General features: G+C 33.5%; 3 long non-coding RNA genes across 4 annotated transcripts; all 3 read right to left on the minus strand.

Annotated features, from left to right (window-relative positions):
- Positions 1–3,285: 3,285 nt before the first annotated feature.
- Positions 3,286–42,070, minus strand: LOC118351542 (uncharacterized). 2 transcript variants are annotated; one of them, XR_007403846.1, is made up of 6 exons: positions 41,142–42,070; positions 40,416–40,705; positions 31,697–31,807; positions 29,374–29,476; positions 3,712–3,768; positions 3,286–3,475 (listed from the first exon to the last, which is right to left on the minus strand). It is a non-coding gene; the product is annotated as an uncharacterized LOC118351542 (long non-coding RNA). The 2 variants fall into 2 exon arrangements; XR_007403845.1 differs by having other exon boundaries at positions 3,286–3,768.
- A 9,411-nt stretch (positions 42,071–51,481) lies between these two features.
- On the minus strand, positions 51,482–87,636 carry LOC125753030 (uncharacterized). The gene is made up of 3 exons (XR_007403847.1): positions 87,564–87,636; positions 71,765–71,960; positions 51,482–51,652 (listed from the first exon to the last, which is right to left on the minus strand). It is a non-coding gene; the product is annotated as an uncharacterized LOC125753030 (long non-coding RNA).
- Positions 58,618–65,606, minus strand: LOC118351511 (uncharacterized). The gene is made up of 3 exons (XR_004807033.2): positions 63,834–65,606; positions 61,198–61,389; positions 58,618–58,688 (listed from the first exon to the last, which is right to left on the minus strand). It is a non-coding gene; the product is annotated as an uncharacterized LOC118351511 (long non-coding RNA).
- Positions 87,637–144,179: the final 56,543 nt, after the last annotated feature.

The following is a 144,179-nucleotide window of genomic DNA, read 5'->3' on the forward strand; positions in this document are numbered from 1 at the left end:
TGAATAATTAAATAATTGAGTAAGAGTAAAAAACAGTAATGATGAGGTAATATATATTATAAGAATTTAAGGGAAAAAAGAATTATAAATATTAAAATAAGAAATTGGTAAAGAATACATAATAGATGGTGGACTCAAACATAAAACATATACCCAAATATCTTTGCAGAAGAGAAAAAATAATTTCTGTGACTATAGAGAATCGGCCTACTCTAACCACCACTTGGAAAAGAGCGAATTAATCAAAATACAAAAATATTAACTCAATCCAGTGAAATCATTTAAGCATTAACAATGACAAAAATAATATGATAGCAATGATAAAATAATGATGATGACAAAATTAAAAAATAATGGTCACACCTAAAACACCTTGAAACATGAGTAGAGTAATGTGTCCAGGAGCCGCTGGGAGCAGAAGTGGCCAGAAATAGATTCTCTCTTGGAACCTCGAGAAGGAACACAACCCCAATGACACTTTGCTTTTAGCTCCTTAAGGCTTCCTTTAGATTTCTGCCTCTAGAAGTGTAAAAAAAATAAATCTGTGCCATTTTTGTCACTGCATTTGTGGAAATTTGTGATAGCACCAGAAAATTACATACCCTGGAACTGGATTCTACCCTTTAGCTTTCATTTACATAGAAATCATTGGCAGGCATCCCAAAGCAAGCAAACTGTTCTTCAAGAGAAGCCAAGACCATTGTGTCCTTCATCAGTCATACTTGACCTAGAAGAAATTGTATTATATACCCAGTTATCTACCCTGTGGTCATGGAAAAGAGAAATAGAGAGTGGAGCAGGCAAAGCATCTTCATTAATTCACCCGACAAATACTTACTCAATGAAATAGGCTTAATCTGGGGGCAATGGAGAAAAAAAAATACTCAAGAACCCCTGCTCTCATGGATACTACATTCTAGCTTTCTTTTTTATAGACTGTCTCTTCCATTAAAAAAAAATGTGACTGTTTAAAAGTATAAGCATGGTTCACTTGATGCATGTTTAGTTTTGCTTGCCAAATGGGTGGTCAGGGTAGAGAGAAAAAAAATATGGTAGCAAGTATTTTTTGGACAAGTTTCTCTGTGAACTCTGCATCAAATATAATCTTTTGAATAAGCCCAGGAATGGTCTATGGTCTGAGAAAGAAAAATGAAACCACTAAACTGTTTCTTGCCAGATACTTCCTTCAATGCAGATTTTATGAGACCTGGATAGGGTGTTGGAAATTTAATACCTAGGGAGACTTTGTAGGTGATGTTTATGAGTTGTCCACAGTGTCTCTGTGGTAATTTATTAAAATTAGCTCTTAATTTAACATTTCTCTCCAAACCATAGATACTCTCTGTCTTTATTGATCTAAGTAGAGCCATGTTTAAAGATTTATTTATTTATTTGAGAGAAAGAGAATGAGTGGGAGTTAGGGGTAGAGCTAGAGAATCTCCAGGAGATTCCATGCTGAGCTCAGAGCCCACGTGGATAAGTCCTACAACCCATGAGATCATGACCTGAGCAGAAACCAGGTATTAATCATTCAACCGACTGAGCCACCCAGAGCCCCTAAGTGGAGTCATGTTTAAAAGATCAAAATGCTTCAGATTTAGTGATCTAGGTTGTTGTTCTAATTTACCTATGTACTATGAATGAAAATGTTACTGGCATAAAGCTTAAATCCCTCATCTGCAATTTTGAATCCACTTAGCCTATCCTACAAAATTCAGTCTATTCCACTGTGATAAATTCTTTAAATAAATATAAGTAATAAAAACAAATGGAGAATACATATTTTGGGTTAAACTTATAGGTTAAACTACCAGCTCTTCCTATAAAATGTGAAATTACATAATCATAAATGAGTATTTGGAGAACTGGATGTCTTGGTATTAATCATAATTATAATTTTATATGACTAATTCACATATTCATAAAATGCCTTTGGTTATCATCCTAAATGTAAACATTCAATCACAAAAGAAAATTTACAAAGTTGTCTTGCTTTTAAAAAGTTTTATTTAGAATTTGACATAATGTTAAGAAACAGAAGGAACCAAAGTTTGAACAAGTTTTTCAGGAAGAAGAACTGTCAAAGGAGAAAGTTTTGCTAGAATAATAGTGAATAGAAAAATTGATTAAAAGCCATCAATAGGGATCCCTGGGTGGCTCAGCGGTTTAGCGCCGCCTTCAGCCCAGGGCGCGATCCTGGAGACCCGGGATCGAATCCCACGTCAGGCTCCCGGTGCATGGAGCCTGCTTCTCCCTCTGCCTGTGTCTCTGCCTCTCTCTCTCTCTCTCTCTGTGACTATCATAAATAAATTTTTTTTTAAAAGGTAGAATTTAAAAATATAAATAAAAGCCATCAATAATACTTTCGATTTTTTATTAAAAGTTATACATCATAACCTAATACTATTTTTAATGAGTTTATTCTGTGTTTCTCAACATGAACAAATGCTTAATCAGGACTTTTTTTAACTTCTCCTATGGGAAGTTTGACCAAAGAGGAAGGACAAAAGGGGAAAAAATAGGGTCATCTTCTGCATATACATCTCAATCTTTTCACCTGTAAACTTCTATATTTTTCTTTATTCTGGGAAATATTGTGAGACCATGGATCAAAGCCAATCAAATTAGGCTGAATTTCTACTTACTTGAGAAAAACAATGTTCAAATATTTATAATTCCCCTAATATAATACAATTAAGGAATTTGTAAGATTTGTGACCAAATAAATACAAAATACTTTAAAATAAATTTAAAATTTTCAAATTTGATATAAATATGATTACCACAATATGATAAATTACATTTTGCAAGTGATGGCTAAGTATAAAAGTGTATATTTACTTTATTAAGATATAGCCAATATCAAATAATCATTTCATAGTACATTATTGTCATTACTATTTATTTTATTAACTCTAGTTTACAAGCTAATCTTAATATTCAGAAATCCTTAGCTTTCTCTTGGGTGATGCAAATCAAAGTACCTTCCCTCCATTGTCAACATCCTCTAGATATACTTTATTCATTCCAGATCAATCAATCAATAAAGCAATGAGGTAGAAATAAAACTGGAGATGTCTTATTTAAATGTGAAGAACAAAAGTGCAATGGATGTAAATACCTTGCAAACTTTGGAATCTATCTTCCTGGGAAAGTTATGAGAAAATAAAAATTTCTTCTTTTCTGTTCCATAAACTGCATATTTGTTTAGACAATGGCAGAAGCTAGTGAAATACCTTAAATCATCCTGCTTCCAAAGAAGGAAAAATTCAAAGATTTGCAACACGATTTTTAAAAATATTTTATTTATTTATTCATGAAAGAGAGAGAGAGGAAGAGAGAGAGAGGCAGAGAGATAGGCAGAAGGAGAAGCAGGCTCCACGCAGGAAGCCTGATGTGGGACTTGATCCCAGGATTCCAGGGTCACGCCCTGAGCCAAAGGCAGACCCTCAACCACTGAGCCACCCAGGCATCCCTGCAAGACAAAATTTAAAGTCACAGTCTGTATAATACAGCCAAGTGGAAACAATTACCTGGCAATAATTCCCAACTACAAATACATCTACTCTTTCTGGGATTTAATTAAAACTCCTTTTGATAAATGTTCATAGATACTAAAATATAGTAAAGCAATTTTACGTGATTATTTCTAATAAAACTTGAGATGTATGTCATACGCAGTAAATATCTCCTGATAGGAAGTATATTTACCTATTCTCTGTAAGAATATCAAGAATTTGGCCAAGGCAATTCCCTGAGGAATTTAACCTGCAAGGGGGTCATGCAAAGAAAAAGAAGAGAGTCAAGTTTTTGATGGCTGAGGTAGACTGGCCTAAGATAGCAGAATGGCCCTATCAAGTAGAAATCATTGGGAAGAGCTTGGACATCACTCTACAAAATTTAGCTACTGCATATAGAAATATGTTAACTAAAAATTAGAGTGCATGGTCCCTGGAAGAGTAAAGAAATCGAACTCTTCTTTTAGGAAGTTTGACCTACAACTCCTGATGTATCACAGATAACCATTTGCATTGGGCTGGGGGGTTTATATCTGTTGTTTTTTAGAAGATAAATGTATTATGAAGAAGAATATATTTTACCCAACTTGCAAATAAGAGTAAAAACATAAATTCTTCAATTCAAAATTGTAATTCAAAAAAATTGTAATTCAGCAGTATTCTTAAAAAAAAAAGCTTTTTTTCTGATGGGGGAGTGTTAAAAAGTATATCCATTTTTTTCCCATTATTTCCACAAAATGAAAAATAATCAAAACAGTTCTCTTTACTCATTTAGAACAGAACTAGCACAGCACAGAATTCACTGCTAAACACAAATCGACTACAGATATATTTTTTTAAAAATAACTTTTTTATATAAATGTGGTTTCAGAGGCTGTATTTCAAAGACAACACATTAGTAAAAAAGTTGACTTAAATTTTGACAATGTGTTACTATAATCAGCATTTATACAATAACAGAAATATCATTATATATATATATAACACCTATAATTACATGCTGTGATAACCTGTATAAAATACAGATTTTTAAATCTTAATCTCTTTCTTTACACCTTGAATTAAAATCATAATGCCCCTTTCAGGATTATGGTGGAATATATGAGAATTATAGGCAAAGTGTCCAATAACATATTTCATTCGGAATACATCACAAATAACTGATAGGTAATTTCACTCAAGCCATCACAGTGATGGAAAGGTTCTGAGTTTTGGAAAATATGTGTAAATGATCAAACACAAGTCATGTAGGTGAGTTCTTTAAAATTTGGTACCCTTGATGTCGCAATATAAGTTCCATCTTCTACAGATGGGAGGCAATTTCATACTGTTTGATTTCCCATTGAAATGAGAGTAGCCAACTAGGTCTCTCTTAGTGTACTATAAACTGACTTACTGATTTAAACAGATATAATTTAAATAAATATTTAGATCAGCAAAACACAGGGTATAGTTTCCTCACTTTGATGTACACATACACACATTCTTGATGTATATATTTTTACTATTACCTCAAATAATAATCAACTACTCATATCTCCCTCTCTCTATAACATAGTGACTCTAGGTTTCTTGTTTATTCTGTTCTCATTTCCTACATACTTTACCTGGAATTATTAACAGAATTATTTTTATTATCATATCATAGAATTCTTAAAGCCTAGAAGATAATGTTGGATTCTTGTTTTTTATAATGTTGGATTCTAAGAAATAACATTTCAGAAAATTAAATGCAGTCTATTTTTTGTCTTATATATTTCATTAAAGTCACCTGGAGAACAATTGAATAAGTCAGAAATGCAGCATTATCAAATTATTCACAAGGCTTATCTAACTGATTAGAAGTAATTGAAAATATCTTTAAAAGATTGCAAAAGCATGGCTTATGGCAGTCTGATCAGGAAGCATGTAACTACTTTATCAAAAAAACTGGAGGTTTTAAAGCTGCCGCAGACTTGGTAGTGATTTCTTGGATAAGACACAGAGAGCATAGTCAACAACCATATCGAATAGAAAGCTCCTGCACAGCAAAGGAAACAATCAATACATTGAGAAGGCAAATCTATAGAATTGGGAAGATTATTTAGAAACCATACACACTTATGGATTTAATACCCCAAATTTATAGAGCTCATGCAACTCAATTATCAAAAAAAGTAAATAGTCCAATTTAAAAGTGGGCACAAGACTTGAATAGACATTTATCTTAGTTAATACAAACATACATACATGAGCATTACACAACAGAAGTTGACATTTTCCCATATCCTACTTCTCCCTCTGCCTGTGTCTCTGCCTCTCTCTGTCTCTCAAAAATAAATAAACTATTAAAAAAAAAACAAAAAATAAAAAACAAATTACTACTTGAGACTAACTACAAAACTGACCTTATATGTAATATGTCCTCAGTTTTGTTATGGTTATTTCCTTCGTTCTTTATTTACTCGGAGTCCTTTTATTATTTTATTTATTTTATTTTATTTTACTTTATTCTGTTATTTTATTTTTTTTAAGATTTTATTTACTTATTCATGAAAGACACACACAGAGAGAGAAAGAGGCAGAGACACAGGCAGAGGGAGAAGCAGGCTCCATGCAGGGAGCCCGACGTGGGACTCGATCCCAGGACTCCAGGGTTAGGCTCTGGGCTGAAGGCCGCGCTAAACCGCTGAGCAACCCGGGCTGCCCTATTAGTCCTTTTAGTTTAGAATAAAGACAGTTGCCTAAACTTTTCTTTCTTTATTTTTATTTTTTTTTAATTTTTATTTATTTATGATAGTCACACACACACACACACACACACACACACACACACACACACACAGAGAGAGAGAGAGAGGCGAGACACAGGCCGAGGGAGAAGCAGGCTCCATGCACTGGGAGCCCGACATGGTACTCGATCCTGGGTCTCCAGGATCGCCCCTGGGCCAAAGGCAGGCGCCAAACTGCTGCGCCACCCAAGGATCCCAACTTTTCTTTCTTTAGTAATAGATTTGTATACTGATTGCTTAGTTTAAAGGTAAGGTATTCATTGATAAGATCTAGACCCATAATTTGCCATCTAAAGAATTTACATGGATGTGTTAGTAATATCCTCTAGGTCTACTTTTTAGAAAAGGCTGGGATACACTATTTTGGAATGTGCTTTTGTACAATTATTTCAAATTTTTGTTGAATACATGCCCAAGGAATTTCTTTTAAAGATTTTTCTTTCTTTCTTTTTTTTTTTTTAATTTTTATTTTTTTATGATAGTCACAGAGAGAGAGAGAGGCAGAGAAACAGGCAGAGGGAGAAGCAGGCTCCATGCCCCGGGAGCCTGATGTGGGATTCGATCCCGGGTCTCCAGGATCGCACCCTGGGCCAAAGGCAGGCGCCAAACCGCTGCGCCACCCAGGGATCCCTATTTCTTTCTTTATTCATGAGAGACACACATAGAGAGGCAGAGACACAGGCAGAGGAAGAAGCAGGCTCCATGCAGGAAGCCTGATGTGGGACTAGATCCTGGAACCCCGGATCATTCCCTGGGCCCAACGCAGACGCTCAATCGCCAAGCCACCCCGGCATTCCCCCAAGGAATTTCTTAAATATAAATATCCTCAACATGTGTACATAAATAATATATGCTTAGGAATAAAGGATTATGAAGGATCTTTCAATAAACAAATTTAGATAATTTCACACACACATATTTGGAAATATTGAATTAGAAAATTAAAATGCCAATATTATTATTTCCAGGACTTTTATTCAGAAACATTTAGAATGACCTTTATATTCTGTGCATTCCTACATTGTGTTATTCTTAACTGTTCTTATCTTTTTGTTCTTTCTTTTATAATTGCAAGCATCAGTTTACTCTGTTAAAAGGGTAGACCTGTTAATTATTCTTACCATAATAATAATAATAATAATAATAATAATAAAATATAACCATTCATTATGTGGTAACTTAAAATATTGGCACAAATAAACATATAATTACCTTAAAAATTCTGTAATCTCACAATCTAAAGAAGAACAAGTAGAACTATACATATAATAACATGCTTTTTTGTCTTAAAGAAAAACAAAAGTAGAGTTCATGTTAATGAGAGTCATTGTCTCATCCATCCACTACCAGTCCCTTAACTCTCTCTTTCTTTCATAACCTGCTTCATTCAAAATAAATTTTCAATTGTCAATCAAAATAATTAGCATACAATATAAATGTCATTATGATGCACTCATCCTTGAAGTTATTTCTACTTATAATTCATTTTAAACTTAGTTGGACACACCCTTGCTTAAATAGCTTCAGCTTCTAGCACATCATGCTATGGTGCACTCAGAGGAAACTTTACTGTCTTGTAGAAATTTTCCACCCTTTCTGCCTTGTGGATTTTTTGAACTTATGCTATGTTCTCTATATGAACCAATCTTGTAAGAAACTGCCCTCCACCACAATTTCATTTGGATAAAACATTCTTGAACATATGATTTACATTGTATCCCTATATGGTCTACTATTACAACTAATATTTCTTTAGCATAAATTTAAAACCCTTAATTGAACTGTATATTTAATCATCTTTTTCATCTGCCAGGTTGTAAACTCCTTAATGGTTGGTACTGCCATTTTCTTGTTCAGCATTTTACCACTGGTGCATGTCAGAATGCATTAAATGTATTACTGAACACTAAATTGTGGCAGATATCTTTTAGGCCCTGAGGATTTGGTAGTTTACAAGATCAGATAGGCTGCACTCAGAGAGACTGCTTATATATTAATGAAAAGGAGAGAGAAAAAGCATGGAAATATATAAACATGAAAAAGACTCAGATGTGACAATGATGGTGATGTACTATGATGGTTTTAAAAACTAGGATAATAATAGGATAGAGAATATTTTAGGCTGGGAGGAATGGAATCTCTGAAGGTATGATAGTAGAACTATCATGTGAATACTAAGAAGAAAGCTATATAACAATCAGAAGAAATAAATAATCCAATTAAGAAATGGGCAGAAGACATGAAGATACATTACTCCAGAGAAGACACAAATGGCCAAACAGACACATGAAAAAAATGCTCAACACCACTCATAATCAGGGAAATATAAATCAAAACCATAATGAGACACCACCTCACACCTGTCAGAATGGCTAAAATGAACAATTCAGAAAACAACAGTTGGTGAGAATGTGAGAAAGGGCAACCCTCTTGCACTGTTGGTGGGAATGAAAACTGGTGCAGCTGGTCTGGAAAACAGTAGAGGGGTTATTCTATATTCATAATGACACCTATTCATACTCTTATTCATAATAACAGTATAATAATTATAAATAATTATAAATAAACTATAAATAATTATAATTATTATTATAATTATTGTTACAATTATTATAATTATAAATAATAACTTGCACTATTAGATATTTATCCAAAGGATACAAAAATACTAATTCGAAGGGGCACATGCACATCAGTATTTCTGGCAGCATTATCCACAATAGCCAAGTTATGGGAAAATGCCCAAATGTCCATCGACTGACTTCTCTGTCTCTCAAATAAGTAAGTAAATTTTTTTTTTTTAAAGGAAGGGGAGCACCTGGGTGGCTCAGTTGGTTACATGTCCGACTCTTGGTTTTGTCTCAGGTCATGATCTCATGGATCATGAGATCGAGCCCCATGCACTCAGCAGGGAGTCTGCTTCTCTCCCTCTCTCTCTCTCTCTCTTACCTTTCTCCTCTCTGTGACTTGAACTCTCTCTCTCTCAAATAAATAAATCTTAAAAAAAAATTTCCCATCAACTGATGAATGGCTAAAGAAGAGGTGATACATATAAATAATAGAATATTACTCAGCCATCAAAAAAAACTCTGACGTGGATGGTGCTAGAGAGTATTATTATTATGTGCTAGAGAAATAAGTCAGTCAGAGAAAGACAAGTACCATATGATTTCACTCATGCATGGAATTTAAAAAACAAAACAGATGAACATAGGGGAAAGGGAAGGAAAACAAAATAAGATAAAAATAAAAAGAGGCAAACCATAAGGGACTCTTAACTATAGAGAACAAACAGGCTTGCTGGAGGGGAGATTGGTGGGGTAATGGGCTAAATGGGTCATAAGTATTTAGGAAGGCACTTGTTGGGATGAGAACTGTGTTGTATGTAAGTGGTGAATCACTAAATTCTTCTCTTGAAACAAACAAACAAAATAGTATGGAAAGAAATAATAAGCTCTGAAAAAACATATTCAAATCTTACAGATATTAATAGAACAAAACAAAACAAACAAAAACAAGAAAATAAATAAAAAGTCAGGATACTACATCAGGTCCTTATGAGACAGGGGAAAAGTGACTGGAGAAAAGGCCAGTGACTGGGGAACAAGTGAGTTTGTAAAGCATCTTATAGGCCATGGTAGGAGTTTGGATTTGTTTTTGCTTGAAATGAAAACCATCAAAGGATAATAAGCAAGATATTACTATGATCATGTTTATTATATAAATGAAAGATTCCAGTAACTGCTGTGCCAAAAATAAAATGTACAGTCTGCTTAGTAATATACTAAATACATATATATACATATATACATATATATACATATATTCCATTCAAGAGATGATAGTGGCTGAAAATTAGTTGTAAAATGAAGATAGTAAAATGTAATTAAAGTTAGAAAAATATTTTTGAGGCTGAACCAAAAGAAATTGCTTATAGTAAGCTTAAAATATGGGGAAAAGAGTTAAATGAATCGTATCTTCTGTATTTTCTTGTTGAAAATTTCAATGAACTAAATGGATGGTTTCATCATTTATGGCACTAGAGAAGGAACAGATTATAGCAGGAACTGAGAGGTACATTTTGTCTGAATTATATTTGATATGCCAGTTAGGCTTCCAAATGAAGATGCTAAACAGACAGTTTCATATGTGTTTGGGGCCCAGGGCTAGATCAGATGAAGATGAGGCTTGAGACTTATCAAGATACATATGGCAACAGATTTATGAGACTTTTCTGATTGTCTAAGGTAAGATTGGCTAGAACATCTAACACCGAACTTTTTGTAGTTTTCACTTTCTAGGTATAGCAGAAGAAAGACCCTAAGAAAAGACAGGGAAAAAATAAGTTTTCACAGAAACTTAGGATATGAAGAAAAAAGAAAAAAAAAAAGGTTTCAGTTAGAGAAGAATGATGCACCAAGCTAAATGCTATTGAAAGTTCAGGCAATGTTAAGGAAGGTAAATGAGTATCACATTTGCCAAGATTGAGGTTTTGATGAATCTGAGAATTATTTTTGTGGATCATGAGAATGAGTGACCAAATGGAATAAACTGAAGAGGAAATAAAGGAGATGTCATGTATCAAATTACTCTTTAGGGGAGGGGATTGGTATGAAAGAATAGGGAAACATAAAAGACAGTAAATTAAGTTGTTTAAAGCAAAACAAGGGATATCTACATACGAATGGAAATGATCCAGCAGAAGCAAAAGCAATAACAGTAAAGAACAAAATAATTATAATAGTACATGTTCTTGAGTAGGCTACATACAATACTCACTAAAGGATTTAGTAAGCATTTAGTGAGCATTCCAGACACTGGCAATAACGCAGTGTTGTCAATAAACCTCCATCTCTCCCTCCTTGCAGAACCACCAAATTTGAAAAAAAAAAAAAATATATATATATATATATATAACAGAGATGGTGCAAAGTCAGACATTAGTCTTTGTTGATATTTTTCAATGAATAAGTTTGATAAAGGAGATAAACAGGAGAATTAACAGTTTGTAAAGTTAATGGAAATACCTAAGAAAGTAACCAGTGGCTTTCAGAAAGGAATGAGGAAGAATGGTTTAGAAGTGGAAATGGGGAGTAGGACTAACACCTACCCCATTTTGTCTGTATCCTGCATATATATATATATATATAGTGTGTGTGTGTGTGTAAAGAGAGAGACATAGGGTTTATAATTAAAAAAAAGACCAATAACACATCAATTTGACACAGTTACCAGAGAAATGATAAAAAATGATCATGTCATTTGAGAAAAATCATCTCTGAAGATGGAAAGGAAATAAAGGGAATGTTTACAGAAATCTGAGGACATAGAAGCACCTTCTTATGTCTGTTTTGGGATTCTAGTAGGCATAATGGAGAGGCTGGAGTTGAAAGGAAGAACCTAGAGGTGAAAGGAAAACCTAGATGTGACATTAATTGGGATTTTTCTTGTGGGCCATGGTCTCCCAGTGTGTGAGAGCATAGGGTTAGAGCCAAAACTTTGAAGGTAGAAGCTAAGCAGTGCTCCATCTTATTCTCTTGAGGTATGAGGTTGTGCCTCAGCTAGAGCCAAGTGAAATATAAGGATCTCAGGACTCACTAGCAAGGAGGTGGAATTAAGTCCCTTTGCTTCCTAAAAGAACACTACATAGAAACACAATAATATTGCTTCCACCTGTGAAAGGATAAAATACAAAATCTGAGATATTAATCTTAATTAACTATCTTAGAGAAATAAACTGGCATCAAAATGATAAGAGATTCTGACTAAATGTTAAGACTTCTAGCCCTAGGCAGTAGAGGGACAAGGCTAGATATAGAACAATCAGTGTAGGCCTGAGATTCACTGAGTATAAAGTAGCAGAGAAAGTATAACACAAAAGAGGAGAACTTTAAAAATCAAGGCAATAGACATAAAGTAGTCTGGAAACTTTAATCAAGGGAAAACAGCCAAAACACTTCAGTATGATAAAATAGTATCATTTACTACAGGATTATTACAATGGTTCATGTTTCTAATGATAACTGTTAGTCATCGAGGCAAAGAATAAGTTTTATTAGGATAGTAACTTAAAGCTCTTGACCCTTAGAAGTATTTATTTCATAAAGGCTCATGTTAAAATTTGTTTAAAGATTTCCTGGGTGCCTCATGAGATAAATCTTCAGCTTTCTGGAAATCAAAGCTAGCCCGGTAAACAACATCCCAATATTTCTAGGTAATTTTACTTTCAGAGTTAAGAACATTTTCTTTAGAAAGCAGTAAGAGAGTAAATAAATATTTACCAAATTTTATTTTCATTAGGAATTTTTGCTTTTACTTGATTATTTTTCTTAATTAATTTCTAGATTCTACACTTCCCTTGACTAATTAGAAGGATAGCCTTAGTTGATGTTTTAACTAGCTGTTACACCAAAATACAAATTCAACTGAGTTATTTAAGAGCCAGATAATATGAAAAGCAAAGAGATTATTTGAACTAATGTTGCAAAATGAAAACATAATGAAATGTATTCATTATAAGTCAACAAATGTTTGCCCCATAATATGTGATATCTGAACTAAATGGGTTTCTACTTAGTTCTTTGTTTATTAGGGTAGAATTAGAAGTTTTGAATTTAATATTATATGGGAATCTTTCGTAAAGAGTGTTCCATAGAACATTGGTCCATGCAACTTTTAGAAGTGCTCTGCAGGACAGGTTTATGATTCTCAAAGATATGATCAGTAAAGCAACATTAAACTAGTATTTTTATGCCATAATTTCTCAAATCTTTTATCAAGTAATGCTCTGTTTGATCATGGAATCCATTTTTCAGGACATTTCTCTTAGGTTAATATTCCATGGAATATATACTTTGAGGCATATTGCTATATTTATTTAGTTAGAAAACAATTGTGAAAACTAAACAAGAAATAATTAAACAGAAAAAAAGCCCTCCTTTCTTGTCTCCAACAATAATGACAGAAAAATAAAAAAAAATAGAAAATATATCCCTACCCTACACCTGTGGAAAATCAAAACTACAAATTATATCACATGGTGAAGAAGTTATCTTTTACTCAGTTGTTAAATGTGATCTGCTTAATATCATTTTTTTTTCTTTGTCATTTTGGCTCCCTTATTCATTTTTATTTTTAAAAATATTTATTTTTTTGAGAAAGAGAGTTGGAGGAAGAGTTAGGGGGAAAGGGAGAGAGAGAATCCTAAGCAGTTTCCTGCTGAGCATGGAGCCCAACATGATACTCTATCTCATGAGCCTGAGGGTCATGTCCTAGGTTGAAATCAAGAGTCTGGATGCTTAACCAATTGAGCCATCCAAGTACCCCTGAACCTTTCTTTAAAATAGAATCATCTATAATCAAAGTGATTAATGCTCCTTCAGTACAATAAAATACAGCTGGAAGGGACCTAAGAATTGAATAAATGATACGGAAACTATTCAATATATTAAAACATTCACTGACATTGAAAGATCACAGGTCTGCATTTTTATATTAGATAAAACTTATTTCTTGTGTGTTTTCTCCAGTTTAATTGAGATATAATTGACATACAGGTATGTTTAAACTTAAGGTGTTGATTTGATACACTTACCTACTGCAAAATGATCACCACCTTAGCGCCGGCTAGTGAACTCTATCAAGTTACATACATACTGCAAAGTAGCCAAAACTTGTAGGACACCATGTTAGGCATAGCCTGAAGTGTTTGTTTTCTCCCTAAATCTTCACAACTGTCCTATGGAGTTTCATTTTGATAATGTCCTCATTTTCCAGTTAAGGAAAGAGACTGACTAAAGTAGAGATGTTTGCTAATGATACAGGGTAAATACATAGTGCAACCATATTTGAAAATGTATAGTCTGGCCCCAGAGTCCACCTCCTCAAACATTCCTTATAATTTTCCATAATGATGAGGAACAATTACTTACTATGCTAAGGATACTTTTGCTTGGGCTGCTATGGGTGGACAGATTACGTTTCATTCTTTTCATGTAAAACCATATATTTGGTAAGAAGATAGCCATTGGCATATGTAATTTTATTAATGATCATAAAATAGTTTCCTTGCTGCAAAGAAGATAACATTATCTTTAGATTGAAAAAAGAAGAAAGCTTAACACAAAAATAGACTTGCTCAGCGATGAGTAAATTTGTTGTTGTGATGGTAAAATCCTGGTTAAATTGTTAAATAAATATTAAAGCATTCACTTTATTGCTTCTAATATAATGATAACCGCATTTTTTGTATAATCCATCCTTTTATTTTTATAAGTATATGATATATGTTAAATGTGCGCACCACTTACAAGTGCTTAAAGGAATGTAATTCAATAAAATCATTCTTATTGTGCCTTTTTTTCTATTTAAATGCTTTTTTATATCATCCATAACAGAAGGTTGAACTATTATAAACATGGACAACACCATTATATTAGTTTTTCTTATTCAAGTCTCTTTCATGATTTTCAGTCTTTTCCTAGGCACTGTAAAAAGAAATGAGTCACCCAAACACTAAAAAGATAAAATGAAAAAAAAAAAAAACTATAGACAATGTGATATTTATACAACAGTTGAAACTGCAATCCTCAGAGAAAGAAAATAGTGTTTTGACTTGTAAACTGAGAAAAAAATAACTAAGGATGTCAGCATTGGATAATAATATAAACTATAGATGTCATGTTCTTACATTGTCACTTTTCTGACCATAATCACAATTTAAAATGAAACATGTGAATAAAGAGTATTGGATGATAACATAAGCTATAATGACTATAACACATAACAAGAAAAATGACTACATGTGTTTTTTTCTAAGATTTGATCACCATTAATCAACTCTCCACAAAAGTTACGAATTTAAGGAATTGATGAAACCATAGTTCTAAAAAAAATTGGGGACTAATGTACTTATACAGCATACTGAAAACAAACTGAACAACTTATATGTCCTGAAATTGTTTTTCCAAGATTAATTTTTAAAGGAGCAATGAATTATTTTCCAAAGTATTTTCTTCCATAGGAGAAAAAAGGGCAAATATATATATATTCTACTACCCATTTTTAAAATTGACATTATGTTCTTATAAGTATCATGTGCATAAATAGCTGGCCATTGCCATTTGCATCTATGGAATAGGTAGTGAGAACACCAAATCTCGTCATCATCTATCATTTCAATTATTTTTTTTTTCCAAACACCTACCAATCTATTTTTTATTACATCTCCATGAAAAAAAGTGTCACTATAGCTCTGGAATCTAGGCCATTTAATGACTCTTATCTTCAATATTTATCGTGTGAAATGTATCATTTATCTGATAGATGTTATGAACTTTTATCTTGCTTTACCCTTTGGTGAGGTTAAAGCTAACTAGACACCAACTTTGTCCTACTACTCCTTATTAAAGTTACTCCTTATTAAAGCTACTCATTAGCATTTTATGGTAATAGACAAAAGAATCCCCCAATTGCCAAAAACTGGTAGGAATGCAAAATGTATTTATCAAAAATTTTCCTGAATACAAGAGAATAATACAAGCTTAGGGGAGAAAATGACAGAAAAAAGACAGAATATTTTGACACTTCTAAAATTTCACAGGATGAAATATATAACCTGAAATATTATATTATAAAACTGAGATGGATAATTATAAATGCAAATAGATTTATGCGATCTATGCAAATAGATTTATGCGGATCTAATAAGATTTAAGGAAGAGTGGACATGGAATGATACATGCTTCCAGACAGAAGCAATCTCTATATAATATGCTTCTTACCAGATTGAGGCCCTTTATGTCTAGAAATGCCAAAAGCAGTTGACCAAGATAAAACCACCCCAATCTAAAAGAATGGTCTAAGTCAGTACTTTGTAACAACTACAAAGAAGATAACTTAACAATAATTATATTAACAATTTAAAATAAGAAATACAAATTTTCTAAGTAGCATAATTATACACATCAACATATAATTTTGGATATAAAAAAATTTGGATATAATGAAAATCTTTGTATTAATTATGGCAGGTAATTGTCTCTGCTTTTGTGCCATGGCTATCTCCTCTTTTTTTTCCCCTTTAACTCAAGAGAGTTTTGCTCTTCTGATCATTTTCTACATGTACCACCTTATTCTTCCATTTGCCCCCTGCCTTGGAATGGTTGGTAATATCTTTCCGCTAATATTGTCAGAAAATTCTTATGTGTCTACATAAACATAGGTCAAACTTGGCTTTTAACTACTTAGTTTTTATCAAGGATATGTTCTGGATGATTTCTTTGCTCCCATTTACTTTGAAGACTTTTTTTTTTTTTTTTTGCTTTGAAGAAATTTTAACCATTAGTTACTTATTAATGAGGAGTGACTTTTCATTCTATTTAGGTTTTCTCACCTCTATAAATGTCTTTAGTATGAATGTTTCTTGAACAAGTTGTGTTGTTACCTGATATCTTCCATGATGCACAAAACTATTAATGCCACAGGGTTTGGTTTTGTTTTTAAAGAAATGTTAAATGTCTCTCTCACAGCAAAGTGGCCTTTAAAGTTTATCTTTTCTTTTTGATTTATTTATTTTTTTAAAGTCTATCTTTTCATTGCAGCTGGTGATAGTAATAAAAGTTGGTAAGAAAGAATTCAACCCTTGAACACACAAATGAGTAGGTGTAATCAGAAGTATCTGTAATTTCTTCTCCTCAATACTTACAAATCGTATAAAGGTGGATAAGTGAGAGACGAAACTGCATATCATTTAAGATATCAAAATTACATGCAGTTTTGTCTCTCATCCATCTTTCCTCTCTTCTTACAAAGATACTTACAAAGATACTCTCATCTGCATATAACCATGTGATGATATGGGCACATAACGTACCGCACACAATAAAGACCCAGTGACAGGCCAGTGTTTGGTTAATAGGATAATATACCTAGAAAGGATCGCTATTATTTTGTGATAAAATGATTTCAATTGAAATATCTTTCTTACATGTGATTCTAGATCCGAGACAAAAACAAAACAAAATTTTTAGAAAGAAAAAAAAAACTTGCAATGCAGTGGAGCACGTCTATTTTCACATATGGGCAAACTGGATGTTGATGATTCAAACTCTAGAACAAGCATGGAATCAGTAGCATCACTGAGTACTTACGGTGGCAACAATGTGTGATGTGAATGTAATGAGGAAAGCTCTGTGACAGGGTATGGTTTCACAGAGTTTATACTTAAGTTAATACGCTTTGAGTTAGACACATTCACAATTGAGTTCTCTTTTATTTAATCAGTTTTAATGTGCCTTAAGTGAGGTTAAAGGTCTCCTATTTCCACGTATTGAAATTGTATTAATGAAATTAAGTAGAGTGTAAAAATGTCTAGTTTACTCACCAGTCATGGTTACTTTTCTCTGTTGAAGTCCAGAGACCATTGATACATGAATTCTTAGGTTTTAGAAATGAAAATTTTCCACTCAAATTTTTATATGAATTTTTAAATGAGACAGGGTATAATTATATTGTCCTGTTAGTCACTAAATTGTCCACAAGAGATTGTAATATCTGAATTTATAAGACTTAATATATCTACAAATGACTCAAAGCTGTAGAAACTGTATTATGTGAAAAGCTTATTGATAAATCCATGTTAAAATAAGTAATGGTAAAATCATTCTATTTGAAACAATTTTACATATGATTAAAATAACTATTTCAAAGCCATAAAGTTTAAAGCTAAATTCATTTTACTCATGCCCAGAAGGCATTCGCAGTTCATCACATATCTGATGAAAGCTGTCTTTGCACATTAACTATTTCATTTTTCCCGGCAACAAAACCATGAGGAAAAAAATACACACACACACACTCTAGGTGTGAAAATCTTGGCATTCCAGCTGTTCTCAAAGATAAGCCTATGCATTTTTGACCTTTCAATTTGTTCCAAGAGTTTTCAACTAGCTCTTTTCTGCATTATTTTCTGAAAATTTTATGATTTGGCATTCCTGTCTTCTTCATTATATGGGCCAAGATGAATAAAATATTTCTTTCTTTCTTACATTACATGAAATAATTAACTTCTTCCAAAAATGAAAACGGCAATAGAATGAATGAAGAGACAAAATAATTTATTTGAGCAACCAGACAAAAGTAAGGAAATAGTTGAGTTCCCAGTGTGGCTGGATCTCTTTATATCATAATGGAATTGTTACTTTATGTTTTGATATTCCGTCTTTATTTTTTACGTTTAACTTTTTTTTTAAAGATAATACATACACATGACTGAATCATCCAGTGAAATTCACACTTCTCTCCCTGTGCTCCAGGAATCCTGCAATTCCCACAGATAATTGTATTTGTTTCTTATCTGCCATACCAGAGTATTTTAAAGAAAAAATTTTCACTTGTGAGTGTATGCTTATCCTCCACTTTTTATACACAGAGTACTATATGTGTGTGTGTGTGTGTGTTTGTGTGTGTGTGTGTGTGTGTGTATCTTCATCTCCTTGTTTTCCCACTTAATATATCTTGGAGTCTATTTTCATATAAATAAGCCTAGAGCTTCCTCATTGATTAGAGTAGCACATCATAATATTATTTGTTACATGGTAATTTATTTTAACATTCTCTTGTCAAAAGACAGATTATTTTAATTAATTTTATTTTTGTTGTTACAAACAATGCTGCAATTAATGACTTTAGTGAGAGCAGTATATACATAGGATATTTCTCAATTGAGTCAGAGTGAATCCATTTTAATTTAAATATTAAAATTGTAATTATAATGAAGTGAATACATCCTCCTTACAGATGTAATAGCTGACACTCCCACATGCTTTATAAGAGAATACCTATTTTCCAGAAGCTTAATTAACAAAGCACATTGTCATTTATGTTTCAGGTCTAGATAGGGACTGGATACCCTTCCAGCAGCAAAAGCTCTTTTTCTGGCCTTACTTTGATTAGTGTGAGCAGGACCTGCAGTTTTCAATCATTTTCCCTTTAACCTACAAGAGTCTTCATATTTATATTTATACTCAAAGTGAGTTTCTTGTAGGTGGAATACAGTGGGTTTTGTTTCAGATCTCCATTTTCCACCATCATGAAATGCAGAGGTATTCCAGTAGAGAGGAGTTAGTGGTGATGGATGTTTCAGTGCAATGCTGCTTGTATTATAGTATTTGTTATATTATGTCTTGAAGAATAATCTGTGATATGTATACTGCCATAGAGTAAATAGAACTGTGATTTATGATTCACCATTTACATAACTATTTTAATATGCTACCTTCTATCCTGCTTTAATGCATTCCAAAGAAAATTAATCCTATTCTCCTCTACATTTATTCTTCTTTTTGCATTATGGGCCATGGAGGGATTCTTAAACAGAAATTATGGGGCTCTATGATATATTCCTGATGCTGTGTTCACTTCTTCCTTCCTAATATTTGGTCTCAGAACAACAGTGAACTTAAAGATGAAATGGCAAATTTCTTACTTTCAGGTATCTCCCATATTTATACATGTGATATTTTAGGTAAAGATGGGAAGAGGGCATGGCAAATAATCCTGTGTATTATAAAACACTCTGTTTTTCTGTATCCATTTCTAATTGCTAGGTTCAGGCAGTGCAGATTCACTGAATGAGAAAAGATTTTTTCAGCACATTTCATGAAAAATTTTCAAATTTCTAACCTATATTTTTCATTAAATTAATTAAGGAAAACTTCTTAGAAGATTAATATTCTTGTTACAAAAACACTATTTTAGAAAAAGGCTGAGGAATTCCATTATTTGGACAAAATAATAAAGATAAAGAACTTATTAATAAAGTAGCAGATTTTTTTTTCTCAAAACAATGTTACTAACACTATGCAACATTTAATCTCCAGATATTGAAGACAATTTTCTTTAGAGAAAGATGCTCAATTAACCTCATAGGAAATATTTGACATGCGATGTACAATTCATTCAGGTTGAGTAATTAAACTTCAGTTTACACCAGTATTATAGAATGACAGTGATTTTCCCTACATTTTCAAAATTGGCCATTTATGATTAGTTCACAAGTGTTTAAGGTTTCATTATTTATGTAAACTAGATGTTTCATATTACATAAAATATTTGTTAATATAATATGTCATATACATGTTAACTGTGATTAAAATAAGTTTTTATCTTAAGGACCACTGTGGTGTTCCTTCTTTATGCCAAAAATGTACAGGATGTAAAATATACTGAGAAATATTTAGTACTTTGCTTAGAGCAGTTTAGAAAATGTGTTTATGTGTTGATTGTTTGATTTTACAGGCTTGATTTTGATGTCCACTTTAACTCATTTATTTTATTAATATTTAATATTATTAATATTTAATTGATTAATAAAAATAAAAATATTTGATTCATTAATAATTTCAACCCATACACATAGGATATAATGATACATTTTGCTCATTGGCTTATAATAAAAAAGTAAAACATAATCAATTAAATTAATAATTATAATGTCACAGTATGGCCAGCCTGTGCCTAACCATCACTAGTTTTGAGGAACTATTACTTGAGGAAAACCATTCCATTTCTAAAAATCTGTTGGTAATTACCACCAATGCCTATATACACACAATTTTTAATAGACATCATTCTTAGCATCTGTTTCCCTTCAAGTTTATTTTTAAGGACCAAGGAGGAAAACCAGCATGTAGCACATTTCTTGCATGTGAGCCATTTCTTTTACCTTACTGTTATTTGTTCTACTTAAATATATTAATTTACCCTAAACTTCTTTAATCAGATAAGATTAACTCAATATTTCAGTTATGGCCTGTTTCAAACAGACTAATATTGTTGCATCAATTCTAAATATGTTTATATTACGATAATAGTAAATTAAGCAATAAAGTCCATAGTAATCCCATTTGACTTTTCTCTGAAAAATGAGGAAGTTTTCCTTAAATATTCTCATTTTCACTAATATTTAAGAAAAACAATATCAACAACTTACCTGTGTTATTCGATTATTATTCCTTAGTATTGAAAATATGTATTTTCTTTTACTTTCCATTATTAGATCAAGCTCTCAGTAGAAGTACGGAACAAGTTAAAAGCTCAGAAAATATAAACCTTAAATCAATTATATACATCAATGATTAATAAAATGACTGCAATTTAAATTACCAAATGACATGAATTTATTTATACATTTATTCATAACATGAAATAATCTAATGACATATATAATCCTAAATCCATTTTGGACCAAACTAGTTATATTGGCATTTTAATCATAGTATAGTTTGATCACACTGTATTAAAAACTAATTTAACTTTTTCAGTATTCACAAAACTCGTGTTTTATTCTGACAATGATAAATGGTTAAAATACTCTACATAGAGTGACATACCACATTGCACGAGGATAAATCATCAAGTTGGTCAGTTATAAAGTGTGAAAAATTCTTCCATTATATTTATTATAATTATCAACTTGTTATTAATGTTATAGTTGCTGTTTAGTGAATACTTGCTAAAACTACAGTTAGAACAAAGTAGCAGATATAATACAGAGTGCCCTAAGCCAGAGATAATAACATCGATAGAGAGACTTTTTCAGTTCTTAGAGATGAAGAGAAGGGTCATAATGAATATTCATGAAGATGCCAAGTTGTTAATGCCATAAATGAAAGAGATTAGGTCTGTGAAAAACTGGAAAACACATTTATCCTCTAAAGGAGATAACCAGTGCTTAGCTAGCTAAATTTTAAACATTTTTTAACTTTTTAATTCTCATTTTGCTGTCATGGAGTTATGAAAACAAGTGAAGTATATGGGCCAAATTAATATGTATATTTGAAGTAGTCTACTTTGCCAATTTCCCTGTTGTAAAACTTCCAATATGGCCAATTTAAATTTGTCAGTGAAATTTGTCAAGGTGATGTCACTGATCATGGGATTGAGAAAAGTTGCATACAATCATTCCTCACAAGCATGTAAAATTCATCTTCAGCATACCACTCACATAGGCCACAGGCTTGCTACCTCAGCTTTAACAAGTTTTTTGATCATCCACAAGCACCAAGAAGTCTACCAAAGGGGGCGTCTATGTATATATTGGTACAACCGGTAACATTTTAACTTTCTCTTTACTTCGTTCACCCTCCTTGATCTCATTGCCTATGTTCTAATTCATACTCGCTTCTTGTTTTTCTATACTTGCTGCCCTACTCCTTCCCACCTGTTCCAAAACTTGCATTTATGGTGACTAGTACCTTTTCATTTCTCTAGGTCATTTTATCCAATACAGAGTTTCCTGTGTTTGGTTCTTTCTGCTCCCACAAACACTCGAGACAGTCCTGCCTCTCTTCTAGTCCTGAGCCCAGTTCCAGATTCTCCCAGACTTTGCTCAGGAGAAGACAAAAGAAAAATACATACAGTTTTCCACTGGAAACATAGTATTTGTTATTACCACACTGGAATGAATACCCTAACAAAGCTATGCACTAAGTATTATAAAAATGTGTAAAAGTGGCATCTAAATGATCTGAGGTAGTTAGTAAAGGAGGGAGAAGACACTTCAGGAAGAAATTGGGAGGTCAACATCTTCATGGAAAAGACTACTAACATTAGACCACATGATGAATCATTAAAAGTACCTTCACCATTTATAGACAGTGACTATAAGACATCTCAAATCCCAATTCTATTATGAAAAAAGAACACACACACACATACACACACACACACACACACATACATGCCACAAGAGAGATGTTCAACTTGGCTTTGTTGGGCTTGGCTTTAAAACAAATCTCTAAAAAGGTGGAAGTACATAGAAAATTATAAATAAAGAACTGAGCAAATTTTCCATATTGTTTTATAATTCTCAATGAGAAAGGGACATACACTTCTTGTGCTTGAGTGGGATTGAAAAACCAAGTGAAGGAAATTGCAAAATCATTACACACAGAGGAATGAGGACAGAGAAAAAAACTCTCATTACACAGATACGCGTACACGCATGTAATTCAAAATGAACCCACAAACCAAACACTATTATTCTAAAACACAGAACGAAATCTTAGGCAGCCAAAACAGCAGTCTAAATATGAGATTCTTGGAGCAAAACATAATTTCCCAGTCACGTCTAGCAAAATCTTTAAAAAATACACTTAAATGGTTAATATGAATTTCATTTACAAAAGGAAAAACCCAAACTGGGGCCCTACAAAGAATGAATTTGGAACTATGACTATATAACAGGAGCAGGCTAATCCAGTTTTTCTTAATGTGTTCACTTTTAGTCCACGGATTATCTGTATCGTACCATGAGCCCTAAAGAGAAAGTAAATGTCCAGATTTCTGCATGTCCAACTCTCCCCTCACTGCCCCAGGACTTTGAGAATCTAAATATCCAGGAGTGAAGCCCAGAGTCTTCATTTTCTATATATTATCTAAGGATATTTTTTGCTTCATTTCCCTCACCATAAGAACTAAATCAACTAAAGGTAAATCACACAATTTAAATGCCAGCTCCTTTCTCCATAATTAGCACTTGGTAGGAAGTAGGAAGTATTACCTGAACACTAAAAGTACTTCACTGAGGTTCAATGAGAGACAGAATGTCATGGTGGCTATGAAGCTTTGGAAGGAACCAGATCTAGGTTCAAATGCTGGCTTCCGTAATAACTACATATGTAAGCATGACATATTATTTAATCTCCTTGAACTTGAGTTTTCGCCACATGGAAAATGGAGATAATACCATGTCACATATTTGTGGTCAAGATTAAATGCAGCCACAAAAGGAGAGTCTTCAGAATAGATCTGACACATTCTAGGTACTTGATACATGATCAGGATTATGATGATTGTTCTATGATTCTTCCTCTCCTTCACCTTTGTTACTATTAGGATCTGAAGAGGATATTAGAGAAACAAAGGATGAAAAGAGATTACTGGGAAAAAATAAATAGTGAATGTATCTGATGTTAATGAGAATATATAGAATGAGGAATACAATGATATTGCAAACTTAAACTGTGGCTGATATTACAGACCTAAATTTGGCAATGCCATATATAGGACCAAATCTTAGGAATTTCATGTACAACCACCAACACTATTTCTAAATCTATTTTTAGGGTAATTCACATATTCGCATAGAAATCGGTTCAGCTGTGTTTGTTATAACCTAGATATAAATGATCAAAGTCAGAATTAATCTGAATAACTATCAAGGGAAAATAAGCAAATAAAATCTGGTATTGTCACTTTATTTTGTCAGTGGACTCCACTAAAAGATCACCGGGGTCCTACCTGTAGTTGAATGAACTGCATGTGCAGTTGACCCTTGAATAATGTAAAAGTTAGAGGCATCAATCCTCTGAGCAGTTGAAAACCCACGTGTAATTTTTGACTTTTCAAAAACTTAACTACAAATGGCCTATGTTGACTAGAAGTCTCACCAATAACATAAAACTTGAGTCAACACAAATTTTGTATGTTACATGCATGTTCCATATACTGTATTCTTACAATAAAGTAAGGAAGAGAAAGAAAATGTAATTAAGAAAATCATAAGGAAGAGAAGGGGCTCTTGGGTGGCCCAGTTGCTTTAGCGGTTTGGTTTCAGCTCAGGTCATGAGGTGAGAGTCATAAGATCAAGCCCCGCCTTAGGCTTCATCCACATTCATTGCAAAGTCTGGTTGAGTTTCACTCTCCCTCTGCCTCTTCCCCCCACTCACGTGCTCTCTCTCTTTAAAATAAAGAAATAAATCTTAAAAAAAGAAAATCAAAAGGAAAAGACATCTATAGGTTATGCAGTGTTTATTGAAAAAAGTTCACATGTGTAATTCCACCCACACAGTTCACACCTGTGTTATTCAAGAGGCAACTGTATTGCTAATCGCACGCAGCTAGACAAATTACACTGTGCAAAACTGTGCAGCATCTAATTAGAATACATGGAGGGGAATCTCACTTGATTTGGGTCTTTGAGATTATTTAGGGGAGGGTTCAAGAAAACTGAGCCTTGTTTCAATTTAAAAGTTGTTAGAAAGCAGGAGTAATTCTATCATTTGCTATCTTAATAAATCTTTCAGTAGGACCAGCATAAGAAACTGTAATTGGTAAAGGAGCATTCACTTATACCAACCAGAAGAGTTGTACATTTTGGGTTTTTGTAATTTGCGTCATATATGGATTGCTTCTTTCAGTACTCAGACTCTTTGCCTTCCTTCCTCACAGTCACAGTGTGTCCTTAATTGATGTTGATGTTCTATGAAATTGTTTTTTTTTTTTTTTTTTTAATGAAATTGTCAACATTTAAAAGAAAGACCTCAGGCTTAGCTCTGAGGGCTTAGGTCAGCACTTGGATGTCTGCCTTGCTCTTTCTTACATAAAATAAAATATGGAAGCTAGAAGAAAAGAGAAGTACACATGTGAGCTTCTACTTATTGTAGCTCCTCCTCCTCTTACAATTTTAACTCTTCCTGTTTTAAAAATCTCGTGTCCTAGTGCACTCTCACTCTGCTGTAGTTCTCTGGTCCCGATCTTGCTAATTTCAATTAATTTCTATTAACTTTGGTTTTTGGTTTCTTTTCTCTCATGTTTGATAAAAAAAATTTTTGCTTTAATGTTTAGTGTTTGAGTCTAAGCTAGTTAATATATAGCACTTTCTTTGGGTGGCAGGTTAGTAATAATGTGCTGGCTGTTTTTATTCAAAATTAATTTGAGAGACACCATAGATCTATCTTGGGTACTTTGATTTGGTTGTATAATGAATATCTTAGCAGATGGTAAGAAATTTTTTACTTAATTAGACATAGTAAGAATAATTAAATGACTTTGACTTTGAAAATGATATTGCTCTTGTCTTCAGTGGTTCTCATACGCATATAAACTAATTGATTAATAGGGAAGAAGACAGGCCACCTGCACATACACAGTGTAACAATCCATGAATGCCCGTATCTGTGCCTTGGATTTTGCACACACACACACATACACACACACACACACAGGAACATGTGTGTGCACACCATTTTTCCAAATTTGAGATAATTGTTAAATATATTGAACCATTACCAATATTAGAAAATATCAAAGGAGGCAGAGATCTAGCATAGTATAATCTAAAAACATTTCCGTGGGAAAAAAAAATTTCTCAAGTCTTTTTTTTTTTTTTTTTTTTTTTTTTTATGATAGTCACACAGAGAGAGAGAGAGAGAGGCAGAGACACAGGCAGAGGGAGAAGCAGGCTCCATGCACCAGGAGCCCAACGTGGGATTTGATCCCGGGTCTCCAGGATTGCGCCCTGGGCCAAAGGCAGGCGCCAAACCGCTGCGCCACCCAGGGATCCCAATGTCAAGTCTTAAGTAAGTTAATACTGTGTAGTGCACACAGCTGTGATTTAATTACTAACAGTAATATTATAAAAATTATTAACATGATGTTCTCTTTTTGTACTTTCAAATACGTAACCTTCTTTATCTGTTCAGGAGTACTTGAGTATTTGCTACAGAAGGAACACACATAAGAAGATCAAGGTAACATAACTTCAGGATAAAAAAGATTAGCATTATTTTTCCCATTCCAAATAAGGTAGTTTCTCCTCAAAAAATTAATGACAATTTGTTTCTCACTTCATTCATAAAACCTTGCTCCCAAATTTGTCTGATTGGGCAAGCACTAGTGGCACATGACTTTTACAAACTTGAAATATGCCTAAATTAATATGTGCTATAAGTGTAAAATTTGAAATATCTAATATAAAAAAGTATATTAAATACATCATTAATAGTTTCTTATATTGATTGTATTCTGAAATATTCATTTCGATTAAATAAAATATATTGTTGAAATAAAATGTACCTAATTATTAATCTATCCATTAAATATAAAATCACATATATTGGTCCCATTATATTTTTATTCGACAGCACTTGTCTAGACTGCAAATCACCTTTATAAGGTACAGAAGGGGAAAGGAAAGTAAAAGGAACTTCAGAACCTGAAGGAGCAAGACAGATACCCTCTCTGTTGGTAGGATTGAGATAAGGAGAAAGAAGAGGTAAGAATGAGAAAGAGAATAGCAAGGTGTAGGGAAAACACATGTAGAGGCACATATCTATCCCTACTAACATTTAAATCTTCTATTAGGAAGAGAACGAGGTGTGAAGGTCATGGAGGGAGAAGAGAAGCGACACAATTGTTTAAATTATAAGGTCAGGCTCATTTAGTACTTTGTTATTTTTACTTGTACAGGCCCTAAAGCATGCTGGGGCACCTGGGTGGCTCAGTGGTTGAGCATTTGCCTTTGGCTCAGGTCATGATCCCGGGGTCCTGGGGTAGAGTCCCGCATCAGGCCCCCTGCATGAAGCCTGCTTCTCCCTCTGCCTGTGTCTCTGCCTCTGTCTCTCTGTGTCTCTAATGAATAAATGAATAAAATACTTTTTTTAAAAAAGGAAGAAACTGGACATTTTAGAACATATGGTGTAACAACTGAAGGGACTACTCTCTGCACTCTCCACCAGGGCTTGTGGTTGGGTTTTTTGCTTGTATAATTTTTAGTGACTGGGTAGACTGGGTTAATGAAATCTGTTTGTCCTTTACTGACAATGTTAAGCCTTTGATGTCACTCCACAGGCTTGTGCAGCTTCCAGTCACCTTCGGAATATCAGTGGTATGTATTGATAGGGCTCTCTCTCTCTCTCTCTCTTTCTCTGGTCACATTGGGCTGTTAAGCTCCACTGGTCAGTGGGCAGATTCCTCAATGTTTCAGCAATTCCTGTGGAATCAGTTGCTTTACAAATTAATACAATCAAATTTTGGCTCTTTCTGAGGTCCCTGGTTGATCCTATCCTCACTCCGGGAAAGCTCTCTACAGCCACCTGCTTACCTGGCTCTCTTCCACAAACTAGCCAGTTTATGACATGGATTGTATCTTTAGTAAACCCACAAATCTCCTCCTGTCAATTTTCACCACATTCCACTGTTTTAGAAAGTTTTAAAGATTGACATTTTTCACTTAATAATATGTATTAAAGGCTCCTCCTTGCCTTCTCCTGAATTTATAGCTCATTTGTTTTTAGCACCAAATAATAATAGTCCACAGCCTGGATTTACCAGTTTACTTATCTGTTTACCTAATGAATTGCTTCCATGTTTTGCCAATTTTTAATAAAACTACTAAAACCATCTATGTGCAGTTTTTAGGTGAGCATAAACTTTCAACTCCTTTGAGTAAATAGCAAGGCTTGTGATTGCTGGATTACATATGGTAAGACTATATTTTTTTTTATGAGTTTGCTAAACTATCTTCCAAAATGGTTGTGCTATTTGCATTCTTACAAGCACCAAATGAGAGTTCCTGTTGCTCCACATCATTGCTAGGGTTAGTATTGTCAATGTTCTGGAATTTGGCCATTCTAATAAATGTGTAGTGGTATCTCACTGTTGTTTTATTTCACTATTCTCTAATGACATATGATGTTGAGAATCTTTTCATATGCATATTTGGCATCTGTATATATATATATATATATATATATATATATATATATATATATATCCTTTACTGAAGTGTCTGCCCCGGTCTTTTCTCATTTTTAATCAGGTTGTTTTCTTATTTTTGAATTAGAGTTCTTTGTATATTTTGGATAAGAGTCCCTTATCAGATATGTTTTGCAAATATTTTCTCCCATTCAGAGGCTTGTCTTCTCATTTTCCTAATAGCGTTTTTCGCAGAGCATAATTTTTTTAAATTTTTAATAAAATAACTGCTATTTAAAAATAATGAAAAAAATAATAATTTTTAAATTTTTAATAAAATAACTGCTATTTAAAAATAATGAAAAAAATATTTTCATCTCTGCCTCTGTGTGTGTGTGTGTCTCTCATGAATAAATAAATAAAATCTTTAAAATTTTTTTTCATCACTTTCTCTGGTAAGTGGGTCAGTGTGGCTCCTTATGTTGTCATGCCAGAAGTTGATATCTGAGATAGACTTTCTATATCATGAAATTAATGACTATGAAAATAGTAAACTATAAACTATTCCACAGCAGAAAAAAAATCTGTTAATAGTAAGTACTTACATATTTTATTATATATCCACATATTTCAATGCTGAGGGAATATAAAATTATCTGTAGAGAAGTCCAGATTATATCCTTCTAGGTTCTAAACCCAAATTTGTATCTGGGCAACAAGAAACTTAAAGAATAGAAAGGCTTTTTCAGGAATGCAAAATTAATGAGAAGTAAATGTACTGAAACATTTGGGCAGTCATCTGTATACTGCACTTCACTGTAAACTAAGCATAAAAAGAATACGTTGGGATAAATAATATAAAATGCTCAAATATATTAACACATGTATAAATAGTTACACACACCTCTATCTATATCTATACAATCTACCTCTATCTACATCTATACAATCTATCTGTATAGAGAGATTTTCCACCTCTTTTCCCTAAGTTTTTATTTAAAAACCAGTAAGTAAGTTAGTATTACAGTGTAATATTCATTTCAGGTGTACAATTTAGTGTGATTCAGCACTTCCTTCACAAGTGCACTCCTAATCCCCATCACCTACTTCACCCATCTCCTCTCACCCACCTTCCTTCTGGTAACCATCAGTTTGTTCTCTATAGTTAAGAGTCCATTTTCTTGGTTTGCCTCTTTTTTTCCATGTTCATTTTTTTTTTTGTTTCTTCAATTCCACAAATGAGTGAAATCCTGTGATATTTGCCTTTCTCCGACTGAGTTATTTTGCTTAACATAATACACACTAGCTCTATACACATCATTGCAAACAGCGAGATTTCATTCTTTTTTATGGCTGAATAATATTGCATTATATATATGTATATGGAATGGAATAGATATAGATAGATGATGATGATGATGAAGATAGATGATAGATAGAGAGATAGATAGATAGATGATAGATAGATCTACCACCTTTCTTTATCCATTCATCAGTCAATGGACCCTTGGGTTCTTTCCATAATTTGGCTATTGTGGATAATGCTGCTATAAATATTGTGGTGCATGTTTCCCTTCAGATCAGTATTTTGTATCCTTTTGGTAAATACCTAGTAATGCAATAGCTGGATCTTAAGGTAGTTCCATTTTTAACTTTTTGGGGGGATCTCCACACTGTTTTCCAGATTGGCTATACCAGTGTGTATTCCCATCAACGGTGTAAGAGGGTTTCCCTTTTTCCACTTGCTCCCAAGCACCTGTTGTTTCCTGTTTTGTTGATTTCAGCCATTCCAACTGATGTGAGATGATATCTCATTGTAGTTTTGATTTGTATTTCCTGATGATGAGTAACGTTGATCATCTTTTCATGTGTGGAACGGATTTTCTCTTGATGAGTGACTTAGCATATCTTTTTTTCTTTCTTTCTCTTCAAAACATATTCAGAAATTCCTTTAAGTATGCTATCTTTGATAAACTTTTGAAATATACCATAATAATAAATATCCAAGCATAGGTCCACAGATAGAGTCTCTCATTTCTGTAATTGATTAATTATGCCCATCTGCCAGCAAAAAAAGAGTGTCTAAGAACATTTCTTTAATAGCAGGTATAATATTAAGTAGTTATAAGCCTTGGGCAAAGACAAAAAGCAAACTATTTCCACTTTTTCTCTCCAAAGTAAACTTGCTAATAATTTCTTATATAAAAACATAGAGAATGTCATTAAAACTGTATAATTACCTAAAAAATGTTCTGTTCCTTAATTTAGCTTGCCATAATACATACAACTGATATATTTTAAATAATTTCCTTTTTTAAATTATTGTCGGTAGTATTTAGGATATATCTACACTAAGAATTTCTTCTGTTCTATTTTTTGGTTTGGATAAATATTATATTTAATTATGTCTTGTCACTTTTGCCATCAAGTACTATAGAAATTTATATATATATATACACATTATTTTAGTTGATTATATTATTAATACTATACATTGATATTTTTATAACTCAACTGTTTGATATTATTATATTTTACATGCCTTAAGATGCCTAGATCGTATTACATCTTTTCAAATTATCCCACGTTGTTGGTAAATTAGGAAAATTCCAATTTATTGTTATAATGAACACTGTTGCAATAAATTTCTTGTAGATCTTTTCATTCACATAATTGTTTCCTTAGGTTATATTTCTGAAGTGCTATTTCTTACTCATTTTTAAGGCTTTTGCAACTCATTACCAAATTGCCTTCCAAAAAGGTCATACCAATTTATACTCTCATATTAATACAGTGTGAAGAAGACACTTTTTATGTTTTTAATTATGAGGTTAATTGGCAGATGCTTTCTATAGTTTAAGGAAAAGGAAAGTAACCAGTAATTCTAAATTAAAGGAAAAATGTATGCTATAGCTTATGTGTGATTACCATAGGATTTTCTTCTTATAACCCAGGATGCGGAGATTAGAAATAAGTCCAAAGTTATATAGTCCCATTCCTTCATTTTTTTCTTCTGAGAATGGTAAATTGATAAACTCACTACAGAAAAGAAAAACTTTTGTAATATTCTGTAGTTTAAGCTGTTGTTCAGTGGGTAAAATGTTAAAGTATTCAAGATGAATAAGCTCTAGAGATCTGCTATACAACATACCATCTATGGTTAACGACACTGTATTGTACACTTAAAAATTTGTTAAAAGGGTAATCTCATGTTAAGTGTTAGTACTGCAATAAAATATTAATTTTTTTTTAATTTATTTTTTATTGGTGTTCAATTTACTAACATACACAATAACCCCCAGTGCCCGTCACCCATTCACTCCCACCCCCCGCCCTCCTCCCCTTCCACCACCCCTAGTTCGTTTCCCAGAGTTAGCAGTCTTTACGTTCTGTCTCCCTTTCTGATATTTCCCACACATTTCTTCCCCCTTCCCTTATATTCCCTTTCACTATTATTTATATTCCCCAAATGAATGAGAACATATAATGTTTGTCCTTCTCCGACTGGCTTACTTCACTCAGCATGATACCCTCCAGTTCCATCCACGTTGAAGCAAAAGGTGGGTATTTGTCATTTCTAATAGCTGAGTAATATTCCATTGTATACATAAACCACATCTTCTTTATCCATTCATCTTTCGTTGGACACCGAGGCTCCTTCCACAGTTTGGCTATTGTGGACATTGCTGCTATAAACATCGGGGTGCAGGTGTCCCGGCGTTTCATTGCATTTGTATCTTTGGGGTAAATCCCCAACAGTGCAATTGCTGGGTCGTAGGGCAGGTCTATTTTTAACTGTTTGAGGAACCTCCACACAGTTTTCCAGAGTGGCTGCACCAGTTCACATTCCCACCAACAGTGTATGAGGGTTCCCTTTTCTCCGCATCCTCTCCAACATTTGTTGTTTCCTGCCTTGTTAATTTGCCCCATTCTCACTGGTGTGAGGTGGTACCTCATTGTGGTTTTGATTTGTATTTCCCTGATGGCAAGTGATGCAGAGCATTTTCTCATGTGCATGTTGGCCATGTCTATGTCTTCCTCTGTGAGATTTCTGTTCATGTCTTTTGCCCATTTCATGATTGGATTGTTTGTTTCTTTGGTGTTGAGTTTGATAAGTTCTTTATAGATCTTGGAAACTAGCCCTTTATCTGATACGTCATTTGCAAATATCTTCTCCCATTCTGTAGGTTGTCCTTGAGTTTTGTTGACTGTATCCTTTGCTGTGCAAAAGCTTCTTATCTTGATGAAGTCCCAATAGTTCATTTTTGCTTTTGTTTCTTTTGCCTTCGTGGATGTATCTTGCAAGAAGTTACTATGGCCGAGTTCAAAAAGGGTGTTGCCTGTGTTCTTCTCTAGGATTTTGATGGAATCTTGTCTCACATTTAGATCTTTCATCCATTTTGAGTTTATCTTTGTGTATGGTGAAAGAGAGTGGTCTAGTTTCATTCTTCTGCATGTGGATGTCCAATTTTCCCAGCACCATTTATTGAAGAGACTGTCTTTCTTCCAATGGATAGTCTTTCCTCCTTTATCGAATATTAGTTGCCCATAAAGTTCAGGGTCCACTTCTGGATTCTCTATTCTGTTCCACTGATCTATGTGTCTGTTTTTGTGCCAGTACCACACTGTCTTGATGACCACAGCTTTGTAGTACAACCTGAAATCTGGCATTGTGATGCCCCCAGATATGGTTTTCTTTTTTAAAATTCCCCTGGCTATTCGGGGTCTTTTCTGATTCCACACAAATCTTAAAAAATATTAAATTAAATTAAAAAATTAATACCAAAGAGGCTGGAAGAAACTTTTTGGTATGATCAAGATGTTCGCTAATTTGATGGTGATGATAGTTTTGTGGGTTTACACATGTCTATGCTTATTAAATTGTATTAAAAATGTGCAGTTTTTGTATATTTATTATAATTCAATAAAGCTCTTTAAGATATGGTGTATAAGTAAGAAACATCAAAATTTATACCTCTATATCTAATTTGATGAACAGTAGCTATATAATCTAATCCCCTTTTCTACTCAAGAAAACATATGGGAATGCCAATGCATGCTCAGCGAAGCTTTTATGTACATACTATTGATTCCATTGAAATATACATATTTATGGAAAATTTCATCTCTAAATCCTTACACATGTTCTGATCTTTCACAATCTGGTGGATTGCTCGAGGCAGATTAGACAAATAGATTCATCAGGACAAGAGACCATTAATAGGTTTTACCACTACTGAAGATACCACGATATAATTTCCTCATGATTAAGCTTAATTTTAGGAATTGCTACCCTGCCATATCTGGTTTAAGTGATCTGTTTAAATTTGGTCTTATATTCAACATAGCAGTTTGCATTTCTTCAGTTTATTTTTATAAATATATCATTGTTTATATGTTTGCATTCTAATGTAAAACTAGCGTATAAAACACAAAAATCAATGTATTAGAAATATATCAACCAATTTCATTTTACTTTTATTTTTTAGAGAGAGAGTGCACAAGGCAGGGCAAGAGGTAGACAGAGAGGGAAAGAGGGAAAGAGAAAGTAAGCAGGCTCCACAGTTAATGCAGAGCCCAATGTGGAGCTCGATCTCACAACCCTGAGATCATGAGTTATCTGAGACCAAATCAAGAGTTAGAGGCTTGCCAACTGAACCACCCAGATGTCTCACCAGCTGATTTTATTTCAATAAATAATTTTCCTATGTTCAGAATTCTAAGTTAAGAGCGATGCACTCTACCATATAATAGAGGTCAAGAGTCTGAGCTTTGGACATCTCTTTGTGACTTAGGCAAAGTCATCAATTCAACCTGTGGCAAATTGGTATATATGTATGCATGTATATATAAGCACAAAATCCAGATAGCAACTGAGATCTATATATACATCTCAGTCATTTTTGTGAGCATATATATATTTGTTGCTATCAAGATTTAATGAAACAATATTTCTGAAATATTTGGTATAATGAATGCCTGGTACAGAATAAGCATTCACAAGTGTTAGTTATGGTTATTTTCTGCATGTTCATTATAAAATAATTTATCATAAATTGTTAAAAATGCTATATAACATGTTGTAATAGAAGTATTATATTCCTTATTATCATGTTGAGTTTTACTAGAGATATCAATTTTCATTTGTATTTGCTATTATGAATATTAAATAAAACCAAAGGAGATTTATTTACATATGGCATATTTTAACTTTCTAAATGTAAGGGAAAACCTTTTGTCAAATACTGCATTTCTATAAATACTTTAAAACTTTTTTTTTTTTACCAAGAAAGGGAGTTAAAGGGATTCAATATATTTGAGAAAAGAAAATAAGCGCTAAGAAAATGTGGCACAGAATGGTTCTGACATGTATATTATCTTACCTGGAATCATTTCATTATGAGGTCTAAAAAAATAGCTGTTCTTTGGGACCGAGTGAATATAGCTCTAATTTCAGCTTCTAATTTCAGGTTCTCATATATAATTACTCTCTCTATGAGTGTAGAGTGGAGGGTTTTCTGTTACCTTGGGTATGAGCTTTAATTTAAATCCTCAGATTTCCAAAATTCTAATTTAAACTGCAGAGCAGCACAGCTATGATCAGATTGTTCTCTTGCAAATGGGGTTTATAATTTGCGAATCCCAAATGAAACAAATCATTTAGCAGAACTCAAAGAAGCCAGTTAGTCTATGCTTTATTTTTTTTTCTTTTACAAAATGAAAGTAAAGAAAACCTTAAATACTGTTCTGAGAACCTAATCAAGAAAAACTACAGAGTTAGTCTTGAATTATATGCCCAATGGCAATTTAAATCCAATCCTTTGGAGAAATATTAGTAAGTTATAGAAATGGCAAATTGGGACAGTCTGAAAACTTTAGTGTCATGTAGCTGATTTTCATGGTTTATAAAAATGGAAGAGAAAGGACCTTTCTTTTATAGATTATATCACACAAGTTTGATGCCATTGCTACTGTAGTAAGAAAGAATTCTCTATTCCCCATATGCAATTCTCAAGGATTTCTAAAATGACAGATATAGAAAATTACTAGTTATTTGCAATTGTCTTCTCTCTTACTCTATTCTCCATTTCCCCAAAGTCACTGGCCCTAAAGCTGGTGAGAAGAACAATCTAACCAGATAGAGAGAGTCAGGGAAAATGTCTTTACAGTCAGAATGTGAGTTCAGAAGTGTGAAGAAAGAAAGGTCAAAACCAAATCAGGAAACAGTTTTCAAGTCCTTTTAAGAGTGAAGTTGGAGCACTTCTACCCCATGTGGGCTTTAGGTAGAGGTTAGTTGACATAAAGATGTCAAGATAAACATACTGCCCTAATCCTAGCTTACCTCCCTTGGTGATATAGTTCAAGACTTCAATATTGATAATGGAAAGTTATTGCACAAACTGAATCTTTTTGAAGATGAATAGTTGTTATCACAAATACTACTCTGGTCTGTATAAAATCTACTATATCTTCAATTGCTTCAAGTGCTAGAAATTTCTTAAGTAGTAGCACAGATTTTGAAAATGTTAGAAAAAGCATTCATTTTGATCATTTAAAAATATAAAGCAAGCTGCCAAGTTTTTGGTAGTATGAAGGGAAAAAGCAAAAATATAAGCGAGATAAACATGCTAAGAAGTAGCTACACGTGAACAGAATTTTTAATCAGTAAGATTTATCTTGATTATCTTATTATGAATAGGCCAAAGAAAGAGCTGTCAAATTACAAATATGGTAGAAACAGAGTCAGATTAAGTTTATAACTTGCATACTTTCTTGTGACACAGACAGAGGGAGAAGCAGGCTCCATACATGGAGCCCGATGTGGGACTCGATTCTGGGGGCCCAGGATCACACCCTGGGGTGAAGGCAGGGCCCAAACCTCTGAGCCACCCGGGCTGCCCTATGGCTCCAGTTCTGTTTTTAGTAAGAATTGGGATGATTTTTCCAGTTAAAGATATTTGATTATCCAGGTAAACAAATTAAATAGTTGAATACATCTGATGACCCATAATGGTGAAGACAAACATTTATCAAGCCCAACCAGGCAGACCTTGAAAGCTTCATTAATTATGTAAGTGTTGACATCTAAGTGGAGTAAGATCTGTGAGTAAGTGAGACAAAAGCAAGAATCATAAAATACGGAGCGTGGTGGAAAATTTGTACCAAATCTATGTTAATGGAAAATTTTAAAGGGGTCTAAGTCTCTAGTAAAGGATTAGCAGAATTTATGAAAGTGATGTAGATCTCACTTACCATGTCATGACGCAATACTATATTATACTTGAAGGCTATAAAAAAAATGGATAGAGGGTAGTTAAATAGACAGATTGCCTTGTTGCAAGAAGACAAATTCAAGATGTCAAATTTCTGTAGCTACATGTATTTTAAGAAATCTGTTGCTCTTCAGAAATTTCAGCCCTGAGTGCATGAGAAATGTTACATAATTTGAATCTCCTGAGCTGATAAGGTGAAAGATAAAGAAAAATGTCCAGATAATCTACAAGGAGCTTAATATGTGTGGATTGTAGATGGGATAGTTTTATACTTTCTATTTTCATTTTATCTATATTATATGTATGCTGTATGAAGGCTTTTACAGCCAATTTCTCTTAGAATTCAGAATGAAGGAAAAACAAACAAACAAACTAAAACTAATCTGCCCAAAAAGAAAAAAAATGAATGTTTTTCCTCTTGGCTATCAGGACTAAGCACATGCTTTTTATTCCTTACTCTACTCTGACGTCTTAGTCCAGAATGTTCTATGCTTTCCCTTCCTTACTGAACTACTTAGTTTATTCTTTCCTCAATTTTACAAAATATTGATTTACTCATGTAAAAATGAAGAAGAGTTATTTTAGGCACAGTGCATTTATAAAATATAACAATTAATTAGCAACCAAGAGCTATTTCTAAATTAAAGGTAGAGGCCCTACGTAGGGATTAGATGGAATTTTTGAACATATTCATTTAAGTTGTAAGTGTGCATGTTCACAAAGGTTAAAATGGCGGCAGGAGTTCATTATATATAAATATATATAATGTATATAAGTATATATATATATATATACACACACATATATATATTTAATAGGTAGACTTGCCTATGGATGATGTCTTTGAATTACTGTTATGTTTAATCAAAGCTATTATGAATTATTCCACTACACACATAATATATAATCAAGCTCTTGTGAATCAGCTTGGTTAGAAATATTCCTGATAATACTTTATGCAATATGAGGGCCTTCAAATTAGCAATAATGGGGAAGAAATGGTTATTAATCTTTGATCATGATGGGGCCTTTGGTCAAGCTGTAGTGATTTCTTAATAATCTAATTCAAATTTCAATCATTTGTTTTCAAATTATTAAATCAATTGATTGAACATAGACAAAGAGAATCAGAGCAAAGAAAAACTAGAGATGGGCATTCTCCAATTGTTCAAGTATTGACATTTTCATCAGTATGATTGGTTCTATTTACTACTAACGCACTAATGCAGCTTTTTCAAAATACTCCATGACAGATAGCCAAATTAAAAATATACACAGTTTATGACATTCAAAGATAACCTATTCTTTAATAAACAATACAATTAGACCTTAGAATCAGTAGCCTAAAAAAGATATTCCTTTCCTTAAGAGAGAAGGGGAAATTACTCCTACTTTTAGTAGACAGTGCCTCCCTAGGGAATTACCATGATGTATACTTTATTTATCCAATCAGTAGTTTGGATTCATTTGTCTTCTTTTCCTACTTTTTCTCTAATCCTAAGAAATATAACATTTGAAGTCTGGGCCACTATGGAAATATGCTTGAGAAATTAAGAAGAGTAATAAGTAAATGGATTAGCCCAGAAAAATCAGTTCTAGGTGCCTATTGTACCCTTCTCTGATGACTTTAACCCCTGAGTTAGCTCCCTCTCTTAATTCATCATTCTTTTGATGTCATACATTGGGGATAGAATCCCACTCAGGAGGTGTGGTCTCTCTGCCTCAAATATCACCAACATACCCCTTTGCAACTCCATGGGGATGTTATTGTTACTTAGGGAGAATTCCAAACATTATCTATAAAAACTCCACATGGTTAAGGCTGCAGCAGATGTGAAAGATGCTAAAATTCAATGTTTTAGGCCTCTACCAGACTATTATTGTATATAAAGTTAAGTAATTCTTATGATAAATTCTGGCAAATGAGAAAACTAACAAGAAAAAGGAGGAGAAAGAGAATGATTTAGAAAAGAATCTCCCCATAATACTTTCATCATTACTCACTTCAGTTTATTTTTAAAGATTTTATCTATTTATTCATGAGACACACACACACACACACACACACACACACACACAGGCAGAGACATAGGCATACCTAGAAGCAGGCTCCCCACAAGAAGCCCCATGCAGGACTTGATCCCGGACTCTGGGATCACGCCCTGAGCTGAAGGCAGACGCTCAACCCAGGAGCCACCCAGGCATCCCTAATTACTTCAGTTTAAATAAAAATGTAAAAAGTATCTCAACAAAATTTGTCACACTAAAATGTGGTGATGAAGACAAGTGAGTGAATTTGTCACTTTTACTACAATATACTGAGCGAATTTTGATCGAGATTAAATTAAATATATAGCTCCATTTATGATTAATGTATATAAGATTTTAGCAAAGCTTTCCAATCCAGTAATTTGATAAAATGTGTCAATTATTTAGACATTCTATTTCTCTAATATATTGCAATTTTCTATACAGATGTCTTACACATATTTTGTTAGATCTATCTGTTAGATATTGTTAGATCTATCAGTTGTTAGATTTCAGTGTTTGATATTTTGATGCTACGAAATACATTTGGCTTGTAAATTGAGTGTGCCAAATCATTCTTTTTGATATCTAGAAATGCAAGGTTTTCTACTGACCTTGTATCTGCACCCCCAAATAAACTAATTATAATGACTTTTTACATCTACTTCTATGATATATGTAACTTTATTTCTCTATTATCTCTCATTGCACTGACTAGCGCATCTGAAATACTGTTGAATTGCAATAATAGCAAACAAAGATTTTGTGGTCTCCTTATTGAATTAAAGGAATAGCATATTCAATATTTTACTACTTACTGTATCTATTGATTTTGTTTTTCACTGTATGTAAATATCTTTAATTAGGCTAATGAGGTTGTCTTCTAATCCTGGTTTGTAATTTTTAAAATTTATGTATTTATGTATGTATTTATGTATGTATGTATTTATTTAAAGATTTATGCATTTATTCATGAGAGACAGAGACAAAGGCAGAGACATAGGCAGAGGGAGAAGCAGGCTTCCTGCAGAGAGCCCAATATGGGACTGGATCTTCGATCCCCTGACCCAAAAGCAGATGCTCCACTGCTGAGCCACCCAGGAGTCCCTGGTTTGTAATTTTTTAGAGGATAATTGGATAATGTTTTTTTTAAGTGCTTGTTTTACATCTTCTCATAATCATATGATTTATATATCACATTCTGACATATTGATTCGTTGATTTTACATGTGAAACAAATGTGCAGTTCCCAAAATTAACCCATCCTCATTGTCACACACCTTCAATCTCTTGTATTACTGAATAGAGTTTGCTTATGTTGGTTTAGGATTTCTAAATTTACATACCTGAGAAACAGTTGCTTCTATTTTTTTATGAAGACTTTATTTATTTATCCATGAGAGATACAGAGAAGCAGAGACATAGGCAGAGGGAGAAGCAGGCTCCATGCAGGGAGCCCGACGTGGGACTCGATCCGGGACTCCAGGATCACGCCCTGGGCTGAAGGCGGCACTAAACTGCTGAGCCACCCGGGCTGCCCGAAAGAGTTGCTTCTAATTGTTCTTTATTTGTAATGCACTTGTAAGGTTATAGTATCAAGATCCGTATAAACTTCTTAAATCATTGTGTTGTTCATCTGAAAATAATGTAGCATTTTGTGTCAATAATATTAAATTTTTTAAAAAAGAGGGAGAAATATCGGTTTGCCTCATAAAGTGAGTTGAAAATATTTTAACCTTTGGTAGTATCAATAAAATACAGATATGTTGTAATTTCTTTCTGGAATTTGGTAAGACTCATTAGTAAAAACCATAATCTCAGTATATTTCTGATATTTCAACTTATACATTTAAACTGGCAGAAAACAGTTCCAACTTTTCATTTCATTTGTAATTTTGTTAATGGTGCTTTGTGTTTTGGAATTCTTTTTCCATTTCACATATGTAATTATCATTTAATAATTATTGATAAAAAAACAAAAAAAAAAACAAAAAAAAACAAAAACAAAAAAATAGTTATTAATAATGTATCATTTATTCTCTTTAATGTCTGCAGGATTTATTTTTACTTACAGTAATTTTACATCTGTGCCCTCTGTCTCATGTACATGAAATCTTACTCTATCACCCCTCTCAGCATTTATTGATCCATTTTATTTGTTTGCTTTAATAACTTTGCCATTCTTGGGTTTCATGCAATAATGTTAACAGAATGTCTCTATTCAAGTTCCGAAAATCACAGTGATATAAAGGATGTACACAAATCCATAAATTACCATCACTTGCATCCTAAAAAAAATAGATATAGACTATGAAAATATATATAAATGATCCATATGCAGGATGATAAACAGTACAATCCAGTAGATGCTAGAGCCCAGAGATAGGGAGAGTAGGGCAGAAAATCCAAAGTATATGCAGAATAGAAGAGATATGTTCAGGAAACATGGATGGGAGAGGATAGATGAGCTCTCCCCAGGAAGAATGAAATTACATACATAATTAGTAATACTGAGGAAAAGGTTGACATCTGAAAGATTAACATTTTGGCTATGAGACATAGGGAGGAAAGCATCTGGAAGACTGTATGATCCCAGGGGTTGCCTCAAAGAGCTGTCTTTTTAAAGAAGAAGGTGACAATTTAGAAAAAGGTGGTAACTCTCCAGATTTGGTTGAGAGGAGAAAAAAAAAAAAAACAAATCAAGGAAAGCCAGAAGACTTGAAGAAACAAAGAGAATTGAGAAATCTGAAGACAAATCAAAGAACATCTCCCACACTGTGAAGAAATATGGCTATCCATCTCAAAAGCTCAAGTATTTTCTATATTTAACTGTTATTTTTACTTCAGGCACAAATATTGTAAGAAATGGACAGAAAATGGAGGGACATATGCATTCAGGAAGGGACCATGACTTGTTATTTACTGGCTTATCCCCACCATTCACTTACCAAACATAGCTGATACATTGTGGAGACTGAGTAAACATGTATTTATTAAAGACCTTGTATTAAAATGATTGATAATAGATTATTTAAACAAAGTATTTAATTTAAAATACCTGGAATAAAATCAAGAGATGCTTTTAGGATTCACTAAAGAAATGAAAATTACTTAAAACTACTAAAAGATCAGCTTTCAAGAAAGTCTTTATCATTCAGGACACACATATGGTTGAAATTTTTTTAAAAAAAGATCAATTTAAGCAGTTTTTAAAAAATCATTACATTAAAAAATGATCGATATATGATGAAAAGTTAATAATTAATTTCCTCCTAAGCCCTTAATAAGAATTTGAAACAATGTTAAGAAAGGAGTAGATGAATCAAACTATGAATTATTTGAGACTACCCAAAACCATTCATCAAACCATTGTGGAATTTTTATGGTGCTTTTCACAGGCTCTGTAATTTTTTACTTATGTCACATTAATAATTTAAAAGATGTGAAATCTATATTGATTTTGAAAAATTTGAATTAATTTTCCTTCTTATCTTTATACATAATTTACCCATAATCGGTATAAATGTGTGCCAAATATATTTACATAAAAACATATTCAAAATTAAGATTTAATTCTTTGGGAAAATATTTATCTTAGAAAGAGTAAAATTCAAGACATGTTGTATAATGCATTGTACAAGGAACCAAGGAGCTTCATTTTAACACATTTCAACTTCCCTAAGCACCACTCACCACTTACTGAATGGAAATAACTTTTACAGAAAAGTGTTCTAAATTGTATATTTCAAAATAACATGTTATATATTACAAGTTATGGAAAGTAGAAGTAAAGGTGGATGAGACACGAGAGGACAAAGAAAGAAGTTCCACACCTCTTATGCCCAAAAGAGCATTTGTTGTAATCTTAGTATACATTTACACAGATATCAAGTCACAAGCCTGAAAGCACAAAGATTATAGTAGTTAAGGAGAATTTTAAAATTGAAGAAAGTAAGAAGATAAAGGTAGAAAAATGTATATCAATTTTTACTGCATAACTGCCAACCACAAGCTTTGAGTGGCATGGAACACTGAAAGTTTATTTCAAAAGTGTGTGTTGCTGGATAGTGGCAGAGCAACTATGCTAATGAAGTCTTCATTACAGGTCCTGGACCGAAGGAACAGCAGCAAACCCTGGGAAACTTTTCTCATGGTGATATCACAAAGACAGGAGTACATGAGTACATGCTCCGTTGTCCTAACAATTTCAACAGCAACAAAAAAAATTAATCTAAATCCTGCATTAAAGAATTTTTTTTATTATGAGTATGTGTTGGATTGCATCAAATTATTTTTCTGCACAATTAAGTTCGTTAAATGATTTTTCTGCTGATTTATTTTCTACCATTTCATCACTTTCCAGTCATGGGTACAAACCCAATACAATATAATCTAGTAATCATTTTTATATATTGCTCATTTCCATTTGCTAATATTTTAGTAATTTTTGTGTCTTATCTCCTTCATGGGATTGGCTTAGAGATTTCTCTTTCTCTACAATTCTTTGTGGAGTTTGGAATCAAGGTTATTCAATCTTCATAAAATGCTTTGGGGTATTTAAATAACATAGCACTCTAATCTAGCAAAGGTAATAGGAATATACAATAAGATGTGTCAAAGTTATTGATCTAAAGACATCTTTTGATTCAAAATTTTGTTTTTTTAATACTATCCATAAGATTTATATAAAGTATTAAAATTTTAAGAAAATTTATTTTTTCTGTAAGTGTATCTCACATTTAACAGCAGAAAAGGCAACAAACACATTTATAATATGACAGAGCTACAAACAAGGCATGATCCCGGGGTCCTAGGATGAAGCCCCACATTGGGCTCCCTGCATGGAGCCTGCTTCTCCCTCTGCTTATGTCTCTGCCTCTCTCTATATCTCTAGTGAATAAATAAATAACATCTTTAAAAAATAAAATAAAATAAAATAAAATCTGTATATTGATTAATAACTCACTTCCACAACAGAATTACAAGATGCAGGATTCATGTGTGTAAGTGTGTGTATTCATATTATGTATGTTCTTATATATAAAGTATATATGTATCTACATACATATGTAAAAATATACATATAACCATAAAATCAAGTAAGGCATTCCCATATGGACATCTAAGTAAAAGTTATTCTACAGTTACAAACAGCACTAGTCACAGTCTCCTAGGACAGGACAGAGAGGTAAACTGCAATGGGTCAAAAGTAAGCCTTTCAGTGAATAAAAATGTTCTATATTGGGCAGCCCAGGTGGCTCAGCAGTTTACTGCCGACTTCAGCCCAGGACGTGATCCTGGGGACCCAGGATCAAGTCCCACATTGGGCTCTCTGCATGGGGCATGGCTCTCCCTCTGCCTGTGTCTCTGCCCCTCTCTCTCTCTCCTGAATAAATAAATAAAATCTTAAAAAATATGTTCTAAATCATAATAGGGGTTCCCATTACATGGGTATAGACGTTCATCTAAACTCATTAAATAAAATAAGTAGAAGTTATTATTTATAAGTTATACTTCAATAAAATTAATTACAAATCGAATTTATTTTTTGGAGTTTATTAGCTAGTAATTAACCAGAACCTCTAGTTAATTTAGTGGCAGTGTTTTTTTGAGGGGTATAGCATGTGATGAAGGGTATTTAAGAAGATGTATTGATTGAGGATGTCCTTATCATACAAATTATTATTATAGGAGTCCTCTAGGTAACATCAATTAATAAATTTTATTTGGCCAAATTTGCATACACTCAGGGAATTTGATAGCAATTGAATTCAACAAAATTAACTTGAATAGTATGTTATGAAACTCTGTTGGAAATACCACTTCATGCTAGGAAGGTAGCTTATCTTCCACACATTATAGAAGCCAAAAGAAAAAAGAAAAAAAAAAAGAAACTTGGTCACACTGAAACAGAAGAATTCTATAGGAAAAACAAATACCCTCTAACTTACAATCTCATCTCACTTTTCTGGCCCTCAGTAGTAATTAACTTTCAAAACAAGTTACCATCCACCAGATTAAATAACAGCATTCTAAGTTTATCTATCATTAAAATAAACCAATGGCTTATATTTATATTTATTTATGATTAAAATAGATAGTGTAACATCATTATCTTTGAAAATCAAAGTGAACATGAATACCTCTTAGTATAATTTGATGCCCTAGAGATTGATCAATGAGTCTACCATGCAAATTACAAATAAAGACAGAAAGTGGGCCAGGCTAAACAATTTAGTATTCTTGTGTAGGTAAATAAAATTGCTCAAAAAAAAAAAACTTGAAAATATCACACAGAAAGCTTATTTGTCATGTCTTTGGGCTGTTTAAATCAGAAGTCCATGAACTCTCTCTGTAAACAATAGCAAAATCCCTAGAAAAAGCAGAGACTAAATATATTTTAAGCTTTGGGGGCTATCTTGTATCTATTACCTTTTTCAAGTTGGCCATTGTAGTGTGAAAACACATAAATAAATAAATAAATAACAAATAAATATTAATATATTTTCAGACTTTCCTCTAGCAACTCATTTTCTATCTCCTTTTTGTGTTTGTTTCAGTTATATCGATTTCCTTTTTTTTTTTTAAAGATTTTATTTATTCATTCATGAGAGACAGAGAGAGAGAGAGTCAGAGACACAGGCAGAGGGAGGAGCAGGCTCCATGCAGGGAGCACGACGTGGGACTCCATCCCAGGTCTCCAGGATCACACCCTGGACTGAAGGTGGGCGCCAAACCGCTGAGCCACCCAGGGATTCCCTAGTTTCCCTTTTAAACAGGGGAACTAGTAATGGATGAATATGGATGCATTCGGATAAAAACTTAGCAAGAGACTGTGGGATGTGCCCCACAAGATGTTATTATTATTATATATTATCATAAGTACCAGAGCGGATAAGTCAGTGATGTTATAATTATTTTAAAAGTTATTTCCTATCCTCTATTTGCAAAATAAATTCAGAAATATGTTTAGAACATGGTTAATTATGGATTTTTTTAATAATAAATTTATTTTTTAATTGATGTTCAATTTGCCAACATACAGAATAACACCCAGTGCTCATCCCGTCAAGTGTAATTATGGATTTTTTGTATATTTTTATTGGAGTTTTATTTGCGGACATATAGTATAACATCCAGTGCTCATCCCATCAAGTGCCCCCCTCAGTACCCGTCACCCAGTCACCCCATCCCCTGCCCACCTCCCCTTCCACTATCCCTTGTTGGTTTCCCAGAGTTAGGAGTCTCTTATGTTCTGTCTCCCTTTCTGATATCTCTCAGTCATTTTCTCTCCTTTCCCCTTTATTCCCTTTCCTATTTTTTTATATTCCCTGAATGAATGAGACCATATAAGGTTTGTCTTTCTCCGATTGACTTACTTCACTCAGCATAATTATGTTTTATGAAAACTGATGGAGTGTTCTACATTATAACACTAACTGAGTAGTGTTGAGATATCCAGGGTGCACCTCAAAATATGGTATATCTCAATTTCAACTAAGCTCTTCATATTGTAACAGAAATCAAAGGAGTAAAATAGAAACCCAAATGCCAAGTATATTTCTGACAGAGGCCAGGTCAAAAGACATAGCTTAGTGCAAGAGCTAAACAGTTCTGTTAAATAAGTCTTATAATTAATAAGCATCTTTACCCACCCCATAAAGTGGTGCTTGATGTAATGGGGCTCCATCCTTTAGGTTTACACTGTTACATAAATTTACAGAGTTAACATCAAGAGAAAGAAGGTCTGAATGAAGATAAGCACCAAGTTATTCTTCCCAAGTTTGGTTCCCTAATCATTCATTTCACCTACTTGGATTGGAGTGATTATAAAAAAGAAAGAAGCTTTCCTACTAAAAAATAGATTATGTCTCTTAGACAATTTACATTTAGTTTACAAATGTAAACTTCAAAGACTTCTGTTTGATGCTTATATGTTTTAGTCATTTTTCCCAAAATCATTAATCTTTGGCAGACTCCTAATCCTTTTTTTTCAATTGTTGCAATCACAGTCAGTAGACACATCAGTAACACTTTGCTGAAAACACTACTGATTGTCACGAACTCATTTGAGATTTATGCAGACTAATATTTATTTCCCTAAAATATTCTATTACAATGTAGAATTGGTTGAGTTCCATGGATTTCTGAGGTTCTGGATGACTGCCAAAGCTTAGTTTTGTTTTGTTTTTCTCTTTGTTAATTGTATTAAATGATATTTCCCTTTAACTCATTATAAAATTTTATCGCTAAATGGAGCATATTACAACTATTAGAAATAGTGAATGAAATTTTCTAATTTTATGCCGAGATGAAGATTAGACAAATGCAACTGTCCCACATTAAATATCTTGCTATAACCTAATACATGTAATGTGTATACATATTACATATAAAAAGGGGTCAGTGCTTTTATTACTTTTTTCTCCAGCTTAAAAATAAAACAGATTGAAATAAACAACATAATAATAAGATAGAGTAACTCCAAGAAGGAAAAAAACTTAGAGGCAAATTAAAGAAGTTTTTGTTTGCACACATATAGATGGGCATATATTTTTGCCTAGATAAATTAGGATGAAAAAAAAGTTACAGTAGAATACAGAAGTGTTATGAATACGGTGCTTTGAAAATAAAGGAGTGTCTTATGAATCACAATGTTTATACAAAAAGCCTGATTTAAAAATTTAGGTGACATTTTCTCAAAAATATGCTCCTGACATTTTTTGTCTATCGTCAACATCAGTCTTTCCCCCCCGAATATACATATTCAGTAGACAATATTTAAAATATATATGGATAGGTAAGTAGGGAGATCAGTAGGTAGATAGAGTACTTGTTATATGAGTAAAGTCTGAGAAACAGAATTGTATTTATGTAGGTACAAATATTTCCTTTACGTGTCTTTGGCCTTGCATCATTTTCTCTCTTGGATAATAAGCATGTAGAGGATAATAATATGCTCGATTTTTTTAAATAAACACTATGTAATATTTTATTCAGTTCATTAAATTCTTCAGAGGTCCCCCTGCATGGTGCATGACAAATTTTCCTTTCCCCCCAAGTCACTGATGTGGTGAATTCAGAGTTCCCCTGCATGTTTATATACTTTATATAAATGTAATCTGGTATTGTTAACTATGATTAAGTCATAGTTAATAATAAATTAACTTTAAATAAATTTACTTTAAATAAAACTATAGTTTTATTTAATAAACTATTTAAAACTTGAAATAATTTTTTTTACCAAACATGGCCATTCTAAATTGTATTTTTTCTCTCCACATTACTTTTCATAGATTTTTAAAAAGATTCCATTTATTTATTCATGAGACACACACACACACACACACACACACACACACACACACACAGAGTTAGAGACACAGGGAGAGAGAGAGAAGCAGGCTCTATGCAGGAGCCCAAAGTGGGACTTGATCCAGGTCTCCAGAATAACGCCCTAGGCGGGAGGCAGGCGGCCAATGGCTGAGCCACTTTTCACAGATTCTATGTTAATAGATATAGAGCTAGTTAATTAATTTAAATTCCTCATTAAAATTATGTTGGGGGGATCCCTCGGTGGCGCAGCGGTTTGGCGCCTGCCTTTAGCCCAGGGCGCGATCCTGGAGACCCGGGATTGAATCCCACGTCGGGCTCCCGGTGCATGGAGCCTGCTTCTCCCTCTGCCTGTGTCTCTGCCTCTCTCTCTTTCTCTCTCTGTGACTATCATAAATAAATATAAAAAAATTATGTTGGATGCATATCCTTGTATCCAAGAACTATTGATGGACATTTAAGCTAATTTGAAAATTACTCTTCTATATCCTATGTTATATTGAAATCTAAGTGTATATAAATTCTAGGCTCATTTATGACTTTTTCTAGAGAACATACAGAGGAATGAGATACCCAAGTAAAAGAGTGTGATTTTTTATTTTAATTTGATTTTATTAATTTTGATTTGATTTTAATTAATTTTGCCAAAAATTAATCAAATTCATCAATCTTTCTATTGTAATTTTTGTTTTTGTGGTTTGTAAAAGAAAACCTTTCCTATTTGTATATCACATAGCTTGTCTCCTGTTTTGTCTTGTATAATTTAAATTGCATTTCAAAGTTGATGATGCCAAACGAATGAAATTTATTTTATTGGTGGTATGTTAAATGAATCTAAATTTATTTTAATGTATTACCAGTTGTTTCAGGAGTTATTGACACTTAACTTTACATTTGTCCTATACAAAGTTTCTATGAATGTTTTTCTCATTCTGAGCTTTTTAATCATACCCTTTTATCTATTTGTTTATGATAATAACAATAGTAATAATAATTAATCTTAGTATTTTTTTACTGTGCCAGATACTATCCTAAGTACTTTATAAATACTTAATCTTTTAATCTTACAACATTCTATGAGGTAGGTACTTTATATCTTCATTTACCAGATGAGCAGAGAATTTAAATAACTTGTCTACGATCACATAGTACTTGGGAGAGTCAGGTTTAAACCAACATTTGGCTCCAGAGTTTTAATTTAATTTAACTCATTAATTTAATTTAACCCTCAGCTATCCTGCCCGTCCAATATCTTACTCTGAGAGAAACTGCTATGTGTTACCAAGGCATATTTCATTTTCCTCTTCGGCCATACTATTAACTTCTAATTCCCCAGCCTCCCTTTTAGCAAGGTATATTTATGTGACTTTTTTCTAATCAATGGACGATGAACAAAGTAATGTGTGTTATTTTGAGCCTTGGCTCATAAAATGTTCTTATGTATAATCTCCCCCTCCATTACATACAAGATGCAGAAAAGCAAGTAAAGGATTATGAGATCCTAAAAGATAGACTACACATAAGATGCACTGAGCCTGGTCTCTGAATCACAGTGTGGACCACAGATGCCAAATGATGGTTTTAAAGATTTAGGTAGGCAGGAAATAATATTCCAGAGCTGTGCTATCACATACAGTAGGTACTAGCCACATTGGTTACTAAATTTAAATTTTGATTGATTAAAATTAACTAAAATTAGAATTTTAGTTATACAGTCATATTAGCCACAGTCAAGTGTTCAGTAGGCACATATGGTTATCACATGATCATTATATTGAACAGCACTTATTTTAAGTGTAGAATAAGATTCTATTACAAATATTGTTATATAGATGTAGTACAATTTATTTATCTATTCACCTAAATGAAGGACAGCTCAGTTGCTTCCCTGTTTCGGCAATTATGAACAAAGCTCCCATAAACACTTATGTGTAGGTAGGTGAATGGATAACTAAACTGTGATACTTACTACTATGTAAAAGAAGCCAAGTCCATAGCATATACAACACCAAGAGTAACCTCTAAGGTTAAACTCTGGATATTGGGTAATTATGATATGTCAATCTAGATTCATCAGTGATAACAAATGTACCACTCTGATGGAGGGTGTTGATAATGGGTAAGTGTATGCATGTGTGGATGCCAGGGATATATGAGAAATTTCTTTACCTTTCTCTCAATTTTCCTGTGAACCTAAAACTGGTATAAAAACTTAAGTCTTTAAAAAATTAATTTATAAAGATACTCAATATCATCAGTCATCATGGAAATGCAAATAATAATCATAACAGAATGCCACTTCACACCACTAGCATGGTTATAATCAGAATAACAGAAAGCAACTAGTGTTGATGAGGCTTCAGAGAAATTGAAATTGTTGTTAATTGCTAGTGAGAAATATATAATGGCATCATCACATTGGAAAACAGTTTGTGGGGAGATAGGGTAACTGGATGATGGGCACTGAGGAGGGCATTTGATAGGATGAGCACCGGATGTTAAACTGTATGTTGGCAAATTGAATTTCAATTAAAAAACGTAAAAAAAAAAAAAAAAGGAAAACATTTTGAAATTCCCTGAAAATGTTCAACATAGAGTTACCATTTAAACCCAGAAATTCCAATCCTAAGGATACCAAAAAATAAGAAAAATATATGTCAATACACAAAATTGTATATGAAAGTTCAGAATAGTGTTATCAATTAACGCCTAAACGTAGAAAGAGTACAAGGTCAATTATCTGATGAATGAATAGTAACATTTAGTATATTCATACGACGGAATATTATTTGTCAATGTAAAGACTGAATTGCTGATACATGCCACATCGTAGATGTGCCTTGAGAACTCTACACCATGAAAGAAGGCAGTCATAAATTAAAATCTATTGTATTACTCTATTTATATCAAATTTCTTTAATAGAAAAATTCATGGAGACCGAAAATAGATTATTGTTTGCCAGTGAATTCCAATATATATAGCAGTTTCTCTTATGGTGATGAAATGCTCTAAAATTAGATAATACTGATATTTGCACACTTCTGTGAATATACTGGAATCAATGAATTATAGAGTCTAAAAGAGTAAAATTTATGGGTATAAATAATACCTTAATAAGCTGTTATAAGAAAAATATCATGTTATGCACATTTCTACATGCCTTTCTATGCACAGGTGTATTTATTTCTTCTGGTATATATTTCTTGGCTTGCTTTTGGCCACATCACTGTCCGCTTTTACTCTTGTTCACTAAAAACAAAACAAAACAAACTAGGTTTTGGCTCACATGTGGAGGAGGTAGAGATCAATTACACTGTATTATTTTAGGCCTTATCATAGCTCTAATACAGAGAAAAGACCAAAGAAGAAACACTTAGTAAAGAAAACATATAGAAAAAAGATAAATCAAAAATGTTTATTGCTAAGAATGTAGTCAGATTGTTAATTAATAAATAAAATTCTGAAAGAAGAGTGACTAATGTTATAGGAAATACACGTGAAATTATTTTCAAATATACTTATTATTATGTACCCAAATTGCATGCATCTGAAACTATTTTTCCCTAACATGATCTCTTCTTGGTAAAATACCCAAGTAGGGCTTCTTTCATTTCATTCTCTTTTGTTTCTATTTCTTGATAGAAATATTAAAGGAAAAACAATTATTGCAAATGTATTTTAAATACACCAAACACATTTAACTTTTCACTTCTTTCCATTAGAAATAACTGGATGATTAATTGATAATGAAGTGTAAAGTATAAGCATAATAGTAACAGTTATCTAATGCTTACTATGCATTATGCATAATTTTGAGCACTTTACATAATTCGCTGATTTAAAATTTGGGCGATAACACTAGCAGGACTGAAAATGTGACAGGAAAATACTAAAATATCTAGTCTAAACTATATGAATATAAAAATCCTAACTTTTAAGTTCACAAAACTTTATTTGTAAGCTTTATTTGTAAGCTCCCACAAAAATTACTAAACATCAGTATACAGTTTAATGCAAATTGTACCTATGCTTCTAACAAAACTGAAAATATAGTCAGAACTGAGGTCTTCACAACACAATTGTTTGGTCACCTTTAAAATGAATTTTTGCAGGTCAAACATTAACTTCTAATGCATATTAGAAAAAAAAGCATATGCTGTTTTCTAACTATTGAATTGGTAAAATAAATAAGTTATAGATCAGTAAGAACTTCATACACATATACATGCTCTGAGTTTCCCTTTTGCTTCTCTGTGTTGAATGTTCTTATAATGTTTTTTTTTTTAAAGACTTTATTTATTTATGAGAGACTCACAGAGAGAGAGGCAGACACAGGCAGAGGGAGAAGCAGGATCCATGCAGGGAACCTGACATGGGACTCAATCCTGGGACTCCAGGATCACGCCCTAAGGTGAAGGCAGATGCTTAACCACTGAGCCACCCAGGCGTCTCATTCTTAAAAGTTCTGTCTGCAAAACATAAGTGGATTCCCTTTAGTAATATCTCCTATTAATCCCCAATAATCCAGCCATGCCTGATTATCATTTTCCTGGTTTCCAGGCCAGAGTTTATGACTTTCTATATGTGCTGATATCTTTAGACTCAAATATTAACAGCCTTTATTCCAGAATATGTGAATATAACTGAATTCTGCTCCCAAAGAAATTATATGTACCCTAATTTGTCTTCTCAAATATTATGATATATTTTCTGGACTGCATGTTCTAATTTGGTTGAAAGATTATGACTTCTTTAGAGTCAGGCCACTTTCTAACACTATCTGCATCCCCCTTTTTCATATAACTCTCCATTGTGGTAGAAGTATACTAATGCAGCTATTTTGCATAGCCACTCCAGAGTCCCTTTAAGGAAATATCAATGAATAATGCTCCATGAATTGATTATATCCTATGAACTTATTGTGTGACCTTTGTCTATGGAAAAATATGGACATAAATATTTACTGCATTGTACAATATCTTATGACTTACACCAAAAATAAGACTAGGCAATTATAGATTAAGACCCTTTATATATTGCCTGTATTAAATGGCAAATGATATGTTATTTTTAAACCATTTTTTCCAACTTTGGAATGTAGATGACATTTGTTGCATGTAACAGATAGAACAAATAAATACTTAGCTAAACAATTTTGGGATTCCAGGATAAAGGATAGCATCTTCTGTCTTACTGTCTTTGGAGAAACTGTAAGGATTTCCTTTATCCAATAGCAACATGTTTGTACCTATGAGAACCTAATGTTTCCTTAATAATTGAAAATATTACAATATCTTTGAATTCTACTTAATTTTTACTTGACTGGGTCATCACAATGTTAAATAAGCTCAAGATTATTTGGCCATTATTAGGAATGGCCAAAATGGTTTTATAAAAGTTATTTCCCTGAAAACTCTAATGCAAGAAAAATGTTTTAAATAATATACTTCAAAAATAGTATACCCCACTATTTCTTTTTTACTTGAATCTATTTTTCTGGGATTAGAATAAGATCTGATAGACAAATCTAAGAACTTTAGCTCTGTTAAGCAGTATTAGCAGCAGTGATGATTGTAACATTAAATTTCTTGATTTGGGGCGGCACCTGGGTAGCTCAGTTGGTTAAGCATCTGCCTTCAACTTAGGTCATGATCTCAGGTCCTGGGATGGAGCCCTGGTCCCTGCTCAGTAAGGAGTCTGCTTCTCCCTCTCCCTCTGTCCCTCCTCCTGCTTGCTCTCTCTTGCACACACATGCCCTATGCATCTCTTTCTCTCTCCCTCGAATGAAAAAAAATAAAAATCTTTAGAAAAATAAATTTATTGTTTTTTTAAATTCAATCTAAAATATTTAGTAAATATCCTGTGAACCTTAAATCCTATTTTCTACCCTAAAAGCAACTGAAGTTAACAGTTTATATGTTCTTCTTGACTTTTTTCTATGCTGTACAGATATATTTTTTATATAAAATAGACAATATCTTTGAAATTATTATTTGATCTCTAGTAATGCAACAAAAACAGTATTCTGTATGGAAGTTTAGCTAGGCCTTGCAATTTCAACATTCCTTGAATCTGATGGAGAAATAAAGACAAGTTATTTGAAAATATAATTTGAGACACTATGATCTAGCTTCACCCTATAGTTCATAAAAAGGATCTCTTATACCCATATTGTCTAATGTGATAGCCTTTAAAACTTATGGCTATTGAGCGATGAAATATGACTAATCTGAACTGAAATCTTAAGCTCCACATATTTGGAAATTAAGGACTATATCTCAAAATAATCACAGCTTCTAGCAAAATAAATCTCAAGGTAATTTTAAAATATTTTGAACTAATGATCTGAACAATATAATAAACACAGGACTTAGCTAATAGCAGGGCTTATGGAGGAATTTATAGCTTTAGGGACTATAATTAAACATAATATCTAAATTTAATCACCTATCTTAGTAAGCTAGGAAGAAAAGCACAAACTAAACTCAAAGTCAGAAGAAAATATTTATAAATGTTTATTGACTATCATTTAGATTAAGGCAACATACCAGTGTTTTAATTTCATATATCCTTGAAACTAGTTTTATACATTTCACAACACATCTTATTTGTATGTGACTGAAATATATATAGCAGCAGGAAAGTTTTCAAGACATTTATTTTTCTTTCACTACAATTTCAATAAGAACAATTTTGCTACAAACCTTTTATTTTTATGACATTAGAAGTTGTTCAGTTTTGGAAACCCACATTAGCATGGAAAGCACTAACTGGAAAATATAAACAGGAACTTCTAATGTTTACATTTTTTAAGATTTTATTTATTTATTTATTTATTTATTTATTTATTTATTTATTTTAATTTATTTTTTATTGGTGTTCAATTTACTAACATACAGAATAACCCCCAGTGCCCGTCACCCATTCACTCCCACCCCCCGCCCTTCTCCCCTTCTACCACCCCTAGTTCGTTTCCCAGAGTTAGCAGTCTTTACGTTCTGTCTCCCTTTCTGATATTTCCCACACATTTCTTCTCCCTTCCCTTATATTTATTTATTCATGAGAGACACAGAGAGAAAGGCAGAGGCACAGGCAGAGGGAGAAGCAGGCTCCATGCAGGGGGCCTGATGTGGGGTCCCCAGGATCATGCCCTGGGCTGAAAGTGGTGCTAAACTGCTGAGTCACCTGAGCTGCCCAGGAACTTCTAATAAAAGAAAAATGAATAAATAGTGGTTACATGAAGGAAAAAAAATTGGAAAAATATTCCCAAAGAATGTAAACATAGTAGTTACATTGGTGTACAACTCAACAAAATTGTTAGATACCATTTGTCTCATTTACATGAGTCAAAATGTAGGAGATGAAAATTAGAATAGCATTTTTCCAATTAAACTGTCATAATTACCTGTATTGAAGTAACCTATAATGAAACATGACGAGTCTTCACTTCCTACTAATTTGTTATTTAGCACAAGATAGAAACATACAGAATTTATACTGAGTAAGAAAATATTCTGGACAGTAATGAATTCTGGAGTCATATTATATATTAAAAATACTTATTTTGGAAAAGCATAATCTGGGCCAACCTGTGATCTCACATTATATTTTTGAGATTAAGGTCTTTAGCAGCCAGGACAATGCCATAAGTTAAAGATACTTTAAGGAGAAAAAAAAGAAATCTAAGTCAGTAAAGATCTCTTAAACCTAACAAGAATAAAAAACTTATTAACAATCACCTTTTTCCTGATTCTCAAGATGAAATTTTGAAATTTTGAAAAGATTGTGATTTCAATAAAATAAAATAAGACACATAAAAAAGCAAATACATTTGGTTGACTTATAAGAACTGAATAGTAATAAAAAAGGGGGAGGAAAGGAATCAAGCTATATAAAATTAATGTTTTATATATTACTGGAATTAAGCTAGTTTAAACCTGAATTTAATTCTAATTGGTTAAGATGTAGTATTAAACCCTATAGCAATCATTGAACAAAGAATTCTCAAAAGATAAAATCATGGAAAACATAATTAACGTGCATCATTGAACAAAGAATTCTCAAAAGATAAAAATCATGGAAAACATAATTAAAACATAATTAAAGTGCAACACTAAAAAGCATTTACTTAATGCCGAAGTAAGTAGGAAAGGAAAAAATATAGGATTAAAAAATATATGAGACTCTGAAAACAGGTAGTAAAATAGAAAACATAAATCTGACAATCGCAACAATAATATCAAATGGTAATGGGTTAAATAATCCAATGAAAATTAAGACAGTGTCAAACTTGATAAAAAATATGATATAACCCTATGCTGTCTATAGAAGTCAGATTTTAAAATACAATGAGGTATGGGAAAAGGTGTGTGAATTATATATCATGCAAGTAGTAACAGCAAGAATGCTAGATAGGCTATACAAATATTACACAATATAGCTATAAAAAAAGAATTTGCTAGTGATGAAGAGGGACATTTCAGAATGATTCACTGATCAATTTATCAAGAAGATATAATTAGAAACATATGCGTCTATTAACACAGCACTATAGCAAATGAATCAAAAACTAACAGAAGAGAGGAAATTCAGTAAGAGTTGGAAATTTCAATATCCCATTTCAATAATGATTAGAACAAGTAGAAGACTAACAATAAAAGATTTGAACAATACAATAAACTGACAGACAATATAGATTTAACAGAGAACATTCTATACAACAGAAAATATACATTCTTCTCAACTCCACATAGAATATTTCCCAGGATTGACCATTGCTAGGCCATTAAAAACAAAACAAAACAAAAACCTCAATAAATTTAAAAGGATAGAAATAATACGAAGATATGTTCTCTGATCACAATGGAATGAAATTAGAAATAAATAACAAAAAGAATTTGATAAACTCACATGCATACAGAAATGAAACAACACACTGAACTTAAAAACAAGAAAAAAGAAGAAAATTATAAAAATTAAAATAGAAATTCATAAAATAGAGAACTAAAAGCAGTAGACAAAAAATTAGTGAACAAAACACTGATTCTTTAAAGAGAGAGGGAGAAGGGGACTAGAGGTGGTGGGGGGAGAGTGAGAGAAAGAGAGAGAGAGACCTAGATTACTAGGATCAGAAGTGAAAAAGGAGACATTACTATGAAAGAAGAAGGAAATATGAAGGATTATAAGAGAAAAACATGAACAAGTATATTCCAACAAATTAGATGACTTTAGAAAAATTCAATAAACTAGAAAGCAGAGTAAAGAAATATAGAAATTAAACTGAAAAAAGAAAAAAAAAGTTGTGTTATTGAAAAACCAAATAAAGTGGCAAGTATTTTGATAAACTGATTTTAAAAAGACACATAAACATCATTAGCAATAAAAAGTGCATATGAATTTAAAAAAAATAAAGCTTAATAAAAATCCATAAAATCTTTATCCCAATAAATTAAAGATTTGAAAGGAATATTTTCTATAAAACATAATTTATATAAACCCAATAAAATAAGAAAATGCAGCAATAAAAAAAGTAAAAGAAAATGCAATGATAACAGGCTGCTGGAATAAGTTGAGTCTTTTGAAATCCATACCTGTACTTAAAAGGGGGAAAGTAATCCAAAATATGTTCAAAGGTGATAAAACACTTAGGAGATTTTAAATATTGGCTATAGAAGATTAAGTGTAATGGGAAGGAGCCTAATGGTGGGTATGATTACCACTTTACATAACTTTATAAGAACTTGGATAAAATTAAAAATACCCATATTTGTAAAATAATAATTTACTGTAAAAAATAATGAAGTCTGCTCTTAAGCTAACCAAATACTTAATGGCTTCAACCCATATTTGTAAGCAGTTTTTACATCACCTCAGAGATTTAAAATAAATTTAAATTTTTAAATGGAATCTTAAAAAAATGCATTTAGAAGTCATATGAAAATGTTACATAAAATTAAGATAGTTTGTCTTTTGTCTTATTTTCTATAATTGAACCATGGGACTCACTTATGCCCTAAGCAGGAGCCCCAGTTGAGACAGAAATTGTTGACATCGCAAAGTAGTAAATACACAGATCGCAAACAAGATTGTGACCTAACCCTCTTACTTTGATCTCGATTTGAAGAGAAGGTACAATTTCAAATCTACAATTGGTACAATTTCAAATTTACTTTTGATTACAATTGACAAAATGATATTCTTTGATGGGTATAGGGAAGCCTATATTCAAAAGCTACAGTAATAACCCCAAACTTACAGGACAGAGAGGAGTATCACTCTGGAAAGCCTGTAAAATGAAACATAAATGTCCTTTTGCTACAAAATCACTCTCAGGTAAATTATTCAACATAATCTCTTAATTATCATTAATAAAAAGATATTTTCTCCATTTAGGCATACATCCTGCTGTTAAACTGATAAATACTGATACCTTTCCAAGAGGATAAAATTTCTAGAATGTATGTATGCATAACCATACTAAAGAAATATATTCTCCTAAAATATTTGAAACTTAGAGTAAATGTTAATATAAGGAAATCAGTTTCCTAGTTCCGATCAAGTACTTTTTGTAAAAGTTTTTTCTTAGATTTATAAATATATTTTTAAAAACCCTCAGTTAAACAAGAAGGGAAAGAGTAGGCTAATTATATTTTGTATTATTCTGTCATGTAAAGTCCTAATTTTAAACAGGAAATTTCTAATAGAAATACTACCAAGGCAAAGTTAACCAACATAAATTTCTCTAATGATAAAAATGTTCCGCATATGTGTTGTCCTATATAATAGCAGCTAACCCCAACTCATTAGTGAGACTTGAAAAGTAGCTAGTAATACAGAAGAATGGAATTTTTATTTCCTTTTAATTAATTTTAATTTAAATATCCACATGGGGCTAATGGCTACAATACAGGAAAGCAAAGCAAGAATTGATATATTTTACTCGGTCAGGACTTTGTGTACAAGCTTGCATCCTCTAAGACACATTATACATGAGTTTTGTGAAAATGAATAATCACTTTCAGCTTTTTCAAAAGAGAAATTGCCACAGAGATTCACAAAAGCCCACTTTTAGAAAGAACAAATGAGCATAGATATACTACCATGTTAATCAGTGTTTAAATGTGTTAAGAAACAACAAACAAACACAATGATAATAAGGATATGAAAAGCTACTTGTTAGAACTAATAAGAGAACAAGAAAGCATTTTTATCTGGTGGCCCAATTTGACAACATTTCAGTAAGTCTTTCAAAAAGAACAGTTTGCTAAAGACAAAATTACGCAATTAAAGCATGCTATATGGAATTTCATTAATATGTTCATGTTAAAAACAGATAATCTTCATTTGAAGTCTACGTGATAGGAAAATACATAAATCACATTTATCATCTCTCTTACTTCTAGGTGCTTTTTGTGACTTTTGCATTTATTTGAAGAAGCAAAATAAAACTTACAATTATTTTGGAAATTTGGGAAACTCTTCCAAATTAGTCCAAGTCTTTGAAATCCTCTGATTTGGATTTTAAAATGAGCATTTCTCTTAAAAGTTTATACAATGTAATACGATTATTTTTGGTTAGATAACTGGGTAATTTTATTCCGTATAATTTTCCAGGGACTGTAGAGACTCACATTTTCTAGTTCTAAGTAATCTATGTCAACAGGTTTTGAATGCTCTTTATACAGACTCATAAAGTAAATTAAAATACAATCACATTGGTTATAACATCATGGATGCATCAAATACTTTGAAAATAAAGACTAAAGGGCAAAGTACACCTAATAAAGGGACATAGAGCCAAATTTACTAGAAATCATTAGTGCTAAGCATAAATTCTTCAACCTAAAAATTAACTCAGTGCCTTTACCAGTCTGTGAAAAGTGGAATCAAAATGAATTATGCGGATCTTACTTTCTAATAAAACAATTCACATAGGGCACCTGGGTGGCTCAGTGGTTGAGCATCTGCCTTTGGCTCAGGTCATCATCCCAGCGTCCTGGGATTGAGTCCCAATTAGGGTTCCCCACAGGGAGCCTGCTTCTTCCTCTGGCTTTCTCTTTGTGTTTCATGATTAAATAAATAAAATATATTTTTTAAAAAACTCACACAATACCATCAGAAGAAACAAAGTGTTTTTTTTAAATCTAAACTCTGATGAGAATGAATTTGGAGTATTATATTTTCAATGATAGATGTGTCAATATATTTAATTCAGTCATTCATTATCTTGACCCTGTACAAACAAAACCACTAAAACTATGTTCATAGTTGTCAAAATATTAGCTTAAATTTTTGCTTCTGAAATATTCAGATCACAAGAAAACTCCTTCCTTTAAAAATGGAACTACCCTACAACCCAGCAATGGCACTATTAGGTATTTGCCCAGAGGATACAAAAATCCGGATTCTAAAGGGCATATGCACCCTGCTGTTTATAGTAGTATTAGTAACAATAGCCAAATTATGGAAAGAACCCAAATGTCCATCTACTGATGAATGGATAAAGAAGAGGTGGTAAATATATGTGATGCACTCTTCAGCCATCAAAAGCATGAAATCTTCCCATTTGCAATATGATGTAGATGGAGCTAGAGTATATTATGCTAAGTTAAATAAGTCAGTCAGAGAAAGACAAATAATACTTGATTTATACATTAACCTTCCTAGTTTGGAACTCGATAATATAAATAAGAACTGCAGCAAATAAGTACTATAGGGCTGAAATTAAAATTATTTCTCAGAGGTAAAAATTAAAGTGTGTGTATTTATATATTCTTTTAAATTATTGTTTCTACCTGTTTGTTTGAAGACATCAGACACATCTGTTAAAGCAATTAGGATCTGAAAGGACAGGATCATGAACAAGGTGCCAACAATGAAACACAAAGGAGTGAGATGACTTCCAGTCTGACGGCAACTTTATCTTTCCTGGGACATTTGCCGATTCTGTATGCTGTAGAAGAAGCCAAGGATCTGAGTTCCCTTAGCTAAGGGCCAATAGGAAGATGCAGAGACACAAACAAAAATTTGAGAGGTTTTGTGAGACAATATTAGAAACAATGAGGATGAGGGAAAAAAGCAGGGCATAGAACTCAGTCACTTGCTCTGTTTTTCCCTCCAGACAATAGGCTGTAATCAAAAGCTATACAAGGGAGAGTAAGAAATTCAGTAGAATGTTTCCTGAAAGCAGAGCACAAATATTGTGACTGTTCCACCCCAAGGATCGAAAGTATACAGCTCAAAAGAGACCCTGATGACAATTTGAGCTTCACAGTAATGTGACTGTAACTATGAGTTAGGCAAAGATTTTATAATAATATTAAAAACCCATTAAACATAAAAAGAAAAATGATAAATTCTATTATATTATTTACAACTACTCCTTATCAATTATTACGATAAAATAAAGCCACAAAATTGAAGAATATGTTTTATAATCCATGTATCTGACAAAAACTTAGTCCATATTTAATTAAATTAATTCCTTGCATCAACTTAAATAAGAAATAAGCAGAAAAACCAGGAGAAAAAGTGATTAAAACACACCAACACTTGCTAAAAGCATATCTAAATAACCAATAAATATATGAAAATGCACTCAACATCATTAGTGATCAATGAAATGCAAACTCGAATTACAGTGTTATCACGTATCCAGCATGACTAAAATAAAAAAATACAATACCATATGTTAACAAGGATGTGAAGAAATTGGCACATACATTGATAATGAGGTTTAATTTTTTTATATTTACTTTGAAAAATTATCAGCATCCATTAAAGTTTAACATACACACACTGGTAATTCAGCAGTTTCATTCTTCTCAATACGCAGAAGAAATCCACATTCATGTTTACTAAATACACGTTTACTTTTATAAGTAACTAACAAAATGTTTTCGGGGGTGACTGTATTAATTTACCTTCTCACCAGCAATGTGTGAGTGATCTTGTGACTGTGCATCCTTAATGACATTTTGCATTATCACTATTTTTATTGTACCTATTCTAATACGTATGTACTGATATTTCATTGTAGTTTTAATTTTCATTTCCTTAGTGGCTAGTAATGTTTAATATCCTTACGTGCTTATTTTCTCCTGGTATATCCTGCTTGGTATATATGTACATCTTTGCTCACTTCTTAATTGGATTGCTTATTTTTTTACTGTTACATTTTGAGTTCTTTAAATATATTTTTGTTATCACTAGTCCTCTGTCAGGTATGTCAATTGCAAATATTTTCTTATCTGTAACTTGTCTTTTATCACAACAGATTCTTTTGCAAATCATGAAGTCTAATATTATGAATTTTCCTTTTATTGTTCATACTTTTTGTGTCAAATCTAAGCAGTCTTTGCCTAGACCTAGGTTCTAAAGATTGTCATTTTTTCTAGGATTTTTATAATTTTATGTTTAAGCCCATGATCTATTATTGTTAATTTCTACAGACTGTGTGATTTAGTAAAGGTTCTTTATTTGACTGTTGATGTCCAATTGTTCAACACCACTTCTTGAAAAGACTATTCCTCCTCCACTGAATTGCTTTTACTCCTTTGTTAAAAATAAATTGGACATATTTGTGCATTCTCTATTGCAACTTCATTTTTAATAGCCAAAAACTAAAATCAATTCAAATTTCTATGAATTTTAGATTGGCTAAGTAAATAGTGGTAGAGTCATAGAGTGGAATATCAGAAAGTTATAAGAATATAAAATTATTACTGCACACACATAAACACACACACAACAATGAATCTCAAACATAATACTGAGCAAAAGAATTCAGGCAAAAAACAAGGCATAATATGTATAAGGTTTGAAATGGTCAAAAGTATTTCTGTTGCTACAACGCAGAACAATGACATTTATCATTGGAAAGTGACTGGCAAGAGTCATAATGAAGCTTCTTAGATTTCAATAATATTCTATTTTTTATGTGTGTGATAGCCTAATGTACTCACTTTGTGAAAATTTTCTTAATTGTACATTTATGATCAGTGCATTTTTCTGTATGCTGATTCTATTTCAATATCTCAATTAAGATATAAGAAAAATATCCTATTCTCTTTCATTCCTTGGTCAGTTTAAGTGAGGAGAACCTGTACTGTTCATGTATGTGGAAGATGTGCTGAAATAAAGACTAAAGACTAAGAATCCTGCTCGACTTGTATATTACTCAATATGTTGTAGAACTATCTCACTGATAACTTACAAATACAATTTCTCCATGTTTCCCAACACTGAGAAAATTTCTTCATATTTTTGTCACTTAAATATGGATATGATACTATGAATATCAGGAATTAACTTCATATACTCAAATTGACAATCACAAGACATTTTTTGTTTAGTCAAGTTAAATTTGTATTTTGAAGACTATAGAAGAACTTTTGACATGTAATGAGTCCAATGTATAAATAGAACTTACAGGGCAGCCCGGGTGACTCAGCGGTTTAGTACCTCCTTCAGCCCAGGACATGATCCTGGAGACCCAGGATCGAGTCCCACGTTGGGCTCCGTGCATGGAGCCTGCTTCTCCCTCTGCCTGTGTCTCTGCCTCTCTCTCTCTCTCTCTCTGTGTCTCATGAGTAAATAAATAAAATCTTTAAAATAGAAGAAGAAAGACTTTCAAAAAGAATAAAAAGTAAAAATGCAAAGCTGAACTTAACTTTTTTACATAATATAATTTTTGAGAGACTTGATGAAATGAAACTATATGGGATAACAAAATCCTTTGATCCATCTCCATCTTTTAGTATTTTATATTTTTTATAGCATTGTGAAAACAATGAATCAGAGTAAAATGTCACACAGAGAAGAGAATAATTCCTTATTTTAAAGAAGTTAAGATGGGATCCTTATGGAGAAGTCCATGACTCTAAACACTCTCCTTATTCTAATCTCCCTCAGCCTTCAGAAAACAGAACTCATAACCTGCAGGATTATGCAGGATATATTCCCCTCATTTTTAGAACTGCCTTGTATACGTCAGTATAACATATCATGTCTGAAAAAAAATGTGTCAATATATGTTTCTTTCTATGCTATAACTTGGGTATAAGGTTTTATTAACTGGTAGTACTTGTTTCTACTTCACATTATTATGCAGAACATTGTTAATTTCCTCTGTACTCTTCCTTCTGTCAGTTTCTTTTTACTCTTTCTCGATAAAAGCTGTAAACTTTTCATGGCTAATGACTACTCTATTACACAAAGACCTTGTCAAAGCTTTTAAATACCCATAGTGATCTTTCATTAATCTCTTGGACAAGTCAATTTCCTACATTTTCTGTTGGCTGTTTGTGGACACTGTGGTTCATTGAGTTATAGAAGAAAAAAATAAATTGGTGAATAAAAGTTACGTGTGTGTGTGTGTGTGTGTGTGTGTGTATGCACAAATAATTAAGGGAAGACATGATGAAAGAAGTATGGATAACAGGGATGTAGGGAATTTGTGACCAATAGAGTTGAAATAATAGATATTTAGCTAGTTCTTAAACATCTGATAAGCAATTATAGCTTAATTTAGAAAGCAGAAGTAAAAATAAGCAGTACAGTAAGTTGGCAACATTACTCAGAATGAATTAAAGAAAGACATAAAGACTAGATTTTGAAATGTCTCAGGAAGTACTACATTTGGCCAGAAAAGAAAAAGTAAAGTTTAAGCTAGTGAATTCACAGTGAATGAGGAAAAGATATTATCTGTATGAATGATTTAAAGAGTATCAGGAACAATTTGCAACTAATATATAATGGGGACAATGGCTAGGATTATGATGTGACTGGAATAATAGTTATGTGGTGATGACATTTTCAACCAAATTAGAGAATTTAGAAAGAAAACCTGCATTTGAGTAGAAAGAATAAGTTTTATAATGGATATTTGCATACATTAGAAAGGCAATGCCTATTTATAATTTTAATCACTAATTATATTTAACTTCAGACATTGTAGTTATGTTTTTCCCATTATTATCAATCATAGAAAGTAAGTGGGACCTTAGCCAGCACACCAGTGTCCTGATGCAGATACAGGGGACAGTATCATAGTGTTTGTCAAAACCCAGGTCAAAATCTGTTAGTAGGTCAAGATCAGCACTTTTAAAAATGTAGTGAATGAAGGAAATAATCTATAATAGAAAATGAAAGTATCAGAATGTATCCCAGGTACTCAGGGTAAGTGTGCGCGTGTGTGTGTGTGTGTGTGTGTATGTGTATGTGTGCATGTGCACACATATGCATGCATGAGGAATCATTACATAAAAATATTTTCGTTTTGGGCAGCCCAGGTAGCTCAGTGGTTCAGCACCGCCTTCAGCCCAGGGCCTGATCCTGAAGACCAGGGATCGAGTCCCACGTCGGGCTCCCTGCATGGAACCTGCTTCTCCCTCTGCCTGTGTCTCCGCCTCTCCCTCTCTCTCTCTCTCTGTGTCTCTCATAAATAAATAAATAAATAAATAAATAAATAAATAAATAAATATCTTTTAAAAAATTAAAAAAATATTTTCATTCTTAGTATGGATTGTTCAAAACATGATGGAAGCAACTGCCGTAAGAAGTTTTAAAAAACCCTGTGGAAGCAGATATCCTGGGTTTAAATCCTGGACCCACCAATATCATGTATGTCACATCGGCATGTTACCTGAAATCTGAAAAATAACTGAAAAATCAAAGAATATCATAATTCATAACATTTTCACAGTGTTGCTGGGATGAGTGAATAAGTAAATATATGTGTAGCAGTTATAATGGTACCCAGATTATATTAAGTGCAATGAATCAAGTCAGATGTATCCTCTTCATGTAACATGCAATAAAGAGAAATTATTCGGCAGTCATTAGTATACCATGTTTTTTGTTTTGTTTTGTTTTGTTTTGTTTTGTTTTGTATGCCAGAATAATCTCTGTCTTTAATACTGCAGCTGCTAAAGGGGAGCCAGACTCCGGAAGTAAATCTTTGGACAGTTATATAATCCACAGGACTACAAAGAGAAAGGGTTATATAGCCTAACTGCTAGAGCCCTTAGATTTAAGGCCTTTCAATCCCTTTCATTTCTCTTACTCCCTATGGAGGCAGGCTTCTGAGCCAACTGGTCAGCCATTTCTATTAAAGTATTTTAAAAATCTTCTTTGGCTCCAGAAAGATTTTATCTGAGATCAATTGAAAGTTGAAGTGATTTAATATGTGATCAGTAGTACCAGTTTTTATTCATCAGTTTTTAGGACTTTGTAATATTTAGTTCACTAGCCTTTGAAAAATAAAACCACAATAATTTCTGCTTATAAACAAAACAAAACAAAATAGAAACAATTATAATTCTTTCCAAATTTAATGCTTGTTTAGTGTTAAATTTAATAAAACATAAACTTTAATTTTAAGAAGTAAAGAACTATTACATGTGTTATATGTGCTACTTTGCATATTTTTTATAACAATTCCCATTTTCTCCAGAATAATATTAGGTTAAAGTATTTTCACTGTTCTCTGTCCCATACCCTTGGACCTTGTAGCTGATGCTTTGTCTATTAATGTCTTCCAACCCTTCCTCTTTCTTCAGATATAATTCAAACATCATTTCCTTTCCCCTTACCATATCACTTGTGCCTTTTTCATACCCACTTTTACTAAAGGGTCAGTCTCAAAACAAAATTTAAGGAATTCCATTTGAAATGCAAAATAAATACATCAATATTTTAAATAATTACTTGAGTTAATATCTTGGGAAGAAGGGTAAGAAAATAATATCTTATGGGACGGGTGGGTGGCTCAGCAGTTGAGCATCAGCCTTTGGCTCAGGGCGTGATCCTGGGATCCTGGATCTACTCCCCTGTCCAGCTCCCCACAGAAAGCCTGCTTCTCCTTCTGGCTATGCCTCTCTCTCGCTCGCTCGCTCTCTGTCTCTCATGAATAAATATATAAATCTTAAAAAAAAAGAATATAACATCTTAGACATATATTTTTCTAATACTTTTTATGAGCATTACCTACAAAGTAAATACAAATAGTTAAAATATGAGTATCTATCGTAAAACTGTTACAGAGTAACTATACTTACCTCAAGTTCTTTGAAATTTCAAAAGAATACCCTTAACTGTACAACCAATTAAAATTAACTTTCACATATGTACATGCTATATGCATAAAAAATGATTATTTAAATATTATTCCATTCCGGTAATTAGCACACATTGGAGAGCCTAAGGAAGCATCTGCGTCCTTCTGTTGTGATCAGTAAGTTCCTTAAACTTCCTATGCTTTAGCTTCCTCAACCATAAAACATGGATAAAAGAGGAACCAAGCCCACTGGATAGCAATGAAGACTATGAAAGTTGTTATGCAGATCACTTAGAATAAAGCCAGACATTTGGGGCGCCAAAATTGGTTGGTTAACACATTAAATGCAATCCCTATCAAAATACCATGGACTTTCTTCAGAGAGTTGGAACAAATCATCTTAAGATTTGTGTGGAATCAGAAAAGACTCCGAATAGCCAGGGGAATATTAAAAAATGAAAACCATAGCCAGGGCATCACAATACCAGATTTCAGGCTGTACTACAAAGCTGTGGTCATCAAGACATCAACACATCAAAGCTGTGTTTTGTACTGGCACAAAAACAGACACATAGATCAATGGAACAGAATAGAGAACCCAGTAGTGTACCCTCAACTTTTGGTCAACTAATATTTGACAAAGCAGGGAAGACTATCCACTGGAAGAAAGACAGTCTCTTCAATAAATGGTGCTGGGAAAATTGGACATCCACATGCAGAAGAATGAAACTAGACCATTCTCTTACACCATACACAAAGATAAACTCAAAATAGATGAAAGATCTAAATGTGAGACAAGATTCCATCAAAATCCTAGAGGAGACACAGGCAACACCTTTTTTGAACTTGGCCACAGCAACTTCTTGCAAGATACATCCATGAAGGCGAGAGAAACAAAAGCAAAAATGAATTATTGGGACTTTATCAAGACAAGAAGCTTCGGCATAGAAAAAGAAACAAGTCAACAAAACTAAAAGACAACCTACAGAATGGGAGAAGATATTTGCAAATGACGTATCAGATAAAGGACTAGTATCCAAGATCTATAAATAACTCATTAATTCAACAGCAAGAAACAAACAATCGAATCATGAAATGGGCAAAAGACATGAACAGAAATCTCACAGAAGAAGACACAGACATAGCCAACAAGCACATGAGAAAATGCTCCGCATCACTGGCCATCAGGGAAATACAAATCAAAACCACAATGAGATACCACCTCACACCAGTGAGAATGGGGCAAATTAACAAGGCAGGACACAACAAATGTTGGAGAAGATGTGGAGAAAGGGGAACCCTCTTGCACTGTTGTTGGGAATGTGAACTGGTGCAGCCACTCTGGAAAACTGTGTGGAGGTTCCTCAAAGAGTTAAAAATAGAGCTGCCCTATGACCCAGAAATTGCACTGCTGCAAATTTTCCCCAAAGATATAGATATAGTAAAACAACAGGACACCTGCAGCCCAAAGTTCATAGCAGCAATGTCCATAATAGCCAAACTGTGGAAGGAGCCTTGATGCCATATGTATACAATGGAATATTCCTCAGCCATTAGAAATGACAAATACCCACTATTTGCTTCGACCTGGAGGGACCTGGAGGGTATTATGCTGAGTGAAATAAGCCAATCGGAAAAGGACAAACATTATATGGTCTCATTCATTTGGGGAATATAAAAATTAGTAAAGGGAATAAAGGGAAAGGAGAGAAAATGAGTGAAAATATCAGTGAGGGTGACAAAACATGAGAGATACCTAACTCTGGGAAATGAACAAGGGGTAGTGGAAGGGTAAGTGGGTGGGGCTTGGGGTGACTGGGTGATGAGCAATGTGGGGGGCTAAAAAATTAAAAAAAAACTGGTTGGTTAAGCATCTGCCTATGGCTCAGGTCATGATCTCAGTGTCCTGGGATTGAGCCCTGCATTGGGCTTCCTGCACAGCAGGAGACTGCTTCTCCCCTCCCTTTGCCCCTTGCCTCAGTTCCTGCTTGCTCTCTCTCTCAAATAAATAAATAAAATCTTTTCTTTAAAAAAATTAAAAAATGAACAAGGCCAAATATGAGAATTGTAAATGCTACTCGTTTTTTTTTAATTAATTACTTCAGAGATGATTATTACAAAACACTAAGAACCCAGAATCTAAGTCATTGTCATAACTTTATGTCACGTAGGAAAATTCCCTTTCCTGGGGAAATATATTTAACAATTCTAGTTTCATTTATTCCAGAATTTTATATTTAATGTATTGTTGAAGGTTTTATTATTAAGGAAGATTCTTTATGTCGGCAATGTTTCCAGACTACATATGTGAATTCAAATTATGGAAAGAGATTAAAGCTATAATTCTCAAATTTTACTATGCGAAAGAATCATTGAAATACATGCAGTTTTCTACCCCTATAATTCCTGAATTCAAATTCTGGATGAAGGTACTTATATATTAACCAAGCATTACAAGAGATTTTGATGCAGGTAGACCTAGTGAAACACAGAATGATAAAAAGGCCATTTCCCTCAAAGATTGTCCCCATATATGGTGAATAGTATATACATTTATTTGATTTCACATGTAAACTCAGGCAGTAAACATGCTAAAAGGCTGTTCTTCACTTTAAAAATATGATTAAGAAAACTGAACACTCAAGAAAAATTCAGATGAGATAAAGTATTTTTATAGTTTTTTTTTTCTGTCAATAGATACTTTCAATTGCAAGGTTAAGGAGAGAAAAATAATACAATGAAAAGAGTATGTCAGGATGATTAAATCTTCTTAAAAATGACAACTACCTGTGTTTTCAGAAGTACAAATACACAAGACAAAAGGACAAGCTTAAGACTAATAATGAAGTAGAACAAAAATTTTTATGTTGAGCTGTCAGGATAATTTCATGATACTTTGTCTAGTAAAATATTGGGATGGGGTATAGGGTAATCTATACTAAAATCCTAACTGAGATTTAACTGATTAAAATTTATAATGCTGCAAATTGGCGATCTTTACATGGATTGCAGAAACATGCCTAATAGAACATACCTAATGGGCAATACACAATCATTAACAGCTGAGGCAGCATATACAAAAAAAAAAAAAAAAAATGGTTGTTGGATATTGAGAGAAGAGAAAAAAAGTCCTAAAACTAAGAAATGAGCAAATTATGTTCTGCCTCACTCTTTGCAGCTTGAAAGAAAAAAAAAAATCACGGGTGATGGTCTCTTTAAAATCAGATTACACTGCTTTACTCTGCCTGTGGTCTCTGTGTGACACCATTTCCTGTCTTCTTGCTTGTTGGCCCTATTGGATCCTACGGACAGGGGATCAAATCCTTTTATTCCAATTTCAGACACAGATGTGGCTTTCTCATTTGCTTCTTCAATGTGTTAATTTTGCCTCCAGACTGATATTCCACACACCTGGCACTTCTCATCACCAAACCCCAGACCTCCTATGTAAAATCCAATCTGGACATGAAACTTTTAAGAATATGTGAATTTAAAATTCAAAGCTTTCTTTTAAAAAAAATTAGCTGCTTATATAAGTATCCTTGGACCTCCTCCATGCCCTGCAACTGTCCTGTTTTATTTGCTAGCATTTTTAAAATTTGGGGTGTATTGTTGATATTAATAAAATTTTGTTTTGAACAAAAATATTTTAACAGAACAATCCTATCTATTAAAGGAAGAAAAGAAGAAAGGAAGCATGAGTAAACTTCATAGGATGATTAAAATGAGAATTACCGAGAAATATTAACAGAAAATATTTATTTAAAAGAAGAATCATGTATGAGTAGCATGGCATTCAAATCCATGAATTGTACTTTCTTTTTTGTTTGTTTCATTAAGGACTTTCTCCCTTCTTCCTCTTCCTGCTCTGACACACAGACACACACACACAAAAATATTGTGCTGTGCAGTACAAGGATTTACGAGTTAAGAAGGCAACATTATGTACTTTTTGTTTTCTCTAAGGACAAGTAACTAGTTGTGACCCACTTGCAGTCATCATTTTCAAGAGATCTATGTCACAACAGAATGACACAGCAGAGACCCAAAGGATTCAGATTCAATGGTGGGAGATAGGATAAATGAAATTTATCAAATTAGATCAAGGTTAGATTATTTGTGACTGATGATAGCTGATGTCCATTGTCATAAAGAATATGTGCATCAAACATGTTTTAAATTAGCAGCATATTTTGATAAAAATTACATTCTAAATTATACATTAATTTTATTATATTTATAATATTTGAGATTTGTAAGGAGGAATAGTTTAATGGATCATATACTAAAAATTCTGAGCCTACCTGGTTCTATCATAGACAGGTTTACCTTAGCAGGCACCTGGGTGGCTCAGTGGTTGAGTGTCTACCTTTGGCTCAGGTCGAGATCCCGGGGTCCTGGGATCGAGTTCTGCACCAGGCTCCCAACAGAAGGACTACTTCTCCCTTTGCCTGTGTCTCTGCCTCTCTCTTGTGTCTCTTATGAATAAATAAATAAAATCTAAAAAAAGAGAAAGGTTTAGCTTATTAACTTACACTTACACACACTGACTTGCCAGTTAATGGCAAGTGTACACATTATGTACATAACATAGGAAGAACAATTTAACTTTATAAACAAGAATTGGATACAGTAAAAAAATATTATACATGATCACAGATTCTGCCAATATTCTTGAAAATTAACTACTCGAATCTCTTCTTTCAACTTCATTCCTTAAATGATTTCTCTTACTTTATACTATGCATTTTCCAATTATTAGAGACACAGAAATAAGAAGACCTGATGTGTGCTTTCATAACATTCTGACTATTAAGCAGATATAAATAACTAAAAACAAGGAAGTAAGAATATGAAATTTGATGCTACTAATAAATTATTATGGATTCTAAAGAGAAGTCTGTGTAAGATACCCTGAACATGAGAGGCAAGGTCAATGTATTCTGATGGGGTGAAGATGGGAGACAGAAAAACTTTACATGGGAGGGTGATGCTCAAGATGGGAATGCCAAAATGAAAATAAAAACTAGAATCTTGTGCTATTATAAGAAATTCTAGCACTAGAAGAAAAAAAACCTATGTTTTAAAACTGTTGCTAGAATAACAGTTAACAAATTGGCTTTAAACAAATAAAATTGGATATTTAAAAATATAGTTTAGAGTCCATCTGTGGCAGTTCATGATTCTAATTATATAAGTATTCTTGGACATGAAGGCCATTCACCAAATTCAGGGCACTTTTTTTCTGGATTGAAAAAAATGACTTTTCTTCCTGTCACTATACCTAAAACAATTTTTCCAAACTCTAATTTTGCTCTTATTTTTCTAAACATTCTCAGAAGAAACCTTGTTAAGCAAAATACCTAGTCAGATATTGTTAAAAGTAGAATTTCACTAAATATTTTAATATGAGAATAAAAGTAAGATGATTTAAAAAACAAGAATCTCCTTATTTTGGGTAACAAGGTATTCCCTGGAAATGTATAAGAAAATAACACAAGTAAAAAAGGATAATTGGTGATAAAAGTTTGAAAAGCAAAATAAATAAATAGGTGAATTATAAGGAGATAGAATGACTGCAAAAATATATCTGCTAAGAGAAGATATGGTCAATAATATGTAGTTGCTGGGCTGAAAAAAATATTAGATAGTTTTCTATTTTATTTTGTTTATAAAGAGCATTATTGATAAGTAAGCAAATCAATTCAGAAAGTATGTGTACTAAATTGACCATGTGAAAATCATGATCCTATATAATATGGAGGTAATAGAGGAATCATCTTTTTTAATCAGAAAATCATTCAGTACAAAAAAATGCAATTCAAGATGCAAATGATTCAAGAAACATTATGGTAGAGATGGAAATAATCTTGAAATCAGGTCAGCTTTACTCAGTGACTAAGCACAGTCTACCTACCAAAACTAGCAGTCAGGTAGGAAAGGAAAGAATGTCACTCAGTTACTGAAACATTGTTTCTTGAGTTTTTAAACTGTAACTTTTTGTTTTTAGGCAGAAATTAATAACAGAATAATAAAAAATAACTATTAAAAACACTATATATTACTAGGAGTTATAGAGAAAAGAATGATTTAGCAGTTATGACCAAGTGATGAAAATCAAAGTGCTCAACTCATGGACACATTCACTGGCCTTAGTAAGACAGCAGATCACTTTCTCACCAGAAATGAGAGTTTAAAAAAAAAAGGAAAATGTGGGAATAAAAGAGTTATGGGTAGAAAGAACCTCAAAACAAAGCACAACCACCACCACAACAAATGTCATGTGGTTTGGCCAGGACACACCATATTTAAATACAATTGCCCAAAAGAAAATCTTTTTTTACTGGAATTTTACTAAAAAGGTATCTTTCATGAGCTACATAAAATATATTTCTTTCAGAATATGCATTTAAGTTACAAGTAGACATTTTGAACAAAATCAATATATAACTTAATTAAATTAGTGATATAACAAATACATGAGAAAAAAGAAATCATAAAATGTTTTACTACTCAACTAGTTCATATTAGGTAGTATATTTTGGGAGTTCCTAAAACACTACAGAGTTGCAACTGCAAGAGGAAAATCAATCAAGATTCCCTTGCTAATATTTCCGTAATACAATAGTAAAGTATTGGAAATCTACTTATATGTGACTATGAAGTGTTTGGGGAAAATATAAATAAAATGCCTTTAACCTTGAGTGTATCTGTGTGTGTGTGTGTGTGTGTGTGTGTGTGCATTTTTAAACAGTCAATTGCCATGAATCTGATCAACATGATTAGGTTATGAAGTTTTGTTGGAAAGAGTAAGATTGTATTTAAATATGGGAATTATAAGAAAAATCGATTTTATTTTAAATCATGTATTAAAACACAAGGGAATGAATATTGAACAGACAAAACATAACTGTCAGTGCAATTAAAATTTAAGTTGGCATCTTAGAGTGGAAAAAAATGAAATCATTTTTAGGAAATCAAATTAACTAATGCAATATCCATCCAAACACTGGAGGGGGAGAATTTTCTTAGCTAAGCGGTTTAGAAAGCAAAGCAAACCTTTCTTTAAACATACTTTTCTAAAATGTGCAAATATTAAAGTTATCAATTTTATAGGGTAAACCACTCTGCTATACAGCCAGATTATGGCTTTACTGGTGTATATTTAAGTTAATTCAATCTACATCCCTTCAACATATTCAAAGTTAACAAATCATGCAATTTTATCAATCAAGGGCTAGTCAGGAGACAAAAATCACCTTAATATTTTGAATAGGGGGAATTTAATATAAGTGATTGTTAAGGAAGTATAAGTTTATTAACTAAGTAATAGAATAGGTAAAAGGAGAATCTGGCCATCATGAAAGTAGGGCTTAAGTAGTAGCTACCCTTCCAGAGAAGAAGGAAGAGAGAAGATACTGAGATTATTACGATTTAGAAATTAAGAGGAGGGCCCTGAGAAGCTGAAACTCCTCCTTGAGGAGGAGAAGATGCTACTCAACTTATGTGGTACATGCCACGGGAGTCCCATGGGGCTAAGACCCTTACCCCTAAGGAAGAGACAAACATCTGCTACTCGGTGCTTATGTCTCTGAATGAGTACAACAAGGCTACTTTTGTAAATGTTGGGAAAAAGGTCAAACAATCCAGCTCTGCTCCAGAAAGGCAGTGCTTCCGCCAAGGTCAACAAACAAGGCTGAGATGATGCTCACAGAAACTAAACTGCCAGCCTCAACTATCTATCTGCCTCCCCTACGAAAGAGCCTCACAGTGAGGAGCTGGCGGGGGGAGAATATGGAAGGGTGGATTGGGAGCTGAGAGGAAATAATTTAATAACCTATCTAGCATTGAATCCCATGCCAGAGGACTAAAAGAAGTTATTGAGGTAAGTGTAAATAAATTTAATTTAAAAACATAAAACAGGAAATTTATTCTTCATTGGAATCAAGCCTAGATTTAAACTAATCCAGTAGAATTTTGAGCAATTAGTATAGTGATCAACAACAACAACAAAATCAAAATGTAATCATAATATCATATACTTCAATCACTGAACAATTTTAGGAAACATTTTTTAAAGGTGAAAATATTTTTAAAAACTAAAGGTGAAAATATTTCAGAGGATCATAACATAACTTGCCCAAAATCATAACAAAGATTACTGATGAGAGGAAAATTGCAAATCAATTTCTTCAGTCTTATTTTCTATTTCTTAGAATATAAGACTCCTCTGATCATTTGAAAATAGGTAATATTTTTAGTAAAAAACACTTTTAGTATCCTTACTTTTGATATAAAGGTCTTAAGTAAAATAACTATAAAATCATATACAAGCCAGTACTAACTTTCTTTCTTAAACTATTACTTTTCCCTCTAATTTATGGTAGCTCTTCTACTACTGTTGTCAATCTGATTCAATTACAGGAAAAACCCAGCGTTACTGTTAACTATTATTTTCTTAATAACTATTGATTGAATATTTGAACATAATATTTAGACATTAAATGTATTTAGACAATTATAAATGTGCCACATGCCTTCAGAATCTATCACTGAGATATTGTAAAACCTAATGAACTGCTCCTGGAGTCTAGACGTACAATTTGCAGAAGAAACTGACAGTACAGAAAATCAATAATCTACCAATAGTCTGCATTAGTTATCTATTGCTGTTATAAATTATCTCCAAGCTAAATGTCTGATGAGATCATGCAGCTCTTGGGAGCCTGTAAGTCCTAAGTGACTGTTGATTGGCCTGAGAAGATCTACTTCCAACTCTCACATGACTGTCTTCAAACTCCAAGTTCTCACTGACTGTTGGCCAAATACCTCACTCCCTTGCTATTTGGGTGTCTCCACAGGGATATTTACAATGGGCAGCCTCCTTCTCCCAGAAGGAGGATACCATCAAAGAGAAGGTGAGAGATGACAAGAGGACAGAGAACACATTTATTTTGTAACCTAATCTCAGATATGACATTCAACCACTTTTGATGTATTTCATTCATCACAAGTAGGTTGCTAGAACTAGCCCATAACCAAGGGGCAAGAGTTGGTTACACAAAGTCACAAATGCCAAGAGGTAGATGTCATTTGGAGACATTTTAGAGGCTGTCTACCACAAGGTCTATCTCCAGCGCCCAAAAAGAGACAAAATGCAGAGGGAATCATACTGAATTTTTTCATCCTTAGTCATTCCGAGTCCTATTTAAATATCTTAATTAAGTTTTACAACAGAACAAATAAAGAAAAATGTTTTGAAATGTGACAGAACTATCAAAAGCACATCAAACAGATCACATAATTTGTGAAATTGGAACGGATTTTAAAAAATAAACATGTAACAGTTCTACCAAGGATCTCTCTCTCTTTTACTGAAGGCTTTTTTTTTAAAGTATAGCTAGCATACAATGTTACATTATTTTCAGATGTACAACATAGTGATTGAACAATCTATGCATTGTTTTGTGCTTATCACAACTGTAGGTACCATTTGTCACCATACAATGCTTCTACAATTACCATTAACTCTCTTCCCTTGCTGTACATTTTATCCCAGTGACTTATTCATTCCGTTACTGGAGGTATCTTCCACTCTCCTTCACCCATTCTGCCCATCTCCACCATCCCCCTTCCTTCTGGCAAGTTTATTCTATTTACATGTCTGTTTCTGCTTTTTGTTTGTTCATTAATTCATTTGTGCTTTCTTCCTTTTTAGATTCTACGTAAGTGAAATCCTATGGCATTTGTCTTTCTCTGATGACTGATTTCACTTAGCATAATACCCTCTAGATCTATCCATATTGTCTTAAATGGCAAGATCCCATTATTTATATGGCTAATATTCCACTGTATCCAAGGATCTCTTTACTAGTATAAAAATGTTATCTGTGAAATTGTGATTTAATTTTTTTTTTTAACTTTCATTGAATGACTGTCCTAAACCTAACAGTTTCAGACTTTAGGTTATAAAACTGTCAAGCTTGAAAACAGATGCATCAATGATTTCAGTCTATCATGCCTTCCAAAACTCCTGTGCCGTTGTCATCTATGATTCAGATTGTTTTATTTCACACTTGTTGCAATATTGATTTAACTGGTGATTCAAAATCACTAGGATAACTAGTGTAGTATGACTGATATTTGCATCTTTACCTTCCTGCATTACATGTTCTTTTTTTTTTAGGTAAGAGACTCCAAATTATGGGAGATACTTTATCTCCATTCTCAGGCCAGGGCTCAGTGAATTATATACCTCTGGCTACTGTAATTATTTTGGAGGTAGGAATTTAGCCCAGATTAGGTTATAAAGCTCAGGTCTGGACTTGCCTTGCAATCAGCTGAGATATTAAAAGGTCTCTCCTGTTTGCTTCTTTTACGAAGCAGTGGAAATGAGACTACAGATTCTGACAACTCTGTCCTAAGTCTAGAGACCTCCTGCAAGTGACAGTAATGCTGAGGAAATCTGGAGCTTAGAGAAGTGGATAGTAAATCAGTGAGACCACTCTTGAGCCACTTCTTTCAGCTATGTCTGAGATAAGCCTTATTAGTGATCTGATTCCAAAAGACTATAGTCTGTCTGTTGTGCTTTCACTAAGCATATTTGACTTGGTTTTGTAGAGTTTGCTACCCAGTGAGTTCCAGCTTCTATAATCAGTAAGCAAAATGGTGTTTATCTGAACGCATGTCTTCGCAGTGTAATTCAGTAATGGAAGTAAAAACCAATCTGCTACCATATATTGAATTTGGAATATTTTTATTTAGATTTAAATATGATAGAAGCAGAAATGACTTATTATTTGAATAAAAAAACCTTATTTGATCAGTCACTTTTGTATGCAGAACTTAATTACCTATTGAGAAAAAGATGTACCTTCACTTCAGAATCAAACTTCTAAGTAAATGTAGGGAATGTTTAAACTGCCACTTGATATATCAAGTCACAACTTTATAAAGAGGGAACAAATTCTTTATAAGCAATTAAAGTAATTTGAAAATGTACAATTAAAAGGAATCCAAAAGCTTTTTTTATATATATAATACTTTCACCTTGTTACTAAACTGTTTTTAGTTATTAGCTTGACAGATCAAAGATGCTAATGTGTGTAGTGGAAGAAAATCATTCTAACATAATTAAATGTTAGTATGTTAGCAGGAATAGTGAAATCTTGTTGCACTCCTGCAGTTAAGAAGCTGTGTGATTTCAGAACATTTTGTGATCTCTCTGATATTTGAAAGTCAAGCTATTTTCTCGTTGTTGTGGACTGTCTCCCATTGACTCTACCAAATATATTCCAAGTGATAGACTAAAACTGAGAGGTATATCACTTCATTATCCCACTTAAATTTTTCAAGCTTATATGCACCTAAGATGATGTTTATTACTTTTCATGAGGACTATTGCCAGAATATCTGTCCTTTGCCTGACTTCCAAGTTTTTTTTATTTTTTTTTCATTCCTCACATACAGTTCAGCTAACCTGACTTTCAACCATTTCTTCTTCTAACCTGTTCCAGTCTTATATACTTTGCAAATACTATTTTTTTCTCTCTCCAAAATGGTAGCTTCTATAATCTTGACTTACCTAACTCTTCCTCCTTTTTCTTACACTACTTTAAATGTCACATGCTCAGTTATTCCTTCTCTAACCCATTACCACTAATCCCAATTTAGTCCTTCCTTCATAGTATTTTGATATTTTCTAAAGATAATTTGTTTCATTTTATAATTTTATAGACACACATAGATATAATTTATTCTTTACATATACATATATGCATATATATGTATGTGTGTAAATATCTGTACATGTATACACATATATTTACTCTATTTAATAAATCTGCACCATTGTATATGTAGTACCAGACACTTCTCTCTAGTGAATATTAGGATCAATATAAAACTGTTAGATTGATTTGTATTTTTAAAAACTGGTAGAAGAAATACTGAGGTGATTTTTCTTTCTGAATCCATATACTTTTGAAGGTTTCTCAAAAAGTTAAAAATAGAACTACCCTATGATCCAGCAATTGCACTACTAGGTACTTACACAAAGGATATAAAAATAAAGATTCAAAGGGTCACATGCACCCCGATGTTTATAGCAGCAATATCAAGAATAGCCAAACTTTAAAGGGAGCCAAATATCCATCGACTGATGAATGGATAAAGAAGATGTGGTGTATATAAATATATGTACATATATATACACAATGAAATATTATTCAGCTATAGAATGAATGAAATCTTGCCATTTGCAATGACATGGATGGAGCTAGAGTATATTATGTAACTGAAATAATTGGTCAGAGAAAGACAAATGCCACATGATCTCACTCATAGGGAATTTAAGAAAGAAAACAGATGAACATATAGGAAGGGGAGGGAAGGAAAGAAGGAAGTAAGCCATAAGTGATTCTTAACCATTGAGAACAAACTGAGGGTTGACGGAGGGAAGTGGGTGGTGGATGGGCTAGTTGAGTAATGATTATTAAAGAAGGCACTTGTGATGAGCACTGGGTGTTGTATATAAGTGATGAATCACTGAATTCTATTCCAGAAATGAATTGCACTGTATATTAACTAACAAAATAAAAAATAATATATTCGAGATTTTGTGAATGTCTTTTTGCCTTTATTTGTTCACATTTCTAATTTTTTAAAATTTAATGCATTAAAACATAATTTGTAAAAAAGATTCATCACAGCACACATCATGATAATTTAGGGTAATCAAAGGCAGTATATAGAACACTTAAATAATAAATTTATATTCCCCTCAGAAAACACTGCCACTTCTACTGTAAATAAAATCTGAATTTACTTACTATGTTTTGTAACTCTTATGTCCCACATAGTTAATGATCATTTTCCTTCTTTTTTATTATAAATAAATACATAGACTTTGGTTGACCTATCTACTCTTATTGTCAGACTTGTGTCCTAAACTCAAAACTTTAATCATTATTACCTGAATCCTTCTGTCTCTCCTTCCCCTGGAATACATCCTTAACTCCCTTATCTGGCTGAAGAACTCATATTTATTTGTTAAGATTTTATTTTAAACAGGCACTTTTGTTGATACTATTCTAACTACCACTCTCAATTTATTTTTTTATTTTCTAATGTTTTATAGAATCATCATACAAAAATTGAATCAAAATTAGCAGATGATGAATTATCAAAAAATCCAAATGTCCATATGATAGAAATGGAATATTACCACTGTCCTAAAGTTCCACTCTTCTCCTTCTAACCACTCCCCTGTACTTCCACTACAAAACTTACCATCATTCTGATCATTAATAACAAAACTCAATTTACCTGTTTTGAACTTTGAAAAATGGAATCATGCTTAGGTATTCATTTTGACTTGGCTGCTTTTTAACAATATAATATTCTTGGGACCCTTCCATATTATTTTCTAGAAATGGGTTATATTTTCATTGCTGTATAGTATTCTATTGATTCATCTAGGATTTTTTTAATTCAACCATTATAAATATTTATGTGTCTACTTCCCATTATAACAAATAATTTCACTACACATATCCTTATGCATGCCTTTGTTTGAACTTTTACATGTTTATTTAAGATAAACAAAGCACATGTGCACATGCACATGCATACACACACACTCAGAAGAGAAATAATAAGTCACAAAGCATCTTTACATGAATACAGTCAAATAGTTTTCCACAAAACTCCAGTGAATAGATGATACCAGGTGAAAAAACAACCTCCTGAAAGGGAGAAGGTATTTTTGTGAGTGATTTATCTAAAAAGGGGTTAATATCCAAAATATATAGAGAATTTATACAACTCAACACCAAAAGCACCAAATAATTCAATAGAAAAATGTGCAGAAGATCTGAATAGACATTTTTCCAAGAAGGCATACAGATGGCCAACAGACACATGGGAAGATGTTCAACATCACTAATTATCAGGGCTACGCAAATCAAAACCACAATCAAATATAATCTTACTCCTGTCAGAATGGCTAGAATAAGAAGACAAGAAATAAAAGTGTTGGCAAATATGTAAAGAAAAAGGAAACCTCATACACTGTTGGTGTAAATATAAACTGGTACAGTCACTATGACAAACAGTATGGAGGTTCCTCAAAAAACTAAAAATGGAATTATCATATGATCCAGTAATTCCACTACTGGATATTTACCCAAGGAAAATGAAAACACTAATTTGAAAAGATATATACATCTTTATGTTTACTGCAGTATTATTTACAATATCCAAGACACAGAAGCAATCTAAGTGTCCAGTGGTAGTTGAAAGAATAAAGATCTAAAAACAAAACAAAACAAATAAACAAAAAAGCAGAAAAACACCCATAAGTACAGAGAACTGATAGTTGCTGAAGGGAAGGGGGATGAGGAGATGAGCAAAATAGATGAAGGAGATTGGAACGTACAAGCTTCCACTTATGGAATAAGACATAGGGATGAAGGACAGCATATGAAATATAGTCAATGATAATGTAATAGGGTTGTATGGTGACAGATGGTAGCTCTTCTTGTGGTGAGTTATAACTCATACAGTTACTGAATCACTGTGCTGTATACCTTAAAAATAATGTAGCATTGTGTTTCAACTATGTTTTAATAAAAAAAATGCTCTTCTTGACTGGCTATGGGTTTATATTATAATTAGGAATACCGTTTATTGAATTATTCTTCTGTATCTATTGATATATCTTTATGATTTCTCCTTTATTCTGTTAATCTGGTAAATTATACTTAAATGTTAAGTTAGCAATACATTCCTGAATCTAAAATGGTCATATATTTTTTTTATAATTAAATATTTGAATTTGGTTTAATAATAATTAACTCAAGATTTTTATATCTATGTTCATAAAAAATTCATAACTGTCACTGCAATATCTTCACCAGGTTTTCTTATTATATATCCCAAAGCAAGTTTAAATATGATTTCTTCTTGGGATGCCTGGGTGGCTCAGTGGTTGAGCATCTGCCTTTAGCTCAGGGAGTGATCCGGGATCCTGGGATTGAGTTCTGCATCAGGCTTCCTTTAGGGAGCCTGCATCTCCCTCTGCCTGTGTGTCCGCCTCTCTCTCTCTGTGTCTCTCATGAATAAATAAATAAATAAATAAATAAGATTTCTTCTTTATTCCTTCAAATTGTTTTGAATATCTGGAGTTTCTTTTTCCTTAAATATATTTTTTTTAATTTTTTATTTATTTATGATAGTCACAGTGAGAGAGAGAGAGAGAGAGAGGCAGAGACACAGTAGGAGGGAGAAGCAGGCTCCATGCACCGGAAGCCCAATGTGGGATTCGATCCCGGGTCTCCAGGATCACGCCCTGGGCCAAAGGCAGGCGCCAAACCGCTGCGCCACCCAGGGATCCCTTTTTCCTTAAATATTGATCAAATTTTTCATGGAAGGCATCTTGACTTTTAGTCATTTTGTGTGTGTGTGTGTGTGTGTGTGTGAGAGAGAGAGAAGGATTTTAACAGAGGTAAATTTTATAAATATAGAATAATTCAGATTATAAATTTTTGTTATGTCAGTTTGTATAAATCAGGTTTTCCTCCATATTTTCCTGTTGCATTTATCAGGTGTACTTCTAGAAAGATGTTCATAATATGCTTTTATAATCATTTTCACGTTTGTAAGATCTCTACTTCTATTTCTTTTATCATTCCCATTATCGATTACTGGGACTCTCCAATATCTTGATGTGTCTCACCAGAGATTTATTATTTTTAGTAATATATTATAAAATATATTTCTTATATGATTAATTTTTATCATCTTGATTATTATCTTATGATTTCTTTTTAGTGTTTTAAGTGATAGGAATGCTTAAATCATCAATTTTCTCACTTTATTGTCTTGCATATGCGAGTAAGTGTCACAGCTAGACTTTTTGGCTTTCGAATCAAAAAAGATTTTCTAATTGCATTGTGATTTTTTTTCATCTCAACTGGATATTTAGAATTCTGCCTTTTAATTTCTTAATTTAATTATACTTGAGTGTTACTTGTTTTAATATTAATTTTTAAGGTAACCCCATAATAATTGATAATATACTATCTATTTTAAGGCTTTGATATTCTTGTGACTTTATCTGTGACTCAGCATGTGGTAAATTTTACTTATTATTCTACCATGAGTCCTTACAAAGAATGTATATTTGGAAGTTGTTGGGCTCAGCTCAAACTTAATAATCAGATCATCCATATGTTATAAAGGCTTACTGTGTTTTTTTCTTTTCAGCTTGCTTTATCAGTTACTAAGAAAGCTGTTTAATATTCCATTAGTTCTGTTAATTTTATTTTTTAAAGATTTTATTTATTTATTCATGATAGACACAGAGAGAGAGAGAGAGAGAGAGAGGCAGAGACACAGGCAGAAGAGAAGCAGGCTCCATGCAGGGAGCCCGACGTGGAACTCGATCCCGGGTCCCCAGGCTCAGGCCCTGGGCTGAAGGCAGGTGCTATACTGCAGAGCCACCCGGGCTGCCCAGTTCTGTTACTTTTAACTTTATATACTTTATGGTATATAATTAGCACAGACATACTTATAATTTTGTATCTTTATGATGAATTATAATTTTATTATCATGACTCACACTTTTCCAAACACACATTAAAAATCTTTTTATATATGTATTTTATTTCACCCCTAATAAATCTCTATAGTAGCAAAAATACTGCCAGTCAAAAGTTTTCGACTCAAGGAACTGCAATCCCTTTTGTAACGAATGCATAAACATAGGAATGGCTTATCATTTCTGTGTCTACTCCTTTCTACTTCTCCAACGTAAGATTATATAATTTTCTGCCTTATTTAAGTCACCCAAATATTCTACACACCTTAGTCCATTGAACCTTTGCTTGCATGTTTTTCTTATCATCAAAAGCTTAGTTTTTATCCCTTTGACTGCCTTAATGCTATTCATTCTTTAAACTTAAAATCAAATACAATTTCCCAAGTAAGTCTGGCTTCATCTCCCAAACTAAATGAGGCTTGTGTTATTGTTATCCTCATAGTATTTTTCCTTAGACCTGAATGAATATAATTGATAGTACCCATCTCATAGGTTTGTGTGTGATTATTGAATAAACAGAACATGGAAAGCAATCAGAAGACTGCCTGGCATTAATAACAATTCAATAAAGTTTAGTTATTGTAAAGCTATTTCCATTTTTACATAAAATGGTGGATCTCCAAATGAATAAGAGATTTTCCCCAAGGATACAAAATCAATAAGATGCCATGTTTTACCCCATATACAAATACTGGTTTTAATTTTTCCTTCCTGTCTTTGTTAGCCATTTTGCTCATTGACCTGATGTTTCCCTGATATATTTGTAGGTATATGCATGCAGATGAATATATATGTAAGTATATACACATATACATGGAAAGTCCCATTCACCCACTAACACACACATTTGTAACTGAATACTATAATAGAATCTCCTTAAAGAATTTGTGATAGGGTAGTTAAATAAATGTTTAATAAATCATTGCTTTCAAAAAGTAGTAAAACTCCATACTTGATTGGAGTAGTTATTCCAAAAATTTTTACAAAATTGTTGCATCTATGGGTAGTCATCAAAATATTTTGAGGATAATATTCCTTTATGTTTGTTTTATTTCCAAATAACCAATGTTTATCCAGGATTGCAACTTGGAACTATGACTTTCTATTCAGGCTGCAGACAAATTTCATTATACTTTATTTATACAGTATCCCTCATGTTTCCTAAAATTCATTCCTTAAAAGTGGTATAACATAGAGTTTCCTATATCTAAAAGAAGAAATGCAATTGATAAAAATATTGAAATATATGATGTTTTGATTTGATGTGACATGGTACATCATCATCTGCTTGGCTTTCCTTTTTAAACTACTTATTTATTTTTCTCCTAGGGCATAAGAGGCAAGTAATGAAAATTATCAGATTTCAGTCATAAGTACAAGTTAACTCACAATCATTAATATGTGGCACTTGAACCAATTTAAAACAGAAATGAAAAATACAATATATTTTATATGATTATATATTAAATATGAGAAATGTGAAAATATGCATGTGTATTAAAACACAGTTTTAAGATATTTTACAATTCAGATTGTTTCTGGCTAAAATTTTATGTAATAATATTAGTAAAAATATACATTTGAAAATATAATGCTTCTGAGTTTTATTAAGCTTTTGTATAGAAAAGTGTGTGTATGTTCATGTGCATGTGTATGTATATGAATGTGCATGCATTAAAAAAAAGAGTCATGAAGAAAAAAACTTAAAATAATGTTTCCTATATGGATTAATGTGAGTATAAAAGTGTGCAGGAAAGTCATTGCCTTTTTGACAATGCAAACTCACATTATTTTATTACTTGAAACATGAATGGATACTGACCTCAAAAATTAAGCATATTCATTAAAATTTTATTTGATGACCCCTGAATATAGGTGGACACTGGCATAAAATTGAGAATATTCATTATAAAATTTGTCACTGTTTCTAAAAATATTGTTCTATGATTTCTAAAAGGACTTTCATTTTAAGACTCAGAGGAACATTTATTTTTATAGTTTATAAGACACTCTCCAGACTGCTAAAATTCACAAGGAAAATTGCATCATATCCTAAATAGACTTCTTGCCTCTGGGTGTGTTTTCTCAGTAACAAATGTTCATTTGTCAGAAGCAAGTATATATATTTGCAAATTGTATTTAATGATTATTTTAGAAAGACCCATGTAAGCTTAAACATAGATACATTGAATCAGAAATATTAAAATTCCAAATATTCCAATTATCTTTTTCTTGTATAACCTGTTGTTTCAACATACTAAATATATTAAACTTCTCATAAAATAAAAGTTTTGTCTTTGGTAAATTTTCTGTTATGAGTAAAGTATTAACAAATGTGAATATCTAATTTGTTACATGCCAGAGTACGTACACATTTATTCCAAAAATAATACCAACAAAAATAACTTTAAATAAAAACATAAATCAGCAAATTTGAATATAGATTTCTTTCTATTATAAAATATGTCTTTAAACTAGAAGCAGCTTAGCTTGAACTCATTTTCATAATTTCATAATTTTAATAATTCATTTTATATTAATTTATTAGTAGAATAAATTAAATGAAAGCTAAATTAAAATATGAGGTATATATGTATTAAATCCTTTTCAGTGATCAATTAGAAGTGAGATGATTAGAGAATATAAATTTTCTTTTGAGTGTTTCTCAATGATAACTCAGATTAAGCAATATTTGGTTATTGTAAGTAAGGAAATAAGATTATTTTAGATATACTACATTTTAAACAGACCATATAAACTATTAATATTTCTATAATTTAAAAAAAACATATATAATTTATATACATACCAAAGATATTGTTTTTTTTTAATAGTCCTATTTAAAGAAAATACATTGCTTGGTGTGATTATTGTATCCCTTTCAAGTATAGTTAGTTATAGCTCTATGAACCATGAGCCAAATTTTCAAATTTCCTTCTAATTATAACTGCCCAAAGTTATGGGAAGTATCATTCTTTAAGCAAAATTACCACAATGAAAAATTTTCATGTACTGTATTTTGTGCTACTTTTTCTTGAGTGTTAAGAATATAAAAAAAATTTTTTATTTCTTTAAATTGAACAAAACCATAGTAACTGACCATAAAAAAGAAATTTCAAATTTTTAATTATATTTAACTTTTCTAAAGTATATATAAAGCAGAGAGCAAGAATTATTTAAGATAATACTTATTAACTTACTACTGGCATAGAAAAATACTGGACTCTATATTTGTTTATTTAATCTTAAAGGAAAAAAATGTTTGAAAGGGAGAATGTCTTCTGTTTATACTTTTTACCATCATTCCTTAACTTTTGCTTACAATGAAAATCATGAAAGAAATATTTTCCCAGAGTCAACAAACTAAAAACAATCTATGCCACTGAAGAGTAATCCTGTTTATCATGCTTTTTTAGATTGTACACATATCCCAGCACAGTGCCATATACACATGGAAGACAGTACAGCAAAACCTTTTAAATGGCTTTGAGTATGGAACTTACATTTAGTGTTGCCTCTGCTTGAAAGACATAAGCAGAAGAGAAGTAGGGAAACATGCTCTCTAATACTGCCATGCTATAATAGGCGGAAAAGAAGTATGTTACAGGAGAGGGACAAATTCTTACAGAAAAAAAAAAAATACAGTAAGGAAAGAGAGATCTAATTTCTCCAAAATAGTAGAATAATCTACTAGTGTATGGATAGTCCTTCTTTCAATATTTTTTCTGCCGATGGGCCAAAAGGTACCATCAGAAGTGACAATGTGTCCATATGCAGTACTGAGTAAGTTTTCCATTTCCAACATCTGACCTCCTGAATGTGCTTCACTCTCAGTTGTCCCTTTAACTGGATAAATTAGAAGTTGCTCCTTGTAAGGGAAAGTTGGAGACTACCAATTTGGCCCAAGTTCCTCATTCTACAAAGGGAAAATTGAGGTTGAAAAAGGTTAAATGGCTTTTTCATGGTCATGCATATATTCAACAGGAAGTCAGTACAAGAACTTTTGTTTCTTTGCTATCCTTCAGAGATCAGAATATGACCAGAATATGAGATAGGAAAAACCCTAAGACTGAGTCTCACACTTTTACCTAAAATAAGGTATGTGTATATGTGTATGCATATAAACTCAATCTATACATATACATATACCTTCATAAGTTTAGTGTGTGTATATATATGTATATATAAAATACTGTTTTATATATATTATATATTGACTATAAAGAAATTATGTATATATTGGCTATAAAGACATACCTTCTATAGATGTTATCTACAGTTACTGACGCAGAAAAGATTTTGAAATTAAGAAAAGCAACATTAATTGACTTATAGACCATAATACATGCATAATGGGATCTGAAAATAATTTAATCATAAATCACACAGTTATTTGCATTATTTAAAATGAAAGCACTTTTGTATGAAAATTCTAATTGGGAGAATAATTTTCTCTATGTTAAAACAATATATTATTGAGTTATGTTACATTTCAAAAAATAAAAGAGAAATAGAAAATAAATTTCTTAGCTTACATTCATGCTATTGTTTAAATTCCTATAATGAAATATGGAGGTACCGTGTTTTAATGTATGCAGCTTTTTGAGAGCTGGAGAAGTATTTGAAGAAAATAAGATCATCACTCTAAACATTCCAATGTTTTTAATTTGACTGGAAATTTAGTATAATTTAAATAGTATTTATATCTAGGGTCATTTTCCCTATTTATTATTTTCTTTGGAACTCTTTCTAAGGTATATTTCAAATTAAATGTACATGTAATTCTGTTTGGGGGCTAGTTAACAAATGTTCTTCCTTAATTTCTTTGTGATGAGCTTATTTTTCCCCAGGATCTGATCAAAATAATTGTTTCACTTTAAAAGTGTAGTAAATATACTTTATTAAAGTACATATATATGTAAAATATTAATAAATAGTATATTCTGACATATTCTCTGGTGGAGGAATTAAAACAGGTGATTTAAAGTGAAGAGACCAACAGTTGTAAGACAAGTATCTCCAAAGAGTAGAGACAAAAATGAATTAATGAAGTCTACTATTTTCATACAAGGTTTAGTTTTATTATTAGAAGTCTAAAGAATTGGCACAAACTCTATTTATGTTTTCACTGAACTATTAAGTATCATATCATTGAGTTGGATTGTATTGAACATTATATTCATCCATAGTATTAGTCAATGTATGTCAGTTGATATTAACTTCTGTATTCCTACATAAATTTTCATACCTGTTAATTTATTTAATATATTTTAGAAACAAGTATTTACTATTCTGTGATATACTGACTGCTAGTCAGTATAAGAGAATAAGTGGCTTATGCCTTTAGTTGTTCAGTCTGATATTAGGACTCTATATGTTTCTGGTGGAGATCATAGTAGAAGCAAAACATTACTGCCTTCTGGAATCTTTTCAGACTTGGATCTGTAAAGATCTAAGGGAATTTAGCATCATATATAAATGATATTGCATCATTCATGTCTTTGGAAATTACCACCATTATTTATTTTGTTATATGTTTTCCAAATAAATGGCCTTAGACTTTATTTGAACATTGCATAGTATAGTTTTCATAATTATTTCTATATTGAAATGAAACTGTGAAATGTCAAAAAAAAATTAAGGAATAGACTTAAAAACTAAAACAGGGTTTCCCAAACTAGTCTTCAAAATTCTTGTACAAACTTAACTGAAATATTTGATAAAATGAAGATTTTAAAAAACCTTTTCCAAAACATATTAAATCAAAATCTCTGTCACTGCAATTTAAATATCTATAATTTTAAAACTATTTTAAGTACATATAAACATTCATTTTATAACCAGTGATGTAAATCGTATCATGCCACTTATATTCTGATTTTATTTGGGTTACCCTAAAGGCAAAGACCTGTGTGCTGATACATTATGTCAATAGGCAAAAGTGAACGAGGGAAATGGGAGTTGAAAAGTGAATAATCAAATAAATATGAATAATTTATCAAAATTGCTGTTCTGAACAAAAGATGCTTATTTCTACAGGGATCTCTGAAAAGCATATGGAATGCCTCTCAAACCATCTTTTAAAGATGAGTAGCTGAAGCATTTATCCATCAACCTCCACTAGTTGAAGGTTGCCTGCAAGGAAAGCTCTCCCACACTTCCAGGAGGCATTTTTTTGTGTAGGCCAAGTGAGTTCTCACAGCTTCAGAGCAGGCCCCATGGTCAAAGCACAAAATGATATGTGGCAGAGACCTGAGGGGGTTACTATTAGAATGAGTCTGAGCTTGCAAGAACATCAAAACAAACAAGCAAACAAACAAAAACCTAAAACACCATCACAACTGTGGTTAAGTCTAGAAATGTAAGCAGAATACCAAATATCTTGCTTATATGTGTCTTAACATTGCTCAGATCCATTCATGCCAAATGCAAAGTCTCCCTCTGTCGTAAAGTTTCAAATACTTTCTGGTTGACAATTTCTATGAAAGCCAATGCATAGAAGAAGTAATGGAAAAGCAACAGTCCCTGCTATTATAAGGCAGCATCATTGTTTTCGTGGTGAGAGAGGAGCCATAATCCTGACTCTCTAAAAGCACCATCCCTATCACCAATGCTACTCTATTTATGGGAACATTAGTCAAGCATGAGATGGGCAATACAGAGGATGGCTATCATATAAAGGACAAGTCATTTTGCCTTTTGAAGGAAGCCAAAGGTAAACAAAACTTTTTATTTTATTTTTTTTAATTTTTATTTATTTATGATAGTCACAGAGAGAGAGAGAGAGAGAGAGAGAGAGGCAGAGACACAGGCAGAAGGAGAAGCAGGCTCCCTGCACTGGGAGCCTGACATGGGATTCGATCCCAGGTCTTCAGGATCGCGCCCTGGGCCAAAGGCAGGCGACAAACCGCTGCGCCACCCAGGGATCCCAAACAAAACTTTTTAAAAAGGTGAGTGAAATACCACTTTCTCTAGCCTTATAACCATCCCCTCAACCTAATTGACCTTTACTTTCCTTTCTGTCCTGTAAACATCTACTTTCTCTCACTTATAAATTTTTTTGGCACTTTCCCTCAGCTTTCCTAGGAGACACTTGTAATTTGAAATAAACAAATAGTCATTTTGTTCTACATATTTGTTGAGTACTCTCTCTGCAGTAGAGAGTTTTCTGTTCTGTGAACATTAATGTGAACCACGAACCCCCAAAATTTGTGTTGGCCCCTATGTTCCAGCCAGTTTCTTTCCCCGATCTCTTTACAAACAAAAAGAATTTTGTTTGAATTTATATCAATTTTTCCATACTGTGCCTTCAAGGTCCTGAAAAAAGCAAGTGAGCCACTTATCACTGCTCAGGAATACTTATATATTCTTTTTTTTTTTTTTAATTTTTTTTTATTTATTTATGATAGTCACAGAGAGAGAGAGAGAGAGAGAGAGAGGCAGAGACACAGGCAGAGGGAGAAGCAGGCTCCATGCACCGGGAGCCCGACGTGGGATTCGATCCCGGGTCTCCAGGATCGCGCCCTGGGCCAAAGGCAGGCGCCAAACCGCTGCGCCACCCAGGGATCCCTACTTATATATTCTTATCTCACAATTCATCTCACACTATACAGACTCTCAGTATCATGAATAACATGCTGCCCAATTGAGAGAATTTCTTCCTAATAATATTGGTTAGAGTCATCCCTGAATGGAATTACAGCTTAGCAGGAATCCATTTTCAGATATGTTCCAAAATATTAAACCACCCCTTTATAAAACAGGTGTAAGCCTTTTCCTTTTCCACTAACTAATCACGAAGAATGCCTCGCCATAGGTGAGACTTCTGTAAGATGAAAAGATACATAATAGTAGCTATCATATAAATCTGGGGCATCAGGACCAGTAACATGCTTGTGTCATCTGAATCTGCTCAGGTCCAATCTGAAAGATCACATTTCCATTATATAATGGATAGCTGCTCTGTCCACTTAAATTTGTTTTGTGGTAGATCTTAACATACCCAGCTTTGGTGGAAGGCAGTTTGTGTCACATAGCCATTTAATGTCATCTGTTGTCACCTCTCATTCAGGAAGGGACTAGTTTGTGGTTCATCATCAGAAATATAGATAAATAGATAGATAGATGATGATGATGATAGATAGATAGATAGATAGATAGATAGATAGATAGATAGATAGATTTTATTGGTATATGTTTGCCATTTGTGCTGGCAAAGCCTCAACCAGCACACTATCCAGAGGAGAGTACCTGACCAACAGGCATGGACTACCACATGGCTTAGCATATGATAAAGGGATCCGCTTCACATCAAAGAATATGCAGAAATGGATGTGTCACAATAGGTTCCACAGGTTGCATTACACAGCATATAATGCAGAAAAAGATGGCTTTACATAATTCTCAAATAACTTTCTAAAAGCACATCTGAAGTATATCCCCTGAAGCAACATTGAAAATACCTGGTACTGTCATTTGGGATGAAATGTGTACATTAGGGTTTTTCAGGCTAAGAGCAAGGAGTGGAAGCAGGAGCAGCAGCTCCACTTACTAATGACCAAATAGTGGACTTTGTGCATCTTATGTATCCCCAAAATCAGGGCTCTGCGTGAAAAGCAGATGAACTCTTCCCAGAGACATATATCTACGTCAATGTCTAGGTCAATGGTCCCATTGAGCTATAAGCTATAGATACCACCAGGAAACTGAAATTCTGATATCTTGGAGATAGAAGGCACATATAAGTATAAATGTGACCAGAATAATTGACCCTGATGATCAGGAGCCAGTGACTAGGACTGCTTTTAGGTCATAAGTGTAGGGAGAAACATGTATTGAAAACAAGGGATCTACTTGGGTAAATCCAGGTACTTGCTTCCCATATTATAATTGTGAATGGATAGGTACAGCAACCCTAATCTAAGAAGGATTTTGAGAACTCTTAGGCTTCAGTCACACTACCAGCTAAGCTACCAAACTTACTGATATGATAGGTTAAATTTAAAGGAATTTAGAGCATATAATAAATGAGATGGAATGGATACCAAGTTGTAGCTATAAGACTGACTATAGTGAAGGTAGTTCATCCCATTAATTTCCTCTTTTAAGTTTCCAACAGGAAGAAAGCCCACAGAAACTGTGGAGGAGCTGATCTTTGAACTTGTGAAAGAAACACATCTATGCGGAGATTGGCAAATATCCGGATGGTCCAGCTCCCAAATATGAGCAAAGTGGTCCTCTATTAGATATTTTTCTCATAAGCTTTTATTGTTTTAACATCTCTGTGATATGATAAAATAGGGATTTTTTATACATATATAATTTTGTTGTTTTTGTTTTGGGGAGAGAGTCTGTCTTTTGTAAATAATTCCATCATAGCCAGAAGTAGATGGTCCCCCAAATTTAAAGGATAATTTCTAGAAATTTCACATAAAACATTTGTTTCTTTCTATTTTAATTACATGGCTATAAAATCTGCAAAGGACCATAAAAAAATATACCCAGTCAAAAATCTTAAGTTCTATTAATGAAGAGAGCAATGATAGATAATGAATGTACAAATAATAAGGCCTACTACAATCATTAAATCCAGTTTAAGAAATGGTGGGGTGGAGATAATCCATTAGGAATGGGGAAGCTGATGTATTTTGTGAGCACTGACTCCAACAATTATTAAAATAAGATTGGAAACTTAACTTATATATAAAAGCAGTATATACTTGGTTAAGGTCTGACTCTTGATTTTTGTCTTGGGTCAAGGTCTCAGGGTCTATGAAATCAAGCCTGTGTGGAGCTCTGCTCAGGACAGAATCTGTCTTTCCTTCTCTTTGCCTCTCTGCCCTCCCTCCACTTGTGTGCACACATGCACTCTCTCTTAAATAAGATCTTCTAAAAAAATAAAATTAGTATATATATAATAGAACTATTAACAATGTAAAAGTTAAATAATGACCACATGAGATACAACTTTACTCCCACGAGGATGGTTATTAAAAAAAAAAAAAGAAAGAAAGAAAAGTTCGTTTCCCAGAGTTAGGAGTCTTCCATGTTCTGTCTCCCTTTCTGATATTTCCTACCCATTTCTTCTCTCTTCCCCTCTATTCCCTTTCACTATTATTTACATTCCCCAAATGAATTAGACCATATAATGTTTGTCCTTCTCCCATTGACTTATTTCACTCAGCATAATACCCTCCAGTTCCATCCACATCGAGGCAAATGGTGGGTATTTGTCGTTTCTAATGGCTGAGTAATATTCCATTGTATACATAAACCACATTTTCTTTATCCATGCCCAGAGGTCAGTGGCATTTCTATACATTAACAATGAGACTGAAGAAAGAGAAATTAAGGAGTCAATCCCATTTACAATTGCACCCAAAAGCATAAAATACCTAGGAATAAACCTAACCAAAGAGATAAAGGATCTATACCCTAAAAACTATAGAACACTTCTGAAAGAAATTGAGGAAGACACAAAGAGATGGAAAAATCTTCCATGCTCATGGATTGGAAGAATAGATCAGAGATTTAAACGTGAAACACAGAAATATAAAATTCTAGGATAGACTGAATGTTCGTGCCACCCTCTTTTGTGCCAGAGTGAAGTCCTTATTGACAATGTGATGGTATTTTGAATAGGGCCTTTGGAAGATAATTAAGCTTACATGTGATCATGAAGATGGGGCCTCCGATATGGGATTAGTATCCGTATAGGAAGACAGACCAAAGCTCCCTTTCTCTCTTGCTATCATGTAAGGGAATAGCAAGACAATAATAGCCATCTGTAAGTCAGAAGGGAGTTCTCACCAGGAACTGAATTGGCCAGCATCTTGATCGTGGAATTCCCAGCCTCCATTATGAGAAATAAATTTCTGTTGTTTAAGCCACCCAATCCATGCTATTTTGTTATAGCAACCTGAGCAACCAAAGATGAACTACTAAAAGATAATATATGAAAAATTCTATATGACCTTGATTATAGCAATGACTTTCAGATACAAATTTGAAAGTATAATCCATGAAATAAAGAATTGAACTGGGCCTCATTAAAATCAAAATCTACACTGTGAAGGAAATGTCAAGAGAATGAAAAGACAAGTTATAGAATGCAAGAAAATATTTACCAAAGGTATATCTGATAAATGACAGTAATCCAAAATATACAAGGAACTTTTAAAACTTATCAGTAAGAAAACTGAAGCACTTGATTAAAAAGTGGCAAAAGACTTGAAGAGACACTTCACCTACACACACACACAAAGGTATACAAACGGCAATCAAGCATATGAAAAAATGCTCCACATTATATGTCACTAGAGAACTGCAAACTAAAACAACAAACAATGAGATATGTATTAAAATTGTCAAAATCTAGGGATGCCTGGGTAGCTCAAAGGTTCAGCGTCTGCCTTTGGTTCAGGTCATGATCCCAGAGTCCTGGGATCGAGTCCCTCATCAGGCTCCCTGCATGGAGCCTGCTTCTCCCTCTTCCTATGTCTCTGCCTCTCTCTCTGTATCTCTCATGAATAAATAAATAAAATCCTTAAAAATAAATAAATACAAATAAAATGGTCAAAATCTGAAATTGTGACAACATCAAATGTTGAGAATGATGTGGAGCAACAGTCATTCCCATTCATTGTTGGTGGAAATACAAAATGGTACAGCCACTGTGGAAGACAGTTTGGAAGTTTTTTTTACAAAACTAGACATTATTATCCTACGATTTAGCAATTGTACTCCTTGGTGTTTTCCCACAGAAGTTGAAAACTGATGTCCACTCCTAAGTTGAATCTAACATAGATGTTAAGATCAGCTTTATTTATATTTGCCAAAGCTTGGCAACAATAAAGATTATCCTTCAGTAGATGAATTGATGAATAAACTGCCGTACATCTGGACAATGGAATGCTATTAATTTTAAAAGAAAATTACCTATCAAGTCATGAAAGGACATGGTGGAAATGTAGATGCATATTATTAAGTGAAAGAAGCCAATCTGAAAAGTTACATGCTGTATGATTCAAACTATGTGACGTTTTGGAAAAGGCAAACTGTGGAGATAGTAAAAGGATAAATGGTTGTTAGGAGTTAGAAGACAGGCTGGGAAACACAGAATATGGAGTATTTTTAGGGAAGTGAAACTACTCTATATGATATAATAATACATAGATGCCATTAAATGTTTGTCAAAACTCACAGAATGTACAGCCTCAAGAGTGAACCATAATATGAACTATGGATTTGGGGTAATAATGATATTTCTTTTTAGGTTCATCAGTTGTAATAAAACTAGCATTGTGGTGGAAAGAAGTACATAATGGGGGGCCTATGGATATGCAGGGGCAGGAGGTATTGGGGAAAGCTCTGTATCTTCTCAGTTTTGCTGTGAACCTAGACCTGATCTTTTTTTTTTTTAATTTTTTATTTATTTATGATAGTCACAGAGAGAGAGAGAGAGAGGCGCAGAGACACAGGCAGAGGGAGAAGCAGGCTCCATGCACCGGGAACCCGACGTGGGATTCGATCCCGGGTCTCCAGGATCGCGCCCTGGGCCAAAGGCAGGCGCCAAACCGCTGCGCCACCCAGGGATCCCCCTAGACCTGATCTTAAAAAAAAAAATAATATATAAAGTCTGCAATAAAAAAGAAATACATATTCCCAGAGTCTATTCAAACCAATAGAGTCAGAATTTCTGGGAGTGTGATCTTATACATTTATTAACTTCCCAGGAGACATTTTATACATACAAATGTCTAAGATGGGTCATGATCTCTCTCTTAAACTTGTCTCAGATCATGATTGCTTCATTTCATAAAGCTTTATATGAAAATTATATAACTCAATTTATAGTTGAGATATTTTAGAAAACTACTTAAAGCTTAGAGAAACAATGTACTACACTTAAGTTTAATTTCTAAATGTATGATTCCTCACCTGTTTCTGACTTACTTATTTTTTATTTTTATTTTTTAAAATATTTTATTTATTCATTCATGAGACACCCAGAGATAGAGATAGAGAGAGAGAGAGAGGCAGAGACACAGGCAGAGGGAGAGAGAAACAGGCTCCATGCAGGGAGGCCCAACACGGGACTCGATCCCGGGACTCTAGGATCACGCCCTGGGCCGAAGGCAGGTGTTAAACCACGGAGCCACCCAGGCGTCCCTTCTGAATTATTTATTTTTAATGAATTAATTTATTAGTTTTGAATAAACAGAAATTACATAATCTAAAGTTCCACTGTATTTGTAAATAAAAATCAACTTCCAGCAGTCAGTCATATTCTGTGTATTTAATTTTATGCATTATAATACTGCATTATAAATATTTTACCTGTCAGTTATGATTTTTAAAATTTTATAAGACTTTATGATTCCCACATGAATATTTGCTCACTCTAAAATTCAAACTAATTATATTCCACTGTTCACACACTGCCCATCTCATGCAGTCATTCATGTTGTCGCTGTCCTCTGCTGCCATTCCCACATTTTCTCAAAATACAGAATATATTATCTTATAATCTATCTTAAAATAGCTGTTTAAAATTTCTCTCTCTCATCTCTCTGATTCTTTTCAGTATATGAAAAGTTGAAGAGAAAAAAATCTAAAAGCAGCATTACTCTTATGCTGAATCAGTATTATAAACATCTTGAATTGGTTTTTCTATTTAAAATGGTTACTGGCAGCAGAATTTGTATCAGCTTTCAATATAATTTTCAACTCACTTGGTATAGACAGTTAATACTATTAGTGGACGGTATCCAAGAAGCTCTCTCGTTAAAACCATGTCAGTAATATGAAGAAAACTTAGCAGTCGATTAAAAGCAAATTTTCATTTTATGAAAAAATTGCAATAAATTATTATGAATCTATAATCAGAACATGAAAGACTTTTGATAATACAGACCTAGCCCCTAAGAATCATGTTTGACATTCTAATTTGTTTAGCCTGCCTCATGAGAATCAATAAAATAAAAAATATAGATTCCAAGATTATCTTTATGATGAGAAGAAAAATCAAGCTGTTCCAAAGCTCCCTCTTAATTAAAAAGAAGGGGAAATGAAAAGCTATATACCTTTCATGAAGTCACCCAAATAAGTTTTCTTTTGATTGTGATTGGAGAAATATGAGAGTTTAAAAGATGTTAATTTATTATTTTTTTTCTTTTGGGGCACCCAGGTGGCTCAGTGGTTGAGCATCTGCCTTTGGCTCAGGTTGTGATCCCAAGGGTCCTGGAATCAAATCCCACATCAGGATCCCCACAGGGAGCCTGCTTCTCCCTTTGCCTATGTCTCTGCTTCTCTCTGTCACTCATGAATAAATAAATAAAATCTTTAAAATATTTTATATATTTTTCTCTTTTGGCTTTTAATCCAATTATTAAATGGTTTATAATTTTTATATTTCAAGTTGACCTATCAACTTTCCAAACAATTGCCTGCTATGTTACCTAAGAATTTAATGCTTCTTAAGTACTATCTTTACCCTCCCAACGTTTCTATATCAGAAATTTTTTTTTAAAGATTTTATTTATTTATTCATGATAGTCACAGAGAGAGAGAGAGAGGCAGAGACACAGGCAGAGGGAGAAGCAGGCTCCAGGCAGGGAGCCCGACGTGGGATTCGATCCCGAGTCTTCGGGATTGCGCCCTGGGCCAAAGGCAGGTGCCAAACTGCTGCGCCACCCAGGGATCCCATATATCAGAAATTTTAATAAAAATTTGTTAATATCGATACTATCTGTATTAACACTACTCGCTGTTAAACCAAATAATAGTTTTGGCTTCTGATTACCTATACATACATAAACACACATATATGCAATTTGTATACATATATATATATATATATACCCTTGTAGTTTTTATTATTGCCATTTATATTATTCTTATTCTCAGTGTTCTGAGTTCACTTTCTAATTGGCTTTTATGTGAGGCTTTATTAACTTATTTTTCTGGGCACTGGATAAGTCTCTTTTATCTGAGTGATAAGAAAAGTTCTGGAATTACTTTTTTTAGATTCTTTTTATAGTTACCCCTTCTCTGTTTTTAATTCATATTTTGGAAAGAATTCATATTGCTCGAATACTGAAACTTCTTATCCAATCTTTATATATCCTTAACTTTCTTTTTTTAAAGATTTTATTTATTTATTCATAAGAGATACACAGAGAGAGAGGCAGAGACACAGGCAGAGGGAGAAGCAGGCTCCATGCAGGGAGCCCAACGTGGGACTTGATCCCATGTCTCCAGGGTCACGCCCTGGGCTGAAGGTGGCGCCAAACTGCTGGGCCACTGGGGCTGCCCTATCCTTATCTTTCTTAACCAATTTTGTTCATTATCCTTTTTGTTGGTTTCAACTTTAGAAACATTTTCTAAATTTTATCTTTCAAATTTCCTACTATTTTTTTACTGACTGATATTTTAATTTCTAGGAGATTACTATTGATTTAGAATTATTCTTTTTCCCAAACTTATTTTTCCATGTTAAAGAATCTAATGTCTCTGAGAATTTCAGTTACATTCTTAAAATATTTTTTCTCTCGATTCCCTCCCCCACATTATTATGGGATGCTTCCTTATGTCACTTATAGGCAATGCTTAAAGAAAGCAAGGCACATTCCAAAAGAAAAACAAAAAAGAGATTAACATTAGAAAATGTCAAGATACGTCACTAAAGGCTATTTAGAAGGTTCACCAACATCCAGAATTAAACAGAGATTTCAAGGAGTATTGATTAGAAGAGCATTTGACTGTGAATTTCTCTTCCTAAAGAGGGAAATAGATTCTGGGAAGATGCCGCATTCAATCACAAGCTTAGGGAGTCATAAATGTCCCCTTGCAGGTGGAGGCACTCTAGATGGGTATCTGACATATGGCTGTGATGGAAGAGCATCGAGTTGCCTCTAGGAAAGTCAGTGATTGACTGGCTTCATGAATGAATGCATGATTGAATGAAACAAAGGACATCTACTGCTATTTACAATGTGCTGCATAAACAACTATAATGTAGTTATATATTTATATATATACTATATGTAAACATCAATAATGACAACAATACATCTGAGAACTAATAAATTATAAAATCTGACAGGGAGTTTTCACTAACTTCAATTCAGTGGTGACTATGAAAGCAACATTTGTTGACTCCTTCATCTATACTCATCCTCAAGTTGGGAAGGTGGAGGTTCCTTATTTACCATATACTACTAGAAGCATGCCCTTTATACTCTATTTTAAAACATTCAGAGTTTATTCTATTGCCCCAGGTAAATACTCTATTATTGCTGTTATAATGGCATTAACGATTGTCTCACACACATAAAGTCTACAGCTAAGTAGAGAGGAGGTATTATGGCCTATTGTAGATTGTACTGTTTTTTTTTAATTGAAGTATAGTTGCCACACAATGTTACATTAGCTTCAGGTGTACAACATAGTGATAAGACAATTCTATATGTTATGTTATGCTCACGAGTGTAGCTACCATCAGTCATCAGGCAACACTATACAACACCTTTGAATATATTCCCTCTGCTAGACATTGTATCTCTGTGACTTAATCATTCCACAACTGGAAGCCTGTATCTCAACTCTCCTTCACTTGTTTTGCCTATGCAATAAGTTTTAATTAGGCACCCAGATCCATGAGACAGAGGTCCAAAAATAAGAGTTAGAGAGAGGAACTTTGATTAGGAGAGCCACTCCAGTGTGTTGGGCTATGAGGTTGCAAACAATTTACTGTATATGTAACTGTAGATTTTTTGAGTGAGTATAACTAGAACTTATCTAATTGCAATCATATTAAGTAATCTTAGTTTTTCTCTCAGCTGTAATGTTGAAAGAAGAATTGATGAGAAGGGGAATCTGTTGAGGATAGATAACCTAGACCTGAAATTTTGAAATGTCTATACATCAGGAGCAAGATAAAAAACAAAACTTTGAGACAGAGAACACTGCAGAGAGGCAGTAAGAATATTTTAATGCTTTATATGCCAAAACAGAAAATGTTAAGATTAGGGAGTGATGAATGATGAACCTATATGGTTAGCAGTTATCAGTTAAAATTATAAATCTTAACAGAGGTGGGTATTTTTGTTTGATTTTTTTTAACAAATGTTGGTGTTTTCAGTGAAAAACTTTCTGCCATGGTAGCCACCTCATTCTGCATAAAAACCTTCATGATTATAACATTTTGACAGCAAAAAAGCATTCCATCAACTGCCACTTGTTCCAGGAAATAGCTGGCCAAGGAAAACTCTCAACCTCTAAGATTGAATAATCCTTCCTTTTTTGAAATGACTTCAAAACTGTAAGGTTTTGGCAACCAAGGCTGCCAAATGTAGAAGACCAACTAAAATGTCTCCCTGCATCTAAAACCTTCACCTTAAGAGATAACTTATCAGTCAGAGACTGTCAGCTTTTTCTGCTTTTACTCTATAAAATAGTTTCCTTTCTGACTCCTTGTTTGAACCCCTATTGAAATGTAACTGATGACAGATGGGTTCCCTTATGGCAACTTTGTGAATAAACAAACTTTGTCTATGTTGTAGCAGACTTAGTTTTGTCCTTGACATCAATAAAAGGGCCCATAAATTTAAAAGATGAATAAATTTCAATATGAAGTAACTAAGTACACAAATGCCAAATCAACACTCTAGTAAACTTTAACATTTTTGTGGTCTGTTATAATTAGCAAAGCATCTTCACTTAGATTATGTACACTTGAACACAATCCATACAATCATTCAATATAACATATTTCCTAATATATAGGAAATAGGTTCTAGATTTTTATTTATATTTTCACAAATTCAGTAAATATGAGCTAGAACTTGAACTGAGGCCCCTCTGATACAAGATCCTTTTCCTTGGACAATTCAGCACGTTGTTTGTATTATGTTACAGGGACAAAATTGAGATAGTGTTCTTCAACAGTAGAGATGTCTGAAGTGAGAAATAGAATATGGTTTGGCTTCTTAAAGGAATTTAGCCTTGGCTAAATTTCTAAAAAAAAAAAAAAAAAGTGATATTAACAGACTGGGAAGGAGCAGAAGAGTAAAATGTCATCAGAATAAAGAAACTTGAAAAAAAAAAAAAAACACATGAAAAATTTTTCCAGTACATGAAAACAAGTATATTTTGCAGACTAATTTCTTTTTCAGTTTATTTTTTTTTATTTTTTTATTTTTTTTAAATCTTTTTTTTTTTTTAATTTTTATTTTTTATTTTTTTATGATAGTCACAGAGAGAGAGAGAGAGAGGCAGAGACACAGGCAGAGGGAGAAGCAGGCTCCATGCACCGGGAGCCCGATGTGGGATTCGATCCCGGGTCTCCAGGATCGCGCCCTGGGCCAAAGGCAGGCGCTAAACCGCTGCGCCACCCAGGGATCCCTCTTTTTCAGTTTAAAACATGGAAAAATGAGATAAAAATCTACCCTCTGCTATGTTTAACCTATAGATTAAAGGATCATCAAAGATCAAATGTGTCATGAGACACATGCACACACCCAGATGCAGAGACACTGGCAGAGGGAGAAGCAAGCTCCCTGCAGGGAGCCTGATGCAGGACTAGATCCAGGGACCCTGGGACCACACATGAGATCTCAACCACTCAGCCACCCAGGCATCCCTAATACAGTAATTTACAATTATTGTCATTGATAGCTGTAAATGTGGTTCACTGACAGTGAAAAGGTCTTAGGAGATACACTTTTATAGGCCAAATTCCATCCAGGCCCAGCATCAAAGAAGATTATCTTTTTTCTTTTTAGGAATTATAAATCTTTCTGTAATTATTTTCTCCTTCCCTCAGGTCTTTATATTTCTTTCACTTGACGATATTTCATCCATATAAACCTACAAATCTGATCACATCATCACAATACTTAAAATCTCCCTCTGACTTCAGGGTGAAATTCAAAACTTATTAGCACATAAAGGTTACTTGTGCCACCGCAAAAAGATCGTGGTTTGGAGAGTCAGTGAGGATTAAGAATAAATCTGGATCTATCATTTCAACAGACTCAATTTCTTAATCTTTATATAGACATAATAATAGACAACTCACAGGTCTGTTGCACAGACTGGCAAGAGTTTGCACGGACAGGACAGAGTATAGCAGGTATGCACTAGGGATACATGACATTATTTATGATCCTTAGTATTTATCATTTATGAATCTGTATAGCTTTCACACAATATCACCTCTTGCCTGTTAAAATATACTTATCTTGTCCGTGGAGCTCTTTTTTTCTGCTTTCATTCATAATTTTGCTCTTTCTGACTCAGTTCTTTAAAAAAAAAAAAAAAGAATTTATTTACTTATTCATGAGAGACACAGAGAGAGAGAGAGGCAGAGACACAGGCAGAGGGAGAAGCAGGCTCCATGCAGGGAGCCTGATGTGGGACTCGATCCCAGGACCCCGGGATCACGCTCTGGGCAGAAGGCAGAGGCTTAACTGCTGAGCCATCCAGGTGTCCCTCTGACTCAGTTCTCAGCTATGAGGTAGAGAGAGGACTTCAGAGGTAGGGGGAGAGAGTAGGAATTTTTTATTTGATGGATTACCAGGCTCCTTTCCAATATGTGGAATCAAATAATGGACATAGTCAAGAGAAACAATTAAGATAAAACTCCATAGGCTAAATATATCTCCACAGTAAGGAAATGAGAGAAGGGGAATTCTGCAACAAGTCCTCCAAATTCTACTATAATAAACTTGTGCAGGGGCCCCTGGGTGGCTCTGTGATTGAGTATCTGCCTTTGGCTCAGGCCCTGATCCCAAGGTCCTGGGATCAAATCCACCATTGGGTTCCTCGTGGGGAGCCTGCTTCTCCCTCTATGTCTCTGCCTCTGTCTCTGTGTCTCTTAGGAATAAATAAACTTTTAAAATATCTTTAAAAAATAAATAAATTTGTGCAGTTGTAATGTGCTCTTTATTTTCATACAATATTTGAAAATGGAAAACACTTTTTTTTTTAATTTTTTCTTTACTTATGATAGTCACACAGAGAGAGAGAGAGAGAGAGAGGCAGAGACACAGGCAGAGGGAAGAGCAGGCTCCATGCACCGGGAGCCCGACGTGGGACTTGATCCTGGGTCTCCAGGATCGCGCCCTGGGCCAAAGGCAGGCGCCAAACCGCTGCACCACCCAGGGATCCCTGAAAATGGAAAACACTTAAACATGTTTTTGTTTTATATACTTTTATATTTAGTCAAATGAACTTTCCTGATTTGTTTTTTTCCAGAACCCATTTTAGTTTCACAAGGTTAATTCACTTCAATACCCTCACTATATCAGTTTTCACCGCCCAAAGCAAAGAAACAAAACATATCCCAGTTACAAGGATACATATAAAAATATATCGTAGACATCTGGGAGTTTCAAACAAAAACAAAGATTAAAGAATGCAGGCGACACATCACATGCATGAGACATTTTGTCTCCAGTAATGTTTGAAGCTGGAGACCTGAGGCTCCCCTTGATATGGTGAGATCAGAGATTATGTTTCACACGTAAATGGAACAGTGTATTTGAAGTAAATGGGGCACCTGGGTGGCTCAGCCAGCTAAGTGTCTGCCTTTAGCTCAGGGCATGATCCTGGAGTCCTAGGATTGAGTCTGGCATCAGGCTCCCCGCTTCACGGGGAACCTGTCTCTCCCTCTGCCTCCCTGTCTCTTTCTCTGCCTCCCATTAATGAATAAGTAAAATATTTTTAAAAACGAGTATTTGAAGTAAATATTCTTTTTTAATTAATTTATTTTTTTAGAGAGAGACAGTAAGTGTGACCAGAGCGAGGAGCCGAGCAAGAGGAAGAGAAGCAGAGCACAGAGCCCAAACCCAAACCACGGCTTTATCTCATGATCCTGAAATCACTGCCTGAGCTGAAATCAACAGTAGGATGCTTAGCTTGCCTGGATGGCTCCACGGTTGAGCGTCTGCCTTTGGCTCAGGTAGTGATCCGGGGCCTGGGATTGAGTCCTACATCAGGCTCCCCATGAGGAGTCTGTTTCTCCCTCTGCCTATGTCTTTGCTTTTCTCTCTCTCTCTCTCTGTCTCTCTCATGAATAAAATCTAAAAAAAAAAAAAAAAAAAAAGTAGGATGCTTAACCGAATGAGCCACCCAGGTGTTCCTTGAAGTAAACATTTTAATTTGCATACTCACTATAGAATGGGTAATTTAATGAAAGCCTATAAATATAGCAAATGCTTTAATTTTTTTTTTTAATTTATTTTTTATTGGTGTTCAATTTACTAACATACAGAATAACCCCCCGTGCCCGTCACCCATTCACTCCCACCCCCCGCCCTTCTCCCCTTCCACCACCCCTAGTTCATTTCCCAGAGTTAGGAGTCTTTATGTTCTGTCTCCCTTTCTGATATTTCCCACACATTTCTTCTCCCTTCCCTTCTATTCCCTTTCACTATTATTTATATTCCCCAAATGAATGAGAACATATAATGTTTGTCCTTCTCCGACTGATTTACTTCACTCAGCATAATACCCTCCAGTTCCATCCACGTTGAAGCAAATGGTGGGTATTTGTCATTTCTAATGGCTGAGTAATATTCCATTGTATACATAAACCACATCTTCTTTATCCATTCATCTTTCGTTGGACACCGAGGCTCCTTCCACAGTTTGGCTATCGTGGCCATTGCTGCTATAAACATCGGGGTGCAGGTGTCCCGGCGTTTCATTGCATCTGTATCTTTGGGGTAAATCCCCAGCAGTGCAATTGCTGGGTCTTAGGGCAGGTCTATTTTTAACTCTTTGAGGAACCTCCACACAGTTTTCCAGAGTGGCTGCACCAGGTCACATTCCCACCAACAGTGTAAGAGGGTTCCCTTTTCTCCGCATCCTCTCCAACATTTGTGGTTTCCTGCCTTGTTAATTTTCCCCATTCTCACTGGTGTGAGGTGGTATCTCATTGTGGTTTTGATTTGTATTTCCCTGATGGCCAGTGATGCGGAGCATTTTCTCATGTGCTTGTTGGCCATGTCTATGTCTTCCTCTGTGAGATTTCTCTTCATGTCTTTTGCCCATTTCATGATTGGATTGTTTGTTTCTTTGATGTTGAGTTTCATAAATTCTTTATAGATCTTGGAAACTAGCCCTTTATCTGATACGTCATTTGCAAATATCTTCTCCCATTCTGTAGGTTGTCTTTGAGTTTTGTTGACTGTATCCTTTGCTGTGCAAAAGCTTCTTATCTTGATGAAGTCCCAATAGTTCATTTTTGCTTTTGTTTTTTTGCCTTCGTGGATGTATCTTGCAAGAAGTTACTGTGGCCGAGTTCAAAAAGGGTGTTGCCTGTGTTCTTCTCTAGGATTTTGATGGAATCTTGTCTCACATTTAGATCTTTCATCCATTTTGAGTTTATCTTTGTGTATGGTGCAAGAGAGTGGGCTAGTTTCATTCTTCTGCATGTGGATGTCCAATTTTCCCAGCACCATTTATTGAAGAGACTGTCTTTCTTCCAATGGATAGTCTTTCCTCCTTTATCGAATATTAGTTGACCATAAAGTTCAGGGTCCACTTCTGGGTTCTCTATTCTGTTCCACTGATCTATGTGTCTGTTTTTGTGCCAGTACCACACTGTCTTGATGACCACAGCTTTGTAGTACAACCTGAAATCTGGCATTGTGATGCCCCCAGATATGGTTTTCTTTTTTAAAATTCCCCTGGCTATTCGGGGTCTTTTCTGATTCCACACAAATCTTAAAATAATTTGTTCTAACTCTCTGAAGAAAGTCCAGGGTATTTTGATAGGGATTGCATTAAACGTGTATATTGCCCTGGGTAACATTGACATTTTCACAATATTAATTCTGCCAATCCATGAGCATGGAATATTTTTCCATCTCTTTGTGTCTTCCTCAATTTCTTTCAGAAGTGTTCTATAGTTTTGAGGGTATAGATGCTTTACATCTTTGGTTAGGTTTATTCCTAGGTATCTTATGCTTTTGGGTGCAATTGTAAATGGGATTGACTCCTTAATTTCTCTTTCTTCAGTCTCATTGTTAGTGTATAGAAATGCCACTGACTTCTGGGCATTGATTTTGTATCCTGCCACGCTACCGAATTGCTGTATGAGTTCTAGCAATCTTGGGGTGGAGACTTTGGGTTTTCTATGTAGAGTATCATGTCATCGGCGAAGAGGGAGAGTTTGACTTCTTCTTTGCCAATTTGAATGCCTTTAATGTCTTTTTGTTGTCTGATTGCTGAGGCTAGGACTTCCAGTACTATGTTGAACAGCAGTGGTGAGAGTGGACATCCCTGTCTCGTTCCTGATCTTAGGGGAAAGGCTCCCAGTGCTTCCCCATTGAGAATGATATTTGCTGTGGGCTTTTCATAGATGGCTTTTAAGATGTCGAGGAATGTTCCCTCTATCCCTACACTCTGAAGAGTTTTGATCAGGACTGGATGCTGTATTTTGTCAAATGCTTTCTCTGCATCTAATGAGAGGATCATATGGTTCTTGGTTTTTCTCTTGCTGATATGATGAATCACATTGATTGTTTTACGGGTGTTGAACCAGCCTTGTGTCCCAGGGATAAATCCTACTTGGTCATGGTGAATAATTTTCTTAATCTACTGTTGGATCCTATTGGCCAGTATCTCGTTGAGAATTTTTGCATCCATGTTCATCAGGGATATTGGTCTGTAATTCTCCTTTTTGGTGGGGTCTTTGGTTTTGGAATTAAGGTGATGCTGGCCTCATAGAACAAATTTGGAAGTACTCCATCTCTTTCTATCTTTCCAAACAGCTTTAGGAGAATAGGTATGGTTTCTTCTTTAAACGTTTGATAAAATTCCCCAGGGAAGCCATCTGGCCCTGGACTCTTGTGTCTTGGGAGGTTTTTGATGACTGCTTCAATTTCCTCCCTGGTTATTGGCCTGTTAAGGTTTTCCATTTCTTCCTGTTCCAGTTTTGGTAGTTTGTGGCTTTCCAGGAATGCGTCCATTTCTCCTAGATTGCCTAATTTATTGGCATATAGCTGTTCATAATATGTTTTTAAAATCGTTTGTATTTCCTTGGTGTTGGTAGTGATCTCTCCTTTCTCATTCATGATTTTATTAATTTGAGTCTTCTCTCTCTTCTTTTTAATAAGGCTGGCTAATGGTTTATCTATCTTATTAATTCTTTCAAAGAACCAACTCCTGGTTCTGTTGATCTGTTCCGCAGTTCTTCTGGTCTCGATTTCGTTGAGTTCTGCTCGAATCTTAATTAACTCTCTTCTTCTCCTGGGTGTAGGATCTATCTGCTGTTTTTTCTCTAGCTCCTTTATGTGTAAGGTTAGCTTTTGTATTTGAGTTCTTTCCAGTTTTTGAATGGATGCTTGTATTGCGATGTATTTCCCCCTTAGGACTGCTTTTGCTGCATCCCAAAGATTTTGGATGGTTGTATCTTCATTCTCATTAGTTTCCATGAATGTTTTTAATTCTTCCTTAATTTCCTGGTTGACCCTTTCATCTTTTAGCAGGATGGTCCTTAACCTCCACGTGTTTGAGGTCCTTCCAAACTTCTTGTTGTGATTTAGTTCTAATTTCAAGGCATTATGGTCTGAGAATATGCAGGGGACGATCCCAATCTTTTGGTATCGGTTCAGACCTGATTTGTGACCCAATATGTGGTCTATTCTGGAGAAAGTTCCATGTGCACTTGAGAAGAATGTGTATTCAGTTGAGTTTGGATGTAAAGTTCTGTAGATATCTGTGAAATCATTCTGGTCCAGTGTATCATTGAAAGCTCTTGTTTCTTTGGAGATGTTGTGCTTAGAAGACCTATCGAGTATAGAAAGAGCTAGATTGAAGTCACCAAGTATAAGTGTATTATTATCTAAGTATTTCTTCACTTTGGTTAATAATTGATTTATATATTTGGCAGCTCCCACATTCGGGGCATATATATTGAGGATTGTTAAGTCCTCTTGTTGAATAGATCCTTTAAGTATGATATAGTGTCCCTCTTCATCTCTCACTACAGTCTTTGGGGTAAATTTTAGTTTATCTGATATAAGGATGGCTACTCCTGCTTTCTTTTGAGGACCATTCGAATGGTAAATGGTTCTCCAACCTTTTATTTTCAGGCTGTCGGTGTCCTTCTGTCTAAAATGAGTCTCTGATAGACAGCAAATAGATGGGTCCTGCTTTTTTATCCAGTCTGAAACCCTGAGCCTTTTGATGGGGTCATTAAGCCCGTTCACATTCAGAGTTACTATTGAGAGATATGAGTTTAGTGTCATCATGATATCTATTCAGTCCTTGTTTTTGTGGACTGTTCCACTGAACTTCTTCTTAAAGGGGAATTTTAAGAGTCCCCCTTAAAATTTCTTGCAGAGCTGGTTTGGAGGTCACATATTCTTTTAGTTGCTGCCTGTCTTGGAAGCTCTTTATCTCTCCTTCCATTTTGAATGAGAGCCTTGCTGGATAAAGTATTCTTGGTTGCATGTTCTTCTCATTGAGGATCCTGAATATATCCTGCCAGCCCTTTCTGGCCTGCCAGGTCTCTGTGGAGAGGTCTGCTGTTACCCTAATACTCCTCCCCATAAAAGTCAGGGATTTCTTGTCTCTTGCTGCTTTAAGGATCTTCTCTTTATCTTTGGAATTTGCAAGCTTCACTATTAAATGTCGAGGTGTTGAACGGTTTTTATTGATTTTAGGGGGGGATCTCTCTATTTCCTGGATCTGAATGCCTATATTTCCCTTTCCAGATTAGGAAAGTTTTCAGCTAGAATTTGTTCAAATACATATTCTGGCCCTCTGTCCCTTTCGGCGCCCTCGGGAACCCCAATTAAACGTAGGTTTTTCTTCCTCAGGCTGTCGTTTATTTCCCTTATTCTACCTTCATGGTCTTTTAATTGTTTGTCTCTTTTTTCCTCAGTTTCCCTCTTTGCTATCAACTTGTCTTCTATGTCACTCACTCGTTCTTCCACCTCGTTAACCCTCGTCCTTAGGACTTCTAGTTTGGATTGCATCTCATTCAATTGATTTTTAATTTCTGCCTGATTAGCTCTAAATTCTGCAGTCATGAAGTCTCTTGAGTCCTTTATGCTTCTTTCTAGAGCCACCAGTAGCTGTATAATAGTGCTTCTGAATTGGCTTTCTGACATTGAATTGTAATCCAGATTTTGTAACTCTGTGGGAGAGAGGACTGTTTCTGATTCTTTCTTTTGAGGTGAGGTTTTCCTTCTAGTCATTTTGCTCAGTGCAGAGTGGCCAAAAGCAAGTTGTACTGGGAAAAGAAAAAAAGAGGAGAGAAAGAAGGAAAGAAAAGAGAAAGAGAAAAAAAAGGAAGAAAAAAAAGAAAAAAAAAGAAGAAAAAGAGAAAGAAAAAGAAAGAAAGGAGAAAAATGGGGGGTGGGGGAAGGAAACAAATCAAAAAGCAAAACAAAACAAAACAAAACAAAACAAAAAAAAAGAACCACGGGGGAGTATCTTCTGATTCTGTGTACTTTAAGTCCCTTGGCTTCCCCTGGAAGTTGTCAGTCAGTCTCGCTGGTCTTCTGGTGGAGGGGCCTGCTGTGCTGGTTTTCAGGTGTTAGCAGTTGGGGGAGCTGCTGTGCCCCTGCCTGGTGCAGGGCTCAGTGGGGGTTGTTTACCCCGTGAGGCCCCAGGAGGAACAGCCCCAGTGCGGGGCCAGCTCTGGAGCCCTGGATTCAGCCCCTGCAGTAGCTCCGGAGCTCTCGGTCTGCAGGGCCTGGAGGCTCGGGCCGGGGCCGCTGATCTGCTCAGCTGGGGCAGGAGCGTCCTCGCTGTCCTGGGCCCTCCCGGCCTCTGCCTGTCCCGGGGGAGGCGGGATCCTGGGCTGTGTCCCGGCGCCCTGTGCTCCGGAGCCTGCGCTGGTGGATCCGTGCTCCCGCCCCGCAGCCCCCTCCCCCGAGTCCCCCCCTCCCTCCCCGAGCTGCTCCGGGTCCCCCGTGCGCGCTGCAGCCCTTAGGGAGCTCGGCGCACTGTCCAGGCGTGCAGTTGCTCTGTTAGTGTCCCCGGGAGCCCGAGGGCATCCCCGCCCTCCCGGGTCCTGCTCCACCTCCCCGCGAGCCCCTTTCCCCCGGGAAGGTCGGTGCAGCTCCTGCGTCTCCGGGACGGGGCTCTCCTGTCCTGGGGACACTCGCCCCGGCCTCAGCCCGGCTCCTTGCGGGGCCCCTCCCCCTTGGAGGCCTTTTGTTTCTTTATTTCTTTTTCCCCGTCTTCCTACCTGGATAGACGCGCGAACTCTTCTCACTGTAGCATTCCAGGTGTTCTCTCTTTAATTCTCAGGCCGAATTCATAGATTTTCAGGATAATTTGAAGGTTTTCTAGGTAATTTGGTGGAGACAGGTGATTTGGGGACCCTGCTCTTGCGCCATCTTGCCCCTCCCCTCTGCTTTAAATTTTCTACTTGAAACTTTCACTACATATGCTAAAATTGCAATAGCATCTAAAAGTAATTATGATACATATATATATATATTTACATATATCTGTCAACTTCAAAAAAGAAATGGACATTTGCCTATATTTTGGGACTTACATTCAGCCATTGAAATAAAAACCATTAGAATTACAGAGAAAAAAATACAAGCTGAAAAAGAGTTATAATAAATGCCTTTCACAAAGCATAATCACAACTGCATGCCCTTAAACTTTAAAACAATAATGCAGAAAGAGAAAGAGAAATGTTATAATGCATTGTCATGAACCTGTGTTATCACACTCTCAAAGCAGTAAAAAAGAGTAGGAAAATAAGATGAGCAAAAGTTATTTTTAAAAAAGTGTTTTGGACTCAGTCCAATTCATAGAAAAGTATTGAATAGATAGTATGGAAAATAAACCAGCATGGATTTTTTAAAGATTTTATTTATTTATTCATGAGAGACCCAGAGAAAGAGACAGAGAGAGAGAGGCAGAGACACAGGCAGAGGGAGAAGCAGGCTCCATGCAGGGAGCCCGAGGTGGGACTGGATCCCGGGACCCCGGATCACGCCTTGGGCTGAAGGCGGTGCTAAACCGCTGAGCCACCCGGGGAAGCTTCAGCATGATTTTTGTTAATGCAAATTCTTCCTTAACAAACCAATAGAGATTCTCCATGCTCCTTTCTGTGGAGAATTTACTAGGAGGAAAAAAATTACAAATGACAAATGATATAAAGGAATGCTAACTGATGGTTATTTTTTCTACAGACTGAATACAGGATTGGTAAGAATCTGAATTTTATGAGGACAATCCCACTGGATTTAACTGTGTCTTGGTCTTTGTTTCAAAAAAAGAAGAAAGGAAGAAAAGAAAGAAAAGAAAGAAAGAAAAGAAAGATAGAAAGAAAGGAAAGAAAGAAAGAAAGAAAGAAAGAAAGAAAGAAAGAAAGAAAAGGGAAAGAAGGAAGGAAGGAAGGAAGGAAGGAAGGAAGGAAGGAAGGAAGGAAAGAAGGAAGGGAGGAAAAAAAAAGAAAGAAAGAAAGAAAGAAGGAAGGAAGGGAGGAAGAAAAAAAGAAAGAAAAGAAAGAAAGAAAGAAGAAAGAAAGAAAGAAAGAAAGAAAGAAGAAAGAAAGAAAGAAAGAAGAAAGAAGGAAGAAGGAAGGAAGGAAGGAAGAAGAAGAAGAAGAAAAAGAAAGAAAGAAAGAAAGAAGAAAGAAAGAAAGAAAGAAAGAAAGAAAGAAAGAAAGAAAGAAAGAAAGAAAGAAAGAAAAACTACGCAAAATTGAAGCAAACTGGTCATTTATTTGATGACTCACTGAATTCCTGGAAGTAGGATTGACAAGGACACTAGTGAGGCTTCATGAGAATTCAAGAAAGGCAGAGCTGCACAGCAGCCACATGATGTCCTGGGGCTCCACAGTTGCAGCATATCGATCTCCTGAGAATTTGTTACTCAGTTTCTCAAATCCTCTCAATCATAGAAACTAATCTCTACCTCTCTGTGGTACCTTTGGTCATTGAATAAATTTGCTAAGGCTGCCATAACAACAGTACCAGAGACAAGGTGGCTTAAACAACTTATTTTCTCACAATTCTGGAGCCTGAAAGTCTAAGAATAAGATGTCAATAGGGTTGGTTTCTTCTGAGGCCTCTCTTCTTATTTTGTATATGGCCATCTTCTTCCTGTCTCTTCACATGGTCCTCCCTCTGCATCTGTGACCAAAGGCCATTCTTATAAGGTATCGATCATATTGGATTAGGGCCCACACTAATGGTCTCATTTTAGTTTAATTATCATTTTGAAGGTGCTACCTCCAAATACAGTCACATTCTGAGGTATTGGGGGAAGGGACATAATTTAGCTCATAATAGTAACTCAGCTGAGATTTAAATTTCTTGAAATGTCAATCTGATTGACCAAGCACAGGTTTGCATTCCTATTCATGGACTTCAACTTTTTAAAAATATAGTATAAATTTTATCTTACAATTGGAAATGGATTCCCCATGTACCCAGGTGAATTAACCTGAAGTTTCATAGCTGGCATCATGTTCAGGATCTATGGATTGATTCTTTGTGTTTATCATGATCTTATCTCACTATTCTATTCTGCGTCTTGGAATCCATACTGTCACAGTATCTACTGCCAATATACCCTATTTAAAACAGCAAGGGGAAAAAACAAACAAAACAAAACAAAAAACAAAACAAAAAACCCCCCACAAAAACCAAAAGCAAAACAAAATAAAAAAACCCTGTGTATTTGCTTTCCACAAATATACCACAGCTTAGAAGGACATCCAGGTAAATAAAGTGCTGTTTTAGACATGTATTTATATATTCATAATTTATATTTACATCTTGTGGCAGACACTTGCAATGATTTGTCAAGTAAAATGACAACTGAGAATTAAATTTGGATGTAGCAAAGTGGCAGTCCCTAATGATCTTTAAAAAATAATGATTTAATATCCTATTATGATGGGTTTAAAAATAAAGTGGAATCTTATGTACAGTTAAATATAGAAAACTCTTAGGAGGACTTTTTTCTTCTATGGGAAAGAATATAGATGATTATCTAGAGAGAGAAATGAATTCAAATAAACATTTTATTTGTTTATTTTTAATAGTGGAAAAATTATCAAAAGTTTGAATGCTAATGGGAACCATCTAGTTGAGAGCAAAACCTAAGTAGTATGGGAGGAAAAAGGGGGTCCGTTCTTTCTTTCTTTCTTTTTCTTTCTTTCTTTCTTTCTTTCTTTCTTTCTTTCTTTCTTTCTTTCTTTCTTTCTTCTTTCTTTCTTTCTTTCTTTCTTTCTTTCTTCTTTCTTTCTTCTTTCTTTCTTTCTTTTTTTCTTTTTCTTTCTTTTCTTCTTTCTTCTTTCTTTCTTTCTCTTTCTTTTCTTTCTAGCTTTTAACTTATTTACTTACTTTTTCTCAAAAAGTAGCATATTTATAGGGATCAAAATCCAGATGACACATAATAATGAACATTGAGAAGTCATTCCTATCCTTGTGCCCATATCCACACCATACTCTCACCCCGTGGAGGAAATAACTTTTGTTAGCTTTTAAAATATATTTGTTTGGTGTTTATTCATGTAGACATACAAAAATGTAAATATACATCTAAAAAGGGATATTTTCTGTAGTAATCATCTTAACTATGTGAGATCCTCCAGATTCTGGAGAATGTGTCTCCAGCACAATGGAGAAGGTAATACTAGAAGCCAGTGAGATCTACGTAAGGAGGTTTCATAGGGTTGTGTGCTTAGAAGAATACTTTAAGGTGGAAGAAAAAAAGCTGTTTCAAGCACAGGAATAGAACAACAAATAATTCTTGACATTGATATAGGAACATCTCCAAAATATTTTCTGAAGGTTTTTACCTCGTCCATCTCTCAATCTGTAATCTAGGTGAGACAATTTTGAAACTAGAAAAAGTTAATTTTGAATAAATTACCTTTGTCCTCAGAGTTATTCTGTACAATGTGTTCTTTTAAAAAAATCTATTTTATATCTATGGATATCTTTCTGATGTTGTCTTTCATTTGATTTCATGTGTTCTTTTGTTAAATATGGAATGCTTTTCTGGAAATGTTCATATGATCTTTTCAAAAAAACATGCATTTGAGAACAATGTCTGTAATTACTCCATTGTTACATTTTGTACCCCTTTCCTGAGTCTGACTCATTTTTTTAAATGTTTGACCATTGACTTCTTTGTAAGTCTAATGCTCCTTTTCTTTGACCTTACATCTGAAGGAGCCCTTGCTAGTCTCCTCCTTTGGAACTGCTTGAAAAATTTAAACCCTACAACTCTTTAACCCACCATAGCAACCTTTCCTCAGTCATACCCTCTACCTCCCATAAAGGCCCAACTCTGTCTCAGTCTTCACTCAAGCCAACCCTGCTTTTCCAGATATCTGCTGTGTGAAGAATAAACTTGATCTGAAATTATCTTAGTGGGTAGAGTGCCATCAGCCTTGACACCTGCTCTAAAAGTAACAGAGATCCATTTTACTTCTTACACGGTGACTGCAAAACACTGGGTATGTAAACAATTTATTGTTCTAGAATGTGAATTTCTGCTCTTAACCTGATAAATGGAAGAACGTTTTAAAAGAAACCAAAACCCCCAAATTATGTCTCTCGCATATAGCTATACAGTCGTGTGGTGTCTGTTGAACAACATATATAGAAAAACTGGTAATTACAGTGCAAACAAATGTTAAGATTTGGGATATTCTAACCCAGAGGATGAAATCAAACATTTTTCTTTAAAATAAAATTATATGTATTTAATATTTATATGTATTCAAGAACTGTATAGAGTGTGAGGTATAAGTAGGTGTACAATCATATTTGCATGTGCATATGTATATATATATGTGTGTATGTGGGTGTGTGGGTGTGTTATCCAAATGAGGGCACTTAAGAGAGCAAAGGAGAACTCTTCCAAAGTTTATGCTGATTCAAGAGGTATTTTGCAAAACTATCCAGAAAATCTGAATTTTGTGGTAATTTATACAAATCAGATTCAGATGTACCAAAACGCATATAATTTTGCCTAACTCTATCATCCCATGGTCTTTTCTTCATTTATATATTAATCCCTATGTTTGCATTAATTCATTTTAAAATGCTTTTAAGGTTTATTATTCCCTCTCTTTTACTACTGTCAACAAATACTATTCTGTGTCTAGATTACTAGATTGAATGAATATTTTGTCTCCTATCTTAAGTGTCTTTTTCTGCTTTCAAATTGCATACTACTTGTCAAATTTAATCTTCTTAAAATATACTTTTATCTCTTTACTCAAGAATAATTTCCCCTATTATTATATTATATTCCAATTCCATTAATCAAACTGAATTATCTTCCCCTTTCTGGCCTACCAATTCAAACCCCTTCTATAATTCACACCACTATTCAATTCCAGCTTCCCTGTAAGACCACTTCTTTATCTTTCCTGTTGCAGTTTCCATTAAATTCTCAAACATCTAGTGTCCCCCTGAGTATAGACTGTCCACCATACAACCAACCATTGTTGTTTCTCTCTAGCTCTCTTCTTTCTTTCTCTTCTTCCCTCCTTTCCTTCTCACCTCCCTCATTGTTAATTTCATCTCTCCAGTTTCAATCTCTAACAAATGTTTATTATTATTATTATTATTATTATTATTATTCTTTCAGCTAAGGCTCAAAACACAACACAGAAACTCCTTCATTAGAAAAAAAAATAGAGAGACTTACAGAATAATAATGTTAATAAAGGTAATGGCTGGGTTGCCTGGATGGCACATTCAGTTAAGCATCCGACTCTTGGTTTTGGCTCAGGTCCTGATCTGGGGTAGTGAAATCAAGCCCCATGTGGCCCTCCATGCTCGACAGAGTCTGCTTGTCCCTTTTCCTCTGCTTCTCCCTCTCCCTCCGCTCTTCCTCTGTGCTCTCTCTCTTTCAAATAAAGAATTAAATAAACTCTTAAAACACTTAAAAAAAAAGGTAATGGCTAATATTTATTGAACATTTACTATGTACCAGATTCTGTACTAAGACCTGTACAGGCAGCCATTTTGATTGCATTTAAATTCCATGGTTACTGTGATCATCTTCCTTTTATTCGTGATAATTTTAAGGCTTAAGGAAAGTAAGCATTATCCTCCAAGATCACTGAGAGCAAGCAATGCTATTCAAACCCTATTACAGTTGGCTTCAAAGACTGTGCTATTAAAATTGACAGCATGTTTGAAGATTATGTCAGTTAAGCCATATGCAAAGCATATGATGTAGGATTGGCAGCAAGTAGATTTTTGTTTTGTTTTGCTTGATTTTTTTTTCAAAACTGAATAGTAGGAGCTCAACTGATGCGTCATTTGACCAGACAGAGATGACAAATCTGAGCATTAGTTTATTTTCTAAATCATTTAGCATTCTTTTAGATTCAACTTCAAAATACATTATTGTCTAACTTTACCTTTGTGTTTAAATACTAATAAAGTTTAGTGAACTAGCCAAGTATCATAAGCAATGTAATAATGAAGTGTTCAAGCCTAAGAACTTAACTCACTTTGTAGTACAAAATTGCCATTATATCATCCCCTCCTATTTTTTCTCTTTTTCTTTTTTTTCCCCACTCCTCTTTAATATATGTTGAAGGCATAATGTTAAAACAGGTAGGGAAGTAATATTGGGGAGAATTAATATCTTATCAATTTTAAATGTATAGATTATGGTAATGGAAACTATAAAAGATGAGAAATATTGATGTAATACTATAAGCAAAATAGTTAACCATAATACAAATGACAACATAAAAAAATGCAATGTTTCTTAAACTCAATGGATATTCCTTCAGAAACACTGTCTCTGGCTATTAGCTGCTTAATTATTATTATTTTTACTTACTTTGATCTAATATTTTATAGAACACCTTTTTTGAAACATTTGATAAGAAATCAGTTGTGGTTTAACATTGGAGTGATTCCTCTTCCTGGAAGCATATCTTTTTTTAATATTTAGGCTAACCATACAATCATCTGGGTAATCTAACTTTTAAAAGTGGAAAATTATTTGTCTGTAGATGAATTAAAAAGATCACCTTATTCTTTGCATTGTTAAGAATTTTAATGCATATTTATTATTACAATCTGTGGTCCCTCATGCATTATTTAATTTCATTAGAGATAATAGGTAAATTGATACTCAGGACACTTTCTTTCATTCCACTCTGTCTCTATGCTGGCATGGAGGAAATATAATCAGCTTATAATCAGATAAGTATTATGGAATACATTGTCCTTTGTTTTAAATTTAGAGGTCCCTTTCAGCTTCTTTTCTGTACTGAAATGCAATAGCATTACTAGAACATTTTTAAAAAGAACATTTCAAACAACAGCTTAATGAGGAAAAGACAGCATTTAATATTTTCAGAAAAATCATTAAAATGTGCCTATGCTTTGAATTTTTCTCTCTGGTTTCTTATATAAAACATAATTAACTTTAGAATTATTTACTAAAATCTGGGCAATTTATAATTTTGTGGCTTTATTGATCAGGTCGTGATTAAGAGAGAAGTATCTTAGCTTTAAAATCATACTACTCTTTGAGATAATTGAGTTCAATGCGGATTCAAAAGACAAATAACAATGACAAAAACAAACACAACCTAAAGGTTAAAGCAGTAGTCTATCACACTAAAGTCTTCAAGATAGAAATAACATTAACCAGGAAAGAACAAATGGTTATATAAGAATTTTTTTAAATGTACAGTCACCATACCCATAATTCTATTAAGCTTCATTAAAATGATAAAAATAAAATCATACTGTTATCTTTTAATATTTAGATATAATTTAAGACAATTTAGAAAATTCATTGCAAAAGAATTAGAAAATATACTTCTTGCAAGAAAATCTTGGAGGTTACTAGTACAACCCAGGAGTAGGGGGAGTAGTCCCTAGGTATTTTTAAAAAAATGTGTGTGTGTGTATACACACAAATACAGTTTATATAATTCTAGTAATATATATTTTAATTTTAAAAATTATCAATATTTTAAAGAGTTAAACATAATATAGAAATAATACTATCAAAAGTTATTTAATTATTTAAAAATATGCTAAGCAATAGATGATAGTCCACACTTCACACTCGTACAAATTCGAATAGACCATAGATATAAAAATTCAAATTTTCGTTTTGCTGTTTGAAATGCCAATTTTACGTGTTCACAAAGTTGTGGATACTTTAAATTGAAAACTATCAACATCTTTCAACCAAGTAAATTCAACCACATAAAAGTAAATAAACCCACATTCATACATATTCATATACATATAAATGTATGCAATTTATAAATATATATAAATTTATATAGAATATCTGTGTATCCATATGCCTGTTCATTGCATAATTGTTCTGAATGATGAATTAGGGAACTGTTTACCAGTTGACCCATTCACACCATGAATACTATGTAGCCTTTATAAACATGAAGTAAACTTCCATCAGCTGGTACCCAGATATATTTCAACATGTATTGTAGAGTGTAAAAAACAACATGCAGGGATCCCTGGGTGGCGCAGCGGTTTGGCGCCTGCCTTTGGCCCAGGGCCCGATCCTGGAGACCCGGGATCAAATCCCACGTCGGGCTCCCGGTGCATGGAGCCTGCTTCTCCCTCTGCCTATGTCTCTACCTCTCTCTCTCTCTCTGTGACTATTATATATATATATATATATATATATATATATATATGCAAAATAGTACTTATAAATATAACTGGTTTTGCCAATAAACGACCAAGAAGTGTTGTGTGTGTGTGTGTTTATAATTTTAAGAACATGGAGAAAAATAAGCCAGTCCTTATAAAGAGACATTAATATGAACATTCTATGTTTGAAGTGTTAGAAATTGGAATGGCAAAAAATAAAAGGATTAATGAAAACCTGTTGTTGATATTATATGATTGTGTTTGTGATATTATATAAATTATACACACATGTATGTATCTGTATGCTTAAAGAAAGGTAAAAAATCAAAATAAAACCAATGCATTTCAAACTAATCATTAACATTGCTCTTGATGACAATTCATGGAAAGCACTTCTCTAAATTTAAGAATTAAAGATACCATCTAACACTACTATTACCTAATATTTCTTGAAAGCTTTATTTCATAATTTTCAATATCAGTACTAACATTTGAGTGAGATTCTTTCTTGTTTTTGGGTTGTCTTGTGCATTGTAGGATGTTTAGAAGCATCCCCTCCTTCTCCAGTAGGTAACAGTAGCATCTTCTGGTTGTGATAACCAAAAGTTTCCCAGCATTGCCAAGCTTCCCCAGGTATAAATATGTCACTGTAAATTATCACTCAGGTAGTATTAAGTAAAAATAAGAGTTGGGGTTTACAAGAAGGACAAAAAATTCTTCGCTGATTATTAGTGTTCTATGTGGAGAAAACCTGATCAACTATTAAAATATGAAAACTTCTATTAGTGCTGATATAGAATAAATAATTAAGAACTGGTATTTTCATGTTATATTTAAAAGCAGGGAGAAAATATGATGAAGAAAATATGCCTTTACCAAAAAGTTAAAAAAATATAATGGTGCTGTTGATGCAATGACGTGGTTAGAAATAAAATACAGAGAGATAGCTGTATTGGTACTAAGAGCTTAAGAGGTGACCCGATTCCTTCCCAGCTTCCTTGTATTAATGACATTGATTCCATGCCTCTCTAATGTGAGTTGAATGGACCACCAGAATGGTGGCATAACGTCATGAGAGAGAATGGGAGCAGGAGGATGAGAATTTACCTCCCATTTGTAAGAACTTATTGAGATATAAATTACATCTCATAAAATTCAGCCTGTAAAGATCATGATTCATTAATGTATAAAGTATTTACAGTTACATACCTTTCATCATAACCTAATTTTATCACATTTCATCATGCCCAAAACAAATCTTGTACCCTTGCAGATACTCCCCATTCTTGTTTTCCTACCACTAGGAATCATAAAATACATGACTATCCTCCTGCAATTAGCATAATAATTTTGGAATTATCTGTGTTGTAGCATGTATCAGTACCACATTCCTTTCTGTTGTCAAATAATATTCTATTGTATGGATATACCACATACTGCTTATCCATTAATTTGCCTTTTTTTAAAGATTATTTATTTATTCATGAGAGACAGAGAGAGAGAGAGGCAGAGACATAGGCAGAGAGAGAAGCAGGGTCCATGCAGGGAGCCCGATGTGGGACTCGATCCCAGGTCTCCAGGATCAGCCCTGGGCCAAAGGCAGGCACTCAACCACTGAGCCACCCAGGCATCCCCCATTAATTTGTTGATAGGCATTGGTTTTCCCCACTTTTTGGCTATTATGTATAATGTTACTATTAATATTCACGTAAAAGTTTCTTATGGGCATGTTTTCATTTCTTTTGGGTAGATACTTAGGCGTACAATTCCTGGGTAATACAGTATCACTATGTTGAACATTTTGAGGAACTTCCAATCTGTTTCCCAATGTGGTTCCAAAATTTTATATCTCCATCAGTAATGCAAAGGGGTATCAATTTCTCCATATGTTTGACAATACTTGTTATTGTCAGTTTTTTTTTTTTTTTATTACAATGATTTTCGTGGGATCTTCATTAGATCTGGTGGGATTCCATAGATTGGAATGTCCTGATTTTGATATTCACTTCCCTAATGACTAATGATATTGAACTTCTTTTTATATGCTTTTGACTAATTGTATATCCATTTTTGACAAATATATGTTGGATTCTTTGCTCATTTTCCAAATTGAATTGTCTTACTACTGAGTTTTAGGGGTTCTTTATACATTCTGGATGTAAGCCCTGTATTTGATATGTGATTTTCAGTTTTTTTTTTTCTCTCCTAGCCTTTGTAATGTCTTCTTTTGATGTTCTATGGAGCACAAAAGTTATTTATCTTAATATTGATTAAATCTGATTTAATAATCTCCTATTTTATTACCTGCACTTTGGGCATTATATCTAAGAAATCATAGCCTAACCTAAGTTCTCAAAGACATACCCCTTTTTAAGAGTCTTATGTTTTTTAAATAAGTGTTTTATACTTTTAACTTTTACATTCTACAATCCAGTTTGAGTTATTTTTTGTATATGTAAAGTAGCTATGTACATTCATTCTTTACTACGTGGATATCCAGTTGTCCCAGCATAATTTATAGCAAAGGTTTTTTTCTTTATCCATGGAATTTTCTTTGCCCTTACTTAAAAATTAACCATAAAGAGGTGTTTGGGTGGCCCAGTTAGGTAAGCATCTGTTTTCAGCTCAGGTCTTTTTCCTAAGGTCCTGGGATCCAGCCTCTAGGCTCTTGTTTCTTCCTCTCTCTTTCTCAGCTGCCCCTGCTTGTACTTTCTCTCAGTCTCTCAATCTGTCAAATAAATGAATACACAAACTCTTTCATAAATAAATAAGTAATAAAATTGACCATAAAGGTTAGGGTTTATTTCTGCACTTCCAAATCTATTCCATTGATCTGTGTCTATCCTTGTGCCAGTGTCATACTGCAGCTAGATAGTTAAGTTTAGGTATTAGGACATGAACTTCATTCTTTATTATTCAACTTTTATTATATTTTTATTTTCAACTTTTATTTTTCACCATATTACTTTATTCTTAACTTTATTTTTATTTTTCAGAAATATTTTGCCTATTACTTGATTTTCCACATGAATTTTAGTGTCAGCTTGTTAATTTAAGCAAACTAAAACAAAAACAAATGAACAAAAAAAGCCAAGGCTTTTAAAGGAATTGTGCCGGATCCATAGTCATAGATCAATTTGGAGATTATAGCTATTTTAAAAATATTAAGTTTTATGATCCTATTTGGAAATATTTGTAGTACTTAGATCATTTTTTTTTGTTTCTTTCAACATATTTTAAAAATTTTTCAGGTAAAGGTCTTACATTTAGTTTGTTAACTGTTTTCATTAATTCTTCATTATTTTAAAGCTATTGATGGAATTGTTTTCCTAATGTCATTTTCAAATTGTTCATTGTATAGAACTACAATTGCTTTTTGTGCATTATTTTGTATTCTTTAAGATTACTAATTTTATGATATTTAATAGTGAATTTCTTAGAATATTTTATATAAAATAAAGGTATAGTATTGACACACCCATTTGCTATTTACTGGTTTGAGAATAGACCCTAAAGAAGGAAAACTTGCATTCCATCTAAGCTTTTCTTCCTATGACACTATCAACCTAAGCTAAATTCTGTGACCTGCCTATGGCTTTTTTGGAAATAATAAAACAGGTGGGCCTGGATGACACAGTCAGTTAAGCATCCAACTCTCAGTTTCAGTTTAGGTCGTTATCTCAGAGATATGGAATGGAGACCCATGCCAGTCTCTGTGGTTGGTGTGAGCCTGCTTAAGACTCTCTCTACATAGGATGCCTGAGTGGCTCAGCAGTTAAAGCATCTGCCTTGGGCTCAGGGCATGATCCTGGGGTCCTGGGATCAAGTCTCCCTGCATGGAGCCTGCTTCTCCCTCTGCCTGTGTCTCTCTGTGTGTCTCTCAAAAATAAATGAAAATCTTTAAAATTAAAAAAAAAAAGACTCTCTCTCTCTCTTGGGTAGCCCCAGTGGTGCAGCGGTTTAGTGCCGTCTGCAGCCCGGGGTGTGATCCTGGAGACCCATGATCGAGTCCCACATCAGGCTCCCTGCATGGAGCCCGCTTCTCCCTCTTCCTGTGTCTCTGCCTCTCTCTCTCTCTCTCTCTCTGTCTCTATGAATAAATAAATAAAATCTTAAATATATATATATATATATATATATATATATATATATATATAAAAGACTCTCTCTCTTCCTCTACCCCTTTTTTCCTCTCTAATAATAAATAATCTTTAAAAGACAAAAGAAAGAATAAAATAAATATATTAACCTATAAGATAATAATAATAGTTCATGGAACAACATAATTACACTTAAATAAATTGAGCCAGAATCATGCTCCAAAATGAGAAGAAACTTTCCCCCAAAGTGCCAAATTTGATCAAGAGGTTTCTAACATTTTGGAACAAAGTGCATCTTAAATATGCAATGAATAGAGTAATGTTTATAGATACTGTTATTGTTCAAATAGTTAATCATCATCATTTGGAAGAAAATATAGTATCTGTATCTTATACTATAACCAAAGTGAATCCCCTGTGTAAAAAAAAGATGGCTTAATAACAAATTTGATGGACTAGAGTTCCATGTATAGTATCCATGTATTCAAAGGAGAATTTTATTGTATAAACATAAAACAAAGCAATTAAGTAGTTGTAAAAAAAAAAAAAAAGAAACAACATTAAGAAAAGTATTCACAAAATATCTGAGTGACAAGGTGTTAGGGAGGAGGGGTCAGAATCCTAAAATGACCCACCTCAGGTTTCTTGCTTATTCCCTGGAAAGGTGAATATAGAGATACATAAGAAACACACTAACTAGGGATATTGTAGATGTAATTAAGGCAATTAGTCACTGAAGTCAGAGTTAGTAGAAGATAAATTATCTAGGAAGTCCTAATCTGATCATATCAGCCCTTTAAAAGTCAATGTTTTCTACAGCTGGTCACAGTTTAACAAAAAGTTGATGGTTTGAAGACTGGGGATCCCATTAAAAAGGAATGTGGTCACCCTCTAGAAGCTGAGTATAACTCCCATATGACAGATTGCAAGGAAAGAGGTACTTCAGTCCTACAGCCACAAGGAACTAAGTGAGTTTAAAAAAATATTGATTCCTAAACCTCCAGATAACATTCCTGAATGACTGACACACTGATTTTCCTCTCAGGAGATTTTTAGCAGAGAACTCAGCAAATCCTGTCCAGATTTCCAATCTACAGACCTGTGAAATAATAAATGTACCTTGTTTTAGTTTCCTAATGTAGTGATATATTTTAATTCATCAATTAAAAATAATAAAATGCCAAATACAGAACTATTATCAGTCAGGTGGGGCAAGCTGCTACTTCAACACTTTGCTTAAAAATCTCATCACTTAAACATCCAATTTTATCACTCACAAATTTGTTCTTTCACAAAACACTAAAAAAAAGTTTGAATTCTTTGCCACTTATAACAAGGATTATCTACCCTTCATTTTCCAACAACACATTTTTCTTTTCTGTCCAAGACTTCATCAGAATCATCCTTAACATACATATTTCTAGCATGCACCTCAAAACTCTCCCACCCTCTACCCATCACCCAATTTCAAAGCCACTTCCACACGTTTACGTATTCATTATGGCAGCATTCTACCTTCAATAACTGAATCTTAGTCAGCTTAGGTTGATGTAACAAATACCATAGGCTGAGTGCTTAAATACAGAAATTTATTTCTCAGTTTTAGAGACCAGGGTGCCAGCATGGTTGGGTCCTGATGAAATCTCTTTTCCTGGCTGGCAGAGGCTACCTTCTCACTATGTTCTCACAATACAGAGAAATTGGGAGAAGACAATATCTCTGGTGTTTCTCATAATAAGAGCACTAGTCCTTTAATGAGGACTCCACCTCCATGATTTCATCTAAACCTAATTATCTCACAAAGGCTCCATCTCCAAATACCATCACGATGGGGTTAGGGTTTCAAAATAGGAACAGAGAAGTGGGAGATACAATCCCATCCACTTGTCATGAAAATATCTTCCCCTAACTGCAATAATTCCTTACCAACTTATTTTTTCTTCCTAGCTCATATTTTATTTTTCTTCCATGCATTGCGTTTTATTTTATTTATCCCTGATTACAAACTATTTTCCTTAACTTTCCTTCTTAATGATACCATGGTGGGAGGAAGATCTATCAAACACATGCATGTGTCCTCCCTTAGAAGACATCAATTCGAATCAATGTACAAAGAGTGTTCTAGATTAATGAGGGCTGCACAATATAGCAACATATCCATACTATCCAGCAGTCATAACTGAGTGGTGGAGATAACATATATACACAAAAAATAAGAAACTCAAGATTGTTGTAAATGCTACAGAAAAGATATAAAGAAATTGCTATAGGAAACATGAAGGAAGGAAGCATTAATTATGCCTGGAGAAAAAGAGAAGAAAAGTAATATGTGAATTGAGCCTTCAAATATTCTGATGAAAAATGAATCTGCTTCTTTTGTTCTTTAAGCTCTGTAGCTCCTCCTTCCCCCTCCCAAAGTGGACTCTCCATTTCCTCTCTAGTTCTTAGCTTCTTTATTCTGTTTCTCTCTGCTTCTATCTCTGACTGTTATTCAGATATGATCCACACTTGATCTGGCAACCAAACCTTGGACATCTTGGAAACAGCATTTTATCTATAAAAACACATGGAGGTGAAAATAGAAATATTTCTTGGAGACAGGAAGGAATTTACCTTCGGATAAGCTAGACAAGAGTCAAGAACAGGAATAAGTCCTCAGCCTGGGCTAGAAGTATACTTCAGTTTTTATGCAAAAATAGACATGGTCAGTCCTGGTGGTTTGCCTCAGGAGTGTGGTGGAGTCTAATGAAAGTATCTGACTCAAGAATCCTTAGGAATCACATATGAAAAATAAAGAGCAGGGAACACATAAACTGAGCCACCTTAAGAAATCATTTTTTGTATTGTCTGTTTTAATTTCCTCATTGTATATATTATATAGAATTAATCTTTTTCACTTTTAAGATTTCTATGAAAAAAAGAAAACGATAGTAAAATTATATAAGAAAACCAATATTTTAAACATCTTTATAATTAATATACAATATAGATTTTTTTTTCCTTAGAGAATCTTATTGTGCTCCAACACACTGTGACAATCACACTGCAGGATTACAGGCTATTTGGAACTCAAAGGAATTTTATGAAATGTAAGCAGGGTGAAGAAAGAAATGTGTGAATCTGAAGTAAAAGTGATGACAGCATAATCAGATGATCTAGCAGGCCAGTGTAAGTTTGCTTTAGTAATACTTATAAGAGGATATGTGAAGGACAGAAGTTTAGAGAAAAAATACGTCTAGCACATAGTACAAATCATTACAAAAATAATAAAAATCTGTCATAATAGTTCCTGTTTTTCAAAGCTATTTTTATCAATTGAAAACATATGTAGGTAGGCCTGGGTGGCTCAGTCAGTTAACTGTCCAACTCTTGATCTCAGTTCAGGTCTTTATCTCAGGTTCTTGAGTTCAAGCCTCACATCAGCCTCCACACTGGGCATGGAGCCTATTTAAAAACAAACAAACCAAAACATATGTATGTCCACTACAAGGGTATATCATAAAACATCTAATTTTATAATAATATATACTAGCTACATGTGACGTTAATAATATTAAAATCTTTCGAGCTTGCTTGTATAAACAATTTAAAGTTAAAATAAATTAATGCTAGCCACCAAAGAGTACCCCTTCTTTACTGTGTTACCATTCCAACCCTTTCAAGGAGTTTTTGCTGATCACTATTGTATGATTCATCTTTCACAACTGGATAACTTCTAATAAACTCATTCTTATTTCAAAAATCCCTTTTATGTTTACTTGTGAAAAATTGATTCTGAGCTTCCTTTTTGTTTTTCTGAAATCACAGGAATGTTAAATTAATGGCTACTTATAACAAGATAAATTACCACTGGTGATAAAACTATATAGATATTAATTTTAGAGATTCAAAATACATGCTTCAAGGCTATCTCATATAGGTTAAAATATGAGCAAGCATTCATTAAACAACTACTAAATTATATTATACTAATTATAGTAATAATTCCAAGCATATATTTAAAAAAGAAAACAGGTTTCTTTTCTCGTGTTTTTAAAATAGAAATCATATTGTAAACATGATAGAAGTCTAAATTTCATTCTAAAAATAATAATAGTATGAAATCAATATCATCACATATTAAATGTGAGAATACTCACAAAACAAACATTTTAAAAAACAAAAGACAGTATAAAAGTTATTGTTGGTTTAAACATTGCAGTGAACCAATCTAAATTAAAAGTAACTTTAATACTGAGGAAAAGAGTCTTCCACTTTCCTTAATTATGTAGGCAATTAAAAAGTCTTGCCTGTACTTAAGTAGTCAAAAGTTGATGAGTTTCTAAGATTAACAAAAATGGATCAGTATATGTATTGTGTGGTGATCCTTTTCCATTTCTGAGACTTTTAGCAGTATGCAGAAAAAAAAATTCCCTCGTGCTGACAATATCACATTAGAAACAAATTTAGAAACATGCTCACATTTTCATCTTTCTCGGGGAACTATTCTTTCATTGTGTGTTTAAGAGAATACTGTTTTATTTTGTAAATGAATCATTCTACCCATAAAACATCTATAGGTAAAAAAAAAAAACTTAATGTGTAAAAAATAAATAAAAACATACAATGTGAACATGTCGTATAAAGTGGTATTTTTAATTTGTTATTCATCAAGTTAGATTTGCCAAGGAATTGCAAATAATTCTATTTAGAGAATTGATTGTCATCTCTGATCTTCTGTTTCTTAGTTAATATTTTCCTAAATATTTCTAATCTGATTCAGAGAATATTACAGTTCTGCATCAGTGCTGAAGATAATCTTGCTTAACATTCTAATTTCTAATTTATTCAGCAAATATTTATCTGGTGCTTACTACATATTAGGAATCTTCTGAGCACAGCTAATACTATAATAAGCAGGATGACCTGCTTCTTTTTGGTCACCATTCCAGTGGTCACCATTTCAGGGGAAATGACAGCCAATGGAAAGTGGTAAGTGCCATAAAGAAATAGGAAAAAAAAAATCAGGGCCAACTACCAATATGGTGACATAGGAGACCCTAACTTTTCTGACTCCCAACAAAGATCAACAATTAGATAGCTATCCAGAATCAAAAACATCTCTAGGAGAACTTTAAATCTACTTAAGAAATTTTAGCAACACAATGGTACAAAAAAGTGAGAATAACTGCACAAGAAGAGAAGGAAGACAGCTTCATTTTGCCTGCACCATCCTATCCCTCAAACTGGCAGTACTCAATGCCAACAGGAAACTTTCCAGCTAGAAAGAGTATACATCTCCAGTAATGGAAAAGCAGGATGAGCAACCAGCTTTTTAGCATTTCAGGACACTGAAAAAGGTCCTACTTCAGTTTCACTCCTCCCATATTGGTGAAGCTACGATGTATAGGATGGCTAGGATCAGAAATAAAAGCAGGGGCTATTAATAGCAGCCATGCAGGGGAAGCAATTGTGGTCCACAGAGACGTGTTCTGCTAATTAATTCATTAGATTTTGCCATCGAAGAAGAATTGCCATAGCTACCACAGAACCCCTGAAAACTTCACCGGAATTCTTTTCACAAGTATCCCATTGAAAGACTTATGGTATACCATCAAGACAATGTAAGCATCACTGGAGTCTCCCAAAGAAAAGCATAGGAGAAAGGAGTAGAGAGCTTATTTAAATAAATAATGTCTGAAATATACCAAACATGGAAAGAAATCTGAACATCCAGTTTTATGAAGCTAATGGGTCACCTAAAAATTTCAGTCCAGAATAGTCTTCAAGACACATGATAATAAAGCTCTCTGAAAACAAACACAAAGAGAGAATTTTAACTCTCTCATATAAGAAAATACCCCTCACCACCACCACCAATAAGGCTATCAGTGGACTTTTCAACAGTAACCTTGCTGTCCAGTAGACAGTGGGAGAGTATTTTCAAAATGCTGAAAGAAAGAAAATGCCAACCAAGACCTCTTTACCCAGCAAAACTGTCCTTCAGACATGAAGGCAACATATTTTCCCTACTAAACAAAACCTGACATGTTCACCACTCTACTTGCCTTATAAAATATACTGAAAGTAGTTCTTCAAGCTGAAATGAAAGGACACCAATACCATGAAAACATGAAAATATCATACAAAGTGTTAAAGATAAGCATATGGTCAAATTCAGAATCCAGTATTGCTGTAATTTGGTGATGTATTAACAACCTAACTCTGGTATAAAGGTTAAAAGACAAAAGGATTAAAAATAGCTACAGCTACAACAATTTGTTATGAGGTACAAAAATAAAGATATGTAACTAATGACATCAAAAATGCAAAAAGAGGGGCAGCCCCAGTGGCCCAGTGGTTTAGCGCCGTCTTCAGCCCAGGGCATGATCCTGGAGACCCGGGATAGAGTCCCACCTGAGGCTGCCTGCGTGGAAGCCTGCTTCTCCCTCTGCCTGTGTTTCTGCCTCTTCTCTCTGTGTGTGACTGTCATGAATAAATAAATAAAATCTTTTTAAAAAATGCAAAAAGGAGGAGTTAAAAAAAACAAACCTTTCATATATCTTTGAAATTATTATTAGTATAAAGCAGACCATTATATATGTAACAGGTTTTATGTAAGCTTCATGGTAAGCACAAACAAAAATGTACAGTAAATTCACATAAGATAAGGAGAAGGGAATCAAAGCATACCACTGAGGAAAATCATCAATTCATAAAAGAAGGCAGCAAGAGAGGAAGAAAAGAACAAAAGAATGTAACAAATCCAGAAAAAAAGGGGTTCTATTCATAAATTCTGACCTATCAATAATTACTCTAAATATAAATGAAATGAATTCTGCAATCAAAAGACACAAAGTGGCTGAATAATTAAAAAAAAAAAAGCAACTATATGCTGCAAAAGAAGAAAACTGGATGACTTACTACCACTATACACAAAAAGAAATTCAAAATGATCCAAGACCTACCTGTGAGACAAGAAACCATCAAAATCATGGAGGGGAACACAGGCAGTGACCTCTTTGACATTGGCCATAGCAACTTTTTTTCTAGGCATGACTCTAGAAGCAAGGGAAGCAAAAGTGAAAATGAACTATTGGTACTTCATCAGGATAAAAAGCTTTTACACAGCAAAGCAAACAATCAACAAACCTAAAAGGCAGCCTGAGGAATGGGAGAAGATATCCACAATGATATATCTGATCAAGAGCTAGTATCCAGAACCTACAAAGTACTTAACAAACTCAACACTCAAAAAACAAAAAATACAGTCAAGACATGAGCAGAAAGCATGAACAGAATTTTTTTGAAATAAAATATACAAATGCCTAACAGATACATGAAAAAATGTTTCACATCACTTGGCATCAGGGAAATACAAATAAAAACCACGATGAGATACCACCTCACACCAGTCAGAATAGCTAAGATTAAGAAGTCAGGAAGCAACAGATGTCAGTGAGGATGCAGAGAAAGGACAATCTTCTTGCATTGCTGGTGGGAATATAAACTGGTGCAGCCACTCTGGAAAACAGTACGGAGGCTCCTCAAAGAGTTGAAAATAGGGCTACCCTATGACCCAGCAATTGCCCTAGTAGGTATTTATCCAAAGGATACAAACATATTGATTTAAAGGGAAATGTACACCCCAATGTTTATAGCAGCAATATCTTCAATAGCCAAAGTATGAAAGGAGCCCAGATGTCCATTGACAGGTGAGTGAATTTAGAAGATTTGATATATAATATCGGAATATTAATCAGTCATTTAAAAGAATGAAATCCTATCACTTGCAACAATGGGGACGGAACTAGATGGTATTATGCTATGCAAAATAAGTCAGTAAGGGAAAGACAAATATATCATTTCACTTATATGTGGAATTTAAGAAACAAAACAGATGAACATAAGGCAAGGGAAGAAAAAATAAAATAAGATAAAAACAGAAAAAGAGGCAAATCATAAGAGACTCTTAACTATAGAAAACAAACGGGTGTTTGTTTTCCTTGGGTGGTGCAGCGGTTTAGCACCTGCCTTTGGCCCAGGGCACGATCCTGGAGACCCGGGATTGAATCCCACATCAGGCTCCCAGTGCATGGAGCCTGCTTCTCCCTCTGCCTGTGTCTCTGCCTCTCTCTCTCTCTCTGTGTGACTATCATAAATAAATAAAAAAACATAAAAAAAAAAGAAAAAGAAAACAAACAGGGTTGCTGGAATGGAGATGGGTGGGGAGATGGGGTAATTGGGTGATGGTTATATAGGATGACACTTGATGTAATGAGCACTGGGTGTTATATGGAATTGATGAATCAATAAATTCTATCCCTAAAACAAATAATACACTATATTATAACTAAATTTAATTTAAGCAAAAAATTAAAAATAATCAACAAGGAAATACTGGACATGACCTATACTTTAAATCAAATAGACCTAACAGACATACAAAACAGCCCATCTAACGGCAGCAGAATACACATTCTTTTTAAGCACTCATGAACATTATCTAGGATAGATGATTTGGTAGGTCACTAAACAAATCTTAGCAAACTTAAGAAGAATGAAATTATATGAAGTATCTTTTGCACCCACAATAATATGAAGCTAGAAATTAATGACAAAAAAATAGAAAATCCACAAATATATGGAAATTAAACAATATATTCCTGAACAACCAATAGATCAAAGAAAAAATCAAGAGGAAAATCAAAAGTATCTTGAGACAAATGTAAATGGAAACATTATATATCAAAATTTATGGGATGCTGCAAAAAGATCTTGCAAGAGGGAAGTTAAGAGTAATAAATACCTAACTTAAGAAAAAAGAAAGATCTTAATAACCTAATTTTACACCTCAAGTAACCAGTACAAAAAAAAAAAAAAAACTAAAACTAAAACAACTTACTAAGCCCAAACATAGTCAAAGAAAGCATGAAATAACAAGAGGAAATAACAGAGCAGAAATGAGTGAAACAGAGACTAGAAAAAGAATAGATTCACAAAACCAAAAGGTTTTTTTTTTTTTTTTAAGATCAACTAAATGGACAAACCTTTAGTTAGACTAAGAAAAAAAAAGATGATCAAAAGAATAAAAATAGAAATGAAAGAAAGATATTACAACTGGAAACACAGAAATACAAAGGATCCTGAAACCAGTATGAGCAATCATGTGCCAACAAACTAGATAACCTAGAAGAGATACACTTGTAGAAATATACAACCTACCAAGAATAAATCATGAATAATTAGAAAATCTTAATAGGTCAATAATGAGTAAGACAATGGAGTCAGTAATCAAAAATTTCTCAAAAAAGAAAAGTCCATGATCAGATGGCTTCACCAATGAATCCTACCAAACAAAAGAATTAACATCAATGCTTCTCAAACTGTTGCAGGAGAAAGTTCACAATACCAGATGGAATTACGAAGACTAAACAGCAGTAAGTGAAAATATATTTTTTTTAAGTGAAAATATTTTGCTAAAGTGATCTTACTTTTCACTTGAGATAGTATAAAATTCTTTCATAAAAGATGGTGTTAGGTTAAACACATACTTAAGCCCTAGAATAAATACATGTTAACACAGACACACACTTTTGGCTGTAAAAACAATAAAAGAGATAAAATATAATACTAAGAAATAATGAATTAATCCAAAATGTGTAATAAATAAAAGGAAAAAAGGAGCTGAAAATCAGAGGGGTCAAACAAAACAAAATAATAAAAATAAAAGAGTAAGACTATATCTAATCCAAATCATATAAAGTTACATTAAATGTAAATGGAACCATATCACAATTAAAAGGAAAAACTTGTGCAACTACATTTAAAAAGGAAGAGTAAGTATGTTAATCATAAGGGATGTATAAACATTTAAACAGTAGATTAACAGTAGAAGAGTGGAAATATTAATCCTGGCAAAATCTGAATGACTATAATAGTGTAGGAAAGTAGACATCAAAACAAGGACTCCCAGGTATGGGTATCAAGGGCTATTGTGTAATGATAAAATAGTTGATTATTTATGAGGATCTGCCAATCAAGTTAATTCCCCCTAATACAGAGATCTAAATATGTAAAACAAAATCTGAGGGAATTAAAGAGAGAACAAATTTATACCATTATAGTTGAATATTTCAATATCCTTATCTCTATACTTGATAGGACTCTGAAAGAAAAAAATATAGAACAGATATAAAACATCTGAACAATTACCAACTAACTTGACCCTTTGACAAAGAACAAAAAACAATAACTGTAGAATGTACCTTAATCTCAATTGCACATGCAACATTTACCATTATAATCAAATGTGCATGAAACATCAGCTTGATCAATATAATTAAATGTGTTTACTTTCTAAAAAAAGAAATCCACATGTATATACAGAGTAGGTTTATTTTTAATAGACAAACTAAAACAGCTGGAATGCCCATCAAATGGTGAACCAATAATAAAAATGTGGCAAATTCATATGGAAGAATGTTACTCAGTATATGTGGGAATAAAATATAGATTTACACAACAACATGAATAAATAGGGAAAACACGTTGAAAAGAAGTTAACTTTAAAAACTGTAATATTTCATTTATTGGAATTTATAGAAAAAAATAAAACTAGCTAATGTTGAAATAATTGGGGATATGAGTGTTTTCTGAGTGGAATTTTGACTGGGAGGGCCACAGGGTAGCTTCTAGGCTGACAGAAGTGTTATTTCTTGATAGGTTTCTATGTTTCACGAAGTCTGCATTTTTTAAAAACCATTAAGATTTGTTCATTTCACTGTATGTTATATGAAACCTCAATTAAAATGTTTTTGTGTGTATGTAAAATTTTAAGGCATATGAGATTTTTTTTTATTTTTTTTAAAGATTTTATTTATTTATTCATGAGAGACACACAGAGAGAGAGGCAGAGACACAGGCAGAGGGAGAAGCAGACTCCATGCAGGGAGGCGGTTGTGAGACTAGATCCCGGGGCTCCAGGATCACACTGGGCCGAAGGCAGTGCTAAACCGCTAAGATTTTTTAGCAATAAAAATCTCTATACTGCTTAGATGTACCAGTTAATAATAATAACAGTATGACAGACTGATTCCTTATATATACTATATTAGTATCTGAGCAATATATATTGGTTTACATGTGCTATTTTCATGCATGTTTCAAAAATATGGATGTTTAAAATGGCAAATACTACACTAACCATATAGAATATTTTCAAAATGTTTTCAAATTATACATTAATACTTTTTTATTAAACGATCAGAAATTCAGCTAAATTATAGAGAAAGATACCCTAACTTTTAATGTAAAACCCAAGATAATATGCTACTATCATTTTACAAAAGTCTTTTTGGCAATTCTTTATAATAAAACCACTAATTTGTTTTAATTTAGATTTCTAAAATTAATTTAAAAATTTTTAATTGGTGGACTATGGCATCTTGAGAAATGATAATTACCTGTCCAATTGCAAAAGTAAAGTGCAATATTACATTCATTTGGCTTTCTTTAGTCTTGTTTCCTATATTCCTATTCACTCAAGCAATATTATTAAGTTCTGAAGTTGATTATATGGGTTGCTTTGTGAATAGGGACAAGCAGCATTTCAGAAAGCTAAAAATAATGTTCTATTTGGTTCTAAGTGAAATACTTACACCTATCATCCCTTCTAAAAAATATGCACTGAATATTAGAATTAAAACGTTCACTACTTTAAAACTGCTCTGGAAAACCAAAAATCAGCTTGGTGACAGTTAACATTTTAGATATTATCTTTAAAATAACAGCTTGAATATTGTGCTTCTCCCTTCACAAATTAAAGTCCTTTAAAAAGTTCTCAATCATTAACTTCGAGGAGAATAACAATACTTTTTCTCTTTTTTTCTTTTATGATTTGAGCTAAAACAATGTTAAAGCCATTTTCCCCCAATATATTATGTAATGTAAAAAAGGACTAAAATACAGAAACTGATTTTCATATGCAATTAACAGGGTTAGACCTTAAGAGTTATGTTTGTGAAAATATACATTAGTAATTGTAAGATAAAATGTAAATATTGGTTTTTCTTATTGACTATAATTTTGGCATGCATAACTGGAAATTTTTAATTAAACACTCCACTAAATTAATCTAACATATTCAATAAAATTTACATAACTTGGAAATTCTGTGAATTATGACATACATAATAAGTGGACTGCAGGCATAATGGAAAATCTTTTATAAAAATATGAAGTCTACAGGGTTTTCTTCTCACACTGTTCTCAGCAAAATCATTGTTTAAAAAATACTCTCAATTAAAATATTAGTCCTTGGCAATTTGTTCCCACAGAAGTAGTCTGATTTAGACTAGGATTGCCCAGGGGAATGTTTGTCCAGTATCAGCTACAAGTTCAGGTAAAGAATATGTGTAAGGTTCTCTAATACTGATGCCAGTTAAGCAGTTTAGATGAAGAGAAGCACACAATTGAGTGCTTTAGGACCTGTTTTCTTATCCTGTCCAGCAGGGCTTTCTATCCCATCCCTTCTAAATACATCCTGTAACATAATATAAAGCCATCAAACTTTTACAAATACAAGTTCTCTTCTTCTTCCAATCGTCCTTAGCCATCACTATTTTAAATATAACACCCTCTCTAATTCTCCGTCAGAAAGCACAGTGTCAGGAGGCAGAGATGTTAACTCCTAGAACACTTTGTTTATGGTAGAAGGGGACACTCGAATGTCAGGCAAGATTTACATTTTCCAGGTTTGTTTCTCTCTGCCAGCCTGCTCCAACCCAAATATCCTTCTGCCATCCTTCCACTGCCCCAATAACTGAACATCTGTTACTGTGTTCCTCTGTTTACTGTCTCTGGTCTTCAGTTTCAAAAACATAAGAATATAAAATCCCAGAGCTCAAAGAGGTAGACTGTTTTCCCACTAGGAAGTGTTGAAAATGTATTTTATAGGAGAGATAACTGAGAATTAAGTGTTAGAAAGGCAATGTGGAATTCTCAGTCTTAAAGACAGCCTAAAAGGATTAAATAGGAGTAACCATGAAGCAAGGGATAGGAATGCTTCTCACATTCTTTTTTGACCCATCTTAAAATAAAAAATACAAAACAAAACAAAACAAACAAACTTAAAACAACCCCCACTAGATTACTGGGAAAGTGAGGAGGAATGACTTTTGTGTCAAATGTTAAGCCTAATTATCCTTAAAAATTATCACTAACTGTGAAGTACAGTAATTTATTAGATATCAAACACATTCATCACAAAATTTAGGAGGTTTAAAAAGATAAAGCTGTAGGTAGCTAAATGAAGTGGTATAAACTGTATGAAATGGAAAAAAAAAATAAATCAAACTAGATTATCTGTAGGGAGAGATTAGAAAGAATGGGAACTTTGATATAAGGAAGACAAACTCATATTTCTTTTCATTAATTAACCAGGGCCTCTCTTGATGGTAATGGGAGCTGAATTCAGAGGAATTTAGCCTTCTGCATTAGGAAGCAGGGTAGTAAATTCAACAAATAGTATCCTTGTTACTAGTTAAGACATGGAGAAATTTCATTATATAGAAAATTATGTTCTTTATTATTATGTTTCCCACAATCATGTAAACCAACTTTCCTCATTAAATTAACACATAGGCCATATTTAAAAAAAAAAAAGTTATTTATTTGAGAGAGAGAGAGAGAGAGAGTACATGAGCAGAGAGAGGATCAGAGGGAGAAGCGGGCTCCCTGCAAAGAGACCAATGTGGGACTGGATCCCAGACCCCATGATCACACCCTGAGCCAAAGGCAGATGCTCAACCACTGAGTCACCCAGGCGTCCACACAGTCCATATTTTTAGGGAAAATTACCTCTCAGTTTCAGCTGAGATATTTTTAATATCAGCTTAGATATTTTTATTTTTATTCTTGTTCAAAATTTTATTTAAGTTCTAGTTTGTTAACAAATAATGTAGTATTAATTTCAGGAGTAGAGTTTAATGATTGATCACTTACATATAACAACCAGTGTCATCACAAGTGCCCTCCTTAATGCCCATCTCCCAGTAACCCCATCCCCCAACCTGACTTCCCTCCAGTAACCCTCAGTTTGCTCTCTATAGTTAATAATAGATAAATTTTATATATATATATATATATATATATATATATATATATATATATATCTCCACACACACCCACATACATACATGTAATGGAATATTACTCAGCCATCAAAAAGAATGGAATCTTGCCATTTGCAATGATGTGCATAGTGTTAGAGTATATTATGCTAGGCTAAGTAAGTCAGTGAGACAAAGAAAAATGTCATATGACTTCATGCATATGTGAAATTTAAGAAAGAAAACATGAACATAGAAGAAGAAAAATAAAAAGGAGGGGAGGCCTGGAAACTTTTTTTAGATAGGGCTAGAACTTAAGATCAGTACTTCTATCTATTAACTGTAACATCCATTAGACTTGAGGATACAGGAGTTTCACTGGTGGCACAGAGAAGCAAAGAGATATAGATCCCACCTAGAGAATCATAAGCAGTTTAGTTATAATGAGATGCCCCAAATATAGAGCTCTATTACCATCAGCATAAAATTATTGGTTAAAAAGAAACTACTTAGAAGATAGGCCTAAGGAGATGGCCCTCACAAAAGCATGCTTACCACTGTAAAAACTGTGTGGTATGTGCAAAATATAATGTATGAAAATAGTATAGGAAAATGGTGGTGGAATTATTGACTTAAGAGCTTCCTTTGAATCCAATAGCTTAAAGTCTAAAGAGTATGAGTCAAATCAATTATTTAACACATTTTCTATAAAATCAGAATTTGAAAACATACTCTAAAAATATTTTAGTTGCTTCAGAAAAACTTTAAATGATACATTTTTCATGCTGGACCTCATTTTATAATTTCTTGTATATGTATATACATTTTTTCTATTAGTCTATCATGGTTCTAGAGGCTAGAATTCTGAAGTGAAGGTGCTGGTAGGGCCAGGTCTCCCTAAGGTCTCAGGGAAGATCCTTCCTTGCTCTTCCTAACTTCTGGTAATTGTCATCAATCACTGGTGTTCTATGGGCTGTGGATACATCACTTCATCACTGCCTCCATATTACGTGGCAGGTCTCTCTGATAATGATGGTTCAGTAGGTCCCCTGTTTCATCTAAGCTCTAATTCCTTTTCACCGAACTGCAGAACATTGAATTTATTTTGTCTGAAAGAAATGAAGAACTCTCTTTTGTGAGAAGATTGGTTATTCAGTAACACTTGAAAAGTCTTATTCTGAGTGAAAATTTGCCATATTATGAATTATCTATTAATATTGATCTCTCCGTCTTCCTTAATCTCTTTGTACTTTGAGCCTATAAGGACAGAGTACAGGTAAGGGTCTGATACAAACATCTTTTAGTCTGGCCCTGATGACAGTAATTTCAGAAAGTTATTTCAGACTGGTAGTTTTATAAGGAAAATTCTATATTGGGGTAAACTTAAACTTTTGAAAATGTACATTTTTGTTGTTGTTGTTTGTAAGAACTTGATTCCAGAAGAGATCTCCTCCCTATGTATCCTATCTACTGGGATTTAAAATTGGAGGGCGGATTGAAATTATAGACAACAAATCATTAGTTTAGGGCCAAGACACCAAGAAAGCAAGCAACATATATGACCAACCAGTACCTGATTCATTTTATGCCAAGTCCTTGCTACCTCTGCTCTAGACTCCTGCTTCTATAAGCTTAGATCATGTGCTTACTTTTTCTAAGTGGCATGATATTACTAAACATAATCTGGAATTACAGTGGTTACATTGGAGAACTTTTGATATGAACAAAATTGTTTATGAGATAGAAAAAAAGGGATCAACAACCTAACATAGAATGATCTGTATTTTCATTATGAGGGATCTTCCAAAGCAAACTCATATCATACCATTTTTAAAATATCTTTCTTTACGATATCTTCAAAATACAACTTGAACCTGGTTTTCATCCCACCATTCCTCCTCCAAGTCTGTGATCTTCCATTATCCTCAATTTACAGCTTCCCTTTTACACTTTCTCATTTTCTCCTGGGTCAATCAGAAACATCCCAAATCCAATCTCCTCTTAAAGTTAAACTTGCTTAAAAGCAGGGCAAGACATTTATGATTTCAAGTCTAGTTTCAGCCTGAGCAAAGAGTCATTGTTGAAGATTTTATAAAACCTATACAAGAAAGGAAGAAATTTAAAAAGTATGATGTAATCAGTAAAGGAAGGCTCAAAAAGACAGAATAGTGTCATTTTGCCATTGCATGGTATAAACAAGACATTTATAATAAGGACATTACTTCTAAGACCACTAGAATTGTACAAGTTCCTGTAAATATATAAATACTTTGATATTCTTTAAGTTTCCCAAAGTAAAACATATTTTAGTCATTTGTCAAGAACATGGTACATTATTTTCCAAGGAATCACTTTTCAATCTTCACGTTACTAAAATTTTTAAATAAAAATGTGAAATTAGAAAAGTGGGTATTTTTTTATACAGACTAGTATCAAATCAAGAAACTTCTCTCCAAATGGTGTGATATTTACAAAGTAGGGTAGTTAGCTTAAATATACACTTCAGTCATTAAGTCTTAAGTATTATTGCATAGACACAGACCAAAAAATAACAATAATAAAAGATACCCCACTCCCAAAAATGATAATCCTACAAACAGAACTGGAATATTTGTTGTTCATAAATGTTCAACAACCATCATGGGGAACTTGATATCCAGTCTGCTGCTTCAAACAACAGCACAGATCTGGATCAAGCGTATACCTAGATAATAATGCCTGAAATTTCAATTTAGGAGAAAGAAAGAATGTGTGACAGAAAACTGAGATAATCTACTTAAAAGCAACTGATGGAAGTAAGAACTGTGGTGACCTATGTTGACATCACTTAATAGTTTGCACTCAGAATTCTTCAGCAGGATGATCAGATTTTAAACTAGTAAATAACTTCACTGTTTGCTTTAGAAGATTCTGCTAAACCAAATTTGTAGGCAAATAATGCATTCACTTGGCCAAGTGGTTTTCTCTTCTTGACAGCAGTTTCCTCAGCTGGACAAACTGTTCACTTTACAGGGCGAAAATTTGGTGACCACAATCTCTTCAAGATTTTCACCCTACTGAGTTCACTGATCCTACATACTCTGTCAGGAATTTTCCCAGTCCTAATCAGTTTATGCATCTGCCCTGGAACCCCAAACTCTACAAATCTTTTACCAGATTTCTCCTTTGAGACATTACTCAGGCAATGTCATGGTAGTAATTCTTCTACATCACAGCAAAAATAATGAATCCAACTTTGATAAGATTTAGTTTAGTGATCTTTATTCAAATATGACGTGGAAAAATATTATAATATCCTATGGTGTTTTATCCATAAGAAAACTTAGCCAAAAAGTAAACTTCAGAGGCTCATTAAGAAAGCAAGGAAGTTTTCACTGGAGAGCAACATGCAAAAGAATGAAACTGGACCACTTTCTTACGCTGGAAAATAAAAATACACATACACAAAAATAAAGTCAAAATGGATGAAAGACCTAAATGTAAGATGGGAAACCATCAAAATCCTAGAGAAGTACATAGACAGTAACCTCTTTTACATCAGCCATAGCAACTTCTTACTTGATATATTTCCTGAGGCAAGGGAAACAAAAGCAAAAATGAACTATCTGGACTTCATCAAGATAAAAAGTTTCTGCACAGCAAAGGAAACAATCAGCAAAACTAAAAGGCAACTTAAGAAATGGGAGAAGATATTAGCAAATGACATATCTGATAAAGGGTTAATATCCAAAAAGTTATAAAGAACTTACCAAACTCAACACTCAAAACCCAAATAATCTAATTTAAAAATGGGCAGAAGACAGGAATAGACATTTTTCAAAGAAGACATACAAATGGCTAACAGATACATGAAAGGATGTTCAACATCACTCATCATCAGGGAAATACAACTTAAAAACTATAATGAGATATCACATCACACTCATCAAGATAACCAAAATGAACAATAGGAAACAATAGATGGTGATGAGGATGTGGAGAAAGAGGACACTTTTTACACTTTTGGTGGGAATGCAAACCGGTACAGCCATTCTGGAAAACAGTATGGAGATTTCTCAAAAAGTCAAAAATAGGACTACCCTATGACTTAGCCACTGCATTAGGAGGTATTTACCCTAAGATACAAAAATACGGATATGATGGGATACATACACCCCAGTGTTTATACCAACATTATCAACAATAGCCAAATTATGGAAGGAGCCTAAATGTTCATCAACTGATGAATAGATAAAGAAGAGGTGGGATGTCTATATATATTGCTGGAGGGGAGGTAAGTGGGGGGACTGGTTAGATGGGTGATGGGTGTTATATGACTCAATCACTAAATTCTACTCCTGAAACAAGTAATATCACACTATATGTTAACTAACTGAAATTTAAGTAAAAACTTAAAACAAAAAAGAAGTTTTTCAATTTCAATATAATTCCAGTATGCTGTCTTAGGACTATTAGTTAATTGTTTATTAGTTAATTAAATAATTGATTGATTTTTTAGAGTGTAGGACTTTTGTTTTTTTTATAATTCACACCTGATTAAAGAGAATACACATTTTCCATCCTATTTATCAGTTGACTGCTGCAACCAACATAGAAATATTGGAATTATACATTGCTCCAATTTCCTATACACATTCTATTATAACCAGTACTAACAATAGATGATATTCAACAAAAAATGAATTTTTCAATATTTTTCAATATAAGGCCTTTTCATTAGATGTATATAGATGGAGAGAGAGAAAGATGAGATAGATGATAGGTAGATAGAAAGACTTATAGATAGCAAGACAGAGAATAATAGTGTATTAATATATGCACTAATATATGTATACTTTATAAATACATTATACATACATTATTATATACATGTATATACACACATACACACACACACACACACATATATATATATATATATATACACACAAAAAAAATACTGGTATAGATAATGGCATTTTTCATTTATACCAAGGCTTGACACTACCATTTAAGTTTGTTAGGGTGAACAGATATTAGCATGCACTGAGTGTCTAAAATGCCAATAATTTTAAAATGTAGATGCTGTATTTGTGTTCTATTTCAGAAGCATTAAAATGTTAAAACGTTTTATTATGGAGAATACACAGAAATCTAAATCATAGATAATTTAACATAGCAATAGGTAATTAAAATTCCTTATCTATGGTCACGTAGAAGTTAAATGCTGATTTACAGTCAAGTAGAAAGAATAGTTAATTTTACATATAAGACTTCTAAGAGAAATATTCTGATGTTCTTTTGAAAATCACCAAATCTAATTTTTGACATGTAACTGATTTAAAGGGTTAATAAATTTATAATGATTTGTTATAATAAAAAATACTTTTTGAAGCTTTCTCCTCTTCTTGAATCTGATGCTTATAGTAAAATGATTTCAAAGTTATAGGTTTTTTTAAACACAAATCACCAAATCGTATTCTTGTCAATATCTCTAATTGTTAACACAGATGAATTTCAGCATTTAATGCCACAGTGAATGAGGTGAATGTTTATTTGCTTTTGTGAAAAAATGCATAAATAAGTTAACCTATATGATATATGTCAGTGTTTGAATAATTCTATGATTCATTTTTCCAAATTTAGACACGGATATTTTCTAGTATCTCTACTTTTTTCCTTTGATATAAAAAATCTGCTTTGTGTCCATAGATTAAGAACAATACATCACTCATTGAAATGTTTCTTTTACAGTGAATATGCAGGGGAAAAGAGCTTACTATAATGATAATGGCAAATGTTCAATTTTAGTTCTTATTCTTGGTGGAATTTATTTCTAATTACTAGCTTACATTACAAAATTTATTTAACATCATCAAAGTAGATAAAATAGGAGCTTTAATATATTCAATATAAGAAAGGCTATCAGCCTAATGAGTAAAATAGGATAAAATTTGAGAACATAAAATGAGTTCATTATCAATGTTGGGGAGGAATTTTGCATATTATAAAAAGCATCAGCAATTAAGGCAGCATTCAATTGACAGAGTTAGGAGACATAGAATCTAAACCTTGCCATCATATTTTTTTTATGAAAATAAACTTTCATTATAACAATCTGGGATGAATTATAAAATATTATGCAGTAGGACACAAGGCATTCATTGGAAAACAGTCATAACTTTACCATCATCTTAACATGTTGGTGCAATAGAAAGATGGCAGAGAGTTGTCCTTTAAAACTTTATTTTTATAGAAGCCATGAAGTTTATAGGCAAATCTAAATGAAGTGAATTACAGTGATTTAGCTACTAATACTTAGACCTTTT

The sequence above is a fragment of the Canis lupus genome, chromosome 19 (genome assembly GCF_003254725.2).
Source record: "Canis lupus dingo isolate Sandy chromosome 19, ASM325472v2, whole genome shotgun sequence".
NCBI classification, from domain to species: Eukaryota; Metazoa; Chordata; class Mammalia; order Carnivora; family Canidae; genus Canis; species Canis lupus.